Source organism: Prunus avium, chromosome 8 (genome assembly GCF_965620075.1).
Source record: "Prunus avium chromosome 8, drPruAviu1.hap1.1, whole genome shotgun sequence".
NCBI classification, from domain to species: Eukaryota; Viridiplantae; Streptophyta; class Magnoliopsida; order Rosales; family Rosaceae; genus Prunus; species Prunus avium.
This window is the reverse complement of record NC_142291.1, coordinates 32,695,875-32,798,177: the sequence shown is the minus strand read 5'-3', so window position 1 is coordinate 32,798,177 and position 102,303 is coordinate 32,695,875. Positions and strand designations below refer to the sequence as shown.

The following is a 102,303-nucleotide window of genomic DNA, read 5'->3' as shown; positions in this document are numbered from 1 at the left end:
CTACAACCCCACTTGCTTATCCTTGACCAAAAAGATTTCCTGAGAAAAACTTATATACCACGTAGATAGCACTATTTTGCTATTCTCAATTAATTACGTTCCGTCTCGAGTAATAGGATTCCACATGGAGAAGTGTAATCGGATGGGCAGTGGCTGTCCTAGGAATTTTTCAGTGGAGGTGCAATTTTTAAAGGCTAAAAGCTCGAAACAAATATATATAGACATCTAAATATCCGTATAATTTAAATAATACTAATGTTATTCATAATTAATTGAAAAAAATAACATTACAATTAACCTACAATTGTTGTCGACGAGGTTTCATATCATGAAACGTCGCATTATATTTGCATTACTAATACAAGAAAAAATATCTTTCTCAATGTAAACAACTAAGCTATCACTCAACCATTGATTTCCTATTTTGTTAGGCAATGGTGCTTTCACTATATTCATATCTGAAAAAGCTCTCTCAACCAGAGCAATTGCATAACTGATAATTATTTGAAGGAGGATTTAAACTCTCTCTTAAAGTACCATTCCATAACTGTATAATTAAAACAAAATAAGGGTTTTATATCTATAACTATGACTAATTGACTATATTTTATCAATTAAATAAACAAATCAATATCAAATTATCAATTAAATAAACAAATAAAAATTAATTATGCCTCGAATCATGTGTCACGCAGTCTCTTCCTCCTCGAGTTTGCTACTGATCTTACTAATACAGAGAGAGCTAAATAAGAAAATATATATATATATATAAAAGAAAACAAATGAATAAACAAAATTGGTGGTTGCTCAAGAAAAAAAAAAATTTGCATCCGACTTACTTTGAATTGACGTACTCACGAAGAAAAATAAAACCGCAGGATTCTTGTGAATGAGGATAACAAAATAGTGTTATCCCCGTGACATGCGAATCATTCTTCTTTCATTATAGTCAACGGAGAAAAACCAATCTATGACAAAAGCTTTTTGTGTGTTGGAGGACTCTTAGGCTTGACTGTAATTTACAGGTCCATCTCACTTTGCCCAAGTCTCATCACAAGACTAGTCGACGATCTGGCTCTCCTGCTGGCAAAAGTGATGACGTTGGCCTTCTGGCGTAGGACGTTAACGTAGCGGCTTATGCCCGGAACTATGCTAAGCCATGGACAAATGTTTGGCTCATTATACACAAGTTGAGTTGAGTGGATAAAGCACGTATAATCTTACATTTTCATTTATTCTTGAAAATACTTGAGGAATTATAGCACAGGAAGAAGTAATATTTTCTATATTTAAAGGCCGTAAACATGTGGAAACGGATTGTGATCTAGTACTTCTGGTTTCTGTTGATGGTGATGGCAATCTATTATTTGCCAAGGGGGGTGTTTTGACACCTTCAACTTTGATGGTTTACATATCATCAACAAAATTCCACGCCCAAAAATTAGTATTCACCGTTGGCGGTAGGTGATCAATGTCCCAAAAATTAGTGTTCATCGATGTCAAAAATTAAATATATATCAACTAACCCATCATCTCACTATAGTAAGTTTGATGACGTGGAACAATAATCAATGGATTTACATCAAAAATTTAAAATGCATGGGTTATTCCTAATAAACCCTATCAGTTTTGAGTTTTAATCTAATTTTCTATATAAGTAATTAATAAAGAATATATGGTGTAATGGTGTTAGAGTCATACACTAAAATTTATCCGTATTGGCGTTTAACAAGTCAATATTGTATTGAGGAAGCACCCATTAGTTATATGATCGTTTCCGAAATGAAGTCCCGTTTACTTACATGTTAGGAATTAAGGATATATACAACTAATATGCTTTCTATAGTCGATGGAAGGGGTGATCAAGTCGAGTCTTTTGTGATGTCAGAAGCACTACATTACATGGGATGAGATAAGTTGCTCAAGATCAGTCAAGAGCCATCGTTTGAAACCATGGAACCAAATTTCTCCCCCTCATCCCCTATAGCTCAAATAAATGAATTTTATTATAACTAATATCCTACAATTATATTTAAACATGATATAATTGTATATGTATAATATATATTCTAATAGGTACAATACTCATAGAAAAAATGTGTTGGTTTTAATATACTTACAATATACCCACACTGGGTACATAATAGTCAATGTACCTATAAAAGTTGGGCAGGTAAATTATTTTCACAATATACCTATAAATGTGCTGACTTTAATATACCTACAATATACCCATAATAAGTAAATTACAAGTTATATTATTGCATAATAGTCAATTATTAGGTAAATTATATTAAAAATGCATTTATAAAAGTTGGGTATATCCTAAACCCTATTATTTGAATAATAATTAAATGCATACTAAGTACGTTATTTTTCGTAAAAATAAGTAATAGGTACGTTATTTTTTCAACATAAAAATGTATGTATGCTATTATATTTATAAAACAATAATATAATAGATAATTAATCATGTATACTTCATAAATAAATTTAAATTTTTTTAATTAAATAAACCGATTAGGTATGTTAAATCTAAATTTATTGTTAAATTTTAAGACAGTTTCCAAATTAATTTACACATCCATTTGGAGATCTTTCCAAATTCAACGTGTGTCATTAGTTACAATCCAATTAAAATTTGTTTCTATATTGGTTTCTACATTAATATACAAAATGCAATAATGGTTTAGTTGGGGGTATTTTAGGAGTAAAAAAAGTACAATCAATTCGATTTTGAGCTTGATTAGGTAACTTGCCGAGTTGGATCCTAGTCATCGGGTTTTATTTAGAACAAACAGGATTTTATTCAGATAAAAATAAAGAGATGGGTTGTAGTTGAGGAAAAATGACTTTCAAGGAGTTAAGCTAAATTTACCAATATTTTTGGGACTAGATAATAAGATGTGCCATAGACCTAGCTTGTCAAGTTGACAGAATTCTCCACCAAAAAGTTTTTCTCTCCAATTGTCTATCAGCCCTAACATTTTCCTTATAAATACTCCATGTTACATCTCTCATTTCCCATCAATAAACACCAAACAAAATATCTTGCAAAGAGACTGCAAACCAGCATGGGGTTGTGTAAGATGTCATTTGCCTTGATTTGTCTCGTTGGTTTAGCCCTCCTCCAACCCACTCTTGCCCAAGACTCACCACAAGACTACCTCAAAGCCCACAACGCCGCTCGAGCGGCAGTAGGTGTTCGAGCCTTAACGTGGGATCCAAACCTAGCAGCTTATGCACAAAGATATGCCAATTCCCGTAAAGGTGATTGCAATCTTGTGCACTCCGGTGGGCCTTATGGAGAAAACATAGCGATGAGCAGCGGTGACATGTCCGGCACGGCTGCCGTGAACTTGTTTGTGGCAGAGAAGGCCAACTATAACTACAACTCAAACACCTGTGCTCCTAACAAGGTGTGTGGCCATTATACTCAGGTTGTCTGGCGCAACTCAGCTCGTGTAGGATGTGCCAAAGTTAGGTGCAACAATGGAGGTACCTTCATTGGGTGCAATTATGATCCCCCAGGCAACTATGTTGGCCAGAAGCCTTACTGATTTAGCTATCAGCAAACCTCTTGTGGCTAAATGAAAGCTTACAGTACTTTAATAAGAGTTTTCATTTTTAATTTATGAGAATAAAATTTGGTCTTTGCTTAATGTTTACAATGAAGTTGTAAACTCATTGATAAAAAAAAAAATGTTGTAAACTCGTCCAAATGTCGCATTCCATGAAGTTTTCTGGAAAACGTCTCATTTGTCTTCTATACATTACATATCAATGTCATATGCAGATTTATATATATTTCTCAACAAAGAAGATAGGGATACTTGGAATCTCCACTAGGTTGAGAGACAAGTGATTCAAATTCATATATAGTGAAAAGAAATTATGCTGGCCCAACTCACCCTTCTCTAGAAAGATGGCCTCTGTCCTCCATTGAAGCACATCTCCATATAGGTTTTTAACTTCCTCGTTGTCTCTTCTTTTTGTCACTTCCATGGAAGAGTTAATGAGAATCTGAAGTCAATGTGGTTTTATTGTTTGGTACGGCTGAACCCTCTTTCTATCCCTTCTTGATTTCAAGTTTTAATTTTTCTTATTTCCTTTGGATTTTTCGTTTCCTCGACTAGTGCAGGAAGTTCATGCTCTTGCTCATCTGACAAAGGAATGTGTTGAAATTTTTTTTGATTTTCCTCCTTTTTAAAAAAAAAAAAAAACTTCATTATGACTTTCTAGACAATTTTCCAGAATAACACAACACAAGAATAACTGTTTTTATTTTTGTATTGCTTGGTGATGTTAATATCGTTATTCTAAACCTAATAGTTCTGTGACAAATGAAATCTAAGAGCTTAAAACCACATCAGAAAATATAAAACCAATAATTAATAAGAGAGAAAACCCTACCCAAAAAAGGAAGAAGGGAGGCTAGTTGGGAGATTGAACGGACAGACGTGACACAATGAGAGGAGTGGGTGGGTTTAAGCATTGAACTTTGTATATTATTATTCACCATTGTATTAGATCTAAACGGTAGGTGACCACTATGACGTGTAAACTAGAAGTAGACTTTTAAAATATATACTCCTTACTGTCACGTGTTATAATATAAAAAATTACATAATATGGGGTGATGTTTAGAGTTCAGAAAAACTTGTGTGAAACAAAGATAACATTGTTTTGTTATCCTGGGCCAATTACAAATTGCCGCATAAAAAAATTATCACGCATGACATATTGTGATTGGCTGTGAATAATAAAACAGTACTATTCACATTTCACACGGGTATTTCCCTTCTTTTTCTTTGTCAAACACAAGTGTTTCCCGTTAGAGTCATAAACAAATATTTATCCTAATCTACCTCCATATTGGTTTTCAACAAGTCAATATTGTATTGAGGAAGCATCCAATTTAGTTATCTGATTGTGTTGTTAGGAATTAAGGATATAATTAAATTGCTTGCTATTCTATAGTCGATGGAAGGGGTGTCAAGTCAAGTCTTGTGTGATGGCAGAAGCACTACATGGGAGCCTAGGTAGGTAGGCCAAAGTCACTCAAGAGCCATCATTGAGACCATGGACCCAATTGTTAAATGGCGCCGGACAATCAAAGAATTAAGATGCTATTATTCCTTTAATAATATTCTTATAGTCAAGTCCTGCATTTTAATTTTAAGCCAAGTTTGAAATGTATCTGCATTACAAGGACATAAAACACAATGATTATTTAATTTCTACAAACGAAATTAATTCAATCTCTAGCTACCCTTTTCCTCTGGGAAATGAAGAGACGGACGAAAATGAAGCTGGTAAATGGTAGGAGGAGAAAAATTATTTAGTAATGCCACTCTTACCACATTTGTATACCACATTCCTATACCATCTTATGTGTCAGCTAAGGTGGATAGCCACATCAATTTAAATTATTTATCATTTTCTTTACTTTTATGATTTATTTGAGTATTTATTTTTCTTTCCAATTTTCATAATTAAAATATACTTCATTGATTTCATTGATGTGGCATATGATATGGACATGTCACATTATATGGTATATAAATGTGGGATAAAAATATGATAAATGTAGCATTACTCGGAGAAAAATTGTTTTGTCTTGACTTTAGTTAGGTTTGTTTCCAACAGAAGAATTAATGGGTTTAATCATTGCATCTTTTAACATTTTACTAAATCCATTTGGACCCGCAGAGGAAAAAATTTCCACATTTCAGCACCACGCATTTTCATCCTTGACCAAAGCCTAGACGCGGTCCATCTTTTCCTTGCCCAAATGCCATCACAAGACTAGCTCTTGGCTGTCAATGCAGCTCGAGCAAAGGTGAGGTTGGCCGTCAATGGATCCTTTTTTTTTTTTTTTTGGGTGAACAGAAACCTCATCTATTACTATTAGTCATTGACAAAAAAATAGGGAGAGACTAGTCATGCCAATGAGGTATATTACTTTCGTCCACTTCTAAATACATAAATTTATTTTGTGTGACATTACGTGTTGTATTTTTCGATTTATAATTAATAAATAAAACATGTGTTATAACGTGTAGATTGTAACATCACCTGACTGTATAATAATCACGTATAAGAATTTTTGTCAAACACAAAATATGTGTCCACACTAGGGGGTGGGCATATGAACTGCTGAACCAGATAACCGAGCCAAACTGAACTCCAAAAGATCGAAAAAAATCAACAACCGTTGAAAAACCAAATCGAACCAATTCATACCAATTTCGATTTCGGTTCTATTCAGCTAAAATTGGACTCCAAACTCTCCAAACATTTTGACCAAACACATAAAATTGATGTTTAAACATTTATACACATTTCACCAACTAAATTTTGATTTAATGATAAATTTCTTTCAAATATTAGAGGAGGCTGGAAGTTTGAATCCCTCCTAAACACATCTTCATTGATATCTTAGCCACAAAAAATTTCAAATTGCCAATAGTGTGTTACGATGATTGGCAATTTGGGACATGAGTCACACTCTTTTTTTTTCTTTTTTTTTAAAGGGTATGAATAAGTACTTCATTAGCAAAACGCGAAAGCAACGCCAACAAAACACAGCAAACAAGATCGAGGCTAAACTAGGCTTCAGATAGAGAGCCAAGACAAACAGCCTAAGTCACAAAAGAGCAAATCTAAAGCAACAATAATTTATGAAAACCTCCCCGAGGACAGGCCATCAGATAGTCCCTGGACTCACATTCACTGTCCAGAATATTTGGGCCTTATTTGAATCTCAGATGAGGGCTGGAGATAGCCTATGCTGGCCTTGACTGGGCCTTAACTTTAGAGTTTCTTTTCACTCATTTTTCTAAGTTGGGACGGGCTAGAGCATTCTCCAATTTTTTTTTTACAAGCTTTATTGGGAGGGGGAATTCGAACTTCAAGACCTTAGATGCATAGGTAAACACTCTTAACCACTAAGTTACGAATTATCTGATTAACATGTGTAAAGATAAAGCAATATGTATTGCGATTCAAAGTACTTTCAATTGATGAAATTCAAACTGGAAGTAACACATTCGTTCTTAATTTTTTTGTAATGAAGTTGCTTCTTTTAGAAAAATAACAGCATGCAAGCCGTAGTGACCAATGCACCACTTGCTCTTGCTATATATATATATAACACATAGCTGAAGGTGACCGCAAAGTTTTGTGATGCAAGACCAAGGGGGAAGTTTTTGATGACTTTGGTTGCTTTAAATGGTGACATGTATCCTTTTGATAAAATACTTTTCATATTATATTCCCTTAACGGTCCAGAAATAATCTGTTAATTAATTGTACTTCTTCCTATAAATAGCCTAAGAATGTCACATTGACAGTACAAATCCTCATAAGTTACATAATCATTTGGTACACAGAAAAATCAAACAACATGGCTTTGTGCATTGTACTTCTTTGTCTCATGTCTCTGGTGCTTCATCCCTCCCATGCCCAAAACTCCCAGCAAGACTACCTCAACGCACACAACGTGGCACGTAAGCAAGTCGGCGTCCCGAACATCACGTGGGACAGCACCGTCGAGGCCTATGCTCAGAGCTATGCCAACTCAAGAGCTGCAGATTGCAACCTGGTGCATTCAAATGGGACTTATGGTGAGAACTTGGCCAAGGGGAGTGGCTCATTTACAGGCACAGCTGCTGTGAACTTGTGGGTGGAAGAGAAGCCTAACTATAACTACACCTCAAACTCTTGTGTTGGAGGGCAGCAGTGCCTGCATTATACTCAAGTGGTTTGGAAAAACTCCGTTAGGCTGGGGTGTGCTAGGGTTCAGTGCACCAATAATGGGTGGTGGTTTGTGACTTGCAACTATGACCCTCCTGGCAACTATGTTGGGCAGCGTCCTTATTAATTAAGGAAGCTTAAGCTTAATCCAGATTTGATTAAGCCATTAATGGAATGGATGCCTGCTGATTAATAAGGTGAAAATAAAAAATGAGGTGATATATGATATAGCTAGGTAATTAAACAAAGCCTCCTTTGATAAAATAAGTGATGGTGCACTCCTTGCTTTTAGTCACCAAGGGTATTTTTATGTTTTGGTTCGTTTTGAGGTTGTCTTGATCAACTGTTTCAACTTTCAAAGTGTACTTTGCTTGTTGGTTAGCAAGAAATTTGAATAATAATGGTTCTACTGTGGCTTTAATCTACATATCTGATGAACCAACTATAATTTGATGCACTGATACAGATTTTGGAGTGCCAATAATAATTCCCTTCTAATTTCCAACGCATTTTATTTTTATTTTGCCAATCTATGTTTTTTTTTTTCTTTTTTTGGTCGATTTGCCAATGCATGTATAGTTCTCAACGAAACAAATAAAATAGGGAGAAAATAATAACGTCCCTCTTCGAATGAGTCTCTCCTCTAACGAGGCATAATACAAAGTGGTCCTCTAAATATTTTTCCCTTGATCGTAAAGACATATTTTCCTTCGGAATTGTCTTCCTACTTGGGTAATCTTTTTCTTTTGTTCTAGTGGCAAATAACTTAGAATTCACTCTGCTGATTCGGGTGAAAAGAAATTACGTATTAAATTATACCACAGTTGACAACTTTTTATAGATACTCCCAGAACCGTTCATCATATTCCCTTCGCACAGTATGGAAGTCTTTAGACTTGCCCAACTATTACAATAAATTGATAATTCCTGAAACTCACAGATACTAGAACTAGATCTCACATGATTTCAAGGAAGCTCAACAATTTTTGGCCGCTTTTTGGACCGGCCGTTACGAACATCACTCGAATTATCTTTGTCAGACTTGGGTGTTTTGAGTTTGACAGGAGAGGATGTTTTCTTATCCTCAGCATCACTTTCATCCTCTTCACTGCTACTATCATCGTCATCCTCATCACTACTACTATCGTTGTCACTGCTATCCTGTGACTCCTCTTCACTACTGCTGACGGCCAATGGTATAACAGGCTGATAACCAGAAATAGCAGATTCCGCAGCAGCCACAGCCTCAGGAGTTTGAAGATCAGCAACACCCAGCATTAAATCCTGTCAATTCAGGTCCACCCAAAATAAATTATAAATCCCCTCTGTGTATGTGCATGTGTATGTGTGTATGTGTGTATGTCACAGAGAGAGAGAGAGAGAGAGAGAGAGAAAGAGAGACCATTTCAATGACTTGAGATTCATTTCCAGTGAGCGCTTCAATATCATAGTTTTTTGAATTATCCTACATACAAGTAAACGAGTAAAAACAAATTATGATTTGAAAAGTATGTTGGAATTGGGATAAACAATCTAGCTTGGGCTGCAGGAAAAATATGCCAACCTTTGCATCCTTTTCTAATCTTTCATTAGCTTCTGATATGACTCCCAAGAAGTCCCTTATTTTTCCCAAAACTGCAGACAAGCAATGAAAATGAGCAGCATTATCCAAGTTATTTCTAAGAAAACAACACTATGAATAAAACAGAAGCAGAGACAACTGAAGAATCTCAAGTACATGACGAAGTGCAAACTACTGTTTCACCCAACGAAAAAGGGGTAAGGGAAAACAGTTCAAAACATCCATCTCAGTCCAGCCTCAAGTTTCAATGTTACATTGCTCTGTAATCTATTTCAATCTTCTACATTGACATTGTCTGATCATCAATTAAGTTTTTATTTAAACAAAGAAACAAAAGCTTGGGACATATTCTTAAGCCCAAATTGCACAAATCCTCTATGGTCTTTTAAAGGTAGAAGCTCTAGTGAGAGAAAATATGCATAAGGAAACCATAGGAGCAACAGTATTACAAGGTAAGGTAATGAACAGGTTGTAGTGGATCAACATGAACACAGATTTCAAGCCCATCTGAAGGAGGGTTTAACACCTAGACAAAGAAGTACTTATGTTTACTGAAAAACATGATTTTTTTTTTCCTTTATCTCAATAAGAATTCTTTCCAATAAACCAAAAGAGGAAGAAGATAATATCTCAGGGGCTAAGAAAAAGTAGGCAGCGCAAAAAAATTATCTCATCTCATAAAATTAATTTATGAAAATTCAGCACAACATCAAAAAGAATGAGACAAATTCAATAACAGGAGACTTAAATCACATCCTTCTAAACCAAACCACTACAACTTAGCCAATTTGCAAGTTTGTAAATAAAATATAAAACATAGGAAATTTCAAAAAGTAGACAGGCTGCATAGATGTTATGCTGACAATTGATTATAACCAAGACCTCGCATAAGCAATTAAGCACGCATCACCCAAATCATAAACCCAGTGGAGGATTAAACATCAACTCGTTGGTCCTGTACAAAGCCAACATAGAAAAAATTTACCAAATAGACAAAGGACAGACCTCTACATATGCCGAACACAGCCATAGTGGTATTTTAGATTTTAACTCTTACCACGAATACATAAATCAACTTCCTTTAAATTGAAATGGTCATAGCTTAATCCTACGAACTAGCTCTGAAGAAAAGATAAAGCCTTTTGTGACAAATTTTGAGAATACTTGAGGATGACCCGATAACATAAATGATCTTTCTACACCTGCATCTCTATTGTACTTGCTTGCAGAATCCACATTCTTAACAAAAACAACAAATAAAAAAGAAGAGCAAAGAAACCAAATTTAAAAGGGGGCAAATCGAGTACCTTGGCTTTTGATAACAGGAACACCGATGGGTTTCCCTTCAGGTTGAGCCTTCTTTGTTTGACAAGCCTGTGAGTCATTTTTACAAACAAGTAGTGTGGATTCTGCAAGAAAATACACAGACAGTGAGCTAATGAGTTTGCACAGAAAGCGAGCGAACCAGAGAGATACAGATATAGAGAAAGAGATACCAATGGGTGAAGTTAAGGCCTTCTTGTGCTCCAATTGCAGAAGGTCTTTGCTTGTACTTCCCATCTCTCTCTATCGCTAGCGGTAGAGGGTCAAAGGGTTTAGGGTTTTTGGCCTCTCGAAGAAGGAGGTTCAATCCAGCAGGGTTTTCTAGCTTTTTTATTTATTATTTTTGTCATTCTATTTTCTATTTTCTATTGGGCTTTGATTTGAGCGTTATGAATTTCAGATTACATAAGAGCAACTCCACCCACAAGGGCTAAGTCTAAGGCAAGGGCAAGCAAGGGCTGCCACTATTCACGTGAATAGTGGCAGCCTTTGCATTTGTGGTTCCACCCACAAGGGCTAAGTCTAGGGCAAGTCTAAGGCAAATACTATTCATTGTACTTTATTTCCTATTTTTTTTATACTTTAAATCATTAATTTTGATAATCTTTTGTAATTAAATTTTCAGAATAGATTTTTGGTTGTCACGTGTCCATTATTTTTCAAGTCAAGATTTTCGGATGAGAATCTCGGTTGCCACGTGTCTTATTCCAGATAAAATTTTCGGATATTCATTAAAAAATATTATAATCTCAGATTTCAGATAAGATTTTCATCCTCTAAAATTGTGCCACGTGTCCTATGTCAGATAAGATTTTCAGATATGTTTAAAAAATTATAATCTCATATTTCAGATAAGATTTTCACCCTCTAAATTTGTGCCACGTGTCATCTCTATCTTCTGAATCCCTCTATAAAACTACACCATCAACTCATACCTCTCACACCATCTCTTATCTATTCCTTCATTTCTCAAATTTTACAAAACACTTTCTACTCTCAATGTCAAACTTGAGGAGGGTGTTGGAGAGGCAACAAAAAGAAAGGGAAGAAATCCGGCGTAGACGTGCTGATGAAGATCGAGACGCCGATGAAGAAGAGGAACAAATGCTTGCAGCAGCAGTGTGTATGCTTAATCAATCAAGGCAACACCATCGTCGTGCCCCAAATATGGACAGACGTAGGGAGTCTCGGGGTAAGAATCTCTTGGAGGATTACTTTATCCCAAATTCCTTATATCCTGCTTCTAAGTTTCGAGAGAGATATAGAATGCAGCCACATTTATTCCAAAAAATCATGCATGATATTTGTAATTATGACACATACTTCACTCAAAAGCATGATGCTGTTGGAGTTTTGGGTCTTATCCCGGAGCAAAAACTTACAGCTGCTTTGCGGATGCTTGCGTATGGGGCATCTGCAGAGCAGGTGGATGAGATTGCAAGGATGGGAAAATCTACTATCCTAGAGTGCTTGGTGCGATTTTGTGATGCAGTGGAAAATTTGTACATGCGGGAGTACCTTCGCAAACCCACGCCGAGGGACCTGCAAAGGCTTCTAAAAAAAGGCGAGGATCGAGGTTTCCCAGGAATGATTGGAAGCATCGATTGCATGCACTGGCAGTGGAAGAATTGTCCTACTGCTTGGCAAGGAGAGTACGGGAATCGGAAGGGGCAAAAAAGTATAATTTTGGAGGCCGTAGCTTCATTCGACACTTGGGTTTGGCATGCCTTCTTCGGGGTTGCCGGATCTCAGAATGATCTGAATGTCCTCGGTCAATCCCCGGTGTTCGACGAGGTATTGCGAGGTCATTCCCCCCAGGTCACGTACCAAATCAACAATACCGTATACTCTGGTGCATATTACCTTGCCGACGGAATTTATCCAAGGTGGACGACATTCGTGAAAACAATTTCGAATCCCCAATCCGAGAAGGAAAGAAACTTTGCTTCCTTTCAAGAAGGTTACAGGAAAGACGTGGAGAGGTGTTTCGGTATCTTGCAAGCTCGTTGGGCAATTATCAGGGGTGCTGCTCGGATGCTAGATGAGGAGGTGCTGCGGAGTATTATGATGACTTGCATCATCCTCCACAACATGATTGTTGAGGATGAGTATGACTACGATGCTCCAGAGGTGTTTGAACCCGATCCCATGAACACGGCGTTGACAAGAATATATGAAAGGCCGATGGGACCAAATGGACTACCAATGGAGCCCGAACCGTTACTTCGGGATGGTCAATTCAACAACCCCATGATTGATCGTTATGAAGAAATGCAATCTTCATATGTTCACGAGAGACGTCAAATGGACTTGATCGAGTACTTGTGGGAGAGGAAAGGCAATCACAATGGATGAAGTCAAGATTAGTGCTTTGTTTGGAATTATGCTTTGTTTTTAATTATGCTTTTATTTTGTGTGTGGTGTTTTTTGGAATTATGTTTGTTTTTATTATTATGCTCTTATGTATGGTTTCTTTTGTGTGTTGTTTGCAATAAATGAAGGTGTGTTTTTAATTCATCTTTGTGTTGATGCTTAAAGGTTTTTAATAAATAGTCATATTATTTAATGCTTTGTTTATTGAATAAAAAGGAAACAATACAACAAATTAAAGGATAATACAACAATACAACAATACAACAAATTAAAGGATAATACAACAATACAACAATACAACAATACAACAATACAACATATGGCAAAGGTGTTTCAATACAACCTAATGGTTTTCATCATTTAACCAATCCGTATTGCTAGGTCCGTCGTCTTGGAAAAGTTTTCTTCTCATCACATCCCTTCGTCTTAGCTTCCAATAGGCCTTTGTTTCAGGAGACATATGGCTCGTATCCATGGCCATGATTTTCATCTCTTTATCATCCATGTCTTTTTCTTGTGCTTGTTGTTGTTGAAGTTTGTATGCTTCCTCTCGTGCCATGTCCAATGCATCTCTTTTCAAGTCTCTCTCAATTCTTAGTGAGGTGTTCTTAGCTATTTGCTCCAATAATTGTACACATTCATTGTTTGAAGTGCCACCTCTCTTGGCCTTTGCCGCCTTTCTCCCAATAGGTCTCGGCGGACGTGGGAGTGGTGACTCTGTTTCCATTGGGGAGTCCAATGGCGAATCGGTTGATGGCGAATCGTGGAGCGGCGTCTCATTCAACACAACCGGAGGACCGGTGGGAATAATTTTGAATCTCGAACAATCCTTCACAACTTCCCAACATTGGAAATGCACGAAACTTTTTTTGCCTTGCCCCATGGCACCGAACCACATTTGTGCTTGTATGATCTATTAAAAATAAATAATTGGAAGTGCAAGAAAAAAAAATTATTATGCAAGAAAATATAAACTATTTTGAAATGCAAGAATAAAATTGATTATGCAAGAAAATATAGACAAATTGGAAATGCAAAAAGAAAAAAAAAGAATATGCAAGAAAAAGAAATAGAATATGCAATAAAAAAAAGTTACATTAAATTGATTAAAATGGCAATTATAAAGATTTTACCTCATCGGATAGATTTTGACCGCTTCGAATGTTCTCCCTTGCTTTTGTCAACGCATTTCTCCATTTTCCTAACTCTTTATTTAGAAGTTTCCATCTACTAGATAAGGCCATTTCGGTCCGAATGGAACCCGATCTTTGACAAAATTCTCCATGAATTTTGCTCCACATATGATGGAACTTCATCTCATTGCCCGTGATAGGGTCATGACTAACGTTCACCCAAGATTGACACAACGCAATATCTTCCTGAGTTGCCCACGAGCCTCCGGTTTCAACAGAGGATGCCATTTGTTTTTTTTTTTTTTTTTTATACAAATGGAAAGTAGTAGAAAAATGTGAGTGGAGAGTAAAAAATATTGGAAGGAGAAGAGTTTGTATGGATAATTGGGGTGGAAGGTGAAAATTTTGAGTGGAGAGTAAAAAAAATTGGAGGGAGAAGAGTTTGTATGGAGAATTGGTGTGGAAAGTGAATAATGTGAGTGGAGAGAAAAAATTATTGGATGGAGAAGAAATTGTATGAAGATTTGGTGTGGAAAGTGAAAAAAATGGATAGGTATTTATAGGGAAAAAATACAGACTTTTTTGGTATTTTTTAAAAAAAAATTCAGGTTTTTTTCGATTTTTTTTGCAATTTTTTAAGCCCAAAAAACGAGGATCGTCGGATTTCTGGAAAAAAACCCATCGGAGCGCCCCAGGTTGCGACACGTGGCAGATGCGCTGAAGTCAAATTTTTTTTACCGTTGGCGCGTGTAACTCACGCGCCAACGGTAAAAAAAATTTGAATTAGCACGAGCTGACGTCAGCGTGACGTCAGCCCTGATGTCATAGCCCTCGGGCTGAAGCCCAGGCGAAACTTGCCCTTGGGCTTGCCCGGGCTGGTGGGACCCACGCCAAACTGGGCTGCAGGCTGCTGCGCTGGAGGGCTCTCGGGCTGTTGAGGGGGGCCTTTTACCCGGGTTTGAGGGTGCGGTGGAGTTGCTCTAACGGGCTGATCAATCCCCACGAATTTCAGATCATGTCACGGGCTGATCATAAAAGAGCATCTAATGACCGGCTTTAAATAAAAAATTTATTTGAGCAGTATAGCCGCGCGCGGCTATCCTATTTAAACATATTTTATTTGAGAAGTATATCTAGGCGGCTATACTTTTTAAATATATTTTTTTTTATTAAAGTGTATACATTTAAATATATTTTTTAATTTATGAAGTATAGCCACTCGGCGATACACTTTAAACATAGTTTCTTGTTTATTATATATTCAACATATTCATATATTGTATAATTTTTAGAAACAAATTTTATTTTATGGGCGTATGTGGAATTTGATATAATTTTATGATTCATATTAGACTTAATAAAAACTAGAGATATTTAGTTATATACCCATTCTTAGCACTAGTGATATAGATAAACTCTACAACATTTAATTTATATAAACAAACCCAAAAAATGATAGATAGCCCTATTAAATTTAATTGTAGTTATTAAATTACTTTGATGTCCTATTGAGTGTTTTGAGTTTTAAGAAATCTATTGGTCTCTAATTTGAGCATTATGAATTTCAGATCATGTAATGGGCTGATCAATCCCCATCAGTAGGGCCTTAAGAGCATCTAACAACTATGGGCTTTTTATTGGATTGGGTCACCTTATCATTTTAGCTTTTTCTTAATAAAAAAAAAAAAATTAATTAGCTTTTATTAATATTTCTTAATACTTTCAATCGCAAGTGGTTTGTGGCTCAAATAGTTAAGAGCGGTTAGATTAACTTTCATGTAAAGTTGTGAGCGCTCATGAACATTGATGCTCTTAATTGGCTCCTGCATCCTTTTTACCTTTTCATATACATGAAATTTTAAATAGGGAGATTCACTATTATATCCAATATAGGAGCCTAAATTATAAATAAAATAAAATAAAAAACCTATATGAAATGGACTTTAGAAACACACCCAAAACTCATTTACAACATAACAAAAAGGTTTTTAACTTCTTTTAAATTACAAAACTGTAATTGATTTCTTAAAATAAACCCATCCCCAAAATCTTATAAAAAAAAGCCCAAAACACTCAATAGGGCATCAAAATAATTTAATAATCAAAATTAAATTCAATATGGGCAGCTGTCATTTTTTGGGTTTGTTTATAAAAATTAAATGATATAGGGTTTATTTATATTATTAGTGCTAAAAATGGGTATATGACTAAATATCTCTTTTAAATTTTCAAGGTTTCTCTCAACAATGTCCTTCCCCTTCCCCACATGCACACTTCTATTAGAGAATGAGGTGAAAGCAGCATCTTCCCAATAAACCCAAAAAGTGAAGAAACATTTTGGTATATTTACAAATCCAAAGACAGAAAACTAAAAAGGTTACTTTACTTCCAAGTCTATGATTCACTTGAATGCTTCAAGTAATTGATCTTTAAATTCCCCTCTGATGAACAACCTCTATATGATTATTGATTTCTAACCTAGAAATAATAATTTGCTACACAATAAAATAGAGAAAAGGAAAAACACTAAAATAAAATAAAATGGTTTTTTTGTTTTCTTTAATTTATCAGTACTTAGGCAGAGAGCACTCCTTTGGAAGGTTGCCTTGGAACCTCTGTTTATCTTGGCAATAGTCATAAATCATGTGGTGCTTTCTAACCCATTTGAACAACCTTTTCTGTGTTTTTGTTAGGGTGCTGAACTTGTTCTTGTTCCACCAGTTTGTAGGGCTCTCTGCCCTGCAAAACCTTGCATTTCCTTTCCAAACACAGGCATCAATCTTGTAGTTTCTGAATGAAGCTATGAATGGGCCCTTTGACCAATCAGTTTTGTCCTTGCCGCCTCTTGTCGCCCAGCTGTCGCCGTTCCATAGGCTGGTTTTTATGCTCATTGGCTGCCACCTTGGAAATGCTACACCCTTGTCTGCATGGTTTCTGTATACTCTGATTGGAACCCAATCCACCATGAACCTACAAGCAAAAGTACACCAAGTTTCTCCATTAAAATTACTTCGAATCTTTTTTTTTTTGGTTAATTTTTGAAAGAAGGAAACTTATGTAAGCAAGACTCAGATTAAATACTGATCAGCTCTTTTGAAAGATGGCTTACACAATTTGGTGAAGGTTCCATAGTATTGAATAGGTATGGAAGTCCTTTGTTGGATCAAACCACAGATTGACCCTCTCTTCACGGTTGTCCAATCCATCAGCAAAAATGTTTGTTTGAAGGATATATGGTTTGCCTGCCACATTTCCAAGGAACTCGAAGTCTAATTCATCACGGTTAGGTTGATCAGATGTCAGCTGCATTAAAATTAATTTCCAGTTGATCAAATATATGCTGTTAATTACTCAATAATAAGCAACAACGAAAAAAACAGAAGAAGAAAACGTTTTCTGCTTACATAATAGGCCACAACTGTGCCTGCTGAATCACCTGGTACTAGTTTAATTTGCATGTCAATTTGTCCAAACAAAAACATCTGATTTGAAGCAAAACCAGCACCTAGGAAAATGAAAAACAAAGGATCAGAATTCAGAAATGTTAAAACTAATTAAAGAAGTTTTGAATTTTGATCATACCGGATTCTTGGTCGAGCTTCATACTCCTTGTCCTGCCATCAGCTGAAGTATTTACATGGCTAGGAGACCATGTCACAAAGAAATCCTTGTTGAAGTCCCCTGTTGAAACAACGGAACCATCTGTAATTCGAATCGATGTCAAAGTAAGAAAAAGCCCAATAAAGATGACAATTCTGTGATTATCACTCATGGTTTAACTCTGGTTTTTATTTATTTTTTAGTAGTGTGTTATGGAGGAATATGATAGCAACATGTTGAAGAGAGCTATATAAAGGTATTGCATGGGAGGGCGGTGGAAAATTGGAACAGAGAACATTCAACCAAAAAAAGAAGAGAGAAAATGTGTGATAGAAGGAAGGAAGGTTTTGTTTAAGCAGGAATATCTTTAGGGGGAAGCAAAGAAATGTTTGGTTGTTAGCATCTTATGAAATATGGTTTTTATGGGTTTTTTTATGGTCCCAATTAGGATGTGATTAAACTGTTAACACATCATAATTTTTTTTTTCATTTGGCAGAAATAGTTGACCAAGAAGCTTAGATAACTTGGTGATTAGGCTTCTAATGAGCTGAGGATACTCATTAGGCTTACTAATTAAGAGCTTATAAATTTTTCTGTCATGTTAGCAGAAAGTTGAAGAAACAGAGAAACTGACAAGAATTTTTTTTTTTTTTTTTCTTTTGTAGCTAGGATGACTTAGTTATTCAAGCATCCCTTTTACACTTTATGTGGTCTTTAAGGTTATTCTTTCCCTCCTTTTGTAGGTTGTGCATGAGTTGGATTTCCTTTTTACTCATTTTTTTAACTACTAGCAAAGCCTCAAGTTATCAACTGCGCATATTGAATTAATAATGGAACTCATAGAACATAGTTATAAACTTTGTATATACATTTTGAAGAGATTCCAAATTCGAATCTCCCCGACTCGTTAAATAAAAGTAATTAAGTAAAAATGTTACGGTGTTAATTATGAACATGGCTCTAATGTGATTCTACCTTGCTGCCAAGGTTACAAAATGAAGACATATGGACCAATTATCTTTGACAAGGAGAACATTTGTTAATCATTACCTTTAGGCTTGGCATTACAGAAACGCCAAAAAGAAAAAAGGAAAATCCAGATTTTTAAGCTGACTGTGGCGTTAATCCAACTGCAAATGATTAGTAATTGAACTAATTAAATTATTAATCTACTGCATAACTTATCTACCACTTCTTCCACCCCCAACTAAAGAGAGGAAGTGGGTTCTTTGGTAGATGTTGGAAATGTGACTTTTCCATTATGCTTTACACGGCAATGCATATAACACAAAATTCAACTTTGGGTTAAAATGTTTAATTTACTATATTACCCTCAATAAATAAAATATTTTTTCTTAATATTTTTTAATTAAGGATATTTTTTGATATTTTAAGTATTTTACTATTTTCTACCTTTATATATGTTAATTATTGGTACCCTTTTCTACGCATGATTTATAAATAAATAAAAATTATTTTACATGATTCCATTCCATTGTAGATTTATAAAGGTCATCAGGCCGTATTTAAAAGAGTGCGGAGAAGGAATGGCCTGATGGCGGTAAAAAAAGCCCAAAAATTATTCTGAGATTGTTATCATCCAGGCCAATTCGGGGGCTGGATTATTTTTTAAATTTTTTATATTCAGAATTTGGTGGAGGAATTTGAATTTGATGGTGGTACATGTTGTGGGGCCCACTGCCCACTTACGAATTAGGAGACAGATTCCCTGATGAATTAGGATTGGAACCAATGTCCATCCCTGAGATACACGGATTCCCTTATGAATTAGGTTAGCTCACCCCTATGTATTGTTCCACATGCACCCTATGACAGCACAAAAGCTCTAGCATCGGCATACTAGAATTGAAAATTCAACAGTCACTCTTTTGCAAAGCTTGATTTTTCAAATATTGTTAGTCAAACAGAGAGAGAGATGAGTGAGAGACTATTTTTGGCCTATCAAAACCTGGGTGACTACCTCTCTTTAAGCAGCTGGTTCCCTTGCTTCACGCTCAAGAAACTATTACTTGGACTCAGAGAAAATTCAGATAAGAAGAGAAAGCAATACGAAAACCAAACCAGTAGTTTTGAGTACAGCAGCAGCAGCAGGTGGCAGAGAGTACACGAAGATATCATGGAGATGATTGTACAGCGCTTGAGTTTAAGGGATCGAATTCGCACAGGTCTTGCCTGCAAGTCTTGGAATTCAGTTTGTATGCGAGGACACATCCGCGGTGCTCCAGAAGCGCCCTGGTTAGTTCTTCCTCAGGATCCAAATTGCAACTACTTGTCCTTTACCAACCTTGCCGACGGCAAAGTTCACAAGTTGAAGCTGCCTAAGCCAATTCATGGAAGTCGGTTTTATGGCTCTTCAAGAGGTTGGTTAATTATGATCCAAGAAAAAAGACTGAATTCTAAAATGTTTCTGTTCAACCCGGTTTCAGGAGCCTTACGCCAACTTCCACCATTGTGGACAATTCCATCTTTCAAAAAGTTTGTAGAAACAGAATGGGTTCTGTGTGGTACCGGCTTTTTCTTTCGGCACATTGTGCTATCCACCTCAGATATTAATGATTCAGAATGTATTGTGGCAGCAATATTTGATAATTTAAAGGTGTTGGTTATGTGTAGACCTGGAGACAAAACATGGAGTGGCTTCCAGGTATTAGATGAAAATGAACATCATTACCAATTATTGTTTTCTAGTACTGGTAAGTTATACTCCTTGGCTATTAGTAATATTAAGAGTGAGCTCATCCAACCTCGCACCATAAAATTTGGAGATGTGGAAGTGGAATTGATCTTAGTCTATGATAACGAGGAGCAGAATGGAATTGACTTTGAGTATCATAATGACTACAAAATCAGTTTAAATGGGGTATACGAATCATTCTTGTTTGAATCAACCAACAGTGAAGTCTTGGTGATCCATCAAATAAGAGATGTTTTTGAAATTCGCACAAGCATGGATGATGAGGATGATGAAGAACTGGAACTGGAAGGAGGAAATCATCAAGATGATGATGAGGAAGAACACAACATGCAAGAAGAAAGTGATGACGAGCTCGAGGAGGGCAACACTGACTACAATGATCATGAATATTTCAGGACATCTGGTTTTAAAGTTTACAAGATTGATCCTGAGACTGGTGACTTTCTTAAGGAACAAAGTTTGGGGGACCAAATGTTATTTTTGAGCTCGCACGGTTCCTTCTCTCTTCGGGCGAGCGATTTCATGGAGTTAGACAGGAACAACATTTACTTTGCGACAAAAGGAATCGACTCCTTTAATGTTCACAAACAATTTACAACTCGTGAGATCGGCACCTTCTGCCTCGATAATGAAAGAGTTAAGAGATCCTTTCCAAGCGTCCAAGAATCAATGGGGTCTCGAATGAGTTGGTTTACACCATGTTTGGGATAGAGACTAGCTAGATATAACTTATAAGATTGATGAGTATCTTTGAACACCCTTGTCTCTTAGAAAATAAAACAACTTTCATTGCAACGTAAATTGTAGTCCAGTTTGTAGTCATTTTGAACCTACAAGCAAAAGTACACCAAGTTTCTCCATTAAAATTACTTAGAATCGTTTTCTTGTTGTTGTCCATTTTTTAAAGAAGAAAACTTATGTAAGCAAGACTCAGATTAAATACTGATCAGCTAATTTGAAAGATGGCATACACAATTTGGTGAAGGTTCCATAGTATTGAATAGGTATGGAAGTCCTTTGTTGGATCAAACCACAGATTGACCCTCTCTTCACGGTTGCTCAATCCATCAGCGAAAATGTTTGTTTGAAGGATATATGGTTTGCCTGCCACATTTCCAAGGAACTCGAAGTCTACTTCGTCACGGTTAGGTTGATCAGATGTCAGCTGCATTAAAATTAATTTCCAGTTGATCAAATATATGCTGTTAATTACTCAATAATAAGCAACAACAAAAAAAGCAGGATTCTAATAAATAAATTCATTATAACCGCAGTATTCTAATAAATAAATTCATATGTTTTTTTTTCCTAATGCAAAATATCATGCTCTTTACACGGCGTATAAAAACACAAAACTCCACTTTGCTTTAGTGATAACAATTGTCTTTAATTAAAGACCGAATTGTCAATATGCACATCAGTGTTGGTGAAAAATGTATAAATAACATGTTTATAGGTTTTGTTGGCGACAATGATATCAACATATTATTCAAGTATTAAAAAATAATAATAATTTCAAGTATTCAAAACGAAAATTACATAAGGAGTCGCTTGAGAGATTCTTTCTAAAACCAAGAATACTTCCAGTAGCCCACTTCCCCAAGTAAAAGGAGCAATCCTAATTATTATTTTTTCGTGTTGGTCAAGTATTCTGAAGACCAAAGGCACCTCATGCTGATGCATGGCCAAGCTGACTTCCTTCTTCTGACGACACAACCCGCCGAAGTCAACCCTCTTCATTCCCTCCGCAAAAACCTTCTCCCTGCCGAAGGGAAGCTTCGGCGGTGCCCGCAAGTCAAAGGGCGAAAGCCTTGGCTCCGCTCCCATCACATCCTGATGGGCCTCCTCCAGAGCTCTTCTCTTCCCCATCAAGGCTTCAGAGATGAGCCCATCATCATCATCTCGGGGGCGCTTCCCAGTAGCCTGCCTGCCGCCCTCTTTCTCACCCCTTTTTGGGCGCGATCCCATCTCCTTTTTCTCCTTCAGCCGCCTCTGCTTCCCGGCTTTGTTAATAGTCACGACCACCTTCGTCGCTCCTTTTATCACCCCTGCCATTGCACATCAAAAAGCAGAGTTAGTCACAATCACACAACAAAACAAAGGAAGCTGAAGCAAAACAAAAGATATCTCAAACACTTACTCCCTTGCAAGAGTCCAGACTCAAGCAGATTCTTCTGTGTGACTAGGTTTTGATACTCCCGATCGGTCTCCAATAGCAGCAATCTCACCTTCTCAACTTCGTTCTCCTTCTCCTTTGAAATGGGCCCCCACTTCACCGAACCTGCAACACAAAATATATATTTTTACTCAAATCTTCGTACCTGGGTCAGCAAAAACAAACAAGGAAACAAGAACGCTAGCAGTTAAAAACAACAAAACAACAATCAGTCTTGAAGGTTGAGACTAGGGACCTATAGACTGGAAATGGCTAGGAACGTGTTTTGCAACGGTCTTCCCGAACGAACACTCCCAGTCACCATAGGCCAGACACCACATATTCCTCCAAGATTTCTAAGAAAAAGGCAAATGGCTAATGAAGTAACCCCTATCTTTCGCCTTTCGGCAATTAGCTTGCACCCAACCAAAATTTCCCTGCTGCCTAGACACTGAATACAAATACATGAACCGCTCAAACGTTGGCTCCCCCAATCCCGCCAACCACCAAGCAATATATACCCCAAGAAGTAAAATCCAAAAATTGGGATTGTACTGCCTCGGTGTTTACCCCATCTTAGCCAACATCTCTGTACCCACGGATGAAAAGGTAATCTCAGGCCATGCTTATACATATCCGTAAAAATGAGCACACATCCTTCTGGATGATATTTCACCACATCCGTTGCAATCGGTAGCCTCAACCCCACCCAAGGTGGAACACTACACTCAGACCGAAGCTCCGCCAGCTTTTCTTCTGTTAGTGTATTCTTCCTCGGCAACGGGACACAACCCGTACTTCCAACCCCTCTGACACAGAAGCCACGGCTACCTCCATAGACCCTGATGGCCCAGCCTGATTGCTCGAGCCCAAATCTGGTGTATGAGGCAAAGCCAAAACCCGATCAACCATAGCCTCTAGTACACTATAATGCCTCTGCATCTCCCTATACTCAGCCTCCCGAGAATCCACTGATGGCTCCCCCCTCACAATCGCACACTACCATCCTACTTTCTATCACACCTTCTACCACATGCTCTGAATGGGAACTCTCACCTTCATAACACACATACAGGCTCGGCTCATCACTTTCGGTATCTTCCCCACCAGAGGCAGGAGGGTCATGACTTTCTCTACCAGAACTTTCAGACATCTACAATATGCAAAAACAAGAAAAAGGAACTAATGCACATGCAAGAAGGATCGAAACACAAAAACACAAAAAGGATGGCACACCTACATGCTCTTTGCTCTACAAATGACATTCAACAAGTTCATAGCAAAAAGGACATTTCAATTTGAGGATTCAAGGGAAATGAGATCTAACCCGCGGAAAGATCGCCAAAAATCACTCTGACCACTGCACCACCACCAAGTCAATCACCAGAAATCTCCTTTTCTCCTCCTCACTTTTCCCAAAATTTTTCTCAAGTCTCAATTGTGATGCCTTCTTCATCCCAAGCTTCTATTTATAAAGCCTCAAGGGTACCAACGCCTCGGTTCACGAAAACCCTAGCACCGTTTCACCTTCCCTCCCAAAATTCATATACCTACACCACAGTTTGAAATTCAAAATTCAAATCCCAAAAAAAAAAAGGGAGAAGGGGGGGGGGGGGGGGGGGATTTGAAAAGGCCTTACCGAACGGCAAGGCCCATGCATAAGGTAAGGAAGGCTTACAAGGATACTCAACGAAACATTTGCTGAAGCCTGATCTTGCACCAAACCAATCATCCATTATATTCAAGAGGCCTTATTCTCAACAGTTCTAGCCCCCTCCTTCTAAAATACCAAAACACCTAAATCCAAGAGGCCCGGACAAATCCTTGCTGAAGACCTAGGAGCCTAGCTCCAATTGCTTGCCGACACTCCAAAATTTCACAAAATCACCCTTGCCGAACGGCAAGGGTCATGCTGAAGGTACAGAGATGCTCGCGCTCCCCCTTGCTAAAAGTAAGAGGTATTTCGCAACTTTCCTCCTTCGAAACCAAACCTTACCGAAGCCGTGACGGGGACGTGCTAAAGCCACAAATGCGCTGAACGGCAAAAGTATTGATGAACTAAGGGCGTGCATGTTGCTTCGATTCAGCTGCACCAAAATGGATTCAGCTGCATCCTCAACTTGTGATACTCGCAAGTGCACGAGCCGTTCGGTAGTATAGCATATGTAAATGCGAGGTCAATCCCACGAGGATTGGTGATTGAATGATCCAATTCATTTCCCCTACACAAAACAGAAATGAAAAAAAAAAAAACAAGAAAAAAAGAAATAACTCAAGCAAATAAATTCCCAAGTTCAATTAGATTAACGGATTGATTCTAGCTAAAGTATGATTAAGCCATGGTGTTTGGTCCTAACCTTGTGTTCCTAATTCCCTAATTTGATCATTTGTTGTCTAACCTAAAATTAAGCATTAGGAACCCATTAAGCATAGAAGAACAATTTAAACAACCAAGCATGTATCTAATCCCTGTTGTCGAATGTCCATACATACTCTTCCTATTCATAGTTCAATTCGAATTAAAGCATGGTGTCTACTCTTAATTCAAATCAAGATAGCTAACATGCAAGCCTAAATAGTGATCAATCATTCAAACTAGCATATTAACTTTTAAGCATAATGAATAAGAACAAAAACCATAATTGAAACTTGGAAACTAATTAAACTTGAATACTTAAGAAAGAATGTACATTACAAATAAAATGAAAGTAGAACTTGAAAACTTGAAGGAAAATTTAGTAAAATCATTTTGTTACAACAATTGACAACTTGAAAGGAAACTAAGAGAATTTGAGGGAGAGAAGGGAAGGGAGCTCTAGAGAAGTGTTTGAGAGCTCCCCCCCTTGGGGTGTGTTTTGAAGCTTGAAGGCTTCTCTATTTATAGGGCTAAGAGGGAGGAACATCATGATGAATTCCCACACCATCCTTCATCATTTTGCTGCTGCACCTCAAGCTTTCTTCACATGGGTTCAAAGGTGATCAGGCTGCCCTTCGCTGCCAACCCATGTGGTTGCCTTTTGCTTGCTGAAAAAACGATTTTTCAGAACCAGACTTGGTGTAGGAAGGCCACAGGTTTCAAAACGTATCCAATGGGGCTCAAATTTGGATATGTTATACTAGACACCCATTGGAACAACTTCTATGAAGAACATCACCTCATTCGAGCCCCATAGCATACTGATCCAAGGCCAAGAAGTTGACCTACGAAACTGGGCTGGCAAGGGCTGTAGCCAAAATTAGTTTGTCTTTAAGCTCTTCTTCCATTCACCCCAAATCAGGCCTTAACATGCATGGATTGCATCATTTCCTATCCAAAGCCATCATTGTTACCTAAATCTCAATTAACTGAAAGATAAACACAAAAAGGATTAAAAGCACAGTTTAACTCAAAAACATAACCAAATCATAAGCTAGAAGGGTACAAAATGATATACAATTATGAACCGATCAGTGCCCAAGAAAAACCTACCGGGGATCCTTCCAGTCATCCTTGCCGTTCGGCAACAATCTTCTTCCTTCCAGACCCCGCCGAAGGTACAGACACAGAAAATCCCCCTTTCCAAAACGTGCTGAAGAGGGCAAGGAGGTCTCCACAAATTCTTCCTAATGCACCCTTGCCGAATGGCAAGGGATTTTTGCCCAAAAATCACGCTTGCGCCCCCCCCCCCCCCCTTGTGGACCTTGCAGAACCGGAGACGACTCCTTGCCCAATGTACAGCTCCCTTGCCAACGCCGTGACAGCACCCCTTGCGAGCGATAAATGCTAAAGGTACACGATGCAAGTCATGACCCTTGTTGAAGATTTTATACATAACCCCTCCTTCTAAACCCTAGCCCTTACATAGGCCAAGGCCCAGCCCCTTGCCTCACGCCAAGCCTAGCCAACATGGAGCATCTTTACCGGAGACAAAAAACAAAGCCCAAGGCCCCGACCCTTTGCGGAACGGCAAGGGTTGTGTCGAGTGTCCTACAATCTCACATCCAAACTTCTGACACCTGCTGAAGGTCTAGCTTCCCAAAAAAAAAAAAAAAAACCCAAAGCCCCGTCGAACTGTAGGCACTGTGTAGAGGGAGGGGGAGGGTTCATAAAATTCCTCTTCACCCTAACCTTGCCGAACGGCAGGGCCTATGCCGTCAAACCATCGCGCATGCCCCCTACCTAAGCCCATGCTCAAAGCCTTCCAAGGACACTCCAATGTCGAAAGTACGTGCACACCCTGGGCCACCCTGGCCTGCTTGCCGAATGGCAAGGGTATGCCCAAAGACAAACAAGGGCTCACAAAAATTTGCTTCCAACTCAACCTTGCCGAAGCCATGGTCCCTTGCCAACATTATCAAAACCAAAGACACAAGTGGCACTTCGAAAGCGACTATACCCAAGGCCCTCCCCGGCTCCTTGCCAAAGGCCCAACAATCTCTCGACAGGCTCTCTGCCGAAGGCTCGTTCCAAAGGTCTAAAAACCTCCAAGGACGACGCAACTTCTAGCTTGCCAACTTGGGGGACTAGGGAATGCCCTACGACTCCTACTGAATCAGGAATGCTCGGTCATGATTATACAAAAATCTCACAAGTTCCCAACCCAGAAGTTACTTCTTGACCACGAACTTGGGGGACTACTGTTTACACCATAATCAATCGAGCATATCCAGCATCAAAACGACTGGCACTAAGGCAGACATGCCTTCTCCCCTGCTAAAATACCCCAAAGGGACACACAGACAAATTCCTATAAAGTGATTGACGTCAGCACCTTCCAACATGCCGAAGCAAGACACTCTTCTGAAGCGGCAGCAACCTGCCGAAGCTCCCAACTACCGAACCTAATCTCTAAGGACACGTGTCACCACCACAGCAACTTGCACAAAGTCCCACATCGAAACTTTGTGCGAGACTCCCGTTTTCACCTTCCTATAAATAGGGAACAGTACCCGAATAAATAGGGTGACTATTTTCTTACATTTACTATTACTCTGTCAAAATTACCACAAATAGCTTATTTAAGCATCGGAGAGCCTTCGGCAGTCACCGCTCCGGTGTCCGAAGCATGACGACTGCTTCTTCCCCATTGTCTTCTACAGGTTCCTTAGTTACCGAAGGTCTGCACCTTCTTCCCTGCTGAAGACCCAAGACTTCTCTACCTAAGTTGACCCTTCCAAAAAGAGCATCAACATACCATTTTAGCAAGAAGGGCTGTGGAAGTACATCATGATCAAGCGGACTCATAGTAGGAACCAGAAAACCAAAGGAGTCAGGGTGAAGCATGTTCTGCAAATTTGTCTACTGCTTTGGGTCTGCTTTTGGTTAATCTATCAGGTCAAGCATTCTCATGATAAGAAGGCGGCATTAGCTGAAAAAAATGCAAAAACCTCAATCACAACTTTGAATGATGGTGAGCTTCTGAAACTTGGGAGGAAAGACCTTCCTCACCAGGAAGTCATTAAAAATGAGAAACAACAGGAAGAGGAGGAAGGAGAAACAGCTGGAGAGGAAGAAGAGAAACATGAATTAGAAGTGCGAGAAGAAGAGGATCAGAAACATGAAGTAGACGAGCGAGAAGAACATGACTTCATGCAAAACATGGATGACCAATGTGTGTACAAAAAGGTCAGTGGGAGTTCGGTAGTATTCCTAGTGTTGTATGTGGATGACATACTGATTATTGGAAACGATATAGGAATGCTGTCTTCAGTGAAGCTGTGGCTCACTAAATCATTCTCAATGAAAGATTTAGGAGAGGCATCTTATATACTTGGAATAAAGATTTACCGTGATAGATCTCCGAGAATAATTGGATTATCTCAATCCTTGTATATAGATATGGTGTTAAAGAGATTTCATATGGAACAATCTAAGAAAGGGTTACTTCCAGTTAGACATGGACTTCACCTTTCTAAGAACATGTGTCCGAAAGCTCCTGAAGAGATACAGCAGATGAGTAAAATCCCTTATGCATCAGCAATAGGGAGTCTCATGTATGCCATGGTTTGTACAAGACCAGATATCAGTTATGCTGTTAGTATAACAAGTAGATACCAGTCAAACCCAGGATTAGATCATTGGGGAGCTGTTAAGTGTATCCTTAAATACTTACGAAGGACTAAGGATATGTTCCTTATTTATGGAGGAACATCAGAGTTACGAGTGGAAGCGTTTACTGATTCGGATTTCGCATCTGATGTTGATGATCGTAAATCCACATCTGGGTACGTCTTCATTCTGAATGGAGGCGTTGTTAGTTGGAGAAGCTGTAAACAAAGTGTTACTGCTGACTCCACCACTGAAGCTGAGTACATTGCTGCCTCAGAAGCGGCAAAGGAAGCTGTTTGGATGAAAAAGTTCATTACCGAACTAAATGTGGTTCCAACCATAATGTCACCAGTACCTTTGTACTGTGACAATAATGGGGCGATAGCTCAAGCCAAAGAACCAAGGTCTCATCAGAGATCCAAACACATTGACAGAAAATTCCACAAGATTCGAGAACTCATTTCGAATGGTGATGTGTGCATCCTAAAGGTTGCATCAGCAGACAACGTAGAAGATCCACTCACTAAGCCTATGTCACTGTCACAACTGGATAGACATACAGAGAAAATGGGTATTAGATACATGGCTAAATGGCTCTAGTGCAAGTGGGAGATTGATAGAAATGTGCCCTAAGAGCCAATACATTTGATGTAATCTCCTTAGAATACATTTCGTATATGATAAATAAAGGGCAATATTATTTTGTTATCTTTTATGTCGCATAAAGAAACAAAAGTCCAGGGTATACTAAATAAGAGATAAAGTAATCTAAAGAAGTTTAGATTCGGGAGACCTTTAATCTCTAACTGTAGTATCCCAAAATGTTCATAATCATAGGGTTATCAAATGGGCATTGATAAACCGTCAAGATTGGCACATACTATGTATGCTCAATAATGAGGATGGTTGGTCTCAAACCATTTGTGTAGTTGACACTAATACAAGTATGTGGGTGCTCATTAGTGAATGAGTACACTGAATGCGATCAACCGCAGTTCTCGTATGGAGTATTTATCTATATGTCAAACGAGAACTTATAGTTGCAATAATGCAAATTAGTCCTTAGACCTGAGGCATCATGGTTGTCTTATGATGCGTTATTGATCTTTGATAGCTCACAAAGGCAAGTCGTAAAAGATTTTCCTTATGTGTTATTGGGATCTCTTAATTCATCATGGAGACATGTGAATGTACAATAAGGAATCTCTACCTTTGATAAGAAAAGGAGAATGTTTCAAGATATGATTCAGTGAATCTTCGGCCGAAGTACTTGAACATGATTTAGAAAGTGTTTTAATTATGTTATATTGAATCATATGAGGTTAATCATATTAGGGGTTTGACATTATCAATCCGTACGCTAATAATATGATTGGAAACATTGTATAAGAGAAGGATCGTATTGCATTGCAATTCCAACTGAATAGGTTCTTCATCTATTCTAATTAGCTTGGGTAGTCATGATATATTGCTAAATGTCACTCTTGGCTTGTGGAAGTCCTAGGATTGATTGTGATCGATCCAAATAAAGGAAGAATTAAAAGGGGGGGTTTTAATTCCAGTTGGTTAGAAAGAGTTCTAATGTTTTCCCACTGCCTTGCTAAATTAGAACCTAATGGATCGCACACCTTAAATGGTTAACTTTGAGTAATACAAATGAGAATGAGGAAATCAATTTGATTGATTTGATGTGGATGATTTACTACGTGTAAAAATATATTTGGGCCTTGGTAATAGTTAATGAGAAGCCCAAATGGTTGGGTATCAAGCCCATGGACTTAAGACACCTAAATTATGGCTTAAGTGTCATAAGGCCCAATTTTGGAAGCCCAATGGGGTTTGGCCGAAAATGCTTAAGTAAAGGTGTATGGGAATTGTTTCTATAAGCTAATTAACACAACAAACACAATCCAACATCAACCAAATAGGTTTGGGAGATCAAAGAGAGATAGTTGTGAGTTTTCAAGAGTGAAACACTATCTTCTTTCAAAGGGGTTTAGATTGAAACCAATCTTGAGAATCTTGCACTAGCATCCAAGTATTCTCAAGATACTTCTTCTCATCTCAAGGTTCCATTGGTGTGGAGACTTAGAGGCCATATACTTTTGTGGCTCACAAGGAGGAGAAAGATCAAGAGGAGATCAACAAAGGGAAATCATCAAGAGAAGACCAAAACACAACTTGGTTCCTATTATAGCTTCAAGGGTAATTAGAACTTATCCTTTCTCTTGAATTTTCATTTATGAAAAACATATCAATGTTCATGGCTTAAGATACTTGGAAGAAGTTTTGTTTTGAATTTAAACAACCACCATATTCTTCCGCTGCGATTAATTTGATTAATTGTATGTTTAATGTCCAAAAGAACTTCTTAAAAATGTTTTAAAACCAACAAAAATATCTTAAGATCTGATGGAACAGCTGAAACAGAGAATGGTTCTAGTTCTCCAACAATCAAGGAGATCACAGATACCTCTCATAATGAAGAGTCTAATGGTACCAGTGAATCTGGCAGGACAGATGAAGGTTCAGACTCCACAAATGTGACGGAGGATGTTGTTCAGCATGATCCAATTGATTCTTCTGATTCCCATATTGCCGAAGCCGAGAAAGAGGCTCGCACAGATCTGGATACATTGCCAGAGATAAAAACAGAGGGGGCCATTGAGGCGTCGACGCTTAAGGTGGCACTGAGGCGCTACATGAAGAAAGACTGTGTGTGTGAGAGAGAGAGAGAGAGAGAGAGAGAGAGAGAGAGAGAGAGAGAGAGAGAGAGAGAGAGAGAGAGAGATGAAGTTGAAACAGCAAGAGGAAGGAGTGTAGGGGCGCCAGGGAGTTGGGCGCCGCCTAGCGCCCTCCTTGGCCTCCTAGCGCCCGCCTAGGCCGCTTGGGATAGTCTGGGCTGGCGTTTTGTCGTTAAGGCGTCGACGCTTAAGGTGGCACTGAGGCGTTGCATGAAGAAAGACCGAGAGAGAAAGAGATGAAGTCGAAACAGCGAGAGGAAGGAATGTAGGCTACGCTAGGAAGAAGAAGACATCTAACCTAATTTTTAATATGACTAATGGGTTGGGTTTTGTAAAATGGGCTTCAACATTGTATTAAAATGGCCCTATATTAAAAAAGTAAACTTTGTTTAGCATGTTTTTTATTATTATTTAAATATCAAGGATACAGAAAATACAAAAGTAAAAGTCGTATAATATCAAGGTTCGAAAATGTTAAACTTATAAACTACCATAATAATTACGGCTACTTGAATCTTACTGAATATTCAAATAATATTTACTGTCAAAGTATTTATATATATAATGCAGTTATCACCATTCAGATGATATTATCTTACAAAGGATTGAACACGTTCCATTTAATAGGGCAACCTCATAGTAGTTGGAAAAATAAAAACAAACAAAAGGTTTCAATGTCCATGCAAAGATTACCTCCATTCTGAAACTAGAACCTGCATTAAGAAGATCAATTGGTGCCACTATTGCGCTTTAATGCTTGAATCTGAATGTTCGCCTTCCATCAGTCATAACCACTATACTTCTCCTGGATGGCTCTCATCAATTTCTGTGCTATACTATCACCATGTTATCTTTACTTTTGCCCTGGTTCATATAAGTCAGCTTTTTAATTTTGGAATTTCCTAAATTGCACCCAAAATTACATCACATCTACATGTACCATTGTCACCAAGGTCAACATCAACTGCTCCAGAGTCTTCGGTATCTGATTGGGGTTCCTCCACTTTCTTTTCAGAAGAATTAATACGCACACGATATGTGGATGATGAAATCTTTTCAAATAATGTAATATCACTTGAAAGAGTTGAACCAATTAAAGACTCTAGTTCCTCTATTCCACTGGAAAGGTTCAATTCAGAAATCTGCAAAACAAAAACAAAGTCCATCACTAATTCAAGTGTAATATCACATGAGAGATTATGATAACAATATTTTCAAGAAAATTACCTGCAGAAGATTCAATTTGAAAAACCAAATTTCACATTTATAGATAGGTTTATGCAACAATAGATAAAGCGTATTAATTGTAGAACATAAATAAACCACAATAAGAAAGTAAATAAAGGCTCTTGCGCATGTCTAGTCATTAAAGCAAATAATTCTAGAGACAAGCGGAGACAAATAAACATATGCTCAACAGATGTTATTTAGGAATAACAAAACTAAAGAAACTATTTCCTTTAACATTCAATCACTACATGTTATATGTAAAACCTAAAATTTCTTATTTTGGTCCTTAAGTATGGAAAATGAATCTATCCAACTGGGGCTCTGCCTCAAGGTAGAAACAGATTATTCGGGGTAATGACATATCTTAAATGACTATTGCCAATAAGGCTTTGAATGCTCAAGGTTTTTGGTGATGAACTTGCAGAATACAGATGTGTTGATAATTAAATACATTTACTAGAGAGGAAATGGAGCTAAGAAAAATCAATTGCAACTATGGGAGTTAAATTAGAAGACCTTGCTCAGGGCATCCCTTCGCCTTGCTTTGAACCTGTTGGTCTTCTTTCTTGTCAGGCACTCTGTTCGCCGGAGTTGAGACCGGCGTGCTCGGAGGAGTGTAGAAGTTGCTGGACCGACACCAATGCCTCGATTGGATCTTCTTGGCTCACGCATAGGTGCTATCTCAATTTTCAACAAAATTGAAAGTTGAATCAGTTTGACAGGATCAAGCGTAACCCTGCAGTGGGCTCAACTTCCAGATTCCTCCTGATTCATGTGTCTGCTTCATAGGCGTGCCACTGTTGGATGTGAGACCAGTCCAACAGACCTGGTATGAGTGAGTGTGATGGATGTTTCTGTGAGGTTTGCGCCTTTCTTCTGAACCTCCGTTCAAGCCATTGTGCTCCAAGTGGGGTACTGGCCTGGATTAGTTCTTTTCTGCGCCTCAGTTAAGAGGACTTCAACATTCTTTCTTTCGTGTATACGTCAATCCTGATTGGTGCGAGCGACACCTAATCAAGCAAGGAGGGAAGGACAGGGTTCTTGGTTAATAAACACCTAGCATGGGTTTATAAACCTAAATCTGAATTTAAACAAATCTCTTAACTAACTATGAATTCGGGCCCAACAATATAATTTTCGGGTCCAATTGGTCTATATCCCTTAAGTCGGTGTGGCCTTATTCGGGCTAAAACATTTCATGACTTCTTAATTTAAACAACAATGGAGGCGGGAAAACACTTAAATATCACATGCATAGAGAGAAATACATATATATGCAGGATAAAATGGTTTTAAAATGAATTTCATCATTCTTATTTATCTAATTCTCAACTCAACAGCAGAGACAATGAAGATCCGTATTTAGTGACTCCAAACTATGAAATACATTATTACGGTGATTTAAGGCTTCTTCATACAATTAACTAGATTATACAAATTCAAACTGATCATTTTCATAAGACAGTTGTACCATGAAGATGGCAGAGAGATAAAAAGATAAACACAGGAGCTGTCGTCTAGCTATTTGAGATCCGGACAAGTTTGATTGAGAATATCTTGAGCTTTTTGAATGTTTTGCAAGACGTTGCGTCTGGTTCTTGGAGAGAGAGGCCTTTTCTTCTGTGACGGAAGTTCTTTATTTATAGGCATAGAGAAGACCTCAAGTGATGATGACTGAGCAAGGATATTTGGCTGTTGTCCAAAGTCAGCTTGCTGATTTGACGGTCTGGACTGGTCCATAGTGGGGGTGATTGAACGTTCTGACGAGAACCGTTGGCTTTTTGAGAGGTCCCCTGCTCTGAAGTGCTTGTACTTAAAAATCTAATAGGCATATTGGTTCTTTTCTGGTTTGGTGGCTTCTCTAGACGGCTGGCTTCCTTGCTGGAAGAGGGAACAGTCAGATTGTCATTAAATGTTGATGTTCTTCCTCCAACCTCGCGTGGGTCTATGGGAACGGTTACCCATTTCTTTCTTTTTTAACTTTTAGCGGTCCAATTGCTCTGGGCCCTCTTTCTTGGGCCTCGGCTTTGGTCCTGTCTTATGTTGGTGTCCTTTTTAAACAAAAGGGGTTTCTTGGAAAAGAAAGGAAAACACAGACAACCACTGGGCCTGGGCCTTTACCATATTCTTTTGAGGAGGGAACCACTTTTGGTCCATCAACCAAAATTGGGTGCAAACATTGCCCCCCGGTTTTAATGGGCTTGGGTCAAGTCTATTAAAACTGAACTCTTTAGCTTCTTACGACGTCAAATCGCACGAAAAAGAATATTTTTTTGAAAGTAACGCGCCAAGTTCGTGACAGCGACTATCCTATCACGTCTGGCATTTAATTCGGCTTGCTAAAAAAACTTCTCAGCTTCTCACTTTTGAACCTCTTTGCCTTGGGTAAACTGATACACACATTTTCTTCCAACTTGCTTTGTGCTTGTCGTCATTTTCCTTTTTTCTCAGAATCCAAACCAGAAACCCCTTTTTGCCATGGCTCCGAAGAAATTGAAGACCGCGAAGGCTTCCACTGGGATTCCCGACTGGCTTTCTGAACAGGCTGCGGTAAAGCATGCCGACGAGTTCCAGTCAGCTTTGGCTCAGGAACAGACGAATGCTTCGTCGAAGGCCTATTCTCCTTTCCCGTTAAGCCTAAGAGGCCCCTTTAAAACCTCATTCCTTGGTCCTTAATCAAGCCAAATCGGAGGGTCTTTTCTCTTTGGATACCCAGTTGGTTCGAGCACCATTCCTGTATGGCTTGGAAGACATCGATTGGGGCTCCTGGGAGGCCAATTTGGAGCGGCTGGGTTCGAACCCTGATGTGCTTGTTTCCGAGGTCTACTTTTCCTGGTCTGACTGGGTGGATCATATGTTACCTCTGTTTAAGGATATATGGATGCAAAATGGGATATATTACGCCATTTTGTTGTCAAAAAATCTGATTGACCTAAATCCCTCGCTGCTGGGGGCCGCCCTCTGCTTCTGGGATAGTACCTCGAACACTTTCGCTTTCGGGCCCGGTTATGACTCCCACCATCCTAGATATGGCAGCCCTCTTTGGATTCAGGCCCTGGGGCAGGAATATTGATGTTCTAGGGGACTATGAAGTGGAGAATCGGAAGATTGGTGTCCCGATGAGGGCGAGCAAGGCTGAAATTCTGCGTCTGAAAACCTATGCTGGTTTTATGATGACCTATCAGGGCATGGCTGATCGTGAGCAGGAACACATGATGTTCCTACTATTCTGGCTCAATCGGTTTATCTTTCCTCACGCAGATGGCGGCGTTAACCCGGAATATATGCACTTGGCTGAGACTCTTCATAACGAATCAGGTCTGGCCACGGGCCCTTTCATGTTGGCTTCACTCTACCATTGTCTTTACCAAATCATGATCAATCCTCTCAACTTGGCCGCATGTGGCCCTATCTGGATGGCTCAAATATGGTTGGATTGGTATTTTCCTGAACTTGGGAATGAAGACTTAGGATATCTTAAAGATGATGTTCCCGATACCGCTCTGGCCATTACTCCAAAGAGATCGATTAGTACCGAGGAGTGTTTCGTTTTCTTTCTGTGCCGAAAAACCAGGCATGCTTCCCAGTGGATGATGAATCTCAAAAGGGGTTCATCTTGGTTTGAAAACCGACTCATTCACCACATTTTCTCATGCCTGCAAGCGCGAGACCTGCCTTGTGGTGGGAGAATGGATTCCAGAAACTACCAATATGGAGTAGAAGCCTACAGTCCCCAGTTTTTTAGCAGACAATTCGGATGCCCCCAAGTGATACCTGAATTGGACTACTCTTTAATCAACAAGGGTTCGTCCTACAAATTTCCCAAGTTGAGTAAGAAAGACCTCCTGGGTGTTCGGGCCAACTATGGGGAGTCTGCCCGAATTCTGGAGTTGAAGCCCTACCAGCCTGATTGCTGTCGTACCCAGTCCTTCCAAGTCTGGTGGGATCATTATACTCTAGATGTGTATATACATTTTTTTAAAGAGTATAGCCGCCCGGCTTTACTGAGGTTTTTTTTTTATAAATATTATAGCCGACCGGCTATACTCTTTACATAAGCCACCGTTACCATTTTGAGTTGACCAGTAGTTTTTGGAAGAGTTCCATTAAAATGATTTTCAGAAATGCTTGCCTCTTCTAGGAACGACAGATTTCCCAAGAACACTGGAATTGGACCTGATATTGAATTACTCAAAAGAGCAAGGAGGCGTAAATGTCTTAAATTTCCTAGCTGATCGGATAGTGGACCTGAAAAATCATTTGTTGACAGCTTCGGTGACTCCATTTGACCTGAACTACACCTTGACAAGCTTCCCAATATTTCTCATACACTTCCATTGAAATAGTTCCTTGACAGATCAAGAACCGTCAACTTACAAAGATTTCCCAATGAGTTTGGCATTTTCCCTTCAATTTGATTAGCAGACAAGTCAAGATTGACCATGGCTGTCAAGTTTCCAATGGAACTTGAAATTTCACCTCGCAAGAGATTCAAATAAAGGAGGGACTCAAGATTGCTACAGGTGTACAACCATTGAGGTATGGTACCCCAGATGATGTTCCACCTGAGATTAACAACTTTAAGCCTTGTCATGTTTGCAACACCAACTGGTATTTGATTGAGTTCACAACCGGAGTGTGTTTGTCACGTTGAAACCAATCAGATGCTTTGCTAAGATCTACACACTCATGTCCAGGTTCTGCAAGCTCGAAAGACCAGAAAGCCATTGGAGATTCTCAACCTTCATCCACTACGTAGTAGCTTTTACTCCGGAGTCCTAGAGAGCGTAGACTTGAGAGATTTCCCAATTGATGCGGAATTATTCCAGCGAACTTTGAGTCTGAGAGGTTAAGATATCTTAAACTTTTAAGAGAACCTAAGAAGCTAGGAATCTGTATTCCTCCAAAATCATTGTTGCTTAGATCCATGTAGCTCAGATGCTTTAAATTTAGTAGAGAAGTATTTACCTTGCCACACCAAAAGAGCTTTCTTGATACAAACTGTAATTCAGATATTCATCTGAATAATAATTTCCAAGGTGCAGCTCACGGACATGACCGGTTAAATTGTCGCTGACAACTCCAGTCCAATTGCAACAATCTCCATCACCAACCCAAGATAAAAGCCTATTTGAATGATCCTTAAGATCTTGCTTGAACATTAGAAGTGCTTGTCTCTCATTTTGTTTACAAGGCACAGCCAAATTTCCATTGCATAAGCTAATGGTAGTAATGGTTGCAATGCTTAGAAATCTGAAAACTGAAACAATTCTCATGGCTTTGTCCATGAGGTTATATCTTAATAGGTGATGTGTGTGAGCAACATAACTCATTTAGAATGGTGCAATATATACACATACTGCTACACTAGAACTGAGTATGTAGACTAGTAATAAGTTATGGGTTTATCCAGAGAAAGAAGACACAGAAAAATAGAAAAGAAAGTGTGGGATGACTTGATAAAAAAACAGAAGCAAAATAATAGATTAGCATAACCTCTTCGGCTGGCGGGGACTGAATTCAGACTTTGTAAGAACATATAACTAGGTAAAGTTTCAAAAGTTGAAAACACAGAACAGACATGAAGAAAATGAAACAAATAAACAAATAATTCAGATGGAATCACAAATTCCATATTACGATTAGTATCAAAATGGTTTGCTTATGGTCATTGGTTAGGGAAAGGTAGATACGGTTAATATAATAATATTAAATAGATCCAATGGGTCTCCCATGTTGTGGGGCCTGATTCTGGGGCAACCTTTTTTGTTAGAAATTTTTTTATTAAAAAAAAAAAAAGAATAATAATCATAATAATTTCAAGTATTCAAACAAAATAGCATAAAGAGTTGCTTGAGAGATTAGACTTTTAAAAAAAATACAAGTGATACGGGGAAAATAGTGAGTTAAATATAGGACTTCGGGTGTAAGAATAAACGCTTACCCATAGATCATGACAGAGCCCATGTGGGGTATGCTGCTACTGCCTACTTCCAAACTTAGTACATTATTCCTCTTTTGGAAATCCTAGCATGAATTAGCTTTAGACCTTTGATTGGTACATATTTTTTCTATAATACTAACACAAATGCACATATAACCTTTTAAAATTTGAAAAATAAATTTCAATATTTATCTCAACACAAGCTCTGTATTCTAATAAATAAGTTCAAATTTATTTAGATAAAAATCAATTTAATGATTAGGCATGAGTAAAATTTTATTTCAAATTATATCAATCCAAAAAAAAAAAGTTATTAAATGATCACATTATTTTTTCCTTTTTGGGTCTGACAACAAGGCAATTACTAATTACTACCTACTGGCTCCTAGTTAGCTTAATTGGAATTGGATCCGGTCATCCCCCACTGAGGTATAGAAAAACACGGACACACTCTCTCTCAATCTCCTCCTCACAGTCTGTGACAGAAAACTGCTTTGACATCCACAAGCCTTGGCCTTTTACTTTCCCACTCTGCACTTTGACTACTACCGCTTTGCTTCTCAGGTACTTTCCCCTTCCCCTCCATCACTTTTCTCCTTGCTCTTTCCCATTTTCTATTTTCTCCAGGAACGCCTTTTATTCATTTATGGATTAGTATAAATTTCCTATCTTTGGTGCCTATGACTGTTGCAGAGCTCTTTGGTACTCACAATTTACTATTTTTGAAGATGGGTTTTGCTTGTGGATCAATAAAGATGGGATTTTTTAGGTTTAAGTTTCGTGGGTCAATATTTTTTTCAGTATCTTTCTGATTGAGCGGTGTTCTAGGGTTTGCTTGTGGCTTTACTTCGTTATCCAATTAGGATTTCCATGGGGAACTTCACTATTGTTGTTCTTCTTTTTTTTCCCCTAAGTTTCTGGCAATGGATTTTGTTTCTTACAAAAGCAACAACTATGAGGAAGAAAATGGATTTCCTTAGATTCTGAATTTCTTCTCTTTTGTGTTATGATTTTAATGTATTTGGATCAATGTGGTGTTTTTATGTCCAAGTATGAGGAAAAACGGATCAATTTCTAACGCCGTTACTGTCTTATGCTCAAATCAAATGGCTTCTCTATGAATGTTAATCGAATTTGAGAACGAACTTTCAGTTTGGGACACAGTGAGAGTTGAGAAATCAATTGGGCATAATATGTTTTGACAATGTTTGCTTCTATTTTAAAATGCAGTGTTAAATCTTTATAAGATGAAACTTTGATTTGTGTTCTATACTTTTAATTTGATTGAGTTGAATAGGTTGAGTAATCTTTTTAAGTTTATTAGTTTTATATTTTGGATTATTGGCAGGTTTCTGACATGTGCAATGTTTGCAAATAGGTAGAAGTAAAGATAGGGGTAGGGTACTCTAGGGGAAGTACATCATGATCAAGCGGACTCATAGTAGGAACCAGAAAACCAAAGGAGTCAGGGTGAAGCATGTTCTGCAGATTTGTCTACTGCTTGGGGTCTGCTTTTGGTTAATCTATCAGGTCAAGCATTCCCATGATAAGAAGGCAGCATTAGCTGAGAAAAATGCAAAACCCTCAATCAAAACTTTGAGTGATGGTGAGCTTCTGAAACTAGGGAGGAAAGACCTTCCTCACCAGGAAGTCATTAAAAGTGAGAAACAACAGGAAGAGGAGGAAGAAGAAACAGCTGGAGAGGAAGAAGAGAAACATGAAGTAGAAGTGCGAGAAGAAGAGGATCAGAAACATGAAGTAGACGAGCGAGAAGAAGAGGATCAGAAACATGAAGTAGGAGAGCGAGAAGAAGAGGATCCAAAGCATGAGGCAGAAGAGCAAGAGGAGGAAGAAACCAAGAACGAAGATACAGAGGATGAGGGAAGAGGAGCTGGAGATGATGAGATAGATGAAAATGAGCAAGAGAAAAAAGAAGGGGAAGCAGATCACGATGAGGACTTTGTAGATGAAGAGAAAGAGAGAGAAGATGAGGGGAATGAGAAGGATGGTGATAAGAATGAAAGTGAAGAGAGAGAGGATCAAGCAGAAAATGAGAATTCATTGGATGATCAGGATAATGATACCCATGACAACAATGCTCATGAGGCACGAGAGGAAAATTACAAAGGCGATGATGCTTCTAGTGCAGTGACCCATGATACCCAAGTAAGTTCCGAAAACTCAAATGAGAACTCAGAAGCTAGTGCTGTAGAAAAGGATATAAAATCTAATGACAATTCACGAATGGTTGATGGTGTAATGGCTGAAAATGGTACTTCTTTAAATGTAACCGCAAGTGAAGAGAAAGTTAATGATGCTATGTCCAATCCTGTGGAGAGCTCACTTTTGAATGCAGTAGTGAAAACACAGTCTAATGATCTACCAGAAGCAAGCAATAACTCAACAGAAATCAATAGGGCGACTAATTCATACCAGCAGAACGTAACAGAAACTGTATATGAGTCCGTTCACTCTCAAAATGCAACGTTGGATGGGACAACTACTGGAGAGGGCATGACCATACAAACCTTGGTTGTGGAACAAGCTAATAACACAGCTTCCCAGAACAACCAATCTGACTCAAATTCAACAGTTTCTACTAAAATTGAGAGTGCAGATGGGGTATTGGGAGAATCATCTAACTCCTCTAATAAGGTAGAGACTAATGTGTCAGAAAATATCTTAAGATCTGATGGAATAGCTGAAACAGAGAATGGTTCTAGTTCTCCAACAATCAAGGAGATCACAGATACCTCTCATAATGAAGAGTCTAATGGTACCAGTGAATCTGGCAGGACAGATGAAGGTTCAGACTCCACAAATGTGACGGAGGATGTTGTTCAGCATGATCCAATTGATTCTTCTGATTCTCATATTGTCGAAGCCGAGAAAGAGGCTCGCACAGATCTGGATACATTGCCAGAGATAAAAACAGAAGGGGATGAGAATGGAGAGGCAGCAGCAGAATGATGATTGTGGTATTTGGGTTCTTCTGGTGCTTACAATTTTCATGCTTGCCTTTTCTTTTTATATGAAAAGCAATTAGGTTAGTGTTTGTGAATTTTAATCTGTGGCTAGAAAATCAATATAGCAGGTAAAATGTAGGCTAGTTTATGTATCAGCAGCAGGTTCAATCTGTAAAACTAAATTCAACCTTCCTCTGTACTGTTTATTTCTACCCTCATCTTTCTTTTCATTATTTTTGTTTTATGTGCTGTTTCTTTGTATTGTAAGCTCTTGGGAAGAAGCTCATGATGCATAAAAAGGAGAAGTGAATTGTTTAATGACCCAAGTTGAAATTTGGATGTCATTTGAATTGGAGAAAAAAAAACGAATTATTTTGGTGGTGAGAGTTTAATTGGATGGTTTGTGCTTTGCTGTTGATGCTTAAGAAAAATGTTTATTCTCTTAAGCTCTCACATGTTATTATCCTTTCATAATGCTAAAGCATGCTTCTATTATTATTCCTTCTGTTAAATTAAACCCTTGTCTGTTAAGCAGTTTCCTGTGACCTGCCGGAAAACGCAGTTTCTCTAAACGCTATAAAACAAAAACTGGGTATAAATGTACCCATGTTGTTGGCATTCATTTAAATGCTTGAAACCATTCTAAAGTTTTCTGCAATTTAAATCTGGGGATATCAATTAGGCTAATGACTAATCTTGTGTGCAAAAAAGAAAAACGAACAACTTCGTGAGCATGACAATCGTAGACTAAAACGCAACTTGTAGATCTGAAAATTGCAGTCTCCATATGAAACAGATGGGAGCTCTCGAAGAAAATTCTATGCTTATATTGAAGTTGTGCTAGGTTTTAGGCCTTTCACATGTTGCTTGTATATTAAGCTTTTAATTTTAATTTGGTTTTGAAAATGACATTGCTGCATGACAGCCAAACCCAATTAGATTGTGAGTTGTCTAGCATAAATATCTGTCAATTTTTACACCAATATGAGCATATTCTGAATCTTATAGAGAATGATGTGGACAGCAGATCTGGTTTTGGTGGTTGAATTGGTGTTCTCTTATCTAGTTGTGAGTTGAGTCATAAGGTACATGATTTTCTCAGTTTAAAAACAACCAAACCTTCAAATTCATTGAGTTGACAAGAACCCAATTCAGATTTGGTCCAAACTTCACATCCTATTGGGGTAAAGACTTCAAACTCATCTAGAAACCCAACAGGTGGAACTCCATCTAAACCCTTGTGCTTCAAACAAACGATTTTTTCCAGTATTGCCCTTATACCAAAAAAATAATATTGCACTGAATTGATGGTTACATGATGAAGGATTGACAATCTTTGTTTCTCTAATTTGGACCTTGATTTCAAAAATTGTCAGCAACTCAAAATGTTGCCTGGTCAACAGTGTTGAGTTAGACTTATACATTTTACGCCAAATTTCAGTGCAATAGCAATAGCAGCTGTAAAAAATTACAATTCCAATTACAGAGATCAAATCACGGTTTAAGAAAGGGCTTGATCAACATATGTGGAGAAAGCTGAGGCAGGAACCAACCAGACACTTTATTCTGATTTCAACGAAGGCTGAGGTTGATGTGCATTCCACTGCAACAACATCCATATTATCGACGTGCCTGATCAAGATCACAAGAGAATTCTTTTACTACAAATATTATTGGTTCCTAAGCTCACCATGATTATATATAGCTATTCACTAGAAAGAAAAACTTAGAACTATTTGTCGTCAGATGTTATAGCATACAAATCATTTGTGAACAGTTGAAAGATGAATATATTTGATTCCAATTAAACAGGGTTACTTCGCAATAGCATGTGAAGACACAGTTCTCCAATTCTTATGCTATGAGATTCCTGTCTTGCTATTTCTTAAAAATAATTTTGCTTCAGAAGAAGCTAGCATCATCATAATCATTATAGACAATTTAATTCTTTCATTTTTCTGATAAGCATCATCATATTGACAGATTTTTTTTTTGGTCCCAAATAGTGCATGAAGCCTCACTTTCGGTATGATTTATTCTTGTACCATGGTTCTTAGAAGTCAACAGCCACATTCAAGTGCTTTGAAACATGTAGCATATAAAAAAGAAAGATGAATATATCTATTGATTCAAAATGAAGCCAAGTGAATTGATTTGATACCTGCAAAGAAGCCGACAGTTGAGAGATTTGCAATGGCCATCGTATGATATACTAGGTATTCAGTCAAGAAATGACCAAGTGCATAGACAAATGATAGAAAGGTAGCTAGGTAGAGAGGCTTGTTCTCAAGGTTAAAAGCACAAAGATAGCAGAGTGTGCAAGTAAGAAGAGTCCATACACCAAATGTCCTTCCGTGAACTTCAGTCACTGGAAATAAAAATACGAATCACAAATGCAAAACATGAAAGACAGAAAAACAGTATAAGTTAAAAACAAAAAGAAAAATCTAATAGACTAATTCCTTTTTCTACATTCTTCATTCTATATTAGAAGCACACTGTTATGGACTTAAAGGCAAAAGACAAAAAACAAAGAAAGTTTAAAATGTTGATCCAGCAATGAGCAGCATTAGGTCAAGTATGCCATACTGATACAAGCAACTCATGATATCGGAGAAGCAAGTTCTAAATTTTAAATGCAAAGTGTACAGTTTTATATAAGCAAGGGCCTAGGAGTATAGCATGCCCATTGATTACAAAAGGCAAGTTTTAGGGTAATTTCTCAAAATGAGATATATACTTCAGTGTGACATTGACATCAAATACAGTAACACTTACTATTATCTGAAATCTCATATAATCTGAACATCCATACAAAGCCTTCATCCCACAAGCACATATTGAAGGAGAAATCAGCCTATTATATTATGCATTTGCAAAGAAAGAGAATTTACTGATGGATGAAATAGGAAAACAAGTTCAGCTCTTTTGGATCTATATCTGGACACAATCCATAGAATCACATTGACTTCCTTACAAGATTAAGAATACAAGAATTCCAACTGTATATCCTATCAAATTCCCACTTTGATCACTATGTGCTCTCTTATAAGGAAATCTTAGTGAAGCAAACCACAAAAATAGAAATGGGTTTTTCTCCATTCTTCAAGTTTGAAATAACAAACCCAAATTTTTTTCTTAGAAACCAAACAGGATCCAAACGAAGAAGTTGATTCAAAATTGAGTAAAAGTTGAAACAAAAGAATGAAGTGAGGTGAGAAGTGTACTGGGGGATTGAGAGAAGACGGCGAGACGGAGAGCCCAAATGTCGAAGAACCCGAACCAAACGGAGACCAGGCGAAGTGAACCCACCAGCATCAGCCACCAACTCAACGCCTTCATCTTCACTTGTGCGAGCTATCAACCAGACTCGGAGTTAGAATTTCAACAAGCGCAGCGGAAGCAAGTCAGCTTTGTGCCCATATGGAGAACCAGTCTGTTGGATTTTAACCCGACCCTGTATCCGTGGATCGACCCAAGGTCGTCAATGGGTTGGGACTCGTAGGTCTGTGGGCTGGATAGCTTAGTGGCGGCCATTATCTCTCTCAAATTGTTGACCCTTTTTTTTTTTTTTTCTTTTTTTGAAATTTTGATAATTACGATTTTATTCCACTATGGAATGTTATCTAAAATCCGGTTTTAGGGGTCATTTGGAATATTAGTAGCTGGATTGAATAATATGCTCACTTTTTTCAACTGAAATAATATATTTTTCAAAATAACGACAATTAGCGGAAGCGGGAAAATGATGAGCAATTTATGGGTGATAATAATGATGCCACCTTTTTCTTATATTAAATTAGCTGGACTTCAAAATTCGAAAGACATATAATGACTAAGAAAAAGAAAAGATAAAATAAAGATAATGGAAGACATTTTGAGAATAATTTTCTTAAAGTTTGACAAAAACCCAATTTTATACGTATTTATTTTCATGTTACGTTTGTGTTGTTACTTGAGTAACACTAGACTTATTTTATGTTTTTTTTAGTACAAACGATAATCCAAGATGGAGAGATTTTCTTACACACACACTACCAAGATGTCATAGAATTTCGAACTTGAGACTACTAATTTGCAAATCAAGGCCCTTTTTCCATTGAGTTAGACTTCGTTGACTTATTTCATGTTTTGTTTGTGTCATGTTATCAAATTTTTACCCAATTTATAACACTAAACCCTTTGGCAATTGTTTTTATTTATTTCATAATTAGGAAAGATAAAATGTCTCATAATAATAAAACTTATATTCTTATTTTGTTTTTCAATTTCAGTTTTCTTTTAAAAAAAATATGAAATACAGTTAATTTATTATATTATCTTCTTCTTTTTTTTGTCTGAACCATGAGGTGGTCCTGGATGGGCCACAACTATGGGTGGCACCTTTAAGCCTTAACCACAACCCAGACTAATCCCCACTCACACCGGGTCGGCCCGTAAGGGGTAAAGTGTTGGCCAAAGTGGTGACTCCGTACGAGAGATTTATTATATTATCTTTATTTAATGAATAGTTTCATTTCTTAATATTTACATTAACTATGACATTTTGTAGTACTAAAAAAAATTACTATGACATTTTGTAGCATTCTGAATATTTCACCATTCTCTATCTATATTTTTATAACAAATCTATACGTATAGACCAACCAAATTAGCACTTTTAACTTTATAAACATGACATTTCTAGAAAGAAAATCATGACTACTCCTAAGTTTAAAAAATAAAATAAAAAGTTGTCACAAGCATAATATCCACAAGTTGTCAATAAGGCTAATCCCACAAATAATAATATACACAACTCTAAGTAGTAGTACTAATCACAATTATACACAATCAAGTAATACTAATCACATAATCAACAACTAAGTAGGACTACTAATCACATAATCAAGTACTTAATAATGATCCACTGCACACAGTCTAGACTTGAATCTGTGCCACCCATCATTGGATTCTTCCTCGAAGAAAAACTCAAACCATGTATTAACAAAATAGCCCAACAAGAATTCACAGATCACAAGAAAATAAAATTGATTTAAAAATTAAAATCCTGCCTACTCATTCCTCACTGTACAGTCTCATCCAAAAAAAAATTATAAAAATAAAAATAAATTGGCAGCAAAAAAATGCTGTGTTGGCAGTTAATCGCCAAAAAAACGAATCCAATGCCTACCCAACTACAAAACGACAAACCCTTCCCCGCGAAACGACAACCCCCGCCTTCCGAATCTACTGCTGCCTTAGCTCCTTCCGGAGCTTCTGAGAAAACGGGCGGCAAGCATCCATGCTCAGATCCATCGCCGCCGCCAATGCCACGTAAGCAGCCGCATCCTCCGTGCAGGTCACGTGCTGCACCCCGACCTCGACCTCCGGCTTGCTACACTTCCCGACGCCTTCCACCGTCGACGACATCACAAACCCTCTCTGAATCAACTGCGGGAACAACCCGAACCCGAAGTCCGACCCTGATCCTGATCCAGGCCTCGACCCGGTTCCGGACCCGAAGTCGAAGCTGCTGTGAGGGCTGTTCGCCGGAGTGGGGCTCGACGTCAGGTCGATCGAGAATTTCCCGCCAGTTTTCGCGCCGAGGGTGGAGTTCGCGAGCGTCGTGTTCTGGAGCTCGAACCTGTAGCCGACCGTGTCGGACCCGCCGCGCTCGAGCCACGACTCGAGCCGTCCCCACGGCTGCCACGTGCCCTCGTTCGGTCGGAGGATGAGCCACGCCCCAGGGTTGGACCGGCTTACGCAGTGTGAGCCGGGCGAGGCCACGAACGGCGTCACCATGGAAGCCGCCGCCACGGGCGAGCCGGACAGGTCGTGGATCGTAATGGACCACCCTTTTCGCTCCTTCGCGCTTTGCTCCTTGTGGGCCCCACCAAAAGGCAGCCAATTTCTCGGTGTGCCTGGCTCTGAAGAGATTGACCTGTTGAAACAAATCCAATAAAAAAAGAAATTAGTAAATGGGGAAAATTTTGACTTCGCGACGATAGATTTGTTTGCCGTTTTGAAAAATCAATTAATTTCACGAGGGGGAATTGAGTGATTTTCTCGGCAACCAAACAGGGTGAACGAGAGTGAAAGAAGTGAAATAAACTAACCTCGATTGCATATCTCTGAACCCAAACTTGCAAGTGAACACCGGCTGCTTCACATTCCCTTGCACTTGAAAAACCTGAGGGCTACACTCGGGCTCTCCGTCGAACTGGAAAACGAATCTCGGGTCGGGTTCCGCCCGGACGCTCAAAAACAACTGCGCCGACGAGGACCCACTGCCATTCTTCTTCCCTCCTCCAATGGCGACCCACCCGTTCTGATACACGACGGGTCTGGACTCCGCCAAACCCAGGTCCGACAACGGCACAATAACCCGACCCAACAATTTCCCGCTTTGTAACCCGCACGTGACGCCGACCCGACCCGTGTAGATCGAAATCTTCAAACAGGGCCGCTTGGAGGCTAAGCTTTCGATTTGGGTTTTGTTCAAATTGAAGCAGGCGGAGAGGGAGTGATCGTGGGTCGTCGTATCTAGGTTTTGACCGTTGCTTAGGATCAGAGGGACTGTAGAGGATTGGTGGGGGAAGTTGGTGAGTTTGATCTTGCAAAAGCAAGGGGACGACGACGGGTGGACGGTGGAGGAGGATGGCCTGGATGCCGTGGGAAACTTGACGGTCAAGTCTCCGACTAGGATCCGTACAAATGGGCACGGATCCATTGAAGTCTTTTTGGCGTTTGTCTGGTTCTGATTTGGGAGTTCGATAGTTTTGATGGTTGGGTTGGGTGGGATGAGGAATATAAGGGAGCAGAGAGAGAGAGAGTAGGAAGACTGAAAGAGGAAGATAGAGATATGAAGGTGAAACAGGCTGTAAACACAGCTAGAGCACTTTGGATGCGTGTAGAGATATACTGCGACCGACCTCAATGACCTCAGCCTGCACTCTCTTTTCTTTTTCGTTCTTCTAATTTTCCTATTAAGATTTAAATAGTTTTTTTATAGTAATTACAAAACAAATTACAAAACTAATTTTATGCAAACTTAAGTTAAGACCATTATTAGCAGGAGTTTTATGGGATGTAATCTAGGTAAAATAATTGCTTGATAAAAACCATTTTATTAAAATTTTGGTAAGAGCACCATGTTTTCGTAATACTACTGTGGTTTTCAAAAAATGATTCTACGAATACGAGAATAAGCCCGATAAAGAAAAAAAATTAACATATATGTTAACTTCTACATTGTCAATGCACATTGCCCACCTCTCATGGATCTAGTTTTGGAGACTTTGTATGTATTCATCAGTTCTTAGTTGTAGATTAATATGTTTAACAAAATTTACGATAATTGTTCAAGTTACCTATGATAACATATTTTCTTAAAATGATGTATATCTTCGTTGTCTCATTCAATATGTATAAGTTACACATGTTACAAATATTTATTAACTTACGAAATGAAAGAATCATAACATTATATCACCTTGGATGTTTATGGCATGTACAATAAGGATATTGATTGCGAAGCACAAATTAATTTATATTTTCGTACTAACAACGAAGTTCTAAGGAAGTTTAACTTTAAAAACTTGCATACAATTTAGATTAATATTACTTCAGTAAATTTACGTTAATTATTCAGGTTATTAAGGCAACACATCTATTGACGTAGTTTATAACATTTTATATCGGTGACATTTTAATGATGATTTTACTTAAATACTTACATATATGTTAGTATACAGTGACCAGCCTAAAAAATAAGAATAATAAATCATAAATAAATGTTGTAAAAATAAAAAAAAATCTTTTACAAATAAAAACATTTTATAAAATTATTATTAATATTGAAAGATTAACTTGAATTGAAAATATGACTGGGCAGACATATGTCGCGGTCGCATAGCGGGCTCACAGACACTCACACAAACACAGCCGCAGACAAGCTGGACCCCATTTAAATAACGTATAAGCATGCGTGGGTTGTAAGACGAGCTGGATCACAATGCGCACGTACCATGTATATTTCAATTTGCCAGCGGAGACAGCATCCAAGTCATAAATTATAAAAAACAAAAAATGAAAAAGAAAACTAAAAAAATATTCGGACCCCTTGTCGGTTTGTGTGTTCGGGCGTACGGATCCAATTCGGGCCCGCCAGCTTTGGAAATTGTTATGAAATAATGCGCTACAGGGCGATCCGTTGGAGGCCTGTCGGGGCTCCAACCAGAGGACAGCTGTGCCCCGAATTATGTGGCGCCAGAGAGGTCCGGGGGTGGACGCTATTCTGACCAACCACATCAAAAGTGGGTCCCACGGATGGTCCAATGTAAGTTAAATGATTGATTTTTAAAAACTGTGGGCTGGGTTGGGCTGGGCTGGGATTTTAAATCGGCTACCCACTGATCACGTGACGATAATAGATGCCACCTCAGATATTTGTCAGTATCGGATCTGATCTATAATAATAAGGGAACTTTATTTTCAATTTGCTGGCAGCATAAACATTGGATGCTAAATGTTACACGTGCAGACTTGCTAATTTTTCCAGAATATAGTTTTTTTTAAAAGAGAATTATTTATTATTTAATTTTACAGTCATTTCAGCCAAGGATCTAGTCTAGTTTTTTTATGTTTGGGAGGAACATAAGCATAAATAAATGGATACTGCTTGCTTTTTTTGTAAATTACAGTTTCATGTACATATAAAAGTAATTCATCAAAAATATTAAAAGAAAAATTTATACACATATGTCACACTGTTATTAATAGTAATATATGAACTCCTACTTACAAGGGAATGTAGAGAAGTATTTTTCTAAACGAATATATGCGACACAATTTGATAATAAAAAAAGTGAGACAGAAAGATAGAACATAACAAATCTATCCATTTTCACCAAAAAGAAAGGGAAAAAAATATGTCCATTTCGGCTGTATTTACTGCACTCGTAAACAAATTGGGGCATGGCTTGGTGTAGTGACGTGGGTGCTAATTATTAATTATCGGGTGGCAATTTTATGTTGAGATAATATTAATTTTATTTGTTTGATGGAAGATAATGATATATTTTTTAAGAAAGTGTGTGGACCATCTCCAAGAAGAGAAAAAAAAAATCCATTTTGGATTGTATGTTTATATAATTATGTGTCTATCAATCTTGTTACATTATTTTTCAAACCACAATAAGGTGCTATTTTCAGTGTCAATTCTATGTAACTTGTCATTTTATTATTATTATTTGTAAAATGTAAGTGTGACATTGTTATTGAGATATAACAAAGTAATACTTGGCATGCCTTCTCGAAATTAAGAAGAGAAACAACCTACACTGAAGATGTCATTGTTGCGGTATCACAAATTAATCACACATTGTCATGTATTTTAACTATCTCACATAGTAATATGTTATTGACTTAAAATACCGCCACAGTAACATCCTCGTTGCATAGAAGTTCTTTTCCTAATTAAGATGATCGCATTAGAGACGTCATTCATGGATAAAGTGGATTAGCCTTTAGCTGTTTGGTAGTGAGATCTATCCCAGTAGTCCATTATTTTTGCAGCAAATTTTCTGGCCCAACTTAGTAGGCAATACTTGTCCCATAAGTTCATCCAAGCCAGTGATTTAATAGCCCACAAGTTGCACTTCAGAAAAAAAGTTATATTGCACTACTCCTGAATAAAACCAGACATATACAACCGCCTGTTTTATCAAGGAAAAAAACCGGGTTTAGAAATTTCGGCAAAACCAGAAAGAAAAAAAAAATCATTTAATTTAGAAGTGATTTCATAGTCTAGATACGATGGATGGAGATGTAGTATTTGGAGAATTTGGATTCGTAAAACTTGATTATGGAAGTTAGCATGTAAATATATTGGAAAATCCACTTTATAAGGAGAATTCTTTTTGTTGATCTTGATATGAAAAACATAACTTTTTCCCCACGGCATTATAGTTGTGCGTGTGTGTGTGAGAAATCTTCATTCTCTGTAATTTTGGCTATAACTTGTACTGAAAAAAATAATATGAAAAACAGAAAAAAAAAAAAAAAAAAACTTATGTTCTCTCCCAAAAAAAAGAAATTAAGAAATGAAACTTATGTTTCAACCCACTACTTTCATTTACTTACCTCATTTTATCTCTTTTACCGTTATGGTCGATCACATTAAACCCAGAAATTTGAGACAGGAGGGAAAAACCAAGGATTTAATTGTGTTGTGTTTAGATATAATTACTAGTTAATTGTGTTTATGAAGGATTTAATTATAATAATCATCCCATTTAAATGATTGAGGGAACCCTATGCTTTTAAAAGCATGTCCTCCTTCAACATTATGAGTGTATTATTTCCTAATTTTAGTGAAATATCCGGTTAAACATTGTCCATTAATTATTGATTATTTATAATTACAAACCATAAAGAAAGTGTAACTCCCTTCATGAGAAATCAAAGAACATCAAAACAAGGAAAACTCAAAAAAGACCATGGCCAGCATAACCAAAATGATAGGCAGGTGCAATCTGATCAGTAGGGTTTTTGCTCTCGAAACGATAATGATCATCGATATCACGTTGAACTAAACCACCAATATTATTCATCATAGACAAGGGTGATGAAGAATAATTAGCAGCAGCACTTGGGTTTCTAGACTCCATCAAAATCCTGTTGGCTTGTTTATTCACATTCCTCTTGATCTCCTCAACCGAGGCCTTCAATATCTGAAGCTCATGCAATCCAAGTTCATCAACTGGCATTTCCCACCAACACTGGTTTTGACTAGCTTTGCTCATTTTATCAAGTGCTTCTCCATGTTTTTTCTCAGCCTCCAACCGATTCACAATCTGGGTTAGCTGCATGTTAAGCTCATGAACACTAGAATTCCTGTGAGCCTCAGCAAGCTGTTGAGTGGTGTCTGTAGACCCCGCTAGGCCTAGGGGATTAGGGTTAGGGTTCCGAGCAATGAAGCGGTCAACGATGGAGTCAACCTCAGGGTGGCCAAAGGAGAAGGGCTTGTTGGCAGGAGAGAAGACTATGATTGCAATCTCAACCCCACAAAGTGTGCACATCTCACTGGCCTTCTTGAAGATCCCTGAACGACGTTTTGAGAATGTGACTTGTAAATTGCTTCTCTTTTCAATTTTGGCAATTGCAATCTTTTGGCGACCTTGGCTAGGTTTCTTGATCTTCATCACCATTGTAGAAATTTGGAGGATGATTAAAGAGAAGAGGGGATAGATAGACACCGAATGCTTAGCTTTGTTTTGATCTTGTCCAATATTACTTGTGATGGTTGGGGAGGGATAAAACATATGTATTTATAGGGTTATTTACGATTAATTCACTTAATTAGCACTTATGTTAGCATATTATTGTATTATTCAATGAGGCCTTAATGCCCTATTGACACTAGTACCGTATATGATTAATCCAAGATCTTTTGGAAGTTATAAATCTCTACTCACTTAATTTATAATTACTATGAAAATAATAACATATTGATCATTGACATAATATAGAAACTATATGACTTTTGGTAAGTCAACAAGAATCACCGCCATATGGGTGTTTACTCTAAAGATAAATCACTTACATTTAACTATATATATATAAGAAAAGGAAATAGTATTCTCGAAACAAATAAGCATGCATTATAATGTAGATTTTCCCATGATACACCAACTAGCTCTTAGTTTTGTGATATGATCTCCTTAATATCGGAAAAGGTCCCAATTTGAACTCCCCACTTTGGTTGATTACACATTAAAAAAAATGATATGGTATCTATTCGATACTTTAGTCACATTAATAAGGATACCAATTTTTTTATGTCAAATAGGATCCCATGTGATCCAACCCCTATAATGAGATGTGTGTCGTGAAGAAAAGAATTATCGACAAGTTAACGACATTGATTTTTTATTTTTTATTTTTGGTGATGATCACACCAATACGTAATGTTACTAATTCACATGTTATAATATAGGTAACAGTTTTTCATAATGTTATTAGTTTGAGAAAAGACATAATCTTTGTCATTTCAGAGTATGTATGTGGTAGATATTGGGATGGGTAGGGCAAACTCAGCCCCATTCTAACCCATGACATGCAAATACATTCAAAACATGCTTTCACTTAGGAATTATCCAAATTGACAATTTGTCTATGTAATATGATATAGAGATACAACCTAGTAAGAGAAAATTTCTTCAGTTACAAATATTGCAATTCGGAAACACACCAAGCCCATATTCATATAGATTTCCTGCACGTAATGTTGCCAAACACTGGACAAGTTACCTATCCATGGTCTAAATTAATAGGTTGATACATAGCATATATAGCATGCCAAACTGTCCAGCAAGATAAAATCTCCCATATTATCAGTCTGGCAATTCATTCCCCTCCAGTTATCATTTATATACCATACTGTGAATTGTATTATACATTAATCAAGTTTTACCTATAATTGATCCAAATTAACAGTCTCACATATCATGCCAGACTGTCTAGCAAGATAAATCTCTTATGTAGTTATCACAGTCTGGCAACCCAACCCCTCTCTCCCCGTGTCTGATTTCCATTTATATACCGGACGTAAATCTGTAACATACAGTGAACAAATAAACATTCAGACAACATAGCATCATGCCAGATTGTATAGAAAAAGAAAATCTTCTCATGTTATCACTAACAACTCACCCTCGTCTTGTCCCGTAAATTGACAATATATAACAACCTAAAATGCATGTCCTTGTATATATAATATCACCAAATGATTTGAAAAATGATTTATGACAACGTATTAGTTGTTAAAAATTAACTAGGTGAAATTTAAACGTATGATTAGAGTGTTATCAGATCAGTAGAGTTGATTACGTCTCTAAAATTTTAGAATTTATTTTGATGTACTGTATTATAGCATTATTCTTCAAAGAATATTGGGTGCTTCAAGGTACATAGAAAGTCGTAGTTTCTAATTTCCTTTAGTTAAAAGTGAATCAAATATGTAAGTAAGTCAAGTAAGTCTAAAAGAGAAGGGTTAGAAGAATTAGGATAAGTAAAAATATTGATTCCCTTAGCAAGGATGTCTTCATATACTCAAAAGAAGTGAACAAAGTACATATATAGATAACAAAACAATAGTAAAACAAACATAACACATGCATATATATGGATTACAACCATATACCAGACAATAGAAATTAAACACACAATAACAAGTACATATATAGATAACAAAATATGGAAAATAAAAGACTGTGGCTGTGGCTAATAAGTAATTAATATCAGCATCATCATCATCAACATCATCCTGAAGAGATCAATCTTCAGAAGAAGCGTCCATATCCAGGATTCCATGCATGGTGAGGAAGATGAGGAGGCATAACATGATTTCCATTGAACCCAACATTGGGATGACTGGAACTACTCCCCACAAAGAATTGGCTAGGGTTTGTGTTTTGAATCAAAACCCTATCAGCCTGTTTGGCCACATTCTTCTTCAGCTCCTCAAGAGAGGTCTTGAGCTGCTCCAGCTGTGACATCTCCATCCCTTCCAATGGCCCCTCCCACCAGCACTGAGCCTGAGTCACCTTCTTCACCTGGTTCAGCTCATCCCCACGCTTCTTCTCAACCTCGAGTTGATTCGAGATCTGAGTCAACTCGCCGTTGAGCTCACGCACATTGGCATTGCGGTGGGCCTCAATGAGCTGCATTGTGCCAGAGTTTTGGTGGTGATGGAGATGAGGCGGGTTTCGGGAGAGGTACCGATCAATGAGAGTCTCCACGCAGGGGTGGCCGAAGGAAAAGACCTTTCGCCCCGGGGAGAAGACTATGATGGCCACCTCAGCACCACACAAAGTGCAAAGCTCACTGGCCTTCTTGAAGAGACCAGACCTGCGCTTTGAGAAGGTCACTTGGAGGTTGCTCTCATTGGCCATCTTGACCATCTCCACCTTTTGCCTACCCTTGCTCTTCCTCACCATGGCTAAAATCAAGCAAAGAAAACCAAGCAAAGAGGCAGAGATTGAGACAAATGGGGTTGTTTATATTGTTTGGGATAGGGATCAGGGAAGGGGACGGGGTATATATTAGGGTTTATACTTAGAAATTCACTTTTATGGTAAAAAATCATATTTTTGGATCTGATGAGTGAACCACGATATGTGTCTTATGAGTACTGGCAATTACCAATATATTGGTCATAATAATTTGTGGCAAGTGTACCTCATCTGTCACATAATGTACTTTAATATTGTACTTTAATATTGCATTTGGTCTAAAAAGGTAGTCATCTAGCATTACTTGGAAACTTGTTGGGTTATAATAGGTCTACAAATTACTATATAATTTGCTGTCAATATTTTTAACTCTTTGCATATGGTTACTCATATACCAGTTTGGGAGAATTTGGAATCTTTTTCTCTTAGCATACATGGTATGCACTTCATGAATTTTATTCATCCTTGACCTGTTACACCCATTCTTATTATTTATCGATGCGAGAGACAACACATACATGCATGCACAAGAAAAATTATAATAAATCGCTAGATTCATTTTTCTCTCATAAAATTATCTTGTGTCCACACTATCAATTTGAATTATTGAAATAAAATCTTTTTAATTTTAAGGTCCATATTGATAGTTCGACAATATAACAGACCAAATATCTATGATCAGATAGCATAATTACCCGTACGTTATCCTTTTATCTCTTTAGTTTTAATGAGTTCAATATGTTATAGGTTGGATTTGGAATTCCAAACAAGTAGCATTGGCAAGAATACTACAAGCCAAGAAAATCTTGAAATCCAACTTTAATTTGCATGCTTGGTGAGTACGCAAATGACAAATTAATCACAAAAGTCCTGTATAAATGAAGGATAAGTAATATTGGGTAGACATATATAAAACCTTCATCTCACATCATTTTTCTGATAATTATTAGGTTAAATCATACATATAAACAAAAGGAGAAAGAAAACAATTCAAAGGAAAAGAAAACGGGGTATCTAACTAGTTTCTAGATCAATTATAGTTGAGATATCATCATAATTAGGTCTAGATATGCGTAACATAGGTTTTGTTCCATATATAATGTGGAATTATATAAGTTCTAGATCATGTATGCTCGTAAAAAGTTCGGAGGTTTTTCTCAATTAGAAGTTAATGAATTATGAGCTCTATAACTTTTAGACAGAGAATAAAAACAAGAAAATTATAGTATGGGCTCGTTATATTATTATTTTTCCACAAATTTATTCTAGTGTTGTGTAACTGATGCTTACAACCCACAAAATTACTGACGGAAGGAAATTATGTATAACCATCGTGGCATCCATTTTTATGCATGATGATTACAAAATTGGATACGAACGACATTTAGATCTTGTTAATTAGAATTAAAGTAGGTATGTATTAGAGAAAGCATGTTCAAAAAAGAGATTTTCCCTGGAATGGTTAACTATATGCAATTGGTAATCAATCTCTGGTATTAAGATACCATAGCCTTTTCAAAGACAAAGCACATAAAAATCTAGTTCAACATTAGGAAGAGAAGTATAACTAGACTAATAAGTGTCTATTTGAGACGGCTTCTGAAATTGGAATGGCTAAAAGCTGTTTCTGATAATCAAAAGCACTTATATAAGCGTTGAACAAAAAACTTAAAAATACATGGAAATTAATAAAAATGTCAATGTGCTTTTAGTACAAACACTTATGAGTGCTACTGATGTGAAAAATTTGATCTCATCATCAAGCTTTCAATATTCTCAAGAAATGCTAATGAAAGTCGTCCATGTGCATAGTCAGACTGTCAACAGTTGATTGAAGTGAGTCTAGCATTTATCTTTCTTTCCATTTGAAGTATGAACCACTAGACTGTTTGTGAAGTCAAGTGGTGGCCATAGTATGAATGAACATGAAGAATTTCTGGTATTGCAACTGATAATTTGCATTAAACCAAAACAAAGAAAGAAAAATTATCGACCCATACAATGCAAAAAATCTGTTGTTCAGTTCTGGGTCATTAATAAGATTGGGTATCGTGGGGTTTATGAATAAGAAAAAAGAAAACTTATCATAAATATCTTAAACAGACAGTACTATATAGTTCCCTGGGAAATCAAAAATTGACTTGTCCAGACCACACAAGCTCAATGATCAAGTGCAATAACAATTAGGGAACAGAAATATGGGTAGCTATATCTTCTGATGTGGATAAGCTGATTGAAGATTGTACTAATGAGTCTGATACGATAGATCCTTTAGCTGCTGCGGATCCACCTGAGATGGTGTTCGCGTGAGGGCGCACTGTGCAGTTGTCGTTTTCGGGAAAGCTATGACATCCCTAATGGAATTAGCACCCGCCAACAACATAATCAATCTATCCAAACCATAAGCAATCCCCCCTGCATCAAAATTAAAAGTATACTCAATTAATTCTAGAAGAAAAAGAACAATAATCATTTAAAAGATAGTTGTAAGTTAATTTATCAATCGGACTCCTAGTAATTAGGCTGTTATAGAGCCATGCCCTAGGTATAGAATTCAATACCATGTGGAGGGGCACCCATGTCTAAAGCCTCAAGAAGATAGCCAAACTTCGCTTCAGCCTGCAGGCCAAATACAATGCCACCACATTATTGGAGAGAACAAGGTGTTCATATTACTGAGCTCATAGGTCTAGAGCTAAAGTTTGAGCACATTAAAATAAGAAACGGAATCAGTAAGCCAAGTACATCAGAAAGATTAACAGTAAATGGTGATAAACAGTAGACATAATAGTCATCTCTCCACAGGCCCAAATACAACGTAAAAGTGCACTCACCTCTTCAGGGGAGATACCAACAATTTCCAAAACTTTCTGCTGCACCTCACGTTTATATATTCTTAAACTTCCCCCACCAATCTGATGGCACCATAGGAAACACCACATCAATTTATTATCTAGGAGAGAAAATTAGCAAATGCATTTGACTTCAAGCTGAGAGGAAAAAAGTAACAAAGGTGTACCTCAACTCCATTGTAAACCATGTCATAAGCTAAAGCACGAGCAGAAGAAAGATCTTTTATGTCTTCAGGATTTGGGGCAGTGAAAGGGTGGTGCAAGGCCTGAAAATCAATAGTGATTTTGAGCATATATGCAGCATTGTACAGACAAGAAGAGATGGAAGATGCAATAAAGATTTACAAATTACTAAGAGGTTCTCCAACAGTTGCCCACAAATCCTTTCTTCAAAATCAAATACAATACTTAACAAGTATCATTTAATTCCCATTAATTCCTTTTAGTCTTCAATAATTTTCTTTCATCTACTTTAGATGCAAAAGGAATACATCCAGTGACCAGAGACTGCTCAAACCCCACAATAAATCCAGGATATCTTGATGATATGCAAGGATTAATATCTCACCCGTATAATAGGTTCCCATTGATGACAACTCAATTATGAATCAGTGTTAGTACAAATTTGTAATGTAAAAAAACATATATCACCTAGTTAAACTGCAAGAGATGGAATTTGAACAAGAGAAATACCTCCAGCCTTTGCTCAGAATCATTCCATTCAAACATTGGGAAATCGGTCACCCACAGAATTGAATGCCTGGACTAGATATTAGCCATAAAGTCCAAAAGAAAAAGAGTCAGCAAATGAGAATAACTATGATCAATTTTTTTTTGAATAGAAACGAATGTATTAAGATAGGAGCAAAATACAGCAGTGGATAAGGAATCCACAGAAGACAGAGAAACAGACTAAAAAACAAAATAACCCAGCGCCCACAGACCACAAAGAAAACCCAGGACAAGCCAACACCCTGGACAAACCCAAACGAAGCCCTCAACGAACTGGACGTTTCGGGACACCGACACCCGATTTCGTGACGAAATTTCTATCTAATTTCCCACCCTGAACCTTACAAGCAGAGGCCAAGCCACCATTTTTCCCAAAAATAAGGGTTTTCTTGAGCGGAACCACTGAAATACCCAATTTAGTAAGTAGCCCACTGTGCTTAGCCTTAACGACTTTTTTGATGGGCACAGGAGGTAACTCCTTCCTTCTGCAGTAAGTTTGAATTTTGACGCTATTGTTCCCAGTCTTATCCTTCTTGCCGACAAGACTAACAGAAGAACTCGAGTTGGAAAGACCTGGAACATCCACTTGAATCTTCAACTCCCCCTCCTCCTTCCCCGTAAAATCGGGGATGACCTCCATTTCAGGAGTCGGAGTTAGATCCCCGAAGAGCTTCTCCAGCATCCCATCTTCGCAGAGAGTAATATCCAATCCCTCTCCAGCCTCTTGTTGTGATGAGTCAGCATCATCAAAATCCAGGACTGACCCATCCCCCCTAAGAAGATCCTCTCTGACACTATCCGTACAAGAATCCAATCCGTCCCCGAAGTCACTTAACAGCTCCAACTCAGAATCAATCTCATCGGTGTCGCACGAATCTTCCTCGCCATCAGAGAAGTCGGTAGAGGCAGCGGCCTCTTTGGCTTTGAAAGACCCGAAGAACTTGGGATCGTTGCGTCGCAGCGTGTGAGCACCGTTCCCATACTTAGAGAAGAAGCTGGAAGCAGAAGGAGGATTTTTAGGAGGTGCACTGGGCCTGAATAAACCAGGCCCAAAATCACTATGGCGGGAAGGCTTGGAGCTAGGAAGGAAAAGATTGGGAACAGGCCCAACAGGCCCAGCTCCCAAAATAGACCCCCCATGCTTGTTTGGAACAGTCTTTTCCAGCTTGGGCCCAGTAGAATTAAAATCCAGCTCACTGTCAGAGAAGACAGCTGTGATAGGGACCACTTTTTCAACCCCAAGGTCGTACAAAAAATCCTCCACCCGATAAAGAGAGCTAAACTCCTCGGGAGCAGCACTACCCTTCAAAAAAACATCCTCCCCAAGACAGCAATTAATAAAAGGAGAAAACCTGTTGCCAAAATGAGTAGCACGCGTGTCATTCTCCATCACCTTCCCCTCATTTTCACGCTGAACCCCATCCAAGGCAGAAAATCCTCCTTTCTGCGCAGTACCCAATTTAGTGCAAACATCTTTTCTGCGCCATGTCCCATCCTTGTCAGCGCGACCCACGGGAAAAGACCTCGACTGCCCCTCGTCCTGCTGGAAGGCAGAAACACCGTCTATGGCCGTCGACTTCAACTCTCGACCATTGGTAAAGGTAACCATCGCCTTTCCAATCGAGGGAGGTTTGATAGCAGGGGATATTGGGGAAATAGTGACGAACACCGCGTCGTCTCCCTCCGACACCTTCACGAATTGAGGGAGGAAACCAGAATTGTTTTCCTTGACTTTGATCTTTGCCTCATGCAAATACAGAAAACGATCAGTCACCCGATCAATTTGAAGAATCCCTCCACAAGCCTCTCCCACCTGGGAAAGGAATTTCGGATTCCACCAGTTTAGGGGCAGCCCAGACACGGCCACCCACCCCCCATAACTAACCACCTTCGCATCGTTCAAGCCCCAGCTTTCTTCCCAACTAGAGAAAGCAACCTCAATAAGACCTCCATTCAACGAAGTGCTCCCCCACAACAATCTCTGCAATTCCTCTCCGCTTTCACAATCCATAAAAGCTTTACTAGGTTGGAAAGGAAAGATATGAACTGCTCTGCCCCAAGAAACAGACAGTGCCCCAGAGATCTCCTTCCACGAATTGTGGACTTGCTTCCTTTCAATTACCAAAGTCAAATCCCAATTGCGATTCGCTCCTCCCATAGAACGACTACCACCCTTCTGAACTTCGTTACTACCCTTGACCGCATCCCTGTAGGAGAACGAGGACGAACGCGATCTTCCATTGTCGCACCCATCATCGGACAAACTCTTCTTCCCAATAAAATTCAACAAGGATCCAAGACTTTCCTCCATAGTCCTCCAACCGATTGCATTCTTGCCTTGAGGGATCACCAATGATCTCACAACGCCACGAGTGCATTTAGATAAACGCAAAAACCAACCCTTGCTGTTATAGTGTCTTTCAACCCAAAAAAGGAACGAATCTCCCTTGAACTGCCTGAAAAACTGATCCTCGCTACCCTTCAGAGCATCGCCCAGCTGATTTCGAAGCCACACCACACAATCCACCTCAAGGGAGATAAGAAAAGACTTACCTCTACTCTTTTCAGTAATGAGGATAGCTCCCCCTCGAGAGAGGTTGTCAGTCCTCACACTGAAGGACTTGGACTCGATCCTGAATACCCTAGACTGATTCATCTTCAGTCCCGGTATCCATGGATTTCTGATCAATTTTGGTAACCATGATTCACAATCCAAAAATCTGAAAAACCTTAAGCAAATATTCTTTCAATTTAATTCATAAAAATTCACCTTATAATTTGATGGTAACACTTACATCATCAACCAAACCAAGCTCGTGTGCCAGATAGACCCGTAGTCGATCTAGAGTTTTATTAACTGATGAATGATGACCCACTGCAAACAAGATAAGATCACCTGGTCTGGCAGAGCAACGACTCAGAAACTGCTCGGTATTTGTTGGATCCATAGTAGATACCAACGCAGGAATTCCCTCAATTCCCCCTAAGAAAAAAAGGTAGAAAACCGCCAATAGTGAGATACTGCAATAGAAATATATCTTAAGCATCACAAATTAAAATAAAAATTACTTTCTTACCATCATTCAAGACCTTGAGGAAAGGCAAACCCTTCGCTCCAGATTTGATTGCTTCATTGTAAAGATCACCCTTCTTTAGAGCCGTGTTTGAATAGCTTTTAGCACCTGAAGGTACGCATAAAACTTTGAGAACTCCCCCACTTTGCAAAGTATCGGCAAAAACCCTGAAGGGGGAATCTGAGAATATATCAGATACCTGAAATTCAAATAAAGGAAACCTCAATTTAACAAGAATTTCAAATAAACTTTTACATAACAAACATGTAAAAAATTAGGGGGGAAAAAGAACTGTTGATCAGGTATAAAAGCACAAGGAAACATATTCAAGCCATAAAGGAAAAAGGTCATAAGGGTTTTATTGGAATGCTGAATGTTTCACTTATATGCTTAGGGAGAAGAAAGAGTCATTAGAAGTAAGCTATAAAAGAGAGCAGTACCCATAGTGTGGGCACATGAGGTTTTATGGGAAAAACACTTTTATCAAAGTATTGGGTGTTTTTCCATATAAATCTAGACTCCAAATCTGTGTGGAGTAACATTAGTCCTTTATTTTATGTGTGACAGGACGGTACATATTTTTTATCTACATCAGGAAAGCTGAAAAGAAAAACTACAACTTCAAGCTTGGATGCGACATGCAAACGTTTTGACTATTACATGAATCTTTAAACAAGATACACGCTAGAAATACTTCAAATTTCTGGCTATGTCTACAAAAGATCCACACAAGAAAGAAAAGAGAACAGTATTCTTAAAGATAAGAAAACTCAACTATACCAGATAAATCTTTTGAAGTTGATAAAACAACTTTTAAATATGCAAACATAAAGTTATTAAACTGTATCCAGTATAAATTTTAAGAGACTGTGAACTGCATCCAGGGATGTCTATAATGTATTATCTGCAATATGAAATCCATTAAATACTAAACATGTAAGTCAAGAGAAAGATGATTACATCTTTTAACTCAAGATCAAATCTAATATCTGGCCTGTCTGAACCGTATCGACTCATTGCTTCAGCATACGTAAACCTAGGAAAAGGGTTTGGGAGATGTACACCTTTGATCTCTAGAAAAACCTGCAAAAAGCACAGATAGATTTCTAATTGCCCAGTACTGTGCAGATGGATGTTAAAGAGATGTCATATTTCAAAGGCTAAGTTTTCTCACTCCTTTCCCTCTCTCTTTGATTAATAGGAGCCAACTAATAACTAACCTTTCTAATCAAATCTTCATTAAGCTTCAGCATCTCCTCCAAAGGAGTGAAAGCAAGCTCCATATCAAGCTGTGTGAATTCAGGTTGTCTATCAGCTCTTAGATCTTCATCCCGAAAGCACCTGCAAAAAGAAACGCAAAGTTGGACTTTTCCAATTTTGGTTGAAAGTCTGCATAACGATCATACTCTTTGATTTATTATCATAACATCTAAGGAAAATGGTCATGTGAAGTAAAAGGCTTATTGAAGGAAAGCAGAAAATCTACCATGAAAAGAACGAGACAGAAAGACAGCAATATATTTACCTTGCTATTTGATAGTACCTATCAAAACCAGAAACCATTAACATTTGCTTGAACAGTTGTGGACTTTGAGGCAAAGCATAAAATGTTCCTGGCTTCAAATTACACATTAGAGCAAATAAGCTCCCTAAGCCAAGATAAATGGAAGTAACCAGCAAAGTAAACTTAATATCCAATGTAAGTGGGGGATTCACAGGCTTTCAGAGTAGTGTATGGAAGACCAGACTAAGTGAGTGATTCATCAAAAAAATAATAATAATTGAAGTGAGTGCCAGCTAAATAACTGTAAGGTACCTGAACTCTTGAGGGCACTAAATAATCTCGGGCACCTTCCGGTGTAGATCTAGCAAGTATTGGAGTCTCAATCTACCTTATAACCACGAGCAAAAATCAGAATCAAAACAAAACTTAACTTTTCTATCTTTGTTTCTGAAACCCAACAAAAAAAAGGTAAATAATGAGTATGGAAATGTAATACATAACGACTTTAAAAATCAACAAGTCCCGAGATGGTACCTCTACAAAACCATGTACATCCTCGAGATGTCTCCGAATCAATTTCACAACTTTATGCCGCAACATCATGTTTGAATGCATTTGTTGACGGCGTAGATCAAGGCACCGGTATCTATCGACATGTATCTAAGTAATTTCAATTAACACAGCTCCAACAAATACCATGTATGAAATTATTGACGAAAAAAACATAAAGAAAGAAAATTCAAGTCATTTCCACTAAAGAGTAACAGTGAGAAGTGTGAGATTACCTTAGACGTATCTCCTCCTTAACAGAATCCTTAGCATCATCTACAGTAGTCACTAAAAATGGCAACTTTGACCTCACAGCATTCAACACCTGAACACTCTCTGCCGCAACCTCTATTGATCCCGTTTTCATCTTCTTGTTGACGGAGTCGGCCGGTCTAGACCGGACAACGCCTTCGACGGCAACGACGTACTCGAGCCTCAAGTTGTTAATGGCGGAATGAGCATTGGGAAACGTATCGGGAAGAGTGGTGACCTGAACAGAGCCGGTGTGGTCCCGGAGGTTGAGGAAGGTGAGGCCGCCGTGGACCCGGTGGAGGGCGACCCACCCGCAAAGCGTGACCCGTTTGCCCACATCGGCGGTGGATAGCTCGCCACAGAAGCCGGTTCGGGTGACCCATTGGAGAGGGGTCTGGGCAATTGGGGTCTTGGGATTGGAAATGGGTGTGGTGGAAGAGGAGGTGGAGGTGGAAGAAGAAGACGAAGAAGAGAAAACGGAGGTGTGTTTGGGAAGTGGTTTAGGGAAGGAGGGTTTGAGAATAAGGAAGGCGTGGGATAGGAGAGGGTTCAGGGGTTTGGAGCGGAGGGGTAGGAGAGGGAAGGTCCTGCGGAGGAGGGACATGGCGGGTAGCAGAGTATGTGGATAGAAGAAAGAGAAGAGAATTGGGAGTTGAGAGGGTTTAAGGATTGGCAAGTGAAAGACTGTTTGGCAGTATGGGCTTCTTAGTGAAGTGAAAAGTGGATGAGTTATTAGCCCAATAAGCTTTTAAGTTGGGCTTGGATTCATAGGGAGAAACAATGTAGCCCAATAGCCTTAACCCGAGTGATTAGGGGATTTGAACACGAAACCTCAAGTGCAGAGTCAACTACTCTTGAGTCTTACTCACTTGACCTCCGAGCCCCTTGCAAAAAAATTACTTTTGGTAAAGAGAAAATATGAATCAATGTTTTAATTAAACTTTATCTTCAAGGATGAGGATTGATGAGGATTATTTGTTGGCTTAATTTTGGCATACAATTTATGGTAAAAAATTACAACAATCTACATCAAAACTATGGTTTTGCCTTGATCGTAGTTTGAGTACAATTTTTAGTATATATATGAAAGGTGTGCACAAATGTATCTTTCTAATTTGGTTGTCTTTTATGATTTCCTGTATCTTTATTATTTATTTGCAAAAATATAATCCTTGATGTTACAAATAATTCCATAGTAAAATCAAGTCAAACACCCTTCTTCAACCCCCCAACCCTAACTATATCAAAGAAGATCCTCAACGGCTATTTACTTTCAAAATCCAACGGCTTGAAGCCCCTTTTCTCTCCCTTGCGACTATTTAATTCCAATCCCCCAACGGTAAAACAACTTCCATTTAAATTCAAAACCTCCTCTCCTCGTTTGAAAACTAGCCGTTACCGCCTCGAATCTCTTTAATCAATTTCTCCAAGATTGCACAAAACTTACCATTCTTTGCTCAACTGGTATTTGATTTTCAATTCTCTCCTTAGTTATTTCTTTACAGAGCAAACCCATCATGGCCATGCCTCCGAACAAGTCGTCGTCTTCACCAATCGCATGCAAACCAAACCCCAATTTAAGAAACTCTGAAATCGGCAATCCCATGCGGAGGAGCTTTACTGGGAATTCATTTGCGAAACCTTCAATTAATGCAAATCCGAGGAGCTTCAACCCTAATACTCCGGCCAACAGTCCTTCCGGTACGACCCATTTTCCTTTTTCAGTCGAATTTTTATCGTTGTCGTGATGATTTTCTCTGTTTGGTTGCCAAGAAAATGGCTGAGAAAATTAGAGAAAGGCACAGAAAATTCATATATGTTGTACTTCTTTTGCTGTCTGATGTTTTTTTGGGTTTCTGTTTCTGATTTGTTCTTGCTTTATTGTTGTTGATTGCAGAGAACCCACGACGAAGCTCGATGGGAAGAGCAACCGTGGTTACCTTTCGCGATTCCGAGGACAAAGAAAACGGCAAGGACCAGAACTGGAAGCAGATGAGAGTCCGTTCACCAAGTGGCTCAAACGGCACAAAGAATTTCATGTCACCGACAATTTCAGCGGCTTCCAAGGTCACTACGTCTCCAAGAAAGAAAATCTTGGCGGAGAGGAACGGGCCAGTTCGGGCTTCATCGGTCTCATTCTCCGATTTGAAAAGCTCGTGTTTGAATCCAACAGTGGAGGATCCAGAGCACATGAAGGTAGGCCTTGCCCCTCATCTGGTTTTCACAACACCGAAAACCCAAAAAGACATTTGTTCAAAGGAGCTCTTGTGTTCCAAAAACGAACCAGAGGAACCTGTTTGTGTAAATGCCTCTGAGGAACCTGACTCGGTTAATCTTGACCCGAGTTTCAAGATCAGTCCTCCACCTTGTTGTCCAAAGTCCAGTCCGGTCATAGAACCCCTTGATGATGATCCCTCTGCTCCTCCTTACGATCCTAAAACGAATTATCTTTCTCCAAGGCCTCAGTTCCTTCATTACAGACCCAACCCAAGAATTGAATATTATCTGAGTAAGGAAAGAGAGGGCAAGAGACTTGAGGATAACTTCATCTCTGGAAGCTCTTCGGACACTGATACTGCTGAGGAAACTCAGTCTGAATATTCTCAGAAGGAATTGGAAGATGTTACTTCTGATGCAGTAGTAAAAGAGGAACAGCAGCTACAAGAAGAAAATGAAGAAGAAGAGGAAGAAGAGGAAAAGCAGGGGGTCAATGTGTCTGAACCACGCGACATTAGCACCACCAACATTTTTATGTCAAAGGAGGAGGCTGCTGAAGTAAAATGGTCCTCCAAGACAGGCTTCTTTTGGAAATCAAAGTTCACTGCTTTGCTTCTATTGTTGGTAGTTGCTTTTTTGTCAGTTTCAGTTATTCATTCACCAGAAATTGATAGTTCTGTGCTTAAAGACTTGAACTTTTTGAAGGAATATGACCAGTCTGAAGTGGCTGAATTTGCTAGATCAAGTCTTGATGGGTTAGCTAGAAATTTTCGGGTTTGGTCTGCTAATTCTGTCTCTTTCATTTCTGAGTTGATTTTGCATCTCCGAGGTGCACACGATTTGGGCCCCTTGCAGTATTGTAATTTGACTGATTTAATGGAGGATGTACGGGTTGATGGATACTCTGTGTTTGATCACAGTGACAAAGGAAAGGAAAGGAAGTATGAGTTTGATTTAGTTGACATTGAAGCCTTGGGAGAGAAGGGTCAGACAGAGATTGGTGCAGCTGAAAACACTGTAGAAGTACATGCTGATCCAGAATATGAAGAACAAGTTAATGAAGAGGCTGAAACACCTGTTGAAATCCAAGTTGTGGAAGAAAAGGGTCAGCCAGAGATTGGAGCAGTTGAGAGCACTGTAGAAGTAGCACGTGTTGATCCGGAACATGAAGAACAAGTTGACCAAGAGGCTGAAGCAGCTGTTAACATTGAAGAGGTTTCAGAAGGAAACAATAATTTTATTTCTGGGGAAGTTGTACTTCAGGCTGCACATGCTGATTTAGTTGAACTAGAAAGTTCAAAAGTTGAGCAGAGTCAAGAAGAAAATGTTGGTGCTGATCACATAGACAGCGAGCCAGAAAGTAATGTAAGCATGAGGGAGGAGATAGTATTGATTTCACTAGCAGAAAAAGTTAACACTGTAGTTTCTGGAGTCCAGGAGCTCCAGCTTGAAAGTGAAATGAGTACTGGTGCTGAAGTAGAGTCTTTCAAGGATCACAGTCCTATAAGCCCAAAAGTGGATGCTTCATGTGTGAATGTTCAAACTTCAGAAGAAGTGGATCTTACCGTTGATGAGACTGAATTTAAGGTTTCCATGGTGACTATGCTGGGAATTGCTTCGTTGGTTTCTGCATTAATCGGATCCACAGCCTTCATTTATGGAAAGAAAAGGAAGAGCACAGCCTCAAATCCTGCTATCTCTGTGGTTCAACCATCGCTGACTAATAAACTGGATGCAAGTCCTACTGTGCCATTTAGCACTGAGCACACTTTCCAGGAAGGACCCTCTTCTTGGAACTGGATCGGAGAGCCATGTCCTTCTGAAATGAGCAACATCCAAAAGAGCTCATCGTATCGCACGAAAGGACTGAAGGCATCGGATAAAGCTGAAAGCCAGGAGAAGATGCCCAGGAAGAACCATAGGAGAGAGTCCCTGACTTCAATTGATTCCTCCATGGGTTCACCATCTTATGGAAGTTTTACAACATATGAGAAAATTCCAATCAAGCATGTGAGTATAATATACTGCTTGTTCCAACTTAACACATTCACCATCTTATTGTTTCTCATAATTTGTGCTTTGTTTCTGCAGGGAGAAGAAGAAATTGTTACTCCCGTTAGGCGGTCGAGCAGAATCAGAAAACAAGTCACCTCTCCATGATGACTGAACAAGATGTTTCTTCCGTTGCGACATAATGCAATGTAGTTATGAAGGAACCATTAGTTTAGTTTGACTAGTCGTTTGATGATTTGTTATTTTAGGGTGTTTATTATCTGCTAACGAACCATGTTCAGTAGTTGAATGACTTTGTAATCTTCTACCATTTTCTAATGGTTCTATTAATGATAGCTTTGTTTCTGCCAAGTGTGCCCCCTTCTTACTTCTTTTTGGTTCTTACATAAAACTTTCATCATAGGATCCTTAGTTCCCTACCCTGTATATTCTGCAATAAGAAATTAATATATATATTAACAACCAAGATTAAGCAAAACTTAAGACATCAAGATTAACAAATACTCTAAATTGTATTTTTATTACTGAAAACGATTCTAGTACACCATGAGAAGTTTAATGAAAGTAAATTGTCTTTAACTAAATGGTGGTTGAAGATGCAGTCAAATATGACAAAGCTCTCAAAGCCTTTCATCCCCCTTCATTCAATCGATATAGTCCAATGCCCTTCTCCTGTATCTTTCCCCAAAATCCCAGTTTTTCTTCATCAGCTTTTTCCTTATCTCTTTCAATGCCTCCACTGCTCCATAAAAAATAAAAAAAAAAACACCCAACAAAAAATTATGCAATTAAAATCAAATTACCTGTTAATTTGTTTTCAAGAAACTGCAGGAAAACAACACAAGTTCATAACAAACGAGATTCCAAATCTCTTTCACTTCGTCCCAAAAGGCCAACTAAGGAATGAATTGAATGTGATGAAGAAACTTGAATACTATGAGAACTCAATTCAGCTAAGTTGAGTTGATTGCAAATTTTCTGGGACTCGTTTTTATTGGCAGAAAAACTCAACTTAACTGAAATGAACTTTGTACTGCTATTAACAATTATTACTAACACAAATATCATGTCATTCAAAATTCAAGTCAGTACTTTATGCAGAAAAATAGATTTTCAGCCACGTACTTATATTAGAACACCAAGTTCAATATAGAATCCCAGACTTATAATACAATATCGTAGGGTTTGAATACAATATCCTAGGCTTAGAGCCATTACCTTCTTCTTCTTTCTGCAATTCCTGGAAGAGACTTGTTTGATCAAGTAAAAGAAATACTCTGCCCCAACTTATAGTTCAAAAGAGCTGCACATAAAATACCAAAAAGGGAAAACTTGATCAAAATTACTAAAAAACATGCAAACATTTCTGACCCAAACCTTGTGAACCACCCTATATATTAATAGTTATACAAGTCAATGCCGTAAAAATAACAATTTCCAGCACACTCAGAGGTGGCTAAGCTGCAAAATAACAATTGTCATCAAGTAAAACTGATGAAATGCTACTTTAACATAATATTCAACAAACATGGAGATGATATGAGATACGCAAAACATGGAGCTTGTGTGCTAAGCTAACTGAAAAGAATAAAAAAGAAAGGAAATCTATCTTAACTCACAACTTAAAGCAACTCATAAACAGCAAAAAGGAGAGACACAGATCATCAAAGTTCAAGCCCTTCAAAATAGAAAGCCTAAAATAAAACAGCAATGAAGAGAAAGTTCCAAGACACACACAAATCATCAGATCTGAGAAATAAAGCACAGCAACAATTAGTACCTAAATTACATACATATATAAGGGTGTGTGTGTAATTAATCTGGAGAACAAGGACTCACTCAACAACAATTAATCAATTACATACATACATATATAGGGGTGTGTGTGTCTGTTTGAGACATTGAGAGTAAGGAATGATCACTGCTAAAATCGTGAAAATATAACAGGTATAGAGAAAAAAAATTTAAAAATATTAGCAATAAGAATATTACCTAAACAATATAGTCATTCAGAAATCAATGTCATCCTCGTCCAAGTATAAGAGGTAATTTATGAAATTAATTGAAATATTTAAAAATATTACATATATTTAAAAATAAAATCACTTATAAAAATCACTAGATATATTATTACCCGAGAACCCTAAACCCTAAAGCTAATTTCACCTAATTTACTTGAGGTCAATGACCCAAAAGTAAGGTGTCATTTTACAACAATGTAATAAAAAAAAAACTTCAAAATTACACAATCAGATGAAGGAGAATGAGATGAAAAAGAAGAAGCAGAAGGAGGAGATGAAGAAAGAAATGACGAAGGAAATGAAGGAAAAGAGACCAGAACAAAGAAAAGTTTTGAACTTACAAAAGATTAAAAGGCAAAAGAATATACAACACATATTGATAAGTGGCAAGTGGTACCATTCTAGAGTTAAATTTGTCTATAATTTCTATTTATCTAGCAATTATTTGGACAACAAGGCCACCTAATATTGATCAAAATACTGTTTCAATGATTTGTGGTGACAGTCTTGTGAATAATCCTGGTGGAAGTCCAGACATGGGTGACTCAATTGGAAATGAGGTAACTAGCCATCCTCCTACTGTTATTGTAGATTCTGCTAGGCTTAAAAAAGCCATGATAGATGTTAAAGCTGGAGTTGTAGGTTCAGCCTCTGCCTCGGTAGAGGCTTTGAGCTCTACCTTTTAATTCAGGATCTTATCCTAGGGTTCTTTAATACCATTTCCATTAATGATTTTGGTCTGGAATGTAAGAGGCGCTGGGGACAAATCCCTCCCCAGAATACTTAAGAATATTATCCAATTAAATCATGTTGAGGTGTTGGCTGTTCTTGAACCAAGAATAAGTGGTGATAAAGCCATGCGTGTTGTTAATAGCCTGGGCTTTACGAATCATCATATTGTGGATGCAAATGGGTTTTCGGGTGGCATTTGGCTGTTATGGAATTGTAGCAATATTCAGCTCAATATTGTGGCATGTTCCAGCCAGTCAATTACTACGATGATTACACAAGGTACTTCTTCTTGGATCCTTACTGTTGTGTATGCTCACCCTTGTCCTGGAATAAGAAGATCCCTATGGAACTACTTAGATGGAGTTTCTTCTACTAATAATCTTCCTTGGCTTGTTACTGGGGATTTCAATGAAATTGTTGACGACTCCGAAAAAAAGGGAGGCAGAGCTGCTCACTGCAATAGTGGTTTTGCTGACTGGATTGGTCGTCATCATTTAGTGGATCTTGGTTTTTCTGGAGCAAAGTTTACTTGGTGCAAAAAGAATGTGCATGGTGAAACTCTCTGGGAAAGGTTGGACAGAGGGCTTTGTAATATTACTTGGAGACATAAATTTCCTGAAGGTTTTGTCAGGCACCTCCCTAGGGTGAAGTCAGATCACTGTCCTCTCTTGCTTTCTCTTAATTCTGCTCAATACCCACGTTCGGAGTTTAAAATTTTTAGATTCCAAGCAATGTGGATGTTGCACCAAGGTTTCAAAGATTTTGTCTCGGCCATATGGAATAATTCTAATGGTAATGCTGTGTGCAAGACCACCTCTCTCACTAAGGCCCTCAATAACTGGAACAAAGAGGTCTTTGGTAATATTTTTCAACAAAAGAAAAAACTCATGGCTAGGTTGGATGGCACTCAAAGATCTCTGTGTGAGAGGTCTGTTCCTTTTCTTGTGGATTTAGAGAAAAAGTTGCTTGGTGATCTGAATGTGATTCTGGAACAAGAAGAACTTTTTTGGCTTCAAAAGTCTCGGAACACTTGGCTCAAGGAAGGTGATAAAAATACTAAATTTTTTCATCTTTCTACAGTCGTGAGAAGGAGAAGAAATAAGATTGAAGGGTTGAATGACAGTGATGGAAATTGGACCACAGAGAAATCTGATCTGCAAGCTATTGTAACTGCCCATTTCAGAGACCTTTTTTCTTCGAGGACTAGAATTGGTGAGATGACTGATCTCCCCCAGCTTTTCCCTAATTTGGATTCTACGGATCTGAACATGCTCAACAGTGTGGTAACTGATGTTGATATTAAGCTTAGCCTTTTTTCTATTGGAGGGCTTAAAGCCCCTGGACCCGATGGTTTTCCAGCTAAATTCTTCCAAGATCACTGGTCTTTATGCAGCTCTGATATTTGTGATTTGGTGAAAGAGTGTTTTACCTCTTCAAGCTTGCCTGACAATCTTAATAACACCCTTATTGCTCTTGTCCCAAAGGTCCCTAATGCTCTTGCTATGTCTCAGTTTAGGCCAATTAGCCTATGCAACACCTTATATAAGGTTGTTTCGAAAATTTTGGTAAATAAACTCAGACCTATCATGCCTAAGATTGTTAGCCCTAACCAAGTGAGCTTTGTTCCTGGCAGACAAATTGTGGATAATATTATCATTGCTCAAGAGCTCCTTCATAAATTTCGGAACTCTAAAGGCAAGAAAGGCTTCATTGCTTGGAAGATTGATTTGTCTAAAGCTTATGACAGACTTCAGTGGCATTTTATCAAAGACGTGCTTTGGGAAGTGGGTATTAGAGGCAGAGTGTTGGAGTTGCTTATGCAATGCATCACAACCGTCAAGTATCAAGCCATCCTCAATGGTGAAGTCACTGAAAGCTTTCAACCAGCTTGCGGCATAAGGCAAGGAGACCCCCTATCTCCTTATATTTTTGTTCTTTGCATGGAGAAGTTATCTCACATAATTAATGGTGATGTCCTTAGTAAAAAATGGAAACCAGTTAGGGTGGTGAGAGGAGGGCCTGCAATTTCCCACCTTTTCTTTGCAGATGATCTTATTTTATTTGCTGAAGCTCACACTCAACAAGCTACAATTATGCATCATTGTCTACAGACGTTTTGTGATTTATCTGGGCAACAAGTCAATTTTGACAAATCTAGGATCTTCTGTTCTCCTAATACAAACCATGGTATTGCTACCCAAATTGCTTCCATCTGTGGTTCTCCTCTCACTGATTCTTTGGGAAATTATCTTGGTGTCCCCCTTATTCACTCTAGAGTGAAGAATGATACTTATAGGCATGTTGTCTCCAAAGTCCAACAGCGCCTTGCCTCCTGGAAAAGTCATACGCTATCTATGGCTGGCAGGTTAGTGTATTTACAAGCCATTTCCTCTGCCATCCCTATATATTCTATGCAAACGGTCAAATTTCCTATTAGCATTTGTGATAAGCTGGACAAGATGAATAGAGACTTTCTTTGGGGTCACAATGAGACATCAACTAAGGTTCATCTTGTCAAATGGGGTTCTGTTTGTAAACCCAAGTTCATGGGTGGTCTTGGTCTTAAACAAACCCACTTGATGAACCAAGCGTTGCTCGCTAAATCTGGATGGAAGCTTTTGCAAAGAGACCAAGGCCTCTGGAGTCATATTCTGAATCGAAAATACCTCAAGAATCAAAGTATTTTGAACTTTAATAAGTCTGCTCATATTAATTATTCTAATACTTGGAGAGGAATTTTATTTGGTGCTCAGATTCTTCCTAAAGGTTTACAGTGGAGGGTTGGCAATGGTGATGACATCTTGTTTTGGAAGGATAACTGGGCAGGTTGTGGCTTGCTTGAGGATTTTTCCGCTATTCCCCTTTCTGAAGATATGTTGTTGTGGAAAGTGCGAGATTTTATGTCTGTCCATGGATGGAATCTTGATGCGCTTGAGCAGGTCTTACCTAATGAAATTGTGCAAAGGATTTGTGCTATCCATACTGGATTTGAGTCTCAAAGAAATGATAAATGCATATGGGGTTTATCAAATAATGGCTCCTTTTCTGTTAAATCTGCATACCTTTCTTTCTTTGATGATGCAGATATTATGCCTTGGCCTTGGGATCTCATTTGGAAGCTATGCTTGCCTCCAAAGTTAAAAAACTTTGTTTGGCTAATTGGGCATGGCAAAATCCTTACCAATGTTCAAAGGGAGAAGAGATTGATGACAACTGATCCTAACTGCCACAAATGCCTCTCCCTTCCTGAGACTATGGATCACGTTTTCAGAGGTTGTAGAGTTGCTCTTAAGGTATGGAATTACATAAAGGTTCCTTTTGATGTTCTTCACTCTTTCTCCTTACCCTTTTTTGATTGGCTAAGAATCAACCTTAAGAGCAAGATTATGTTCTACGGCAACCTTCCTTGGACTCTTGTTTTTACTGCTTCTATTTGGCATTGTTGGAAATGGAGATGTAACTCTATTTTTAACTCTGGATATGAGCCTCCTCCCAACCCCCATCACACTATTCTGCATTTCTCTAGTGAATGGCTTGATGCCAATATTGTGGTTAATGCTAAGCCTACTAGAGAGGTCATCCAAGTCCATTGGAGTCTTCCTAGTCTTGGCAACTTCAAATTGAATGTGGATGGCAGCTGTAAAACAGGTTCTTGGAAGATTTGTGCTGGTGGTTTGCTAAGGGACTCTAATGGAGCATGGATCTGTGGGTTCTCTGCAAATATTGGGATTGGAAATATTATTGAGGCTGAGCTATGGAGTCTCTTTAGAGGTCTGCAAATGGCTTGGGCCAAGGGCATTAGGTCCCTTGATATTGAATGTGATTCTTTGTCTGTTGTCTCTCTGATTGCTAAGGCTTGTAACCATTCTCATCCTCTTTTTTGTCTGATTGAAGACTGCAAGTTGTTACTTAACCGTGATTGGAGATGCAATGTCTCTCATATCTACAGGGAGCAAAACAGAGCAGCTGATCACCTTGCTAACTTGGGGTACGAGTTACCCTTGGGCCTTCATATCTATGAGTCTGCTCCTGTCTCCCTCTCAAGCTTGTTGCTGGATGATGATCTAGGAAGAGCCCAAAGTAGGGCTGTGCCTTGTTAGCTTTTTTCTTTTCTGGCTTCGGCCTGCCTTGTAACCAAAAAAAAAAAAAAAAACTGCAATGCAGTGTGTGTAAAACTACAGTGCAGTGTGCGCAAAACTGCACCAAACAGAAACTAACTCCAACAAAATTGTAAGGCAACAAAAAGTCAAAAGCCATGATCAAGTACTAGAACTAAGTCAAAAGAACATATAGCTTCGAAAACAGACAGACTTCTTCCTAAAATCCAATCATCATTGGGGCTTAATCAATTCAACTTAAACAATCAGAAACTGTAAATTAATCCAATCATCATTAATGTTTATTTTATGCTGAGACGGGGCGATCGTAAATTAATATGAATTGTTGTTACCATTTTGGGAAACTCATCAGGAGGTTTCACTTCAATACCAAAAAAAAAAAGCCTTAATCAAAAGAAAATTCATAAGAAAAATACACACACCATTGTAATAGGCGTGCAACTGTTTTCTTTTTGTACAGAAGCACCCATTGAATTAAGCCAACATTATTACATATGACGTTTTTTCTTGGTAAATTACACATGACTCTTTATTATTATTATTATTATCAATATATTTATGTCTAAAATAACTACAAACTGAAAGAACGTAAATTTTTGTTTTCTAGTAAGGAAAATTGTAAATAATTTTTATTTTATTTTGACAAAGCGATATTTTAAATTATTTTAATATACAAGTACGAGCTTCGAACTCAAGCGTAAGAGGACATGCACAATGTATTGGCCAACTAATCTGTCTAATGTCCTTATAATTTATCAACATTTCCTTATAAGAAATAGGATTTACCCTTTACATTTATAGTAAGCAGAAATTAAAATAAAAAATAAAAAAAGAAAGAAAAAAAGGGTTGAGTTGGCAATGAATGAGCATGATCAAGCGCACCAAAACCAAAAACTAACAAGAAAATTACACAGCCGCAATAGCCAAGGCCAAAGCCAAAAACCGAGGCTTTGCCTTTTGCTTTGCTTGCGTTAATTCTAAGCCTAAAATCCTACAGAGCTCGCTACTCTACTCTGCTCTGCAACTATTTGCGCAACGTCTATATTTATTGTCGTAATTTTTCTCATCGTCTCCGGTCCGGGCCCGAGAGCTTCGATGCCTTGAAGATCTGATTGGATACGGAGAGAGAGAGAGAGAGGCGTTGGGTGTTTAGGGTTTGGGGAGCCTCAGCGAGATGGCGGTCTCGGGGCAGTCCATCAGGTTCTGCGGTCCCGCCTCTGCCGGACCCGGCGGAGGCAGTTTCGACGCGCTCAATCGCGTCCTTGCTGACCTCTGCACCCGAGGCAACCCCAAGGTCAGTCACATATGAGGAATTTTAATGGTTCTCTGTATTTTCTGTTTGGTTCTCGGTAAAATGAAATTTTTTTCTCTCTTTCTCGGTTCTGTTACTTCCTGACTAGACAGTGGAAGTAAAATCAAAATGGCAAGGGCGAATTTCTGGTTTTCAATTAATGGAGGACTAATATGTTTAGTGGATAAAGCAAGTTGTGAATTTTATGATTTTAAGTAAATTTGAGAACTCTTTCTCACTATACTTTGGATAGCTTCTCAGATAATCACTACACTTGCTTTAACTGAAGTAAGGCTAGTAGTCTCGAGGGCTCTATTGTTTTGAAGGTTACCTTCAAATTTTTTAATTTATCCTTGTGCCATACAAGAAGACTTAAAGCTGCTTAAACTCTATAATTCTGTTCTATGCAGGAGGGGGCTTCATTAGCTTTGAAGAAGCATCTGGAAGAAGAAGCCCGTGACCTCAGTGGAGAAGCATTTTCCCGTTTCATGGATCAGTTGTATGATCGGATTTCATCTCTTCTGGAGAGCAGTGATGTTGCGGAGAACTTAGGAGCTCTAAGAGCTATTGATGAGTTGATAGATGTGGCATTTGGAGAGAATTCCTCAAAGGTTTCAAAGTTTGCTAATTACATACGTACTGTGTTTGAGGTAAAGCGTGATCCAGATATTTTGGTCCTAGCTAGTAGAGTTCTGGGCCATCTAGCCAGAGCAGGGGGAGCGATGACTGCAGATGAAGTGGAACGCCAGGTTTGTTGCCTTTTTCTTTTTACTCTCCTTTAACATAACGTAATCTGATTTGAAGCGGTTTGTGAAGCATCTGATAAGCCTTGGTCTCTTAGATAAAAATTGCTCTGGGGTGGTTGCGCGGGGATAGAGTCGAGTATCGACGTTTTGCTGCTGTCTTGATCTTGAAAGTAAGTGCAACAATATTGCTTTTGTACTCCTTTTGCACATCAGGAAACTTGCCATATCATCTGATGGAGCTTCTCTTCTTAAAAAATTTAAAAAGAATATCCTCTCATGGAACTTTTGCTTTTTGCTTCCTTAGCAATTTTCAATACAGTAAATATTTCCGTAACGCTATGTTTTGTTATTATAGGAAATGGCAGAAAATGCTTCAACAGTGTTCAATGTTCATGTACCTGAATTTGTTGATGCTATTTGGGTTGCTTTGAGGGATCCGATGTTGCCTATTCGAGAGCGAGCTGTGGAAGCTCTGCGTGCTTGCCTTGGTGTTATTGAGAAACGTGAGACACGCTGGCGTGTGCAATGGTATTATCGTATGTTTGAGGCCACTCAGGATGGGTTGGGTAAAAATGCTTCTGTTCACAGCATACATGGTTCTTTACTTGCAGTTGGAGAGCTTTTGAGGTTGGTAGAGTTCATAGAGATGATAATTTGTTTGGGTGTGTAAATATGATTGCCATTCACTATAAGTATCATTCTCTCTCATCACAGTCATTTACACAAATATTTGTGATTGATTCTTGCTTGCTCGAATAAAGTTTTTGCATGTATTTTATGCGACCTTGTAGTAGTGACTGTATTCCATTAGGTGAAGCACATATGGTGATAATGGTAGACTAGGGAAACCCAAATGGGTACACGTGGTAGCAATGTTGGAGCAAGTAAAATTATTTAAAATTCATGTGATTTAGTGAGACTGGAAGCGCTGGTGCCTATCTGAAAATGTACATGTGCTATGCTACTTTGTGCTATCTTGTTATTTAACCTAGTCATCATTTGCTCCTCCTTCAGCTATCAAATGTGTCCCTTGGTTTAAAAAAGGTTCATTTCATCTGGGCAGGAATACAGGTGAATTTATGATGTCAAGGTACAGAGAAGTTGCAGAAATTGTCCTTAGATATCTTGAGCACCGCGATAGGCTGGTTCGCCTGAGCATAACTTCGTTGCTACCTCGAATTGCTCATTTTCTGCGTGATCGATTTGTCACAAACTACTTAACGGTTTGTCAACTGTCCTTTATTATGAAATTGTAACTGGCTGGCAGAATGTTCAGGTTGAACTCTGTTTCACTTATCTTTTTTGTTTATCACCCAGGATATGTAATGTAGTGCTATTTCTCGCAGATATGTATGAATCATATTCTTGCTGTTTTGCGAATACCAGCTGAGCGCTCCAGTGGTTTTGTTGCCCTTGGGGAGATGGCTGGTGCTTTGGACGGGGAACTTGTCCACTATTTGCCGACAATTACGTCTCACTTACGTGATGCGGTATGTCAACTTGACTGACCTTGGTCCTCAACTTATTTATTTATCACCTTACTGTCCTCACGTTATTTATTTGTCTCTGCTGTGTTATTTATTTTGCCTGTAGGTTATGGGTTATAATTGTGATGGTGGACATATCTCTGACTGTCATTTTATCATTTGTTCTACAGATTGCTCCACGTAGAGGTAGACCCTCGCTTGAGGCTTTGGCTTGTGTTGGAAACATTGCAAAAGCAATGGGGCCTGCCATGGAACCTCATGTTTGTGGTCTTTTGGATGTTATGTTCTCTGCTGGCCTTTCCCCTACGCTTGTTGAGGCCCTTGAGCAGATTACTACCAGGTACACTGGGTTGTTCAAGAGCTTCTCCTTGCACAAATTTGGTGATTAGTCATCCAAGTGAACTGACATGCACAATTTTGTTATTTCAGTATTCCATCTTTGCTGCCTACCATCCAAGATCGGTTGCTTGACTGCATTTCAGTGGTTCTTTCAAAATCCCATCATCCTCAGGGAAGGTCAGCTGTTGGCATGGGTAGAGGAAATTTAATGAATATGCCTCAGCAAGTCTCGGACCTCAGTGGTTCAGCCCTCGTGCAGCTTGCTTTGCAGACTCTAGCTCGTTTTAATTTCAAGGTTTGTGTGCATACCAATGTCCATTGTGAATCCTAGTTGCATCTTTAATCTCACACATAAGTTAATATATGGTCTAGGGCCATGACCTTCTTGAGTTTGCGAGAGAATCAGTTGTTGTATATTTGGATGATGACGATGGAGCCGTCCGAAAAGATGCTGCCCTCTGTTGTTGCAGATTAGTTGCAAATTCCTTTTCTGGTGTGCAATATGCTTCGGGTAGGTCCAATCGAGGAAAGCGACGACGTCTTGTTGAGGAGGTATGGTTTTGAACATAATAAATTATGCTACATATTCCACACTGTGGATTCTTTTGAGTTGTTTGTAGGCTGTAAAACCAATTTTGTGCTTCTTGTTATGTTCAGCAGTATGTTTCCTCATATTTGTCTAATTTCTCTTCTATTTTCAAATTATTGATGAGAAAGATCATGAAAACCTTAGGCCTTGGCCTTTTTTTTCCAATAAATGCCTACCTTTCGATTATACACCTCCAGTCCACATATGCTGATACGAATCATATGAAAACTTTTAAAACATACCCATTCATCAAAGTTTGGGGACCTTCCTTTGTTTCCATCTTTGCAGATTGGAAGGCAACTGTTTTATTGGAGGAACTGGTTATAATGCAATCTCTTGTATTTGATTATATTTTAGATTTGGTTCTAGTGGACATATTGTTCTCAGTAGTATGTGATTGTACCTTTTTCCAAATAAATGTAAAATAACTATATTTCAGATAGAAAATTGTATTGAAGATATGCATTAGGTTTTAAACTCTTAGATAGCTCTTTTTACAAGTTATAATTTGTCAAATATCTTTAAGGTAATTTATCATGTTAAGTCACAAAATCTCATTCAATAATCATCTTAAATATTTTTCCACCTTATTAGTATATGCTTGTTAGCTGGAAATTGGCCTTTTTGCAGATTGTGGAAAAGCTTCTCATCGAAGCTGTTGCAGATGCTGATGTTATTGTTCGCCATTCAATCTTTTCCTCTCTGCATGGGAATAGAGGTTTTGATGATTTTTTGGCGCAGGCTGATAGTCTGAGCGCAGTTTTTGCTGCTTTAAATGATGAGGTGTGTTTTTCACTCTAGATAAATTGTTCATGATTATTGTGCTATATTGGATATGTAAGCTTTGCTGTTTATGCAGGTGATATTAGATATATATATTTTTTTCTGTTTGCTTTATCTACCATATTAATGTGCAAAGTTATGTATGGTCTTTGTTGGAATGTAGATTGTTAAATTTATTTAAATATTTGTTGTAACAAATTTCAGTTTGTGAAAATTATTTGTTCCTTTGTGTAATATTGAAGGTTTATGGGGTTGTAAAAATACTATGATATTGTTACAGGATTTTGATGTTCGAGAGTTTGCAATTTCTGTGGCTGGGAGGTTGTCAGAAAAAAATCCTGCTTATGTCCTTCCAGCACTTCGACGCCATCTCATACAGTTGCTGACTTACCTGGGGCAGAGGTGATGTGAAAGGACTATGAATTATGGTTACTTACAGTTTCTTTTTCTTTTTCTTTTTTCTTTTTCTTTTTGGTAAGAGGTTACTTACAGTTGCATAAATTAATACTGGAATGGAAAGTGTCATATATTGACTTCTCTTGCTATGTCAGCAGTGCAGATACCAAATGCCGGGAAGAAAGTGCGAAGTTACTCGGTTGTTTAATACGGAATTGTGAACGGCTAATACTTCCATATATTGCTCCAATACACAAGGTGTAATAGGTCATTCAGGGCATGTTTTGTTTATTTTAGTCCTGTCAATTTGTGTTCTTTCCCCTTATCTCATAGTGAAGGTCTGATTTTGCAGGCACTCGTAGCAAGACTTATTGATGGCACCGGTGTCAATGCAAATAATGGCATTATTAGTGGAGTTCTTGTAACTGTTGGGGATCTTGCTAGAGTGGTGGGTATATTTGGCTTTAGTCCATCATGGTGCTATTTATTTATATGGAACGAAGGAACTCTTTTTGGTGGTGGATTTGAGGTGTCTGATGCATAGTTTGTGAAGGACATGAGATCATATTAGGTTCTCTCTCTTTGGTTTTTTATTCTTTGTGGGATAAGACACTGACAACTTTATTAAATATGAGAAATAAAGCATGGAAGAGACAAACAAGGTGTCTATCTGTGCCAAAAAAAAAAGAGGGTAAATTTCCACAAAATAAGTTCTTCTGAACCAGCATATGTTTTTTTATTGCAAAATGTTATTCAAAACTTGACACAAGGCAGTTAGTTTTGTTTACCTCTCTCCAATATTGTCTGTGTATCTTGTTACTCTGGAGTATTAGTGGCAAATGAAATCTCTGCTTTGGAAATCTTTGTTGCATATGTTTAGACTTTCTTGCCTACGATCTTTTCTTGGGGCTGGGAAGTTCTTCACAATTTTTTTTCTACTGGCGGATCACTTATGGAGTCACATTCGTTCTATTAGGGGCTCATTTTATTCTTTAAGGTCTCCAAAAGTTGCTGATATATGCTTTTGTCGCTTATGTATGGTTGGACTCCCATTATGTTGTAAAATCTTTTGGTGCTGTACTAATCTGAATGTTGTATTCTTTTTTGTTTGTTTGGTTTTTTTAAAAATCTAGGGTGGTTTTGCAATGCGAAGATACATTCCGGAGCTTATGCCTTTGATTGTTGAAGCTTTATTGGATGGAGCAGCTGTCACAAAACGGGAAGTGGCAGTTGCCACTCTTGGTCAAGTTGTACAGAGCACTGGGTATGTACTGTGTGTAGGTTCTTTTAATTTTTTTCTTTCTTTCAGTTTTTATTGTGAGTTAGAAACAACTTCAAGATGCTTGTGCTTGGTAAACTTATTTGATGAGCACATCATTGTCAAATTTGTCATTCATGTTAAACTTGGGTTCTTTTTTGCATTTTTCTTGTTAATAAAGTAAAAGAGAAATTAATATAGGGTAGGTGTATAACTGATTAAAATGTTGTTGATCAGAATGTTGAGTTATTATTAATCCAAGAAGCCACAACTAATAGAAATTGGATGATGGATGTCTCGTTCTTCGTATTTCTAATATTGTTCAAGTTTTATATATAAAACCTTCTGAAGAGAGAGAGAGAGAGAGAGAGAGAGAGAGAGAGAGAGAGAGAGAGAGAGAGAGAGAGAGAGAGAGAGAGAGAGAACTGTTAAGAAGGGGCCAATATGTGGGCCTCTTCCTACCACTGAAGGGGCCAATATGTGGTATTCGAGTTAGTATACAATGTTATTGCAAACCTCGCCTCCCCCGTTCTTAAGTTCGGAGCTTTCTATGTCAGGGATCTAAACAAAAGATCTCATGGCTACCAAAGCTTTTATGGCAAGTAACTGCTAATCTCAAATATTAAGCTGTTAGAACCCAGCCAATAATGGTTAAATATTGTAGTACTTCCCTTCATGCCTCGGTCTTGCCCTTGAGGTCTGAGCCAACAATATTTAATTATTCTATTAGGTCTTGCATGTTCTAGTGAGCTGGGAAGACTCTGGTTTGAGAAGTTTGACAGGTAGACTAAAATAGCGCAAGCGTTGAAACTCTAGTTCCTGAAATTGCTTTATGTATAGCCTTTCCACTTATTCATGTATCTGTATTCCATGTTGTAAAGTGTCTGGAAAATTTATTCTTTGATTTTGACAGGTATGTAATAACTCCATACAATGAGTATCCACTGTTACTTGGCTTACTCTTGAAGTTGCTGAATGGTGAATTAGCATGGTCTACAAGACGTGAAGTACTAAAGGTATACCTATTAACCAGATTGCATGGTTATTAGTCGTAACCAACTTTTTATGTTAAAAACTGCTCTTGGGCTTCTCCAGGTTCTTGGAATTATGGGTGCTTTAGACCCTCATGTGCATAAACGAAATCAGCAAAGTTTGCCCGGGCCACATGGAGATGTTACACGTAATGCAAGTGAATCTGGTCAACACATTCAATCTGTGGATGAATTGCCTATGGACTTGTGGCCATCATTTGCAACATCTGAAGATTATTATTCCACGGTAGCACATCAACCTGCTAAATGACCTTTGTTGTTGAATTATATTATGTCTATAAATATATATAAAAATGCATGATGCTCCTCATTGCTGCTGATTGCGTTAGCATTGACTTCACAATCAATGGGCTGTGCTGATCTACGACTTTTTCCATGCCTACAATTGAAAATCTACGCACATATTATGTACATGAATATGATAAATGACTTTTGTCATATTTGCTTGTTGCATATGTTATGACTACAGGTTGCAATCAATTCTCTCATGCGTATACTTAGGGACCCTTCACTTGCTACTTACCACCTAAAGGTGGTCGGATCCCTTATGTTTATATTCAAGGTATTTAGCATAAAGGAATTTAATTTCTGTTTATTTGATATACTCTTCTTATAAGAGTGTTATTTACTATTATTATTAATTCATGTAGTTTTTCTTGACGTCTAACATTGTCTTTTTTTCATTGTGAGGTTAGTCAATGGGTCTTGGTTGTGTTCCATACTTACCAAAGGTTGGTATATAATTGTTTCAATTGTGATTGGATTTTTTTTTATGGTACACACACATGCATACGTGTACTAACAGATATGTGTGTGAACTGTGTACATCCGCTTTCTTGTTAAACCTTAAATTTCATAATTGGGAACTATTTGATATGTTGCCTTCCATTTTTGTACGAAACATAAGCTAAGTTTATTCATGTTTCAGTAAGTCCATTTCTATTTATTTTTGAAAGAAACAAATTCATTATCAATATTCTTCAACTGTCCATTTTCATCTTGAATTTTGTTTAGCTCATTGACGGTTTATAAACTGGTGTATTTGCTGTTTTTGTGTGTGGTGTTTCTGGCTTTAAGTTGTGCGTTTTTACTCTGCTTCCCTGTAGGTTTTGCCTGATCTCTTCCATATAGTCCGTACATGTGATGATGCTTTAAAGGATTTTATAACATGGAAGCTTGGAATTCTAGTATCTATTGTGCGTCAGGTATATTACGATGTCGTGACACTTTCTAAGTTTTCACACATGTAATGATTGTGGAGGATTTCTTGATGATCATATGTGGGTTTGATGTGCTGTGCAGCACGTCCGGAAGTATCTGCAGGAGTTACTCATTCTAATTTCAGAACTATGGTCAACCTTCAGTTTTCCGGCTGCAGGCCGTCCTCAACTTGGCTATCCAGTAAGCTTGCCCTTTTCTCTTTGGTTCCAATTACTCATCATGAGATTGATCTTTAGTGCTTGAATGTACCAGTGTGATTATTTTCTATTCTTCTGTAATCTTTTTCAGGTTCTGCATCTAGTGGAGCAGCTTTGCTTAGCTCTTAATGATGAATTCCGAACATACCTTCCTGCTATTCTTCCATGTTGTATTCAAGTTCTAAGTGATGCAGAACGGTATAATGATTATACTTATGTTCTTGACATCCTCCGTACCCTTGAAGTGTTTGGTGGTTAGTACTCTTCATTTTTCATTATCATGAATATTGATATTTAAATTAGCTTAGCAAATAGTCTCAACTATTGATATTAGAAATTCACGTCTGATGAAAAAATACCTGTCAAGCTGAAGACTGAATTAGTTTATTAACAATGAGAAAGTAAATATGACAGTCAAATTCTTCAAGTCAATTTTAGTTTATTTAAGGAGATTGGCCATGTGAATATGCAATCTATTGAAGAGTAGTTGCAGTACAAATCGTAAAGGGGAAAGGAGGAATTGCATTTTGTGAATTACATGTAAAATACAGGCAAGATATATAATTTGATATCTTCTTTTTAACACTTACAGAGTAGAATATCTGTATTTGAGAATCCTGCTTGGAAAATTTTCTTTCTTGCAAGATAGAACCCAAAATAATGAGAAAATGTATATATGATGGTTAGCTTTGTTCTTGTAGCCTTTTCTATTGGATTGCTTGTTATCTTTTGAGATTTAGAAGTAAAAGGTTTTGGGCTTTCTGCTCAAAAGGCACCAAGGCTGGCTGTATGGGTCTTTTAAGTTCCAAAAGAACAAAATGGTTTCCTCTGTTAGAGCTCAAAAAGCATTGTATGCGACTAGTTTGGAGTATATATATGCCAACCTGTAAAGACTCATTTCAGCTTCAAAATGTAGGAACATTGGATGAACATATGCATCTGCTTCTTCCTGCACTCATTCGCTTGTTTAAAGTGGATGCTTCAGTGGATATAAGACGTGCTGCTATCAAAACTTTGACAAAATTGATCCCTCGTGTGCAGGTTGTCATCACACCCCGTGTTCCTTTCTTAAGTAAAAAAAACATAATTCAGTGCTATCTTGAATCTTGATTGTGATGTGTTATTTTCTTTTTCAGGTTACTGGTCACATATCTTCTCTTGTGCATCACTTGAAGCTAGTCTTAGATGGGTCTGTTTCCTCTTTCCTTGGCTTTGAATAGTATATGTTATTTCACATTTGCATCACCTTGTCCATCATGCTTAGCTATATGATTTGATCTCCTTGTGCAAATGTTGGTCTTTCTCGACCTCGATAAAAAATTGTCTTCGGCGGGTAACTAAGTTGCTTAAACACACCCTCTTTTCTATTTTATTTGACTATTTTAGTTTTAGACAAACTTTCTAGAAATATTCAAACTTTTCTGTCAATGGTTTTTCAGCAGTTTGTAACTACTACATTATATCTTTTTCTTTTTTGGCTACAATTGCATATTTATTGGTTGGTTTAGAACAATTAATGACAGCTTGCTTCCATCCGGTTCTAATTTTTGTAATTTCTTTTCATTTTTATTATTACTGTTTCAGACATAATTTATATCATAATGATGGATGGTTAACGTTAGGACTTCAACTTTAATTTCTCTCTAGTTTAGAGATCATAGTGACTGTGATTCCATTTTTGTATTGCCCGAAAATTTTGAGGATGTGCTTTTGATGTGTGCTGTTAATAGATCAGTGATGATCACTCTAACTTGGTTATGCTCTAGATTTTAATTTTTTTTTTCATGTTTTCCTTTTCCTTTTTTTTAATGCTGTTCTATTAACATGTGGATAAGTATGCTTGAGTTGCTGTTTCTTTTTTTGGTGTATCTCCTGAATATTTCTGAGGTTGTGTCATGGTTACAGATTATCAATAGTTTGAGAATTTTTTTATTTGGTTTGATGTTAGAACTTTCAGCTGGGGAATGATCTGGCGTCTTAAATACTCTGTGGTATTTTATGAGATGTGTCTCTTGATTTTTAGTTACATATCTAACACTCTCAATTGTTTGAACTTTTGTACTACAGGAAGAATGACGAGCTCCGGAAAGATGCTGTTGATGCGCTTTGTTGTCTAGCTCATGCCCTTGGGGAGGACTTTACCATTTTTATCCCATCAATACACAAACTTCTGTTGAAACATCGCTTACGGGTCTTCCTCATCCCCTACCTTTATTTCCAAATGTTTTTCATTAAAAATAAATTGTTTGTGGTTTCTTTCTTCTGAAGATATTAAGTAAACAAGGTTATTTCATATCAGCATAAAGAATTCGAGGAAATCGAAGGTCGTTTGCAGCGACGAGAACCGCTAATTTTGGGGAGCACAGCTGCTCAAAGATTAAGTCGGCGACTTCCAGTGGAGGTTATCACTGACCGTTTGAGTGATTTGGAGATTGACCCTTATGATGATGGGTCTGATGTGCAGAAACAACTCCGAAGCCATCAGGTATCTCTCCTGTGATTACACGTTCTGTAATTTTCATGCTATTATGTTTGTCAGCAGTCCAAATGTGTTGGAAGACCAAGTGCCCTGGAAAAAGTCTAGGTAATGACTGGGTTACTTTGATGTAAGATTGTATTTGGACATTTGAACATGTCTAAGGCAGTGTCTTTTTGGGGCTAGCAGTTTCTGGGGAATTTAGATGTAAATGTAATGATATTAGGAATAAAATGTCAAGCAGATCAGATATTGCATAGCCACTTCTAATCTAGTGACAACTGTTTTGCAAGTATAGAGGTTGGTGTCAAACACAGCACATATTATATAGTTATTACTATAGGACCTTTTTCTTAAACTCTTGTTTATCTAATGTGGTTGTTAAACATGGCAATTTTTCTTTCTATTTGCTATTAGAATTTGCTAGGGTTACGCTATATTGGTTTTGTTTTCTTTTTCATGTTATAACATAATCCCTATTATTTTATTTTCTATTCTATGTCAGCCTAGTGGTTCCTGTTTCTTTATGCTGCTTACGTGTGTGTTAAAAATGCATAGATCTGGCTATATCCAATCGGCTTTGCCTTCCCATCTCTTTTTATGATAATATTGTTATTATTTTATTTTAGCTGTAAGTTGATTATTTGACTTTTACAAGTTACATACAGGTTAATGATAGTCGGTTACGCAATGCTGGAGAGGCTTCTCAACGCAGTACCAAAGAAGATTGGGCAGAATGGATGAGACATTTTAGTATTGAGCTTCTCAAGGAGTCTCCTTCTCCTGCCCTACGAACTTGTGCAAGGCTTGCTCAGTTGCAGGTATTGCATATAATACTAATGTGTACATTCTTTCCTTTGGAGTTTGGGTTCTGATCTCCTGCATTTTGCAGCCATTTGTTGGGCGCGAGTTATTTGCAGCGGGTTTTGTTAGCTGTTGGGCACAGCTAAATGAGACTAGTCAGAAACAGTTAGTTCGGAGTTTGGAGATGGCATTTTCATCTCCTAATATTCCTCCTGAAATTTTGGCAACACTTCTTAATTTGGTATGTCTTTTGAGCATATGGATTACTCCTAAAATAGATGTAACATAAGAAGCTGCAAATGAAATTATTCTTGTTATTTGAGCATCTCTGCCTGCTGAACTATATTGCTATGGTACATTGTACATCTGAGCTGTTCATATGGTTTGATGCTTGTTGAAATTTATTATCTAAAGTACACAACTTTAGGTTCTATATGGAAACTTGGAGAAGAAAAGAAAGGAAACTATGTTGTACTGCTTCAAATTTCTTTGGCATGAGATAGCAACTTACTTTCTAATGTCTGACTTTGTTGATTTTGTTTGATTAATTGATTCTGAAGGCAGAGTTCATGGAACATGATGAGAAACCTCTTCCTATAGACATTCGCCTGCTTGGTGCTCTTGCGGAAAAGGTAAAATTATTTATTTTCTTTACTTCTTTGCTAATTTTTTGGTTGGGGGGGGGGAGGGTTGGGTTTGGTTTGGGTGGAGATGGTGGTGTTGAATTTTGCAATCTGTCTTACATGTTTCATGTATGTTTACTTTATCTATACATGTCAGTGTCGTGCGTTTGCGAAGGCCTTGCATTACAAAGAAATGGAATTTGAAGGAGCACGCTCCAAGAAGATGGATGCCAACCCTGTTGCTGTAGTTGAAGCACTTATACATATAAACAACCAGTTACACCAGCATGAGGTTTCCTGTAAAAGAAATTTTTTTAAACCGCTTCATTCACTACTATATTATGAGGTTTGATATCCCTTTGAACATGTATTGCCCGACCATTTTATTAATAAATTTGTGTTTCTCAGGCTGCAGTTGGAATATTGACCCATGCCCAACAACATTTGGATGTTCAACTAAAAGAGTCATGGTAATTTTGAGTAGTATATACTCCAATAATTTTCATGCCCTTGAAATATTTCATTTTCTTGCTATGGTTTCTTTGATGATGTGAATTTCAAGAGCCTTTTTTCACTTAAAAAAAAAAATTCTATTTTTGGGTGTACTTTTGGATTTAATTTTATAATTGGTTTGTGCTCCTCCATGCCCTTTACTCAATTTTCATTATTTAATTAAAGAAAGTAACTTCAATTTCAACTTATTTTTATAAAGACATTGGAAAAGAATATCACTCATATCATACCTTGTTCACTGCATCTTTGTACTATTTTCTAAGTCAATGAATACAAGTTTTCCTTACCAAAAAAAAAAAAAAAGGAAAAAGAAAAAGAAAAGAAAAAAGAGAATATCACTCATATCATGTTGTACTTGTTTAGGTATGAGAAGTTGCAACGATGGGATGATGCTCTCAAGGCCTACACTGCAAAAGCCTCCCAAGCATCGAGTCCACATCTTGTTTTGGATGCCACTTTAGGTCCATGTTGCTTATTTTATTATTGTTGTTGCTTTAGATGTTAATGTGCAATTAAATTTGTTTAATTTACTGTTACTACATTGTGATGTTAAATTTTTTGTAATCTGGGATCATTTTTTGCTTGTACTAGTTTCTGAATATGCTTTGTATCGGTTGCTTCTGTAGGTCGGATGCGATGCCTTGCTGCTTTGGCACGATGGGAGGAGCTTAACAACCTGTTCAAGGAATACTGGACCCCAGCTGAGCCGGCTGCTCGATTGGAAATGGCACCAATGGTTGGTTTGTGATTAAACAGGGCACCTTGATGTCCTGCTTGCTTCCGTAATAATATTTATGCATTTGATTGTACCAGGCTGCAAAAGCTGCTTGGAACATGGGGGAGTGGGATCAAATGGCAGAATATGTGTCTCGGTTAGATGATGGTGATGAAACCAAACTTAGGGGTTTGGGGAACACTGCTGCTAGTGGTGATGGAAGCAGTAATGGCACATTCTTTAGAGCTGTTTTGTTAGTTCGAAGAGGAAAGGTATAAAGCATTTTGGTCCTATTGTACTTTTGATAATTTAATATAATAATTCTACTCATATGATTCTTTTTAATGAAACAAGGTTTTATATTACCTTTTTAAGATCATGAAATATCCATGTTACTCTTTTGTGTAATATTCTTTCAACCTAACATAATGGGAAGAACAAGTTGTGAATTGTACTTCAAGAATCAACCTGACAAGACATAAGGACACCAAAATCATTTGACAGAAATGCGTTTTGTTAGTAAATAGTCAATACATTTTATCTTAATAAATGCGAAAATCTCTAGTATAAACGTATATTCTATTTGCTGGTTAAAAAAGGCCACTCTTTTTAAATGAAACAGAATCTATCTCGTCGCCTATTGTATGATGATTTCAATTCGTCATTTAGCATTTGACATACAAGGTTTGTTATACAGTCAAGTCCGTTTATATTATTCTATATTATATATATATTACTTACAGAAAAGAGAACAGTTACGAAGTTTTCGTTGTAGCTAAAGGATATCATAAGTATTGTGTAAACTAATATAGGGTGCCTCAACATTTTTGCGAAAGTTCTTTGTTTCTTATTGTATATGACCTGTTTCATTTTGTTCTCTATTGTTTTCGGATACAGTATGATGAAGCACGGGAGTATGTTGAGAGAGCTAGGAAATGCTTGGCAACAGAACTTGCTGCTTTGGTGAGTCTACATTTTTTATCTTTATAAATTTTTGCATTCGTCTATAAGCTTCCTAGTCTATGAGCCCACGTGATCGAGTTTCACATGCTGATGTTGAAGCATTCTGTTGGAATTTGAAAGTAAGGACTGTATTGATGTTGAAGCAATATATGGACTACAGCATAAGAGTGATATGGTGTATCGCGAGGTTATGTTTCTCTGAAAGGTTGAAAGAAATACTAAGAAATTTCTCAATCGATTGTGAAAATCTTATGGTTTGAAACACTTGGTCACAACAAGCTGTACAGTCCTTTTTCGGAAGAGTTATGTTGTTACTAATATGGGGTCTTAGTTATTTTCATTAACTTGGCAGCCTAGTATGTTGTTTTTACAATAGAATTCAACATTTAATAGTTTCTCTTATTAGATTTTTTATTATTGGCATTCTTTATTGTTTAGGTTTTGGAGAGCTATGAACGTGCATATAGCAATATGGTCCGTGTTCAGCAGCTATCAGAACTTGAGGAGGTTTGCTCTTTTGTTTTTTGTTTTTTTTTGGGGTGGGAGGGGGAGGCATGAGGGTCAATTGAGTGTTTTTTTTTTGCCCTCTTCCTTTATATTTGTACTATGAATCATAATATAAAGATCTCTGATCAGGTCATTGATTATTGCACACTTCCTCCGGGGAACACTGTTGCTGAGGGACGACGAGCCCTTATTCGCAATATGTGGAATGAGCGGATACAAGGTGCAAAACGTAATGTTGAGGTAAACATGCTTTATAAATTATACATTATAGGCTTATAGCTAGTTTCTGTATAACTGTCAAAATAAATAAAAGGCTCAATGGGACTTTTGCAAACATTTGGATACATAAACTTTCTTCTTGTAACCTTTTCGATTGAGCTATCATCATTACTGATCACTTGCTTCATATTGTAAGTAATCAAGTTTACTTCTCGGGAGATATAGATTTTGATGTCAATGTCAACCTGCCGACCCTTAATCTTGTGTTTCTATGTGGTTCGATATGTCCATATTATAGTATATATAATCTTAATACCTATAGATACTGGAAAATAATTGTGTGATTGCTGTTGCTCCATAAGAACCTAAGAGACCTAGCCTGTTCCATTCAGTTCCATTTGGTGCCTCCATATCATCAGGTTGGGTTATCAGGAGAAGAGGGTCTATGGCATAGCTCTATTCTATGCACAGTTATTTCCCCCCTTCTTGCCTCTTGATGGGTCACATTATGTGGGCTATGTTGTGAAAACGTTTAAGAATGGGAAAAAAAAAAACTCAAGAAACGCAAGAAATAAGCCAGAAGATAAAGAACACCAAGAATTAGCGTGGTTCGGCTATGCCTTTGTCCATGGGGCAGCAACAATGAATTTCCACTAGATCAATAATGTACAACAAAATATCATATCAAGCCTCTAGGTTCAAGACTTGATGAACAACTAGAAAGAAAAAGAAAACGAGGTACTATTCTTATCAAGTCTCCTTATATAGCCACGATAGTGAGCTTCATCAATTAGGAAATCTAATCCTAATTGGAATTTGATTACCAAGTACTTGAAAACTTCTTCAATTGGTAATAGGATTCGTATCCTTCAAATTATTAGTCCTAATAAGCTTAGGAAATTTGTCATGGGCTGGACAACCCAGCAGACTACACCTTAAACACTAGGTCTTGTTTACTATACCAAAGTCCTCAAAGATTCAAAATCTGGAGTAAAATCTTGCTTAGGAGCATTGTGAATTAACCCCAGTTCAAGAACTTATGCATGCAAATACACATATTCATGGTTGGTTTACTGAATTGGATCATGCTTGAATATGCAGGTATGGCAAGCTCTTTTAGCAGTTAGGGCACTTGTTCTACCTCCTACAGAAGATGTTGACACTTGGCTTAAGTTTGCTTCCCTTTGTCGGAAAAGTGGTCGAATTAGTCAGGCTAGATCTACTTTAGTCAAACTCTTACAGGTTGGTGGTGCATAAGTATCAAAAGATATTAGCATTGCATGTATTCTCATCTTGTCTGTTTACTTAAGATTGTTTTAATTGTGTTCAGTATGATCCTGAATCATCTCATGAAAGCGTGCGGTACCATGGGCCTCCACAAGTGATGCTTGCATATTTGGAATACCAATGGTCACTTGGAGAGGACCTTAAGCGCAAGGAAGCATTTGCAAGGCTGCAGGTAGAAAATATTTCCCTTTTTTTAAAAGCACCAATGAGCAAGTACTTCTGCTTCAACTACTTATGAACTATGTACTTTGCAAATCTCTTACTGTGAATATTGCTTGGCTATGACAATATTGTTTAGAATTTGGCAATAGAGCTTTCAAGTGCACCCAGTATGCAACCAGATACTCCAACTGGCTTGATGAGCTGTAGTAGTCCAAGTGTTCCACTTCTTGCCCGTGTGTATCTCAGACTTGGATCCTGGAAATGGACTCTTTCTCCTGGATTGGATGATGATTCTATACAAGGTATTTGTTGCTTATTTTGTTCCTGGTCTGCAGATGTTATCGATCTTCTGTTGATTGTTTTTCATTTTGTATAGAAATCCTTGCTGCCTTCCGCAATGCAACTCAATATGCCAATAAATGGGCAAGGGCATGGCACACATGGGCGCTGTTCAATACAGCAGTGATGTCTCTTTATACTGTAAGAGGTTATGCAAGTGTTGCTTCACAGTTCGTTGTTTCGGCAGTCACTGGATATTTTCACTCAATAGCATGTTCGGCCAATACTAAAGGTGTTGATGATAGTTTACAGGTAAATGGTATTCCTTTACTGAGCCTGACTTGCAACATGAATGTCATTCTGGTCTTACCTGTTCAGCCTGAGCCAGATTTGTGTATTTGGCATATTATGTTCGGTTTGTCTTTGTACTGCATTTGAAGAGCCGAGCTTTTTCATTTGATTTTTATCATTTAAATTTCTCTATTATATAAAATCACTTGCTTTGTTTGAACTTTAGTAATTTTCAAGACCTTTTTGGTTTCTATGTCTTGCAATGGCTCTACAAATTTAGGTTCTTGAATGTGAGTTGCAGTGTGTTTGATATCATATAAGAAAGTCATCCATGCTTCCATTTTAATATCTGCTGAAGTTATTTAAGTGTGAACCTACGTACTTAAAGTAGTTGTTATTTATAAAGATAAAAATATATGTATGATTATGTATCTTATTATGACCAGATAAAAGCACAAAATGAAATTTATTATTCACATTTCAGTATAGTGAAATTGGTCGGCACACTGCTCTTAGGAAGCAGTGTATTTCCTGTATATCATTTATCATGTAATTTCAAGATATTGCTGATGATCTCTGTGGAAACTGTTATGTGGTTCAGGATATTCTTCGTCTTCTTACATTGTGGTTCAACCATGGAGCTACTGCAGAAGTCCAAATGGCACTACAGACAGGGTTTGCACATGTTAATATTAACACATGGCTGGTGGTTTTGCCTCAAATAATTGCCAGGATACATTCTAATAACCGTGCTGTGAGGGAATTGATACAGTCACTTTTGGTGCGAATTGGACAAAGTCATCCACAGGTATGTTTTTATGGTCTATTACTTGTATTGTATGAATATCAAGATTGTGAATTTGGTTTGTTAAATTGTTATTGCTAGACGTTGATGGACTGGTGGAATTTGGTTACCTTTTTATTTATTATGAAGTTTCATTCGTTTTTGTTGTATTTGTGAGTTTTACACTAGTATTTTCAGTTGAACTAGGATGTGCTCCAAAAAAAGACCAATACTTGTGTATCTCCACAATGGTTTGTTATGTGCAAAAGGGCGGGATAGAGTTGTCGTCATTTTTTGACGCTGTCCCTTCACAACAAATGGTTATTCATTTGTTTGGAGTGGTATGGGTTTGCCTCAAAATGTCTATTTGTTGATGTTGTAAAATCATTGTGTATTAGGGCCACCAAAATGGTGATTGCCCTTTGGCTGTGTGCAGTATTGACTTCTATGTGGATAAGGTTGGATAGGAATGATAAGGTGGAGGAAGTGGGTTTACTTTATGTAGAATTAGACTTTTAGCTTCTCTCTGGGAGTGTTTTTCAATGTGTATTAGGGATAATTCTTTTAGGTGGTTTATCTTGATATGGAGGAGATTCAAATTGAGTAAAATTTTTTTGGTTAGATGATTGTAAGTCTGATGTTGATGAACTTCTTGTCCATCCTTGTAAATTTTCTCTTTGATTAATAAATGTTTCTTTTTCTTATTAAATGAATAGAGCACAAGCATGTGTTTCTTCTGATTTCTATCCTTTGTTTCCTTATCTCTCTACATACTTTTTTGTAATTATGCAATTCTTGGTTGGCGTTCCCCTTTCAATCTGAGTAGACCACTTTAACCATGTGGAGTGAAAACGAATCACCTTTCTTTGGATAGGACTTCATCTAGTGTTCAAGTTCCTTTTACATGTTTTGTAGCACATATGAATGCCAATAATTTAGCTAAGTGAGACTTTCATATGTACTATAGTAACTCAATTCCTTTCACAGGCTCTTATGTACCCTCTCCTTGTAGCATGTAAATCAATAAGTAATTTACGCAGAGCTGCAGCTCAAGAAGTGGTTGACAAAGTTCGGCAGCATAGTGGTGTGCTTGTGGATCAGGTGGAATAATAGTTAAATTCAATTTCCATCAATTTGTTCAGTTCTTTCCCCTTGTTTGACAATAGAAAACCTCTCTTACAAGACACATTACTTTTGGCTACAGGCACAACTTGTGTCAAAGGAACTAATCAGGGTGGCAATACTTTGGCATGAAATGTGGCATGAGGCTCTGGAAGAAGCTAGTCGCTTGTATTTTGGTGAACATAACATTGAGGGAATGCTAAAAGTATTGGAGCCATTACATGAAATGCTTGAGGAAGGGGCTATGAACAACAATACCACTATAAAAGAGAGAGCATTCATTGAGGTTGTTTCATTGCTTGTGTTGTCCTTGATTTTAAAATCATTACTGCATGCTGGAATTTTTGCATTGTTTCTGGGTTTTATTTCGTAATTAATTCTTTAGTATCTTGTGTCAGTCAACCTGAATTTTCCAACATCTTGAATAGTTATCTGTGAAATTAGAGATCAAATCAGAGCATGAAAATCTTCCAAAATTACACTGTTGTTTCACTTTTTGACCCTTCAAGCCTTGGTTGGAGCTCCATGCTTCAGTTTTTCTATTGTTGAATATATTACCTTGGTATGATCTCAGGCCTATCGTCATGAATTGCTGGAGGCCTATGAGTGTTGCATGAAATATAAGAGAACTGGGAAAGATGCTGAGCTTACTCAGGTATGAAAGTTTTCTATAGCAGAATTTTTTGTTTCTTTACTTTCTGGCTTGAAGTTCGAACTCTGAGAGGTCATAAATGGTCAATCTGTCACTACGTTTTTGTGGGTTGGATCCTTGTCTGGAAAACTATGAAAGGATCCTTGCCAATTCATGGTTTTCCTTTACTCTCTTGTTATTCCATCCTTGGAGTGGAGGAAATGTATTTGTGAGCCTACTTTTTCTAACAATTTACATGTTACTCCATTTTCATGATCCTACTGCATTTAAATTTCATATTCTTGGGCGAGTATATCTTGTGATTAGGCCATAAATTACATGAGTTGTCAACATGAAGCAGTTCTACCATCCGTTGCATTTGTACATTGTAGCATCAGTTGTATTTGTGTGTATTCCTTATAAGTTATATATTCGTCAACCAACTAGGGTTTAGTTTAGGGGAAGATATGACATGATGATGTGACGTGGTATTCATCTCTTAGTTTACCACTTCCTGTAAAAATTGAAAGAAAATCTAGCTCAAATTTAAAGTTTGTCTTTTAAACTCGAGTTTATTTAGTTTGCAAGAAGTCAATAGTTGTGCATATGAACTTTAACTGTTTGATGAACTTTTAAAAAATATAAAAAAAGACCTTGTTAAGTTTTGGAAGGAAAAAAAAAACAGAGATACCTTCCAATAGTAATTTCAAAAAGTCCTAGTAGTATTCTGAAAAATAAATTATAAGGGGACATCTAGTTATTATCTTCCCATAAAATATTGTTCAGGAGCTTAACAAATGGGCCTGCACATGTCACAGTTCTCTGTACACTTACATGGGATATTATAGAACTTTCTATGCCCCAGCTCTTGCCTCATCTTGTCCTTTGCGTTTTTAAGTTCCTTGTGATAAACTTTCTTCATCAGTTTTCAGCTGTATGACTATAAGCTTCATGGATTTATATGCATTTTAACTGCTTCTTTGTCCAGATGTATGTATTGTGCCATGAAAGCTTTATTTTAGTTTTGTCATAGCCCTGGATGCTAATTATTCAAATATGCCTTGAGCAGGCTTGGGATCTTTATTATCATGTATTTAGACGAATAGATAAGCAGCTGCAGAGTCTTACTACTCTGGATTTGGAGGTGAGGAGATCTTTTGCTTCTTTCATGTTTTACTTCTTGCATTGTCATTATATGTGCGCTGACATTTTTCTTTACATATGGTCGCTAGTCTGTCTCACCAGAGTTGTTGGAATGTCGTAATTTGGAGCTCGCTGTTCCTGGGACATATCGTGCTGGTAAGCACACATTTTCCAATAATCTAATGAATGTATTTGTATTCAACTTGAGTTAATAAATAGTTGAATTTTATATTGCAGAATCTCCAGTTGTAACAATTGCATCATTTGCTCGCCAGCTTGTTGTCATAACATCCAAACAGCGACCAAGGAAATTAACGATTCATGGGAATGATGGTGAGGATTATGCTTTCTTGCTGAAGGGACATGAAGATTTACGCCAAGATGAACGTGTCATGCAGGTACTCTCTTCTTTCTACCTAAGAAATTGTTAAAAAAATGACCACTGAGGTTCCAAATCATGTATTTCTTTTATCTGTATAGACACTTTTTCTCCTCACATGTTAATGAATTACAAAACCTGACATGTTCAATTTTGTTAGCTATTTGGTTTGGTGAATACACTACTGGAGAATTCTAGAAATACTGCAGAAAAAGATCTCTCCATTCAACGATATGATGTCATTCCCTTGTCTCCAAACAGTGGTCTAATTGGTTGGGTCCCAAACTGTGACACCCTTCACCAACTCATTAGGGAGTACAGGGATGCCAGAAAGGTTAGTTGATGTCCTCTGGAAGCTTTATTCTTCTCTAGTGTAAGCATAGAGGCTCACATATATGGATATGGACACCATTTTTTTGTAAGCTGATTTGCAAGGATAAGTTTTACCCATGGATTTAACGTGGTATAAATGCTTCATGGTTTCAGATCACTCTGAATCAAGAACACAAGTATATGCTAAGCTTTGCTCCGGATTATGATCATTTGCCACTCATAGCTAAAGTGGAAGTATTTGAGTATGCCCTGCAAAATACAGAGGGAAACGACCTTGCAAGGGTATGGTTCTTACCAAATGCATATTCTTCTATGTATCCATTGGTTTGCCTGCTTTGACCTGTTATCAAGGTGTCTAGAACTTCTTTTGATAGGTTCTTTGGCTGAAAAGTCGTACTTCTGAGGTATGGCTGGAGAGGAGGACAAACTATACCAGAAGTTTAGCAGTCATGAGTATGGTATGCGTTTTCCTATGCCCTCATTTTGAAAAAAGTTAAGACCACATTGTAGGGTCTCCCCCACAATGTGGTCTAATAATGCGAACCATTCTTTAGGTTTCCTTTCAAAAATCATCCCTGCAAAAAGTCAACAAAATCTAGAACCATTTAGTAATGTAGTTGAATAAATAGACGAAGACAATGTTTTCGATAGACATAGAAATGATCAAGATGATAACCAAACGACCAAACTATTCCAATTTGGCTTTTTTGTTTTTGGATGATCTTTAAATGAAAAGCGAAACACATGCGTTCACACACACACACACACACACACACACACACACACACACACACACACACTCTCTCTCTCTCTCTCTCTCTCTCTCTCTCTCTCTCTAGTGAAATACTCAATTGATCTTGGCATATGGTTCAGAACTGTAATGTGGGAACTAAACACCTCACTTACTAATTTTTTCTCCCATAAAAATATCTACGTGAAATTAAAGACTATTTCATTTTGTATCAGGTTGGTTACCTTCTTGGATTAGGTGATCGCCACCCAAGCAATCTTATGCTGCACCGCTATAGGTAAGTAATGATTGGTCATTTTGTTGGAAGCAGGTCGACTTATCATTAGTTGACTTTGGAGCATCTCATATTCTATTGTTTGCAGCGGGAAGATCTTGCACATCGATTTTGGGGACTGCTTTGAGGCCTCTATGAACCGGGAGAAGTTCCCTGAGAAGGTACATACTACATTGCAATGTGCCTCTTGCTATATCTTTAAAATACCGTTTCCGGACATATTCACTACATATATATATGCTTGTATTTTCAGGTGCCCTTTCGGTTGACTAGAATGCTTGTGAAAGCAATGGAGGTCAGTGGTATAGAGGGCAACTTCCGTTCAACTTGTGAAAATGTGATGCAAGTTCTGCGAACAAATAAAGAGTGTGTTATGGCTATGATGGAGGTATGGATTATTTTGTTTTGTTTTGTTCAGTAAGCTATGTTGAGGCATATTAAACAGTATCAAGTCCACTATGGACACTAATGGGACATTTTCAGAAAAATACTTGAGAGTTGAATTAATCAAGAGTTGTACAAACACCATCTTTTACCTACATACAGAAGTAATCTATTGATGCAGTTCTACTGAATCGAACAGTAAATTCTTTCTCATGTAAATCCTCTAATAAGGAGGCTAATTCTTAGTTTTTCCTGTTTTTAGGCCTTTGTTCATGATCCTCTCATCAATTGGCGTCTCTTCAACTTCAATGAAGTTCCACAAATGTCAATGCTTGGAAATAGCCATGTTCCTCCTGTTGTGGATGCTGAAGAACCTTCTCAAAATAGAGAGCTTCCCCAACCACAACGAGGTGCTCGTGAAAGGGAACTCCTTCAGGTATAGGAGAAGTTCAGCATGGGATACTTCCAGACGATGCTGTTGGTTATACTCACATTTTATATGGTTTTTCATGTAGGCTGTTAATCAACTGGGTGATGCTAATGAGGTCTTGAATGAGCGTGCGGTGGTTGTCATGGCTCGGATGAGTAATAAACTTACTGGCCGTGATTTTTCTGCCTGTTCCTCTGTAGCATCCAGCTCTATTCAACATGTAGTTGACCATAGTACACTGATTTCTGGAGATAGTCGAGAAGTTGATCATGGTTTATCTTATAAGCTGCAAGTTCAGAAGTTGATTATCCAAGCAAGATCTCATGAAAATTTGTGCCAAAATTATGTCGGGTAAGATGTTGCTATTTTTCCTCTCATGCCCATATGAAGTTTGTTTTCACATGGTTTAGAATACATAAATTTTGAGGAGTAATTTAAATTGATGAAAACCCATCTATGTGGACGTCCTAATTGATGAACTTTTTAGTTTGCCCCTTCGTTGGTCTAACCACGGCCATTATGCTTCTTTCAGGTGGTGTCCTTTTTGGTAAGCGCATCAGTCGACTGTACATAACTTGTATATGTATATATACTTTGTACATATTCGTGAGCCACAGCTAGACCTAAGAAGTACGCTTTTTCAGTTATTCTTGTAGAATGTGCACCAACCAATCTTATCTACTTTTGTACAAAGTAGCTGATAGCCATAGGTGAATTAAACCTCTTGTAGTTCTACGAACAGTATTTGTGTAAATAATAACTTTCATTATAACTAGAGAATCTTTTCTATCCAAGTCCCCAAATGTTTTGAAGTGCAAGACTGGTTTTGTTTGATTATCATTGCATCTTTATAAAAGTTAGTCGTGATCTAAGTAAAGCTTTGCTTCACAAGAACGTCACTTTCACATTCATTTGCTTGTTTCATTACCCACAAGGCAATCCTTATTTCAGGACAAAAATAAAAATGTATTTTTTGTCTTATATTTTTTTGGCTTATTTACTGTAGCACCCCCTCACCGTCAAGTCAGTCAAAAACTCTGTTAAAAATGCCGATGTGGTACAAATGGGATCCACAAATTTGATGAATTGGATGCCACGTAGGTGCCATTTATAAAAAAAATAAAAATTAAGATTTTAAAATTTTTAAAAAAAAAACTTAACTCAACTATTAATAATAAACGAAAAATAACAATAAAAATACAAAGTAACAAAAGAAAAAATTAATAGGAAATTAAAAAAAACCAGTAACACTGTCTTCTCCATATCCTTCCACCATGGCCAACAGATCTCCCTCACCCCACCCTCTCTCTCTCTCTCTCTCTCTCTCTCTCTCTGTCCAAATCCGACGAGCCTGAAACTCCAAATTCGCTGACGACTCAACCCAAGTGCCATCCCAGATCTATCACAGACTCAACTCAACTGCAATACCAGATCCAACCCTTAAGGAACAAGGCCACGCCACCATCTTCATCATTAAGCTTTTTGGCCCCCGCAACCCACCATCTTCACCTTTCCTTTCCTATTTTTTTTTTGGCAGTGGGTATGGCTTGTTATGGATGATAGTGATGGGATGGTTGGTTGTTGAAGAGGGAAGGATGATGGGGCATGGCTTGTGGTTGGTTTGGGTGGTTATGGATGATGGTGGGTTGGTTGTTGGTTGCAGAGGGAGGAGGAAGGATGATTGGGGCATCTTTGGGGATGGGGGTAAATCAATGCGTAACCTGGGTAAGGAGGAGGGGATTGGAATTTTTTTTTTTTTTTTTGGTTTGGTTAAAATATTATTATTATTTTGGTCAAGATTTAAAATATTATTATTAATAGACAATCTTTAACAGAAATATTATTATTAATAGACAATCTTTAACAGAAATATTATTTAACAGAAAATCTTTCTTTTTATTTTATTTTACACATGGCACCTACATGGCATCCAATTCAACAAATTTGTGGGTCCCATTTGTGCCACGTCAGCATTTTTAACAGAGTTTTTGACTGACTTGACGGTAGGGGGTTAAGTGGAATACAAAACCACGGTCAAGGGGGTTAAGTGGGCCATTTTAACTTTGGGGGGGTTAAGTGAGATTTGACCGAAGTTTCAGGGGGTGCTACAGTAAATAAGCCTATTTTTTTTTATAAAGAATATTTGTGCAAACTCATACGACAAGGAGCTTACATGATGTGATTACTTCTTAATACTGTCTTAAGAATAATATCAATGTTATAAAAATAATTAGAGTATGAAAAGTATCATTGAATATTA

At 37.9% G+C, this 102,303-nt stretch overlaps 12 protein-coding genes, 1 long non-coding RNA gene and 2 pseudogenes across 15 annotated transcripts; 6 read left to right on the top strand and 9 right to left on the bottom strand.

Moving 5' to 3' along the window:
• Nucleotides 1-3,014: 3,014 nt before the first annotated feature.
• Nucleotides 3,015-3,738, top strand: LOC110744417 (pathogenesis-related protein 1). The gene has a single exon (XM_021944385.2). The coding sequence runs from the start codon at nt 3,075-3,077 to the stop codon at nt 3,558-3,560; it is 486 nt and encodes a 161-aa protein (XP_021800077.1). The 5' UTR covers nt 3,015-3,074; the 3' UTR covers nt 3,561-3,738.
• A 3,649-nt stretch (nt 3,739-7,387) lies between these two features.
• Nucleotides 7,388-7,885, top strand: LOC110744418 (pathogenesis-related leaf protein 6-like). The gene has a single exon (XM_021944386.2). It carries the CDS (start codon nt 7,409-7,411, stop codon nt 7,883-7,885), a length of 477 nt encoding a protein of 158 aa, XP_021800078.1. The 5' UTR covers nt 7,388-7,408.
• Nucleotides 7,886-8,543: 658 nt separating this feature from the next.
• LOC110744409 (uncharacterized) lies at nt 8,544-11,051 on the bottom strand. The gene is made up of 5 exons (XM_021944373.2): nt 10,837-11,051; nt 10,648-10,749; nt 9,323-9,393; nt 9,161-9,223; nt 8,544-9,042 (listed from the first exon to the last, which is right to left on the bottom strand). Exons 1-5 carry the CDS (start codon nt 10,898-10,900, stop codon nt 8,725-8,727), a joined length of 618 nt encoding a protein of 205 aa, XP_021800065.2. The 5' UTR covers nt 10,901-11,051; the 3' UTR covers nt 8,544-8,724.
• Nucleotides 11,052-16,441: 5,390 nt separating this feature from the next.
• Nucleotides 16,442-18,081, bottom strand: LOC110744416 (putative xyloglucan endotransglucosylase/hydrolase protein 10). The gene is made up of 4 exons (XM_021944384.2): nt 17,752-18,081; nt 17,574-17,674; nt 17,279-17,472; nt 16,442-17,139 (listed from the first exon to the last, which is right to left on the bottom strand). The coding sequence occupies exons 1-4, from the start codon at nt 17,939-17,941 to the stop codon at nt 16,737-16,739; spliced, it is 888 nt and encodes a 295-aa protein (XP_021800076.2). The 5' UTR covers nt 17,942-18,081; the 3' UTR covers nt 16,442-16,736.
• A 1,625-nt stretch (nt 18,082-19,706) lies between these two features.
• Nucleotides 19,707-21,197, top strand: LOC110744412 (putative F-box protein At5g66830). The gene has a single exon (XM_021944376.2). It carries the CDS (start codon nt 19,707-19,709, stop codon nt 21,195-21,197), a length of 1,491 nt encoding a protein of 496 aa, XP_021800068.2.
• A 15,237-nt stretch (nt 21,198-36,434) lies between these two features.
• LOC148292579 (receptor-like protein EIX1) lies at nt 36,435-37,931 on the bottom strand (annotated as a pseudogene).
• A 1,063-nt stretch (nt 37,932-38,994) lies between these two features.
• LOC110744415 (myb-like protein X) lies at nt 38,995-41,797 on the top strand. Of its 3 annotated transcripts, none has more exons than XM_021944381.2 (2): nt 38,995-39,151; nt 39,970-41,797. In XM_021944381.2, exon 2 carries the CDS (start codon nt 40,010-40,012, stop codon nt 41,555-41,557), a length of 1,548 nt encoding a protein of 515 aa, XP_021800073.1. In that variant the 5' UTR covers nt 38,995-39,151; nt 39,970-40,009; the 3' UTR covers nt 41,558-41,797. The 3 variants fall into 3 exon arrangements, with proteins under 3 accessions (XP_021800073.1, XP_021800072.1, XP_021800074.1); XM_021944380.2 differs by having other exon boundaries at nt 39,966-41,797; XM_021944382.2 differs by having other exon boundaries at nt 38,996-39,151; nt 39,936-41,797.
• A 1,031-nt stretch (nt 41,798-42,828) lies between these two features.
• On the bottom strand, nt 42,829-45,068 carry ERG28 (ergosterol biosynthesis protein). Its single transcript, XM_021944374.2, has 3 exons — nt 44,781-45,068; nt 43,715-43,921; nt 42,829-43,185 (listed from the first exon to the last, which is right to left on the bottom strand). Exons 1-3 carry the CDS (start codon nt 44,893-44,895, stop codon nt 43,115-43,117), a joined length of 393 nt encoding a protein of 130 aa, XP_021800066.1. The 5' UTR covers nt 44,896-45,068; the 3' UTR covers nt 42,829-43,114.
• A 1,497-nt stretch (nt 45,069-46,565) lies between these two features.
• On the bottom strand, nt 46,566-48,344 carry LOC110744413 (uncharacterized). Its single transcript, XM_021944378.2, has 2 exons — nt 47,652-48,344; nt 46,566-47,476 (listed from the first exon to the last, which is right to left on the bottom strand). Exons 1-2 carry the CDS (start codon nt 48,263-48,265, stop codon nt 46,783-46,785), a joined length of 1,308 nt encoding a protein of 435 aa, XP_021800070.1. The 5' UTR covers nt 48,266-48,344; the 3' UTR covers nt 46,566-46,782.
• A 3,678-nt stretch (nt 48,345-52,022) lies between these two features.
• Nucleotides 52,023-52,757, bottom strand: LOC110744411 (agamous-like MADS-box protein AGL62 pseudogene; annotated as a pseudogene).
• Nucleotides 52,758-54,878: 2,121 nt separating this feature from the next.
• LOC110744408 (agamous-like MADS-box protein AGL62) lies at nt 54,879-55,535 on the bottom strand. Its single transcript, XM_021944372.1, has one exon. The coding sequence runs from the start codon at nt 55,533-55,535 to the stop codon at nt 54,879-54,881; it is 657 nt and encodes a 218-aa protein (XP_021800064.1).
• A 2,017-nt stretch (nt 55,536-57,552) lies between these two features.
• On the bottom strand, nt 57,553-65,173 carry LOC110744419 (tRNA synthetase class II (D, K and N) family protein). Its single transcript, XM_088245448.1, has 13 exons — nt 64,498-65,173; nt 64,247-64,358; nt 64,025-64,096; nt 63,734-63,825; nt 63,429-63,549; nt 63,169-63,291; nt 62,212-62,407; nt 61,930-62,117; nt 59,096-59,167; nt 58,570-58,668; nt 58,385-58,465; nt 58,112-58,169; nt 57,553-57,965 (listed from the first exon to the last, which is right to left on the bottom strand). Exons 1-13 carry the CDS (start codon nt 65,115-65,117, stop codon nt 57,796-57,798), a joined length of 2,004 nt encoding a protein of 667 aa, XP_088101574.1. The 5' UTR covers nt 65,118-65,173; the 3' UTR covers nt 57,553-57,795.
• A 553-nt stretch (nt 65,174-65,726) lies between these two features.
• Nucleotides 65,727-69,094, top strand: LOC110747712 (uncharacterized). The gene is made up of 3 exons (XM_088244954.1): nt 65,727-66,214; nt 66,411-68,740; nt 68,822-69,094. The coding sequence occupies exons 1-3, from the start codon at nt 66,031-66,033 to the stop codon at nt 68,888-68,890; spliced, it is 2,583 nt and encodes an 860-aa protein (XP_088101080.1). The 5' UTR covers nt 65,727-66,030; the 3' UTR covers nt 68,891-69,094.
• A 203-nt stretch (nt 69,095-69,297) lies between these two features.
• On the bottom strand, nt 69,298-71,066 carry LOC148292578 (uncharacterized). The gene is made up of 3 exons (XR_015826099.1): nt 70,736-71,066; nt 69,962-70,046; nt 69,298-69,482 (listed from the first exon to the last, which is right to left on the bottom strand). It is a non-coding gene; the product is annotated as an uncharacterized LOC148292578 (long non-coding RNA).
• A 5,448-nt stretch (nt 71,067-76,514) lies between these two features.
• TOR (target of rapamycin) lies at nt 76,515-100,861 on the top strand. Its single transcript, XM_021962424.2, has 56 exons — nt 76,515-76,908; nt 77,316-77,654; nt 77,747-77,821; nt 78,007-78,278; nt 78,715-78,874; nt 78,998-79,141; nt 79,309-79,478; nt 79,568-79,772; nt 79,850-80,029; nt 80,697-80,849; nt 81,130-81,251; nt 81,404-81,503; nt 81,598-81,693; nt 82,379-82,509; nt 83,417-83,519; nt 83,599-83,781; nt 84,025-84,117; nt 84,251-84,286; nt 84,662-84,760; nt 84,858-84,956; nt 85,065-85,227; nt 85,890-86,014; nt 86,110-86,162; nt 87,041-87,164; nt 87,273-87,458; nt 88,118-88,270; nt 88,342-88,494; nt 88,814-88,885; nt 89,034-89,168; nt 89,285-89,346; nt 89,753-89,850; nt 90,016-90,125; nt 90,203-90,376; nt 91,002-91,067; nt 91,506-91,574; nt 91,704-91,814; nt 92,895-93,035; nt 93,124-93,252; nt 93,379-93,544; nt 93,619-93,833; nt 94,414-94,620; nt 95,584-95,697; nt 95,801-96,004; nt 96,293-96,373; nt 97,419-97,493; nt 97,582-97,648; nt 97,730-97,890; nt 98,032-98,205; nt 98,358-98,486; nt 98,579-98,662; nt 99,171-99,232; nt 99,318-99,390; nt 99,483-99,617; nt 99,876-100,049; nt 100,129-100,394; nt 100,576-100,861. The coding sequence occupies exons 1-56, from the start codon at nt 76,789-76,791 to the stop codon at nt 100,592-100,594; spliced, it is 7,410 nt and encodes a 2,469-aa protein (XP_021818116.2). The 5' UTR covers nt 76,515-76,788; the 3' UTR covers nt 100,595-100,861.
• The last annotated feature ends 1,442 nt before the right edge of the window (nt 100,862-102,303 follow it).

Coding starts and splice junctions, on each gene's coding strand:
- LOC110744417 (XM_021944385.2), top strand. CDS start 3,075: ATGGGGTTGTGTAAGATGTCATTTGCCTTGATTTGTCTCGTTGGTTTA.
- LOC110744418 (XM_021944386.2), top strand. CDS start 7,409: ATGGCTTTGTGCATTGTACTTCTTTGTCTCATGTCTCTGGTGCTTCAT.
- LOC110744409 (XM_021944373.2), bottom strand. CDS start 10,900: ATGGGAAGTACAAGCAAAGACCTTCTGCAATTGGAGCACAAGAAGGCC. Junction 10,750..10,836: donor GGCCTTAACTTCACCCATTG/GTATCTCTTTCT, acceptor ATTTTCTTGCAG/AATCCACACTACTTGTTTGT. Junction 9,043..9,160: donor AATCTCAAGTCATTGAAATG/GTCTCTCTTTCT, acceptor CTGAATTGACAG/GATTTAATGCTGGGTGTTGC.
- LOC110744416 (XM_021944384.2), bottom strand. CDS start 17,941: ATGAGTGATAATCACAGAATTGTCATCTTTATTGGGCTTTTTCTTACT. Junction 17,675..17,751: donor GAAGCTCGACCAAGAATCCG/GTATGATCAAAA, acceptor TCATTTTCCTAG/GTGCTGGTTTTGCTTCAAAT. Junction 17,473..17,573: donor GCACAGTTGTGGCCTATTAT/GTAAGCAGAAAA, acceptor ATTTTAATGCAG/CTGACATCTGATCAACCTAA.
- LOC110744412 (XM_021944376.2), top strand. CDS start 19,707: ATGAGTGAGAGACTATTTTTGGCCTATCAAAACCTGGGTGACTACCTC.
- LOC110744415 (XM_021944381.2), top strand. CDS start 40,010: ATGATCAAGCGGACTCATAGTAGGAACCAGAAAACCAAAGGAGTCAGG.
- ERG28 (XM_021944374.2), bottom strand. CDS start 44,895: ATGAAGGCGTTGAGTTGGTGGCTGATGCTGGTGGGTTCACTTCGCCTG. Junction 43,922..44,780: donor CGTCTTCTCTCAATCCCCCA/GTACACTTCTCA, acceptor TTTTATTTCCAG/TGACTGAAGTTCACGGAAGG. Junction 43,186..43,714: donor AACTGTCGGCTTCTTTGCAG/GTATCAAATCAA, acceptor GATCTTGATCAG/GCACGTCGATAATATGGATG.
- LOC110744413 (XM_021944378.2), bottom strand. CDS start 48,265: ATGGATCCGTGCCCATTTGTACGGATCCTAGTCGGAGACTTGACCGTC. Junction 47,477..47,651: donor TTCAGAGATATGCAATCGAG/GTTAGTTTATTT, acceptor TTGTTTCAACAG/GTCAATCTCTTCAGAGCCAG.
- LOC110744408 (XM_021944372.1), bottom strand. CDS start 55,535: ATGGTGAGGAAGAGCAAGGGTAGGCAAAAGGTGGAGATGGTCAAGATG.
- LOC110744419 (XM_088245448.1), bottom strand. CDS start 65,117: ATGTCCCTCCTCCGCAGGACCTTCCCTCTCCTACCCCTCCGCTCCAAA. Junction 63,826..64,024: donor TAGTGCCCTCAAGAGTTCAG/GTACCTTACAGT, acceptor TGTAATTTGAAG/CCAGGAACATTTTATGCTTT. Junction 63,550..63,733: donor AGGTACTATCAAATAGCAAG/GTAAATATATTG, acceptor TTCTTTTTGCAG/GTGCTTTCGGGATGAAGATC.
- LOC110747712 (XM_088244954.1), top strand. CDS start 66,031: ATGGCCATGCCTCCGAACAAGTCGTCGTCTTCACCAATCGCATGCAAA. Junction 66,215..66,410: donor TCCGGCCAACAGTCCTTCCG/GTACGACCCATT, acceptor TGTTGATTGCAG/AGAACCCACGACGAAGCTCG. Junction 68,741..68,821: donor AGAAAATTCCAATCAAGCAT/GTGAGTATAATA, acceptor TTGTTTCTGCAG/GGAGAAGAAGAAATTGTTAC.
- TOR (XM_021962424.2), top strand. CDS start 76,789: ATGGCGGTCTCGGGGCAGTCCATCAGGTTCTGCGGTCCCGCCTCTGCC. Junction 80,030..80,696: donor GACGACGTCTTGTTGAGGAG/GTATGGTTTTGA, acceptor GCCTTTTTGCAG/ATTGTGGAAAAGCTTCTCAT. Junction 99,391..99,482: donor GGGAGAAGTTCCCTGAGAAG/GTACATACTACA, acceptor TTGTATTTTCAG/GTGCCCTTTCGGTTGACTAG.